Below are 144,179 nucleotides of genomic sequence, written 5' to 3'. Positions count from 1 at the left end.
AGTACGTGAATTGTTTGTGGGACTATGCATTGTATGATAAACGTCCTAAAAGGTCCCTAGTCGAAAGGGCTGTGTGGATGCGCAACCAACTAGACTAGCATATGACACAATCGATGGCTTGGTCTCATTAGCCATGGGGCATTGGATGCTAACCAGATAATATGGACTCGGAAGGATCTGGTCGGATGCGACGTAGTCAGATCTGAGTTAAGATAAGGTCCGAGTCGGACAGACCCAACTATGAGATGCAGCGATATGTCATCTATGAGTCTCAAGTACAACATATGTTCTATGTCCTAAGACCTGAGCTGACCAAACGCTACTCGGGATGGTGACAGACTTGCTTTGGGCCGACCAAACGCTACTCTGTAACTGGGTAGTTATAGAGGTAGGTTTCGGGTTTGTCCAGAACCATGCTGCGAGACGTGGTCGAGCAAGATGGGATTTGCCCCTCCGATCAGGAGAGATATACTCTGGGCCCCTCGTGTGATCCGACCAGGATAAGCATGGACATGCGACAAGGATTATGAGATAATCCGGTTTGTGGTCGGCATCACTGGAACGGGAAAGAGGTCGGGCTAGCACAAGGATGATAGACTCGCCTTGAGCCCGACAAACATATATCGTGTGGCAAAAGGAATGTAAGTGTAATGTATGATGTCTACTACACAACCTTCTTCTTGTAGACGTTGTTGGGCCTCCAAGTGCAGAGGTTTGTAGGACAGTAGAAAATTTCCCTCAAGTGGATGACCTAAGGTTTATCAATCCATAGGAGGTGTAGGATGAAGATGGTCTCTCTCAAGCAACCCTGCAACCAAGTAACAAAGAGTCTCTTGTGTCTCCAACACACCCAATACAATGGTAAATTGTATAGGTGCACTAGTTCGGCGAAGAGATGGTGATACAAGTGGTATATGGATGGTAGATAAAGGTATTTGTAATCTGAAATTATAAAAACAGCAAGGTAACTAATGATAAAAGTGAGCGTAAACGGTATTGCAATGCGTTGAAACAAGGCCTAGGGTTCATACTTTCGCTAGTGCAAGTCCTCTCAACAATAATAACATAATTGGATCACATAACTATCCCTCAACATGCAACAAAGAGTCACTCCAAAGTCACTAATAGCGGAGAACAAACGAAGAGATTATGGTAGGGTACGAAACCACCTCAAAGTTATTCTTTCCAATCAATCCGTTGGGCTATTCCTATAAGTGTCACAAACAGCCCTAGAGTTCGTACTAGAATAACACCTTAAGACACAAATCAACCAAAACCCTAATGTCACCTATATACTCCAATGTCACCTCAAGTATCCGTGGGTATGATTATACGATATGCATCACACAATCTCAGATTCATCTATTCAGCCAACACATAGAACCTCAAAGAGTGCCCCAAAGTTTCTACCGGAGAATCACGACGAAAACGTGTGCCAACCCCTATGCATAGGTTCATGGGCGGAACCCGCAAGTTGATCACCAAAACATACATCAAGTGAATCACGTGGTATCCCATTGTCACCACAGATACGCATGGCAAGACATACATCAAGTGTTCTCAAATCTTTAAAGACTCAATCCGATAAGATAACCTCAAAGGGGAAACTCAATCCATTACAAGAGAGTAGAGCAGGGAGGAGAAACATCATAGGATCCAAATATAATAGCAAAGCTCGCGATACATCAAGATCGTGCCAAATCAAGAACATGAGAGAGAGAGAGATCAAACACATAGCTACTGGTACATACCCTCAGCCCCGAGGGAGAACTACTCCCTCCTCGTCATGGAGAGCACCGGGATGATGAAGATGGCCACCGGAGAGGGATTGCCCCCTCCGGCAGGGTGCCGGAACGGGTCTAGATTGGCTTTTGGTGGCTACGGAGGCTTCTGGCGGTGGAACTCCTGATCTATTGTGCTCCCAGATGTTTTTAGGGTATATGGAGATATATAGGCGGAAGAAGTACGTCAGGGGGGCCACGAGGGGCCCATGAGGGTGGAGGGCGCACCCAGGGGGTGGGCGCTCCCCCTACCTCGTGGCTTCCTCGAAGCTCCCTTGACGTGGACTCCAAGTCTCTCAGGTTGCTTTCCTTCCAAAAATAAGTTCCATGAAGTTTCAGGTCAATTGGACTCCGTTTGATTTTCCTTTTCTTTGAAACCCTAAAATAGGCAAAAAAACAGAAACTGACACTCGGCTCTGGGTTAATAGGTTAGTCCCAAAAATAATATAAAAGTGTATAATAAAGCCCATAAACATCCAAAATAGAAGATAATATAGCATGGAGCAATCAAAAATTATAGATACGTTGGAGACGTATCAATGTTTAGGTTCGCCTAACCAGCTTCATCGTCTGCTTGGTGGTCGGCACGCCTTGCTAGAGGCCGCTACCAGCCATGTAGTCCGGAGGTGATCCAAACTGCGACCAAGCCGGCTTGAACCTAAGGGGTTGCGCGCTTAAGGGAAGGAACCTACGAGGTCGGATCCGAGAACACTGGTCGGATGTGACCCGAGCTGTATTCGGATTGTGGCCGAGTAGACTTATGGTCTTTAGGGTCCGTGCGAGGCCCAAGTGTTGAGCCCGGGACGGACGCCTATATAAAGTGAAGGTGCCGCACACTCACACGGTTGATCGCTTCAGCGCTGTCACTAGGGTTTGCATGTGTTGCGAATAGACACCTCCACTCGCCGCCGGTTGTGTGATCGGACCTAGCAGTCCGTAGCACGATGTTCCTCCTGCACGCGCGGATACCGTTACAGGCGATGCACTTGCGCCGCTCTGGCGAACCTGTACGTGGGAACCGACTACCGTCTGTACGAGGGAGATCGGACGAGGAGGAGACGATCCACGCGGATGCGCTGCCTCAACTCTTCTTCCGCTGCACGGCACTGCGCATCTAGTGGTAACGAACTATGATCCATCTCCCGTAGCATGTTCTTGGTTGTTCTGCGTGTAGGAAAATTTCAATTTGCAGTTGACGCACCCTACCGTAGAACCCAACATTCTCGTGAGCGCTAAAGTTTTTGTTTTTTACAGCAAGATCAAAAAGACTTTCCTCATGTCTTTCCAACGGTTCTACTTGGGACAAACACTAACTAAACACAAAAAACACAACCAAAACAGAGGCTAGATAAATTATTTATTACTAAACAGGAGCAAAGAGCAATGAATAAAAATAAAATTGGGTTGCCTCCCAACAAGCGCTATCGTTTAACGCCCCTAGCTAGGCATAAAAGCAAGGATAGATCTAGGTATTGCCATCATTGGTAGGCAATCCATAAGTGGCTCTCATAATAGATTCATCTGGTAATTTAATTTTCTTTCTAGGGAAGTGTTCCATGTCTTTCCTTAACAGAAATTGGAATCTAATATTCCCTTCCTTCATATCAATAATTGCACCAATCATTCTAAGGAAAGGTCTACCAAGAATAATAGGACATGAAGGATTGCAATCTATATCAAGAACAATGAAATCTACGGGCACATAATTCCTATTTGCAACAATAAGAACATCATTAAATTTTCCCATAGGTTTCTTAATGGTGGAATCCGCAAGGTGCAAGTTTAAAGAACAATCATCAAATTCACGGAAACCTAGCAAATTACACAAAGTTTTTGGGATCGTGGAAACACTAGCACCCAAATCACACAAAGCATAACATTCATGATATTTAATTTTTATTTTAATAGTAGATTCCCACTCACCATAAAGTTTTCTAGGGATAGAAACTTCCAACTCAAGTTTTTCTTCATAAGATTGCATCAAAGCATCAACGATATGTTTAGTAAAAGCTTTATTTTGACTATAAGCATGAGGAGAATTTAGCACAGATTGCAACAAGGAAATACAATCTATCAAAGAGCAATTATCATAATTAAATTTCTTGAAATCCAAGATAGTGGGTTCATCACTATCTGAAGTTTTGACCTCTCCAATCCCACTTTTATCAATTTTTGCATCAAGATCTAAAAACTCCGAATCATTGGGACGCCTTCAAACTAAAGTTGATTCATCTCCAGTCCCATCATTATCAAGATTCATATTGCAAAACAAAGATTTAATAGAGAACACATCAATAACTTTTAGATCTTCATCATTATTATCTAACTCTTCTGGTTTAGTGGCCATCTTATTAACTAAAGTGGCCTGCTTATCAGAGATTTGGGCAATTAATTTTTCAAGATGAGCAAACTGAGATTTCAAACCATAAAATTCCTTAGACATATCATCGAGCTCTTTATTCATGAAACCGATAAAACCTTTTTGTTCTTTAAGCTTGTTTCTAAAGAAATTATTATGCTCAAACTGCAAGGACATAAAACTTCTAACGTTGTTTTCGATTTCTTCCAACCTTCTAAGGTGAGGATCAACACACCTTTTGGTAAAGACATAAGGGCAACAAGCAACAAGAGGCAAGTGAAAAAGAGGCAAGCAGAAAAGAGGGTGAATAAGACAGCAACGGTGAAGTGGGAGAGAGGAAAACGAGAGGCAAATGGAAAATAATGTAATGCGAAGGATACAAGTTGTGATGGGTACTTGGTATGTCTTGACTTGGCGTAGATCTCCCCGGCAAGGGCGCCAGAAATCCTTCTTGATACCTCCTGAGCACTGTGTTGGTTTTCCCTTGAAGAGGAAAGGGTGATGCAGTAAAGCAGCGTAAGTATTTTCCTCAGTTTTTGAGAACCAAGGTATCAATCCAGTAGGAGACCACGCGCGAGTCACCTCGTACCTACACAAACAAATAAGAACCTCGCAACCAACGCGATAAAGGGGTTGTCAATCCCTTCACGGCCACTGATAAGCCACAAGTATAGGGGATCGCAACAGCTTTCGAGGGTAGATATTCAACCCAAATTTATTGCTTCGACACAAGGGGAGCCAAAGAATATTCTCAAGTATTAGCAGCTGAGTTGTCAATTCAACCACACCTGGAAACTTAGTATCTGCAGCAAAGTGTTTAGTAGTAAAGTAATATGATAGTGGTGGTAGCGGCAACAAAAGTAAAGACAACAAAAGTAATATTTTTGGTATTTTGTAGTGATTGTAACAGTAGCAACGGAAAAGTAAATAAGCGTAAACCAGTATGTGGAAAACTCTTAGGCACCGGATCAGTGATGTATAATTATGCCGGATGCGGTTCATCATGTAACAGTCATAACATAGGGTGACACAGAACTAGCTCCAATTCGTCAATGTAATGTAGGCATGTATTCCGTATATAGTCATACGTGCTTATGGAAAAGAACTTGCCTGACATCTTTTTTCCTACCCTACCGTGGCAGCGGGGTCCTATTGGAAAATAAGGGATATTAAGGCCTCCTTTTAATAGAGAACCGAAACAAAGCATTAGCACATAGTGAATACATGAACTCCTCAAACTACGATCATCACCGGTAAGTATCCCGATTATTGTCACTTCAGGGTTAACGGATCATAACACATAATAGGTGACTATAGACTTGCAAGATAGGATCTAGAACTCTCATATATTCATGAAAACATAATAGGTTCAGATCTGAAATCATGGCACTCGGGCCCTAGTGACAAGCATTAGCAAAGTCATAGCAACATCAATCTCAGAACATAGTGGATACTAGGGATCAAACCCTAACAAAACTAACTCGACTACATGATAAATCTCATCCAAACCATCACCGTCCAGCAAGCCTACGATGGAATTACTCATGCACGGCGGTGAGCATCATGAAATTGGTGATGGAGGATGGTTGATGATGACGACGGCAACGAATCTCCCTCTCCGGAGCCCCGAACGGACTCCAGATCAGCCCTCCCGAGAGGTTTTAGGGCTTGGCGGCAGCTCCATATCGTAAAACGCGATGATTTCTTCTCTTTGATTTTTTTCTCATCGAAACTCAATATATGGAGGTGGAGTTGGAGTCGGAGACGCAACAGGGGCCCATGAGGTAGGGGGCGCCCTAGGGGGGCACGCCCCCACCCTCGTGAGAAGGGTGTGGGCCCCCTGGTCTTCATATTTGGCGAGGATTTTTTATTATTTTTTCTAAGACCTCCCGTGGAGTTTCAGGTCATTCCGAGAATATTTGTTTTCTGCACATAAAACAACACCATGGTAATTCTGCTGAAAACAGCGTCACTCCGGGTTAGTTCCATTCAAATCATACAAGATAGAGTCCAAAACAAGGGCAAAAGTGTTTGGAAAAGTAGATACGACGGAGACGTATCAACTCCCCCAAGCTTAAACCCTTGCTTGTCCTCAAGCAATTCAGTTGACAAAATGAAAGAAAGAAAAACTTTTACAAACTCTGTTTGCTCTTGTTGTTGTAACTATGTCAAGCCAGCATTCAAGTTTTCAGCATAAATCATAACTAACCACATTTTCAATAATTCTCAGGTCTCATAATTACTCATATCAATAGCATAATCAACTAGCAAGTCATAATAACAAATCTCGGATGACAACACTTTCTCAAAACAATCATAATATAATATAACAAGATGGTATCTCGCTAGCCCTTTCTAAGACCGCAAAACATAAATGCAGAGCACCTTTAAAGATCAAGGACTGACTAGACATTGTAATTCATGGTAAAAGAGACCCAATCATAGTCACACCCAATATAAATTAACAGTGATGAATGCAAATGACGGTTGTGCTCTCCAGCTAGTGCTTTTTAATAAGAGGGTGATGACTCAACATAAAAGTAAATGGATAGGCCCTTCGCATAGGGAAGCAGGGATTTGTAGAGGTGCCAGAGCTCGGTTTTGAAATAGAGATAAATTGTATTTTGAGCGGTATACTTTCATTGTCAACGTAGCAACTAAGACATGGCGATATCTTCCATGCTAAACACATTATAGGCAGTTCCCAAACAGAATGGTAAAGTTTATACTCCCCCTCCACCAACAAGAATCAATCCATGGCTTGCTCGAAACAACGAGTGCCTCCAACATACATCAGCTCCCAGGGGGAGTTTTGTTTGCAATTAATTTTGATTTAGTTTGCATAAAGCATGGGACTGGGCATCCCGGTGACCAGCCATTTTCTCGTGAGTGAGGAGCGGGGTTCACTCCTCCTGAGAATAACCCGCCTAACACGGAAGATAAGGACAGCCTTTGTTGATACATGAGCTATTCGAGCATACAAAACATAATGTTTATTTGAAGGTTTAGAGTTTGGCACATACAAATTTACTTGGAACGGTAGGTAGATACCGCATATAGGAAGGTATAGTGGACTCATCTGGAATAACTTTGGGGTTTAAGGATTTTGTATGCACAAGCAGTATTCCCGCTTAGTACAAGTGAAGGCTAGCAAAAGACTAGGAAGCGACCAACTAGAGAGCGACAACTGTTGGGAAACGTAGCAGAATTTAAAATTTTCTACGCATCACCAAGATCAATCTATGGAGTTATCTAGCAACGAGGGAAAGGGGAGTGCATCTACATACCCTTGTAGATCGCGAGCGGAGGCGTTCAAGAGAACGGGGTTGATGGACTCGTACTCGTCATGATCCAAATCACCGATGACCGAGCGCCGAACGGACGGCACCTCCGCGTTCAACACACGTATGGTTGGTGAAGACCTTTCCTCCTTCTTGATCCAGCAAGGGGGAAGGAGAGGTTAATGGAGATCCAGTAGCACGACGGCGTGGTGGTGGAAGCAGCGGTGATCTCGGCAGGGCTTCGCCAAGCTCAGCGAGAGGGAGAGGTGTCACGGGAGGGAGAGGGAGGCGCCAGGGGCTAGGTTGTGCAGCCCTCCCTCCCCCTTTATATAGGGGACCAGGGGGCGCCGGCCCCTCTAGATCCCATCTAGATGGGGGGGCGGCGGCCAAGGGGGTGGCTTGCCCCCCAAGCCAAGGTGGGCGCCCCCCATCCCTAGGGTTTCCAACCCTAGGCGCAGGGGGAGGCCCAAGGGGGGTGCACCAGCCCACCAGGGGCTGGTTCCCCTCCTACTTCAGTCCATGGGGCCCTCCAGGATAGGTGGCCCCACCCGGTGGATCCCCGGGACCCTTCCGGTGGTCCCGGTACAATACCGGTGACCCCCGAAACTTTCCCGGTGGCCGAAACTGGACTTCCTATATACAATTCTTCACCTCTGGACCATTCCGGAACTCCTCATGACGTCCGGGATCTCATCCGGGACTCCGAAAAACTTTCGGGTTACCGCATACTAATATCTCAACAACCCTAGCATCACCGAACCTTAAGTGTGTAGACCCTACGGGTTCGGGAGACACGCAGACATGACCGAGACGACTCTCCGGTCAATAACCAACAACGGGATCTGGATACCCATTTTGGCTCCCACATGCTCCTCGATGATCTCATCGGATGAACCACGATGTCGAGGATTCAATCAATCCCGTATACAATCGTATACAATTCCCTTTGTCAATCGGTACGTTACTCGCCCAAGATTCGATCGTCGGTATCCCAATACCTCATTCAATCTCGTTACCGGCAAGTCACTTTACTCGTACCGTAATGCATGATCCCGTGATCAACCACTTGGTCACATTGAGCTCATTATGATGATGCATTACCGAGTGGGCCCAGAGATACCTCTCTGTCATACGGAGTGACAAATCCCAGTCTCGATTCGTGCCAACCCAACAGACACTTTCGGAGATACCCGTAGTGCACCTTTATAGTCACCCAGTTATGTTGTGACGTTTGGCATACCCAAAGCACTCCTACGGTATCCAGGAGTTGCACAATCTCATGGTCTAAGGAAATGATACTTGACATTCGGAAAAGCTCTAGCAAACGAACTACACGATCTTGTGCTATGCTTAGGATTGGGTCTTGTCCATCACATCATTCTCCTAATGATGTGATCATGTTATCAATGACATCTAATGTCCATAGTCAGTAAACCATGACTATCTTTTGATCAACGAGCTAGTCAACTAGAGGCTCACTAGGGACGTGTTGTGGTCTATGTATTCACACATGTATTACGATTTCCGGATAACACAATTATAGCATGAACAATAGACAATTATCATGAACAAGGAAATATAATAATAACCATTTTATTATTGCCTCTAGGGCATATTTCCAACAGTCTCCCACTTGCACTAGAGTCAATAATCTAGTTACATTATGATGAATCGAACACCCATAGTGTTCTGGTGTTGATCATGTTTTGCTCTAGGGAGAGGTTTAGTCAACGGATCTGCTACATTCAGGTCCGTATGTACTTTACAAATATCTATGTCTCCATTTTGAACACTTTCACGAATGGAGTTGAAGCGACGCTTGATATGCCTGGTCTTCCTGTGAAACCTGGGCTCCTTGGCAAGGGCAATAGCTCCAGTGTTGTCACAGAAGAGAGTCATCGGGCCCGACGCATTGGGAATGACTCCTAGGTCGGTAATGAACTCCTTCACCCAAATTGCTTCTTGTGCTGCCTCCGAGGCTGCCATGTACTCCACTTCACATGTAGATCCCACCACAACGCTTTGCTTGCAACTGCACCAGCTTACTGCCCCACCATTCAAAATATACACGTATCCGGTTTGTGACTTAGAGTCATCCAGATCTGTGTCGAAGCTAGCATCGATGTAACCCTTTACGACGAGCTCTTCGTCACCTCCATAAACGAGAAACATATCCTTAGTCCTCTTCAGGTACTTCAGGATATTCTTGACCGCTGTCCAGTGTTCCATGCCAGGATTACTTTGGTACCTTCCTACCAAACTTACGGCAAGGTTTACATCAGGTCTGGTACACAGCATGGCATACATAATAGACCCTATGGCCGAGGCATAGGGGACGACACTCATATTTTCTCTATCTTCTGCCATGGTCGGGCATTGAGCCGTGCTCAATTGCACACCTTGCAATACAGGCAAGAACCCCTTCTTGGACTGATCCATATTGAACTTCTTCAATATCTTGTCAAGGTACGTACTTTGTGAAAGACCAATGAGGCGTCTCAATCTATCTCTATAGATTTTGATGCCTAATATATAAGCAGCTTCTCCAAGGTCCTTCATTGAAAAACACTTGTTCAAGTAGGCCTTTATGCTTTCCAAGAATTCTATATCATTTCCCATCAACAGTATGTCATCCACATATAATATGAGAAATGATGCGGAGCTCCCACTCACTTTCTTGTAACACAGGCTTCTCCATTAGTCTGTGTAAACCCAAACGCTTTGATCATCTCATCAAATCGAATGTTCCAACTCCGAGATGCTTGCACCAGCCCATAGATTGAGCGTTGGAGCTTTCATACCTTGTTAGCATTCTTAGGATCGACAAAAACTTCTGGCTGCATCATATACAATTCTTCCTTAAGAAAGCCGTTAAGGAATGCCGTTTTGATGTCCATTTGCCATATCTCATAATCATAGAATGCGGCAATTGCTAACATGATTCAGACGGACTTCAGCTTCGCTACGGGTGAGAAAGTCTCATCGTAGTCAACCCCTTGAACTTGTCGATAACCCTTAGCGACGAGTCGAGCCTTGTAGATGGTCACATTACCATCCGCGTCTGTCTTATTCTTAAAGATCCATTTATTTTCTATGGCTCGCCGATCATCGGGCAAGTCAGTCAAGGTCCATACTTCGTTTTCATACATGGATCCTATCTCGGATTTCATGGCTTCTAGCCATTTGTCGGAATCTGGGCCCGCCATCGCTTCCTCATAGTTCGAAGGTTCACCGTTGTCTAACAACATGATTTTCAAGACAGGGTTGCCGTACCACTCTGGTGCGGAACGTGTCCTCGTGGACCTACGAAGTTCAGTAGCAACTTGATCTGAAGTTTCATGATCATCATCATTAACTTCCTCTCTAGTCGGTGCAGGCACCTCAGGAACATTTTCCTGAGTTGCGCCACTTTCCGATTCAAGAGGTAATACTTCATCAAGTTCTACTTTCCTCCCACTTACTTCTTTCGAGAGAAACTCTTTCTCTAGAAAGGATCCATTCTTGGCAACAAAGATCTTGCCTTTGGATCTGAGGTAGAAGGTATACCCAATAGTTTCTTTAGGGTATCCTATGAAGACGCATTTTTCCGACTTGGGTTCGAGCTTTTCAGGTTGAAGTTTCTTGACATAAGCATCGCATCCCCAAACTTTTAGAAACGACAGCTTAGGTTTCTTCCCAAACCATAATTCATACGGTGTCGTCTCAACGGATTTCGACGGAGCCCTATTTAAAATGAATGCGGTTATGTCTAAAGCATAGCCCCAAAATGACAGTGGTAGATCGGTAAGAGACATCATAGATCGCACCATATCCAATAGAGTGCGATTACGATGTTCGGACACACCATTACGCTGAGGTGTTCCAGGCGGAGTGAGTTGTGAAACTATTCCACATTTCCTTAAGTGCGTGCCAAATTCGTGACTCAAGTATTCTCCCCCACGATCTGATCGCAAGAACTTGATTTTCCTGTCACGTTGATTCTCAACCTCACTCTGAAATTCCTTGAACTTTTCAAAGGTCTCAGACTTGTGTTTCATTAAGTAGACATACCCATATCTACTCAAGTCATCAATGAGGGTGAGAACATAACGATAGCCACCGCGAGCCTCAACACTCATTGGACCGCACACATCAGTATGTATGATTTCCAATAAGTTGGTTGCTCGCTCCATTGTTCCTGAGAATGGAGTCTTGGTCATTTTACCCATGAGGCATGGTTCGCACGTGTCAAATGATTCGTAATCAAGAGACTCCAAAAGTCCATCTGCATGGAGCTTCTTCATGTGTTTGACACCTATGTGACCAAGGCGGCAGTGCCACAAGTATGTGGGACTATCATTATGAACCTTACATCTTTTGGTATTCACACTATGAATATGTGTAACATTACGCTCGAGATTCATTAAGAATAAACCATTCACCAGCGGGGCATGACCATAAAACATATCTCTCATATAAATAGAACAACCATTATTCTCGGATTTAAATGAGTAGCCATCTCGAATTAAATGAGATCCTGATACAATGTTCATGCTCAAAGCCGGCACTAAATAACAATTATTGAGGTTTAAAACTAATCCCGTAGGTAAATGTAGAGGTAGCGTGCCAACGGCGATCACATCGATCTTGGAACCTTTCCCGACGCGCATCGTCACCTCGTCCTTCGCCAGTCTCCGCTTATTCCGCAGCTCCTGCTTTGAGTTACAAATGTGAGCAACCGCACCGGTATCAAATACCCAGGATCTACTACGAGTACTGGTAAGGTACACATCAATTACATGTATATCACATATACCTTTAGTGTTGCCAGCCTTCTTGTCCGCTAAGTATTTGGGGCAGTTCCGCTTCCAGTGACCACTTCCCTTGCAATAAAAACACTCAGTCTCGGGCTTGGGTCCATTCTTTGGCTTCTTCCCGGCAGCTTGCTTACCGGGCGCGGCAACCCCCTTGTCGTCCTTCTTGAAGTTCTTCTTACCCTTGCCTTTCTTAAACTTAGTGGTTTTATTCACCATCAACACTTGATGTTCCTTTTTGATCTCCACCTCCGCTGATTTCAGCATTGAATATACCTTAGGAATGGTCTTTTCCATCCCCTGCATATTGAAGTTCATCACAAAGCTCTTGTAGCTCGGTGGAAGCGACTGAAGGATTCTGTCAATGACCGCGTCATCCGGGAGATTAACTCCCAGCTGAGTCAAGCGGTTGTGCAACCCAGACATTTTGAGTATGTGCTCACTAACAGAACTATTTTCCTCCATCTTACAACTGAAGAACTTGTCGGAGACTTCATATCTCTCGACCCGGGCATGAGCTTGGAAAACCATTTTCAGCTCTTCGAACATCTCATATGCTCCGTGTTGCTCAAAACGCTTTTGGAGCCCCGGTTCTAAGCTGTAAAGCATGCCGCACTGAACGAGGGAGTAATCATCAACACGCTGCTGCCTAGCGTTCATAACGTCTTGGTTCTCTGGGATGGTTGCGTCACCTAGCGGTGCTTCTAGGACATAATCTTTCTTGGCAGCTATGAGGATGATCCTCAGGTTCCGGACCCAGTCCGTATAGTTGCTACCATCATCTTTCAGCTTGGTTTTCTCTAGGAACGCGTTGAAGTTGAGGGCAACATTAGCATGGGCCATTTGATCTACAAGACATATTGTAAAGATTTTAGACTAAGTTCATGATAATTAAGTTCATCTAATCAAATTATTCAATGAACTCCCACTCAGATAGATATCCCTCTAGTCATCTAAGTGAAACATGATCCGAGTCAACTAGGTCGTGTCCGATCATCACGTGAGACGGACTAGTCAACATCGGTGAACATCTTCATGTTGATCGTATCTTCTATACGACTCATGCTCGACCTTTCGGTGTTCCGTGTTCCGAGGCCATGTCTGTACATGCTAGGCTCGTCAAGTCAACCTAAGTGTATTGCGTGTGTAAATCTAGCTTACACACGTTGTATTCGAACGTTAGAATCTATCACACCCGATCATCACGTGGTGCTTCGAAACAACAAACCTTCGCAACGGTGCACAGTTAGGGGGAACACTTTCTTGAAATTATTACGAGGGATCATCTTATTTAAGCTACCGTCGTTCTAAGAAAATAAGATGTAAAACATGATAAACATCACATGCAATCAAATAGTGACATGATGTGGCCAATATCATTTGCTCCTTTTGATCTCCATCTTCGGGGCGCCATGATCATCATCGTCACCGGCATGACACCATGATCTCCATCATCGTGTCTTCATGAAGTTGTCTCGTCATCTATTACTTCTACTACTATGGCTAACGGTTTAGCAATAAAGTAAAGTAACTACATGACGTTTATGTTGACACGCATGTCATAAATAAATTAAGACAACTCCTATGGCTCCTGCCGGTTGTCATACTCATCGACATGCAAGTCGTGATTCCTATTACAAGAACATGATCAATCTCATACATCACATATATCATTCAACACATCCTTTTGGCCATATCACATCACACGGCACATGCTGCAAAAACAAGTTAGACGTCCTCTAATTGTTGTTGCAAATTTTTACGTGGCTGCTATAGGTTTCTTAGCAAGAACGTTTCTTACCTACGCCAAAACCACAACGTGATATGCCAATTTCTATTTATCCTTCATAAGGACCCTTTTCATCGAATCCGATCCGACTAAAGTGGGAGAGACAGACACCCGCTAGCCACCTTATGCAACTAGTGCATGTCAGTCGGTGGAACCAGTCTCACGTAAATGTACGTGTAAGGTCGGTCCGGGCCGCTTCATCCCACGATGCCGCCGAATCAAGATAAGACTAGTAACGGTAAGTAAATTGACAAAATCAATGCCCACAACAACTTGTGTTCTACTCGTGCATAGAAACTACGCATAGACCTAGCTCATGATGCCACTGTTGGGAAACGTAGCAGAATTTAAAATTTTCTACGCATCACCAAGATCAATCTATGGAGTTATCTAGCAACGAGGGAAAGGGGAGTGCATCTGCATACCCTTGTAGATCGCGAGCGAAAGCGTTCAAGAGAACGGGGTTGATGGAGTCGTACTCGTCGTGATCCAAATCACCGACGACCGAGCGCCGAACGGACGGCACCTACGCATTCAACACACGTACGGTTGGGGAAGACGTCTCCTCCTTCTTGATCCAGCAAGGGGGAAGGAGAGGTTGATGGATATCCAGCAGCACGACGGCATGGTGGTGGAAGCAGCGGTGATATCGGCAGGGCTTCGCCAAGCTCAGCGAGAGGGAGAGGTGTCACAGGAGGGAGGGGGAGGCGCCAGGGGCTAGGTTGCGCAGCCCTCCCTCCCCACTTTATATAGGGGTCTAGGGGGCGCCGACCCCTCTAGATCCCATCTAGATGGGGGCGGCGGCCAAGGGGGTGGCTTGCCCCCCAAGCCAAGTGGGGCGCCCCCCACCCCTAGGGTTTCCAACCCTATGCGCAGGGGGAGGCCCAAGGGGGCGCACCAGCCCACCAAGGGCTGGTTCCCCTCCCACTTCAGCCCATAGGGCCCTCCGGGATAGGTGGCCCCACCCGGTGGACCCCCGGGACCCTTCCAATGGTCCCGGTACAATACCAGTGACCCCCGAAACTTTCCCGGTAGCCGAAACTGGACTTCCTATATACAATTCTTCACCTCCGGACCATTCCGGAACTCCTCGTGACGTCCGGGATCTCATCCAAGACTCCGAACAACTTTCGGGTTACCGCATACTAATACCTCAGCAACCCTAGCGTCACCGAACCTTAAGTGTGTAGACCCTACGGGTTTGGGAGACACGCAGACATGACCGAGACGACTCCCCGGTCAATAACCAACAGCGGGATCTAGATAACCATGTTGGCTCCCACATGCTCCTCGATGATCTCATCGGATGAACCAGGATGTCGAGGATTCAATCAATCCCGCATACAATTCCCTTTGTCAATCGGTACGTTACTCGCCCAAGATTCGATCGTCGGTATCCCAATACCTCGTTCAATCTCGTTACCGACAAGTCACTTTACTCGTACCGTAATGCATGATCCCGTGATCAACCACTTGGTCACATTGAGCTCATTATGATGATGCATTACCGAGTGGGCCCAGAGATACCTCTCTGTCATACGGAGTGACAAATCCTAGTCTCGATTCGTGCCAACCCAACAGACACTTTCGGAGATACCCGTAGTGCACCTTTATAGTCACCCAGTTACGTTGTGACGTTTGGCATACCCAAAGCACTCCTACGGTATCCGGGAGTTGCACAATCTCATGGTCTAAGGAAATGATACTTGACATTCGGAAAAGCTCTAGCAAACGAACTACACGATCTTGTGCTATGCTTAGGATTGGGTCTTGTCCATCACATCATTCTCCTAATGATGTGATCCTGTTATCAATGACATCTAATGTCCATAGTCAGGAAACCATGACCATATTTTGATCAACGAGCTAGTCAACTAGAGGCTCACTAGGGACGTGTTGTGGTCTATATATTCACACATGTATTACGATTTCCGGATAACACAATTATAGCATGAACAATAGACAATTATCATGAACAAGGAAATATAATAATAACAATTTTATTATTGCCTCTAGGGCATATTTCCAACAACAACGGCCATGTACATGCATTAAAATTAATAAACATTGGATGCAAGCATGAGTAGGATATAATCTACTATGAACATAAATATCGTGAAGGCTATGTTGATTGTTTCAACTACATGCGTGAACATGTGCCAAGTCAAGTCACTTAAATCATTCAAAGGAGGATACCACCCTATCATACCACATCATAATCATCTCAATAGCATGTTGGCATACAAGGTAAATCATTATAACTCATAGCTAATCAAGCATGGCACAAGCAACTACGATCTCTAATTGTCATTGCAAACATGTTTATTCATAATAAGCTGAATCAAGAACGCGGGACTCATCATATTTACAAAAACAAAAGAGGTCGAGTTCATACCAGCTCTTCTCCTCTCAGTTAGTCCATCATATATCATCATAATTGCCTTTCACTTGCACGACCGAACGGTGTGAATAATAATAAGAGTGCACGTGCATTGGACTAAGCTGGAATCTGCGAGCATTCAATAAACAGGAGAAGATAAGGCAATATGGGCTCTTTGGTTAATTCAACAATAATGCATATAAGAGCCACTTCAACAATTTAATTATGGTCTTCTCCTACTGACCCCCAAAGAAAGAAAAGAAATAAAACTATTTACACGGGAAAGCTCCCAACAAGCAAAAGAAGAACGGGAAATATTTTTGGGTTTTCTTTTTAATTATTACTACGACAGCAAAAAATAAACTACTACTAATTTTTTTGGTTTTTCTTAAGGTTTAACAAACACACAAGAAGAAAGCAGGAAAAAGAAAATAAACTAGCATGGATATTACAATGAAAAAGTATGAGCACCGACATCTAGTAATGAGTGTGTGTGAACATAAATATAATGTTGATGAGAAATACGTACTCCCCCAAGTTTAGCCTTTTGGCCTAAGTTGGTCTATGGCCACGGTTGGCCTGGAGGTTATCCATAATAATAGTTGTTGGGGTCGTACTGTGATGAAGAAGAATAGTTGGGATCATACTGATGTGCAGCGGTTATCGCCTGCTGAGCTGCAGCGTGGAGTCGAGCTGCCTCCGCTCTCCTCTCATACTCTTCTGCCTCCTCTCTCGTAATAACATATCTTCTTTTTGTCTGCGAATCAAAGAAGGCAGGAGCAGGGAGAGTAATACGGAAAACACGTCGTTTATCAAAAACTAAGCGATATAAGAGAGGTGATTCAGGCCTCTCGACAAACTGCTGCGAAGCCATGGAGTTATAATCTAAATATGCAGGAGGCAACTCCGTATCACCCTCACGAATGTCTATCTCAAGAATTTGGGCTGGGCCTCCGGTTAATTGGTTAGTCCCAAAAATAATATAAAAGTGTAAAATAAAGCCCATAACATTCAAAACAGATAATATAATAGCATGGAACAATAAAAAATTATAGATACGTTGGAGACGTATCACGCTCCCTCGCCTTGCTCTCTCAACTCGCCTTTCTTGGTCCTATATTTCTTTTCTCAATTGTGTTGTGTTGCTGGCTCAGGAAAAGGTTCGGCCACCGATTTTTGTTATTATGAATTCCTTCATGGTATAAAAAAACTTCATGGGTTTTGAAAAAAGTACATGAATTTAAAAAGTAGTTCATTTTTTTAACATTTTTGGAAAAAGTTAACCATTTTGAAAAAATCGTAAATTTGAAAAAGTTCATGAATTTGAGAAAAAGTTAACAATAATTCGAAAATTTCATGAATTTGAGAAAAGTTTATAAAACTTAAAACTTTATGAATTTCTAAAAGATGCGATTTTGAGAAAAATTTCATGAATTCTAAAAAAGTTCTCGAATTTTACAAAGTTGTTCAATATATGTTGATGAATTTAAAAAGTTCTAGAATTTGGAAAATAAAACTTAAAATTTGAAAAAGGTTCACAATTTATGAAAGTTCACAAATTGATTTTTTTATGAATTATAATAATATTTGCGAATTTGAGAAAAAGTTCACAAATTCTAAAGATATTCATGAATGTTATAAAAGTTCATGAATTCAAAAAACATTCATGGTTTTAAAAAAATAGTTTGAAAAGTCTTGGAAATTATAAAAGTTCACAAAACCATAAAAATTTGTCAAATTTGAGAACAAGTTTGTGAATTATAAAAAAAGTTCATGAATTTCCATAAGTTCACAAATCCAAAAAGTTCATGAATTTTATAATTTTTGGAAATTTGAGAGAAGTTCACAATTAAAAAAATCAAAATTTTAGAAAAGTTCACAAAACTTGAAAAAGTTTATCAGTTTTGAAAAAGATTCCAGAATTTGAGAAACAGCACAGATTCTAAAAAGTCATGAGTTTTTTACACAAATTCAAGAATGTTCATGAAATTGAAAAACTTTGCAAATTTGAAAAAGTAAGAAAGAAAGGGGAAAATAAAATCAAAATAAATAACAATACAGAAAACAATGAAACACAGTTTGGAAGCTTCTAGAAGCTTCATAAAAAGGTCAGGAACCTTCTAGAAGCTTCACAAAACAATAAGGTGCGCATTTTTTTAGACAAAACAGTACGGTGCACATGCTTCTGTAAACAAGAAAGCAAACTTACATGGCCCATCTGCTACGTAGGTGCTGCAATGGGTGTGCGCTAGTTAGGAAATAAGGCTATAAGTAGCACCTTAAGCACCAAATAGGACTTGGGTGCAACTCGAGTGCAGGTCAGGTCAAATACAAAACTCCATCCACAATGATTTAAGGAACTGTGCACAAATGATGCATTCACGACAGTTTCACAAATTAAGTCGCGTGGGATGATTGGAAGATGGTCAAGCCTGAAAGAAATCGTTGTGGATGACTGCCACATACGTGGCCTTTTTTGTGTGCAAAACCATCGTCTATGCGTACGCGGAGACTTTTAGGAAGTCTTTATCCATGACGATTCACTGAATGAAATCGTGCCCTTCGAGTTATCCCCCATTGCATACCCCCCCCCCCCCCCCTATCCATTCGAAACTCTAGCAGCCACACACTCCACCTCACCGGCCTCCTTCACTGCAAACTCGTCCAACTGTGGCCGCTCTGCTACACTTAATCCAGCCTGTCCATTGGACCTCCAGCCCCTCCACCGCCACAAAATGCAAAATTGGCATTACTTGGCGTGGTGTTTTTGTTGTTTATTAGGTTAGATGGAGAATTGGCACTGTTATCATTATATATGCTTTTGAGAGAGTTCTTTTTGATTGGCAACAAAAATCACATGAATGGAGGGGAAAATAAATAAATTATTTAAAATATAGATAAAATATATATACAGCACAAACATGTGATCGCATCGGTCGTGTTGCCTAGAATATTGTGTTATGTATATTGTTTGGTTATATTAGTGTCCATGCTACCTAGTTAGATTATTAGCATTAGTTGATCTAATAATTAGTTTTTCGACAAAGATCTAATAATTAATTGTATGTTTCATGTGTAATTATTTTTTACAATATATTAGTTATTTTGGTAAATGTGTTGTTCTATTTAAATTGTTGCAGCTGCCATTTGCAAGAGTGTGTGGGATAGGAGTGGGTTGATATACTCCATCACTATATTACAATGACACCGCAAACGATGGCCTCCAGAGTTCGGGCATACTTCGAGCACAAAAAATACATTTCACGACTCGTAAGATAAGATCTCCGTACAAGCAAGCAACGACATGGATACCCATGATTTTTCAATGCCCATATACTTATTTTGGTTTTTAATATTGGAAAAATGAATTCGACATGAATAATGCAGCTTTATAGAATGCTTCTCTATTGTCTCCGCGGTCCCATGAGACAGCGGGATCGGCCTGGATGAATCTAGGCTACAAAGAAGAAAAAAATCTACTTTTCTAAATGCTTCCTCTCGTGCTTCCCATGATCCATAATCGGTTCGATAATTGCCTTGACGTCCTCCTCAATTTCATCGACCTGCATAAACATTTTGCTTGCTGAGGAAGAGAATAGTAATAGTATTCTGATGCTTTATAAAGGTGGTAAGCACCCTCACAGCAAGAAACACAAAAACAGCGTTGGGATGTTGCTTCAAGTCACGGATCACTCTCACTTCACTTGCAATCGACCAAAAGTAGGTTGCTTAAGATTACAAGAGAACTCCAAAAGTAACCGGACTACCTTGTGGATGATGTCTCGTGCAAGATGAGCCTCCTCCGCGACCTCCTTGGAGGCGTGCTCGACTGCCACGGCGGCGCGTCTCAGCCGGCCGTCCTCCGGAAGATGCCCGGCCACCTCGGACGACACCCTCTCGGCCGCCGTGGCCACCTCCTCCACGACCTCCGCCGCGGTCTCGGCGGCGTCCTTCACCATCTCCACCTCATCTTAATGGAAGCAGTCCATGACAAATGTTAATATCCATTGATTCTATCTTCCTACTTGGTTACTTGGTTTGGTTGATGTACTTACTTCCGATCCGCAGAATCGACGCCGATTTGGAGTGCAGGAACGGCGCCGCGATAGCAACAGTGGAGCCAATTGCCAGTCTTGCCCTGACAAAAGAAGAACAGAGAGTTGCAAGGCAGTTCACGAATGTAAGCTGTACTATGACCATTACAAAAAGCGAACCAAGATCATGGAAAATTGATTGGATTACCAGGTGGAGAAACCTGCAGCAGGTCGTCCTGTGCCACCTGCGCCGCCGCCGCTGCTCCTGGTTCCTCCGATGCCACGACGCAGGCCAGAGGACGAAAACGATCTCCGCCGATCCAGCGCCAGAAAATGCGCCGCCGTGGCTGGCTGGTTGTCGCAGCCGAGGCGGGTGGTGCAGTGGATCAGCCTGCGCCGGCAGAGCGACGCGAACGAGCTGGCCGGAGACATGTCCACGGCCGACCGGATCGATGCTGCTGAACTGTTCTTCGTTTTTTCTGCCTCTTTTCAACTGATTGACGATGAAAACTGAACTGCTGGAGTGTTGCGGGCACCGATCAAGCGATAGTCATATATAGGCCTTGCAAAAATGTTGCTTGTTGGCTTGCAGGACGTATCTAATCGAGGTGGTGGATGATGAATCTGTGCGGAGTGTGCACGGCAGCGCGTATGCTCGCATACATACCTTGCAAGTATCAGCGTGGCTGATTAAGCTGGCCATGATTGCCCAAAGCGTCAAGTAACGGGGCACACGCATGATGCATCTAACACACAACACAATGTGATGTTTCTTTTTTCCTTTTCACTCTTTTGGCATTATATTTTTCTAGTCCTAAAATATAATTTATTCTGCCATTTTTACAAAAATGTCCATGTAAGACATTTTTTTTGCTTACGAGCCTATGTACAGAAAACTATACCATGTTTCTTGAATAAAAATAAAATAAAATTTAACGCAGTGGAGTAATTTATTATCTTTTGTCTGCACAGAATATTTTTAATGAGTCATGTGCACATATTCTATGGCAAATAAAGTATTTATCCATCAGAAGTTTTTATCTGTCGGACACTTTAAAGAGTTGAACATTTTTCTTAATTTACGTGAAGATTTTGTTTGACATACATGAAAAGTTTCTATATGTGAGGTGAAACATATAAAAATGATTTCTGTCCTTGCACAAAGTTTTTATGTTAAAATGATTTTCATGATGTGAGTGGACATTTATTTTTACACACAAGGACATTTTATTTAGCACCCATGAACACAATTTGACTAACATGGACATTTATATAGATGATAGAACATATTTCATTTATTAAAATAATCTTGGGAATACTGTTCCTAAATAAATGCAGTTTATAAATTATTTTATATTCATTGGAAGGGGTAAATTGAAAGTTGACAAGTTTAATGGACCAACGACTTAACATGAAAAACAAACATTTAAAATTATAAATATCGTTGAACTTTCCTTAGGTTTAATTTAATTTAGTAGAGAGATACAAAAATACATTAGAATGCCATGAAATATCAAGTCTAAATTCAATCCACAACTCTAGAATAGAAAAAGTGAAATCATGTAAGGACCACTAGTTATTCTGAAGCCATGAATTGATCTCATTAAAAATATAAGTTGAATTTGTTGTTTTTCTTTCTCGAGTTGTGCCTAAAATTTGAATCTAATTTTATATTAATTTGTAGATTAAAGTGTGTTTTTTCAGGTTTGATGCACTGGATACGTCCTCTCTATAGGAACTTCCGAAGACCCAATTGACCAAACCAGAAAGGTTTCTATTAGTTTGCCATTGAGCTATCGGCCCAAAATCAAATAAAAGTGTGCTTCGAAGGCTAAGAGTGTAAAGCTATATCTCTCTCACTGCGAGATATAGCGAGCGCTCGCTTATAGAGCCCTCAATCCGGGCCAGCCCAGTAGTATAGGGGAGAAGGCGGTGTTGAAATACCTATTTGCACAAGGTTCTATTCAGTCGTGTTGTTAATTTTAAACAGGTCTATTAGGGTTTATTCCTTCCTTGGATTTTTGAGCCATGTTGATTTCCCTATTTACCTAGTTTAATATTCATTTTTATCTTGGAAAAATAATACAATACACTTGGCCATGTTAACCAGAATGAGGGATCTCTCTCTCTCTCTCTCTCTCTCTCTCTCTCTCTCTCTCTCTCTCTCTCATTTCCTTTTTCTTTTATTTTTATTATCTCCTTTCTTCCTTTTTTATTTTTTTCTCGGCTCTTTTTTCATCATGTTTTAAAACAATGTACATTGTATATATTTAAAAAGTGTTTTTCTTGTATTTAAAAATGTTTATCATGTATCAAAAAAAATTGGCGTGTATTAATAAGTGATCATCGTGTACTTTCAGAAAGTTTTGGTGCAATGAAAAGTATTCATATCTATATTAACAAAATGATCATCGTGTAGTTTAATTTTTTTTGGTTTATTAAAAGATGTTCATTTTGTTTTCCAAATATCTTCATCGTGTAGGTTAATATATGTCAATATTTCATCATTGCATTTTTTTCATAAGATGTTCATCATCTTTTAAAAAAATTTATCATGTATTTAAAGTTTTTCATCATATATTTTTAAAATATTCACTCTGTACATATAAATTTTCCAGTGTGTACTTTGAAATATTCATCATACTTTTAAAGATGTTTATCGAGTATTTTAAAAAATATCATAGTATATTTTATAAATATGTCACTGTTTTTGTTCTTATGTTGCATGGCTTTTTTTCACTTTTTACCTTTTCAATATATGGGAGATAAGTTCTTTTACATACATGTTTATTTATCGGGCACACACAAACACACATGTGGTGTGACTTTTCGTAACCAACACCGTGTGGTATGCCATTAAAAAAAGTGTGGTGTGCTACTAACCTTTTTTAGTGGCAGTATTTTTCTTTTTTGAATTTTGGTGTGGTGTGCTAGTTATTCTAGGCGTGGAAGACGTAGGTGACTAATGGGGTCCTCCCTAAGAGCATAATTGATATGTATCGCTTGGGGGGCGCTGCTTTTTTTTGAGAGAGAGAGAGAATGAGGGGCGCTGCTATGTCTCGCGTTCAGCGAGTCGAGTCTTCTTACTCACTGAAGAGCACGAGGATATGGGCCAGCCCAGTTCGCGGTAGGTACACTGCGTAGTTATCTTTTCTGTTTTTTCCATGTTTTTATTTTATTTTTTGATTCCATTTTCAGTTTTCTTTACACTTTGAATTTTTTTGAATGTGTATAAAAAGATGCTTACAATGTATTAAAAAATGATAAAATTTCTTGATCATGTATATAAAAATGTTCAACAAGTATTTAAAAAATGATGAGCGAGTATTTGAGAAATGTTGAACAAGTATTAAATGTTTTTTAATAAGTATAAAAAATGTTGAGCAGGTGTTTAAAAAATGTTGAACAAATGTTCGGACAATGTTGAACGTGTATATAAAAATGTTGATCTCTTATTAAAAAAATTGAACAAGTATTTACATAATGTAGATCAAGCATTTGAACAATGTTAAATGTGTATAGAAAAAATGTTGATCATATATTAAAAAATCAAGAAATTTCTTGATCATGTATATAAAAAATGTTTATTGAGCAGTTGAAACAATGTTAAACAAGTATTTAAAAATGTTAATCAAGCATTTGGAAAATGTTAAATGTGTATAGAAAAATGTTGACCATGTGTTAAAAAATTGTTCATATTACATTTTTTGAAAAAATGGCAAACTAGATAATGGGATTTTTGCAATAGGTTCTTGGGAACTTCTCTTAGAGACTACCTTTGACCCTAGCGCAGAGAGAGGTTCATAAGAGTTGCTATGTTGATAACTTTTAGTTTCACTTTCCATCCTAGTTATAAATGTATGTCATAGTAAAATAGCATTCTAATATCCAAGTAAATGTACATATCATTGCATGTCGTATGGTCGACAGGATGGGATTGCCGGAAGCATCAACACTGAGTGGGACGGTAGTGGCGGCTAGGGTTATGCGCGAGGAGGCAGAGAGTGTGTATCGGCTAGCGTTGCCAACGCCTCCAGTATATAGGTCGTTGGGTAGGGAGACATGGGCCAGTGCGTAGGCCCATGACTAAGTCAGCAACAACTCCTGGTCCAACCTCTCGGATATCTTTAATTAATTAATTGTTCCTGGCCGGCAAAAATAAAGTGCACACATGACATAGGTCTAAGCTCGGCTCGGCTCATTCATGAAACACGAAGCGCGTATGATGATTGGCATGGCGAGATGGGCGACAGAGGAGAAGCGCGTGTATCATTCCTCTTTTCAAGCGGCAATAGCATGTGAAAGAGAATACCTTGTAAAGAGGTCTCAACTCTCTTCCACTGGAAGTAGGGTACTAAATTTCTCACCATGTCATGCACCCCACATGGACCTTATAGACCAACCATGAATTATTGTTTATATGGGACCAAAGCCCATCTATACTTCAACAATGCCCCATCAGATCTCGGGGGCACATTATGTTGTCCTTTGTTCTAAAAAATTGTTTTGATATACTAATATTTTTAGTGGACACTGGTTAAGGTTGAACGTCCACTGGTACGTCTCCAACGTATCTATAATTTTTGATTGCTCCATGCTATATTATCTACTGTTTTGGGCAATATTGGGCTTTATTATCCACTTTTATATTATTTTTGGGACTAACCTATTAACGAGAGGCCTAGCCCAGATTTGTTGTTTTATGCCTATTTCAGTGTTTTGAAAAAACGGAATATCAGACGGAGTCGAAACAGAACGAAATCAACTGGAGAAGTTATTTTTGAAAGGAAATGCACCTGATAGACTTGGACCCCACGTCAGAAGATACGGGAGCTGCCCACGAGGGTGGGGGGCGCGCCCCCTGCCTCGTGGGGCCCCCGTGGCTCCCCTGACGTACCTCCTGCACCCATATATACCTACGTGACCTAAAACTTCCAGAACGCAAGATAGATCAGGAGTTCCGCCGCCACAAGCCTCCGTAGCCACCAAAAGTCAACCGGGACCCTGTTCCGGCACCACCAAAAGTCAATCGGGACCCTGTTCCGGCACCACCAAAAGTCAATCGGGACCCTGTTCCGGCACCCTGCCGGAGGGGGGAACCCTCACCGGTGGCCATCTTCATCATCTCGGTGCTCTCCATGACGAGGAGGGAGTAGTTCTCCCTCGGGGCTGAGGGTATGTACCAGTAGCTATGTGTTTTATCTCTCTCTCTCTCTCTGTTCTTAATTTGGCACGATCTTGATGTATCGCGAGCTTTGCTATTATAGTTGGATCCTATGTTTCTCCTCCCCCTATTCTCTCTTGTAATGAATTGAGTTTCCCCTTTGAAGTAATCTTATCGGATTGAGTCTTTAAAGATTTGAGAATACTTGATGTATGTCTTGCCGTGGATATCTGTGGTGACAATGGGATACCACGTGCCACTTGATGTATATTTTGGTGACCAACTTGCGGGTTCCGCCCATGAACCTATGCATAGGGGTTGGCACACGTTTTCGTCGTGATTCTCCGGTAGAAACTTTGGGGCACTCTTTGAGGTCCTTTGTGTTGGTTGAATAGATGAATATGAGATTGTGTGACGCATATCGTATAATCATACCCACGGATACTTGAGGTGACATTGGAGTATCTAGGTGACATTAGGGTTTTGATTGATTTGTGTCTTAAGCTGTTATTCTAGTACGAACTCTAGGGCTGTTTGTGACACTTATAGGAATAGCTCAACGGATTGATTGGAAAGAATAACTTTGAGGTGGTTTCGTACCCTACCATAATATCTTCGTTCGTTCTCCGCTATTAGTGACTTTGGAGTGACTCTTTGTTGCATGTTGAGGGATAGTTATGTGATCCAATTATGTTAGTATTGTTGAGGGAACTTACACTAGCGAAAGTATGAACCCTAGGCCTTGTTTACCATCATTGCAATACCGTTTACGCTCACTTTTATCACTTTTTACCTTACTGTTTTTATAATTTCAGATTACAAAAACTATTATCTACTATCCATATTGCACTTGTATCACCATCTCTTCGCCGAACTAGTGCACCTATACAATTTACCATTGTATTGGGTGTGTTGGGGACACAAGTGACTCTTTGTTATTTGGTTGCAGGGTTGCTTGAGAGAGACCATCTTCATCCTACGCCTCCTACGGATTGATAAACCTTACGTCATCCACTTGAGGGAAATTTGCTACTGTCCTACAACCTGTGCACTTGCAGGCCCAACAACGTCTACAAGAAGAAGGTTGTGTAGTAGACATCAAGCTCTTTTCTGGCGCCGTTGCCGGGGAGGTGAGTGCTTGAAGGTATATCCGTAGATCTTGCAATCGAGTCTTTTAGTTTCTTGTTTTATCACTAGTTTAGTTTATAAAAGAAAACTATATAAAAATGGAATTGAGTTTGTCTCATACACTTCACCTTTTTAATATCTTTCGTGAGTATGATGGAAAGGATAATTGTGCTCAAGTGCTAGAAGAAGAAATCTATAAAATGTTTGGCACTAAATATTTGAATGATGAGCATGATTGCAATGTTGTTAGTATGAATTCTTTGAATATCCATAATATTAATGATGATTGCACTAGCTATGATGAAAGCATGCCTCCTATCTATGATGATTATTATGATGATACGTATGCTTTAAAGAATAATGATAACCATGAAACTTGTCATCTTGATCTTAATTTTCAATCACATGATAATTATTTTGTTGAGTTTGCTCCCACTAATATTCGTGAGAAGAATTTTGCTTATGTGGAGAGTAGTAAAATTTCTATGCTTGTAGATCATGAAAAGAATGCTTTAGGTGCTGGTTATATTGTTAAATTCATTCATGATGCTACTGAAAATTATTATGAGGGAGGAATATATGCTTGTAGGAGTTGCAATAATATCAAGTTTCCTCTCTATGTGCTTAAAGTTTTGAAGTTATGCGTGTTTTACCTTCCTATGCAAGTTGATTATTGCTCCCATAAGTTGTTTGCTAACAAAATCCATATGCATAGGAAGTATGTTAGACTTAAATGTGCTAGTCATATTCTTAATGATGCTCTCTTTATGTTTCAATTCTTATCTTTTATATGAGCATCATTGAAATCATCATGCCTAGCTAGGGGCGTTAAACGATAGCGCTTGTTGGGAGGCAACCCAATTTTATTTTTATTCCTTGCTTTTTGCTCCTGTTTAGTAATAAATAATTCATATAGACTCTTCTTAGATGTGGTTTTATGCTTTTAATTAGTGTTTGTGCCAAGTAGAACCTTTGGGAAGACTTGGGGAAAGTCTTGTTAATCATGCTGTCAAAAACAGAAACTTTAGCACTCACGAGAATTGCTGCCATTTTTATTTGGAGAGTGTTATTTAGTTAATTATTTTTGCATATGATTAATAGATAAATTTCTCAGGTCCAGCAATTTATTTGAGAATTTTATGAGTTCCAGAAGTATATGTTTGATCCAGATTACTACAGACTGTTCTGTTTTTGACAGATTCTATTTTTCATGTGTTGTTTACTTATTTTGATGAATCTATGGCTAGTAAAATAGTTTATAAACCATAGAGAAGTTGGAATACAGTAGGTTTAACACCAATATAAATAAAGAATGAGTTCATTACAGTACCTTGAAGTGGTGATTTATTTTCTTATACTAACGGAGCTTATGAGTTTTCTGTTTAGTTTTGTGTTGTGAAGTTTTCAAGTTTTGGGTAAGGATTCGATGGACTATGGAATAAGGAGTGGCAAGAGCCTAATCTTGGGGATGCCCAAGTCACCCAAAGGTAATATTCAAGGACAACCAAGAGCCTAAGCTTGGGGATGCCCCGGAAGGCATCCCCTCTTTCGTCTTCATTCATCGGTAACTTTACTTGGAGCTATATTTTTATTCGCCACATGATATGTGTTTTGCTTGGAGCGTCAATTTATTTTGTTAGGATTTTCTTTCTGTTATTTAGAACAATGTTTTGGATGTTTCAATAAAATTGGCATTAATAGTCTTTACTATGCCTATGTTACAAGTATACATGTTGCTGTTTGAAAACAGAAAGTTTACCGCTCTTGCAATAAATCCCTAGAAAAGTCAGAATGTGATAAAATATTGAAACATTTTGCATATTAAGCTCTGATAAAATTACTACAGTGGGAATTTTCTTTCATAATTTTTGGAGCTATGGAAGTATGGATGTTGCAGCATTCTTGACAGACTATCCTGTTTAGGCAGATTGCTGTTATGTTTGCATTGTTTGCATATGTTTGCTTCTTTAATGATTCTATTTGAGGATAGAACTATTAATATGCAGATGCATTTAGTATGCAATATTGAATAATAATTTTAGGGATTTGCTACAGTAGAGTATGATAAGGTTTTTGCAATGGTTTATACTAACCTATCTCACGAGTCCTTATTGAGTTTTGTGTGGATGAAGCTTTTGAGATTTAGGGAGACCGTGATATGAGAGGAATTAAGGAGACACAAAAGCTCAAGCTTGGGGATGCCCAAGGCACCCCAAGATAATATTTCAAGAAGTCTCAAGCATCTAAGCTTGGGGATGCCCCGGTTGGCATCCCACCTTTCTTCTTCAACAACTATCGGTTAGTATCGGTTGATCCTAAGTTTTTGCTTCTTCACATGATGTTTGCTATTCTTAGATGTCATTTTATTTTGCTTTGCTTGCTGTTTGAATAAAGTACCAAGATCTGAAATTATTAAATGTTAGAGAGTCTTCACATAGTTGCATAATTATTCGACTACTCATTAATCTTCACTTATATCCTTCGAAGTAGTTTGTTGTTTGCTCTAGTACTTCACTTATATCTTTTAGAGCATGGTGGTGGATTCGTTTTATAGAAACTATTGATCTCTCATGATTCACTCAGATTATTTTGAGAGTCTTAAATAGCATGGTAATTTGCTTAAAATCCTAATATGCTAGGTATTCAAGAATAATAAAAATTCTCTTATGAGTGTGTTGAATACTAAGAGAAGTTTGATGCTTGATGATTGTTTTGAGATATGGAGATGGTGATATTAGAGTCATGCTAGTTGAGTATATATTGTGCTTCAAAGTAGCACCATGATATAGCAAGTCTCATATATTATGCTTCAAAGTAGCACCATAATTTCAATGTAATTCTTCCTACTTGTGATATGAATATTCAGATCCATAAGATGCAAGACAAAAGTTCATATTGACATAAAAACAATAATACTTCAATCATACTAACAAAGCAATTATGTCTTCTCAAAATAACATGGCCGAAGAAAGTTATCCCTACAAAATCATATAGTCTGGCTATGCTCCATCTTCACCACACAAAATATTTAAATCATGCACAACCCCGATGACAAGCCAAGCAATTGTTTCATACTTTTGATGTTCTCACACTTTTTCAATCTTCACGCAATATATGAGCGTGAGCCATGGACATAGCACTATAGGTGGAATAGAATGGTGGTTGTGGAGAAGACAAAAAGGGAGAAGATAGTCTCACATCAACTAGGCGTATCAACGGGCTATGGAGATGCTCATCAATAGATATCAATGTGAGTGAGTAGGGATTGCCATGCAACAGATGCACTAGAGCTATAAGTGTATGAAAGCTCAACAAAAGAAACTAGTGGGTGTGCATCCAACTTGCTTGCTCACGAAGACCTAGGGCAATTTGAGGAAGCCCATCATTGGAATATACAAGCCAAGTTCTATAATGTAAAATTCTCACTAGTATATGAAAGTGACATGACGAGAGACTCTCTATATGAAGAACATGGTGCTACTTTGAAGGACAATATATGAGACTTTGAAGCACAATATATGAGACTTTGAAGCACAAGTGTGGAAAAAGGACAGTAGCATTGTTCCTAGGATATAGCACCATGATATATTGTGCTTCAAAGTAGCACCATATTCTTCATATAGAGAGTCTCTCGTCATGTCACTTTCATATACTAGTGGGAATTTTACATTATAGAACTTGGCTTGTATATTCCAATGATGGGCTTCCTCAAATTGCCCTCGGTCTTCGTGAGCAAGCAAGTTGGATGCACATCCACTAGTTTCTTTTGTTGAGCTTTCATACACTTATAGCTCTAGTGCATCTGTTGCATGGCAATCCCTACTCACTCACATTGATATCTATTGATGAGCATCTCCATAGCCCGTTGATACGCCTAGTTGATGTGAGACTATCTTCTCCCTTTTTGCCTTCTCCACAACCATCATTCTATTCCACCTATAGTGCTATGTCCATGGCTCACGCTCATATATTGCGTGAAGATTGAAAAAGTGTGAGAACATCAAAAGTATGAAACAATTGCTTGGCTTGTCATCGGGGTTGTGCATGATTTAAATATTTTGTGTGGTGAAGATGGAGCATAGCCAGACTATATGATTTTGTAGGGATAACTTTCTTCGGCCATGTTATTTTGAGAAGACATAATTGTTTTGTTAGTATGATTGAAGTATTATTGTTTTTATGTCAATATGAACTTTTGTCTTGCATCTTATGGATCTGAATATTCATATCACAAGTAGGAAGAATTACATTGAAATTATGCCAAGTAGCACTCCGCATCAAAAATTCTTTTTTATCATTTACCTACTCGAGGACGAGCAGGAATTAAGCTTGGGGATGCTTGATACGTCTCCAACGTATCTATAATTTTTGATTGCTCCATGCTATATTATCTACTGTTTTGGGCAATATTGGGCTTTATTATCCACTTTTATATTATTTTTGGGACTAACCTATTAACCAGAGGCCTAGCCCAGATTTGTTGTTTTATGCCTATTTCAGTGCTTTGAAGAAAAGAAATATCAGACGGAGTCAAAACGGAACGAAATCAACTGGAGAAGTTATTTTTGGAAGGAAATACACCTGATAGACTTGGACCCCACGTCAGAAGATACGGGAGCTGCCCACGAGGGTGAGGGGCGCGCCCCTGCCTCGTGGGGCCCCCGTGGCTCACCTGACGTACCTCCTGCACCCATATATACCTTAAGTGACCTAAAACTTCCAGAACGCAAGATAGATCGGGAGTTCCGCCGCCAGAAGCCTCCGTAGCCGCCAAAAGTCAATCGGGACCCTGTTCCGGCACCCTGCCGGAGGGGGGAACCCTCACCGGTGGCCATCTTCATCATCCCGGTGCTCTCCCTGGCGAGGAGGGAGTAGTTCTCCCTCAGGGCTGAGGGTATGTACCAGTAGCTATGTGTTTTATCTCTCTCTCTCTCTCGTGTTCTTAATTTGGCACGATCTTGATGTATCGCGAGCTTTGCTATTATAGTTGGATCCTATGTTTCTCCTCCCCCTATTCTCTCTTGTAATGAATTGAGTTTCCCCTTTGAAGTAATCTTATCGGATTGAGTTTTTAAAGATTTGAGAATACTTGATGTATGTCTTGCCGTGGATATCTGTGATGACAATGGGATACCACGTGCCACTTGATGTATGTTTTGGTGACCAACTTGCGGGTTCCGCCCATGAACCTATGCATAGGGGTTGGCACACGTTTTCGTCGTGATTCTCCGGTAGAAACTTTGGGGCACTCTTTGAGGTCCTTTGTGTTGGTTGAATAGATGAATATGAGACTGTGTGACGCATATCGTATAATCATACCCACGGATACTTGAGGTGACGTTGGAGTATTTAGATGCCATTAGGATTTTCGTTAAGATTAATTAACACAACGTTAATTAAGGGAATAATCCTCGCTCCCCGTCGTGGCAGTTTCTCCCTGAAACGTCGCTTCCAGGAACCGACATATCTTGTAGAGGCTCCCGAACAGTCGCGTCTTACGAACGCGTCCGTTCCCATTGTATATGAGGATTCTGTAACCATCGATAAAGTAGTTCGATCATTTGTTCTTTTCGATCTCAAACACATTATCAGCACGCTCCCGGCGGAGCGATTCGATCGGTGCGACGGTTCTCTGGCTACAGCATCGCTCGCCCGCGAGTTCGAGGGCGACAGCCCTTGGCTCAGCGTGGGGGCACCCGCTAACGCGGCGGAAGCGCTTCCAAGCCGCAGCCTCGCGCCGTCCGGGCACGGCCACAAATCTCTCAATCTCTAACTGCCTCTTCGATTCCTACGGGAATATAGGGGATGAACAAGAGAATGAAGCAGCATGGCCGTTGCGCTCACCGGCCTCCGCGCCGCGCAGCCTCTGGTCGTGCCCGCCCACGCTCCGTGGCCGCCCCGCGCCCTGCAGCACCGCGCCAGTGGCCGCCCGGCCTCCCAGTGCACGCTCGTCTCCCCGGACAGCGGCAGCTCACGCGGAGACGCCTCTCCCACGGCCTGCGCGTGGTAGCATCGCCATCGGCGCTGAACGCAGCGAGCATGCTGTCCGTGCATGTGTTGGCATGCAATGCATACTTCTGTACAAAGGAATTCCATCAACATGGATACTCCATGATCCGAACCCTTGCTTGACAGCGGGATCCCGCACACGGCACACCATGCGCGCGCGTGTTGACGGAGCCTTTGCTCCGCGCTTCGTTCGGCGGTCACGCTGCGCCCGGCCGCGCGCCCTCCTGCCCGCGTCAAGGCTGCCCGGCCGTGCGCTGCGCCGCACCCCAGGACACGGCCTTCGCGCCGTCCGGCTGCCCCGGCAGCGCCTCGCGCCGGCCGCACACCACGCCCGGCTTCCCGGCTGCCCGGCCTCCGCGCCGCGCCAGCCCGCCGTCCCCGCATGGCCGCGCCGGCCGTGCCCGTGGCAGCGCTCTGCCCAGCAGCCCGGCCGTACTACGGCCTCCGCGCCGTCGACGCGCCCCGCGTCCTTCCGCCCGGCTGTGCGCCGCGCTACGCCCGCGCCCGGCCGTCCGGCCTCCGCCAGGCTGTGCCCGTGGCCGACGAGCCCGAGGGGCGGTGGCTGTTGCAGTAACTGCACCGGAGGAGAGAGGGAAATCTTATCCCTTCGCCATTTTGCACTAAGATCCTCCCATATGCAGGAGATGGCAAAATAGGCTGAAACAGGGGTCAAATCGGTCCTAATAAGAGTACTATTTACTAGTAGTATTTACCAGTTTTAGACCCCCGTTGTTTCAAATATTTTTGTGTTTAGTATAATGCTCCAGAAATTTAAGATAAAAATAATTTCCAGACTTACAAAGGTTGAGATTATTTATATCTATTATTTACAAATTGAGATTTTTCTTTTATCTCTTGCAAAGATAAATTCAGTACCTCTACAGTACTGATTTGCGATTGAGAATTTTCTCCTCTCGCAAAACAATCTCATTGCGATTGAGATTAATTTTCTGTCGCAAAATATTAATTCACCCTGCCATGATGCAACTTGATACAAGATCATCTCATTTAATTTGAGGTCTATACAATTCAAGTTTTTCATTTGAACATCAAGTTTGCAACATCATTACTATTCATTATAATAGTGGTGTATTTCTGTTGAGTACGATGTATTCCAAAATGTATGTATCTCCATGTTCGCTACATGTTGAGATTAATACGTCTATTTGCAATTGAGATTTTCAATTTCTTGCAAATACATAAGCAAAATTCAAGGTGATTTATTCAAATTGATGCTTGGGATCACAAGGTAGTCATATGGATCTACTGCCTACGCAGATTATCGATGACTACTGATAAAGCCTATATTTTGTCGTTTCGACATTATGATTGCTTCACAAACTGCTCTCCCACACATTTTACTAAGTTATGACATAAGGCATCATGAATGAGTATCTACTGATTTTATCAGATTATACTCCCTATGCTGCAGATCTACTTCATTTTGGAGATTATCTTCAAGATGTCATACTTAGCAATTTGAGACTCACACTAATGGTTTCAAGATAACTTCTTGAAATACCCATTGATTTTGCTAAGTTCATTACAACATCAACCATGATGGTCTTTAATTTACTGGTTGTAAATTAATTATTTTTGGTTTACCCATAGAGGAACATATGGTTATAGAGTTTGAGGCATTCGTCCTCAATGGCCACCACTGCCCTAGCTGGGCCATGGACATTATGCTCGCTCCTGTGTATCGCGGAATAATGGTGCAATCCAAGACCGTAGGATTCACCTGGTCGGAATCACACCGCTAACAGAAAAATATGTTGCCTTATAAATCTTAAGGCATTATATCGATCCAGATCTCAGCATCTGGTTATTCTGTATCAGCAATTCCTGGGACATAAAGAATCTCAAGGGCAAAGGTTTGAATCTCACTTCATCCCTCCAACATGACTATCAGCAGTCATGGGACCCTATGAGCACGGAGAACATGAAGGTTGAATATGCATCAACTGACATGTTTGAAGACTTCGTCTAGTCTCTCAATCTCCTGAGTGGTCAACATAATTTATGTCCATTTACGATGTTCTAATAAGAACATAAGTATTGTTGTCATCATATATTGTATATCGCAATATATTGTATCAGCACTTTGGTACAAATACATTTATATGTATTCTATATATCTGAGTGATTTTCATATTGAGAATCTTCATGTCTATATATAGATTTTTACGGGGGTCAAACTGATGAAATATGATTTGTGCCTTGTGGACACATGCACCACAAACTCTATACTCAGGGAAGTAAAATGTTTCCACTCTCGTTGGAAGAAAAGGAGATATTTTAAAATCGCTCGATGCGATGAGGTATTTGTTGGCTCAACTCGAGTCATATTTACTATCCCTGTGGGTACTCGAGTAACTTAAGGATGGTTTATTGCTTTCCGGTTTAACTCGTATCCTACTAAACTATGGAGGTATCCGTCAAAATAGTTTCCATAGCGAAACTTATGATGACAACAAAGAAAAATAACTTCTCTTTACCATATGCAACGGATATGGCAAGCACATTCTCTGTGTATCATCTGGATTGTACTACACATACGACACAACCCGTAACACATTTTACGTACGAGATAGTTTTCCAAAGTGTCTTGTACATGACAAACTTGGCATACTCGCCTTGGTCATCGAGACATTGGGTTGAAACCGAAACTATCAGCAATTCCAATAGTTTATGATTATTATGATGCTAAATTCTAACAACATTTGGATTTTATGTGCACTACAAGTGACATAGGGAAGCTATTTTTAAGGCTCGCACACCTTAAAGACCACGCTAAACCACTCAGAATCCTTGAATGTATCAAGTTGAGGTAAGTGGCTCTTCCCATCCATTGACTAGACTATTCAGGTATTCCATGGTTCTAAAAAAACATGTCTAAATGATGGTCTTAAGTGTGTGCTTTATTCACACGAAACCATTGGCTCATTATTTGACATTGATTTCAAGCAAATCGAATGGATAACATTGCAAAATTCTCCTTGAGTGCCTTCTCTATGCCCATGGGATTGAAGTTTAGCAATTTGTCCTAATGTCTAGACTCAAAATGGTTTGGTAGTATCCTATCCAAAGAGTCAAGCTCATTGCATTATCTTTACTTTGGAATTGCAACTTACCAACTTTACGTTGGAGTCATGCAGTTTTACATGCTCATGACAGAACTGCATAATATTATTCCCCTCTATCTTTGATATGTGGATATCTACCAAGTATTTCCTATCTGCAGTAATTCGGTTGCATACTGTTATCACCACCCGGCATACATCATTTGCCCCTCAACATATAGTTGGGATCTATGTGAGGAATAACGGTATTTCCGTCAATACCTCAAGCCCCTCGCATGGGGAGTTATTCAAGGCCAGTATGCTGATTCATTGAGGAACATTTCCAGGCATTAGGGGGAGATTTCAAGTACCATAAAAAATGCCAGGAAATTAGTGAAATGTTCAACACATTTCTGCCTCAAATCCACGTACTCAAAGATCTGAACCATGCGTTCAGAAGATTTGCAACACATTGCAAATAACCTGCCACATTCATTTACTGACTATAAAGGTGTCACACAATCCTACAATCCTGCAAAAGTACGCCTGAAAGAGTGGAGGTACCAGCAAAATCCACTCCACTCCTCGTTAAAAGCAACAGGGGGAGATGTATGGCAGAGGTACATCGGGATTCAGCTTCTCGCAAGTAAGGATATCAAGGCCTGCGAATCAGTAAATGCAAGTCAACTTCACGTTGGCAGACACCTAATGGGTAGTATACACCCAGTGGACGGGAAACCCCCACCAACCTAGGTCATAGTGCACACAATGACCGGGACATCGGAATACCCGACTCAATCGCATTGGGAAATCGCGAGAAGTCACTATGGGCAACGATATTTTCATCAACTATATATTGATATCTAGATTCTGGAGAATCATATAACCGGAAGTCTACAATTGTCGACATACATTTCTCAACTAGATTGCAAAACCTTACAAATGATTCAGATCCAAAGACCATGGCCATGGAAAAGTGTGATCAACACTCGGACTGAACTCAAGCAAAGGATATAATCTAGGTAGAAATGATCTTGCTCAATAATGGGAAGGTATTCATAAGCAATACCTACACCAGTTTTCTTCTGGAAACAGAATTGAGAACAACGAGGTGGTGAAACAAAGAGCAAGTATTGTAGCACAAGGGTTCACGCAGATACCCAACTATTCTCCAGAGGTGGAATCTCATTCCGATAACTTATATCATTGGCAGTTCAAAATCATCTATCTCTACAGTTGATAGATGTAGTGATCACATATCCATGTGGATCACTAGATTCACACATATATGATTGATTTCCGATGGAATCTCAATTCTGAATCGAAATACAAAATGCAACATACATTGTGTAAAATCGGTAAGCCACCATATGGCTTATTGTTGTCGGTACATATGGTACAACCGACGTAGTGAGATCCTTATACACAAGGATTACTCCTAGAATGATGATTATCCATGTGTTGTGTGTCTACAATGACGACACATGTAATCATCTAAGTGACGGACTTTAAAATGAAGGATTTGGGTCAACCAAAATACCGCTTGTTACTACAACTTGAGCACCTTCATTCATACATTATGGTATACTATGTTGTCTATATCCAAAATATATTGGAGAAATTCATTGTGGACAAATCTTATCTATCCATAACTCTCATGGTAGTTCATTCTCTAGACGTAGAGAAAGATCAATTAGACCAAGAGATGATGGAAATGAGATATTGTGATTCAACGTTTCATAATGCCATTGGATCCACCAAACACATTTGGTTGGTATTCAAGAATATCTTTCGATATCTCCAAGGCATGAAACATCTTGTCTTGGTTTTTCAGTTTCAAAGAAATCTGAACACCAATATCATTGGATACATCGATCAGATCCCCACTATCAGATCGTAGACAAGTTTAGTGTTCCTACAAGGTGTGGTAGCCCTCTCATGAAGAGTCTTCAAATCAGACCTCATGGCTACATTCACCAACCATTATCTCAACGATAATGTTTCTTGTGTTGCCCGGATGCAAACAGGTTACATAATAAGCAATATCACTATATTGCATATCTTGCAAGTCAAATCATGCGATTGATTTGTTCAGCGGGTCTCTACCAACTTCTATGTTTTGGTATGTGACGGCTTCAAATTTTTGCAAGAATCAGGGGGAGTATCTTCCTGAATTGTTCCTGTTCAATGCATCATATTATACTCTTTTTCCCTTCATGAGTTTACTTTACAGGTTCTCATAAAGGTTTTTAATGAGGTAATATCAACATGAGATCATATGCCATAGTTTCTGTTTCCCCACCGGGTTTTTTAGGAAAGTATATATGACATATTTATTGTCCTCTAAACTCTATGGGTTTTCTCGTATTGAGTTAAAAGAGACAATAACCATTATGTGTTGCATCATTTTCTCCTTATTTTTCCCACTGGGTTTCAAGGAGTTTTAGCAACATATGGAACACCTATCTCCTCATATTTTTCCCACAGGGTTTTTGGAGGAGATTTAATCGAAGATGATGGATCCTTATGCGGTCAAGCGGTGATTAGGGGGAGTGTTAAGATTAATTAACACAACGTTAATTAAGGGAATAATCCCCGCTCCCCGTCGTGGCAGTTTCTCCCTGGAACGTCGCTTCCAGGAACTGACATATCTTGTAGAGGCTCCCGAACAGTCGTGTCTTACGAACGCGTCCATTCCCATTGTATATAAGGATTCTGTAACCATCGATAAAGTAGTTTGATCATTTGTTCTTTTCGATCTCAAACAGTTTTGATTGATTTGTGTCTTAAGGTGTTATTCTAGTACGAACTCTAGGGCTGTTTGTGACACTTATAGGAATAGCCCAACGGATTGATTGGAAAGAATAACTTTGAGGTGGTTTCGTACCCTACCATAATCTCTTCGTTCGTTCTCCGCTATTAGTGACTTTGGAGTGACTCTTTGTTTCATGTTGATGGATAGTTATGTGATCCAATTATGTTAGTATTGTTGAGGGAATTTACACTAGCGAAAGTATGAACCCTAGGCCTTGTTTACCATCATTGCAATACCGTTTACGCTCACTTCGATCACTTGTTACCTTGCTGTTTTTATAATTTTAGATTACAAAAACTATTATCTACTATCCATATTGCACTTGTATCACCATCTCTTCGCCGAACTAGTGCACCTATACAATTTACCATTGTATTGAGTGTGTTGGGGACACAAGAGACTCTTTGTTATTTGGTTGCAGGGTTGCTTGAGAGAGACCATCTTCATCCTACGCCTCCTATGGATTGATAAACCTTAGGTCAACCACTTGAGGGAAATTTTCTACTGTCCTACAAACCCGCGCACTTGCAGGCCCAACAACGTCTACAAGAAGAAGGTTGTGTAGTAGACATCATCCACCTAGAGCAAAGGGTTACACTTCGTCACAATTGAACAGTGGACTATACTTTGAATTATCAGTTTGGCATAAATAAGTTTTACCAGTTGTCTTACTGATAGTAGGTTGCTGAAGGCTAACCCCACGGGTGGAGCTTAATAGTCACACTCCCGACCTGTTCATGAGCTTCCTAGAGATTACCCTATATCACAGGCTGTGACCAGCAGTTGCGCTCATATAAGTGTGTTCTTCCAAAGATCGCTCTATAGGATAGAATCTTGCTGATAAATGCCTTAGAACACATTAAGACAAAAGTCAATGTGACATCCATATTGTGAAAGCAGTGCATCTCTAACGAAGTGAGTTAATAGGGTTACTCTCCTTAGTTAGCCAGTAGATTGTTTCCCAGGTCCTATTTCACAGATCTTCAATCACATAGGTAGGTAACCACCATGGAACTCATGTTGGTCTCATACCTATATCCCGCGTTGCATTTATTATCACGGTTCGTGATGGCCCTTTTGAGAAGGGATCTGCCAAATTCTTAGCCAATTGGATGCAGTCCAATCTATTACTCCAGAGTTTCTTGAATGTGTGACATATTTTAGTATCCTTCTTATTTTCTTTGTGGATTACATGTTTTCATTTGAACTATTTGCCCTGAAAATTACTGTCTGATTGTCACAGTTCATAATGATAGCTAGAATTGGCTTTTCAACCACTGGCAAGTTCATAACATTGATATAACCATTATCTCTTTAGTGCCATGGAGATTATATTTTGATAGATCAGTTTGTGGCAATGGTCAAGTTGTTGATGTTGTTTATACATCTCATTATTGTACTGTTACTGAAGCCTCATGTTGCTTAGAATGTTTTTGCACAAACAATCAACCCAAATATGCATTGTTATCTTAATTTGAGCTTTTGGGTGTTATAGGTGCTACAGAGATTGAGGCTTTCTATTATTCATTGATAGCAGTGAAACACAAATATCCAAGGATTATCAATGTTTTAACGAATCATTTATTATTTCTATACATGCCTAGATCTAATTTCCACCTTGAATTTCTTTACTATTTCTCATATATCCAAACACAAAAAATTGAGAAAAAATGAGTTGGTGCAACAAGCATCTGACTACTATGTGTTAGAAGTATAATTGAGTTCAAGTTAGAGATAAGGAGGTAGAGATAGAATATGTTTAAACCATTGTGTAACCTGTCTTGTATATCCTCACGAGAGTCAGATCAATACAACAATAACACAAATATTATAGACATTATACAACTTCCACATGGTATTAGAGCAGTTAGTTTTACGATGCCGATCCTAGGTTCCTCCGCCACTTCCGCAGCACGCCGCTTCCGGGGAGATTAATCTCCATGCCCCGAGGGCACGACACCCAGATTAGATTAGATCAATTCTTTGATTTTCAAAATACTTTAGGTCAAATTCTTTGGACTGAAATAAATCAGATCGATCTCACTGATCGGTGAAGAAACAGTCTTGTTAAGTCTTAGTTGACTGAGACTTTAAGTCTCAGTCGATGCTTTATTCATGAGATCTTAGATTGAGATCCATATATTTTTTTATATGTTTCTTTTTATCTTTTGCATATTATATCATTTGGCCGAGACTTGTTAGAGCATCTCCAGCCATTCGGCCCCCCAGGGCGCTAAAAAAGAGCGGTCTGGGGGAGAACCGGTGCTAGTTCGGCCCCTGGGGGCGACCTAGCTCACAGTCACGCCCCCAAACGCCGGCCCCAGGACGTGAAAAATTCGAACTTGGTCGTTCCCGCTCACAAAAGACGCCACAAGTCCGGCGATCACAAGTCACAGTTCGGCGTACAAAAAATAGAGCGGCACAAGTTTGCGTGCGCAACGCATCACTCGGCGGGGTCGGCCCCAGGCGTCGGCGGAGTCGGCGTGCGCGGGCTTGGCATTGTCGGAGCTGCTTCTGCGCTGGGCAGTGTCGTCACGGCTTCGATGCTGCTGGGCGTCGTGGAGGCGTCATCACGTGGGCTTGGCGGCGGCGGCGGCGTGGGCGTTGGCGTCGGAGGCGTCGTCGAGGGAAGCTGGTTCAGGATGAGGCCGCGCTCCACCAAGTACCACGCCTTGACCGCCTCGTCGGTGCTCTGGAGCATGTCCGCCCCGCCCAGCAGGAAAGCCAGGTCGGTGTTTCTCTTCTTCGCGGCGACGTTGGTCCGGAGTAGGTCGAGCTTGACGGCGCTGCTCGACATCAACGCCGACCACCGCGCCTCGGACTTCTCTCCACGAAGGACGGCCCGGGCCTGCGCGTCGGCGAGGCAGTGCTCGATAGACCCCTGCACTCGAGTGGTGGCCGCGTCGGCGTGTTTCCCCTTCTTGGCACATTTGTTGCCGTCCGACCGCCCTTCCGATGCGCCAGGAGTCGGCGCATCCGGCTTGTAGGTCTCCTTGGCCTTGTCGAGGGTGCGCCGGACTTCCGCCCACTTCTCGCACTTGTCAATGCGCTTGTAAACATGGAGGTACTTGAATTGGGCGTCGCTGTTGCTCTGCCGGTACAGGGCGAACATGCGCAGCAACTGCGCGGAGAAACAAACAGTTAGCGGGCGTACACGGCGAAGAGAGGCGGGAGACCAGCGTGGCATACCTGATCCTCAACGCTGGCGCCGCTCTATACGGGCGAGCCGCGACCTCCTCGACGACCCCATGCCATTTGTTGCACGCCCCTGGATACGCCCCCAATGGTTCGCCATCGCCTTTGAGCCGCACTGCATGTAGACGCCTTTGAAATAGGGATCGACGAGCTTGCGCTCGTCGAACTCGGCCTTGATGCGCTCCCACTACGTCTCAATGCTCTGGTTCGTGCCGGTGGTCGGGTCGAGGCAGACGACTTTCCAAGCTTCGGCGAGGCACTCCTCCTCCTTAGACGCCCAATTGATGCGTGGCTCGCCTGACCTGGCCGCCCGCTTCTTCTTCTTGCGCCTCTTCGCCGGAACAGTCGCCGGCTCCTCCTACTCCTCCTCCTCTTCCTCGTGGTCCTCCTCCTCCTGCTCCTGCTCATCCTACTCCTCCTCGCCGTAGACGTAGACGAGCTCGCCGTCCATGCCGCCGCTGAGATCCACCGTCTCGTCCGGGGTGTCGAACCCAGGAGACGCGGCGGCCACGGCCGAACCTACGGCGATGACGTCGTCCATGTCTCCCTCGGTCTTGTCGGTGTCACCGAGGTGCGAGAAGGGCAGCGCGCAGCTGCGGAGATGGGGCGTCGGGGAGGACACGTAGGCGGGAGGCGAGTAGTTGTATGGAGGGTACTGCATGCCGGCGAAGGCGGGCGAGGGCGTGCGCTGGGCCGGGTGTCCATGGGGAAGGTGATGTTTGGGTTGAACCCACCGTGCGCGTCCCCGTCGGCGTAGCTCTGCGAGGGCAATCCCCATGGCTGCGGCGACGGAGAGCCGACGCTTTGCTGGCCTCAGGGAGCATACTGGGCGTGGCTGCCGGGTGGATTCATCATCCCGCGCGAGCCGCCTCGGCCTCAGCTTGGTCGCCGAAGCGGCAGTCGCAACCGCGTGTGCCGCGTTGTCACGGGCCTTCTTGGCGATGGCCCTGTTTCGTCGGTCGGCGGTTACAGCCTCCCGTCGCTGAACTTCCGCCCTCTACTCGGCGTTTGGCATGCCCGGTGGCTTGGACGGCGGCGCCCTCGGCTTCCTCTGTTTCGGCTGGGCGACGGAGGAGGTCACGGTTGCCCCGCGCGGGGGACGGCGTACTTCTTCGGTGGCATGGCGGCCGGCTGGGAGGTGGGCGGGAGGGAGATTGGCGGGAGGAAAGGAGAAAATGGAAGGAAAGTGGGGGAAAAGCGAGAAGAAACGGCGGGAATAGGCGCTGGACTCGCCGACAGGGCAGACCCACGCACCCTTTTCGCTTGTGCCAGTGCCCCAGACGCCCCCGAAAGCGCCGGGTTCTGTCTGGGTCCGTCGGCATCAGTTTCGCCCCGAGCCGATGAAAAATGGGCTTCTGGGAGACGACTGGGCCATTTTTCGGCGCCGACGCGGCAAAAACGTCTGAGGAGGATCTGTTGGGGGACGCGGCTGAAGATGCTCTTAAAGCTCAATAACTGAGACCTAGTCACACCTGACGAGCAGCTGAGCGCCGCCAATCGCCCGCGATGGGCGACACACCGCTGTGCGTTGTGAACACGCAGCGACCGGTCCAGCGAGCACGATTGAACTACGTCGATATCACGTGCAACAGGACTCCGACGTCGACATGCATCTCTTCACCGAGCAACTCCTTCGACGGCAGCAAAACCCCACGTGCTCTTCGGGCGGCACGGCCTCGACCCCAAGCCGCGCACGGACGAGTTGCTTCCATTCAGCGACGATCACGGTGTCACGGTGGGCTTCGACCATGCGCCGCTGCATGCGGCCGGCTTCAAGATCGAAACTCCACCAGCACACACCATCTCTTCCAAGCGACCGGGATTTCCATAATCTGCATCTACACCAAGTTGGCGCACACTCGTGGAACGACGACGTCCCCGGCGGCCGCGCGACACACCAGCAACTCCGGCGCGTCTCCAGCTCCGTGGCCACGCGCCTGTAGCATCCATCCGGCAACAAACGGCAGCCACGAGCGATTCTGCATCCAGATCTCGAAGACCGATGCATCCACGGGGTCCTGGCCTGTAGGGGAGCCGATCACACAACACGTCCCGATCACTAGCTAGAGGGCGTACGTACACGGATCTCCCGACGGCCGACATCAACTCGTATCTCCGTCTACCCGCCTACGGCGGACTCAACGCGCGGCAAACGGCAGCTACTTAGCCGAGATGCAAGTTGGCAACGCGCGGCAAATGGCTGCACCGCCCGGCACCCCTCACGAACGCGCGGGAAAGTCAGGTGTGCCACACTTTAAAACGGCCGCAACGCGCGGCAAATGGATGCACCGCGCGGCCGCAGCTTTCTAGCGCACGCCTCTACTCCAAGCAACCGGGTCTTCATGCAGCAGATCGATCTATACTAACGAGCAAGCACGGGCCATGCGCACGGTATGTACTTACATGCAAGTCCTGGAGCCATCCTGTATGTGCAAATATTCTTTAAACATATATATAGTCACAATCAAAAATGCAGTGATGACGGCGAAGCGGAGAAAACAACGAAAGCACAAGACTTTAAATTCAGTCGCAATCGTCCGCTTCACTCCTTTTATGACCAAGGAGAAATGTTAGAAGTATAATTGAGTTTAAGTTAGAGATAGGGAGGTAGAGATAGAATATGTTTAAACCATGTGTAACTTGTCTTGTACTCCAAGCCTCTACTCCTCATGTAGTCTATATATATCCGCAGGAGGGTCAGATCAATATAACAGTAACACAAATATTCTTGAGATCATACAATTTCCACACTATGTTGATCATGGTGTATTCCATATTTCACAATAGTTGACGCTTAGACTCGCTGACTTAGATAAGGCCAGATCAAAGCCCGCCGCTTAGGCCACTAATGAATTTTTATGCGGGTAAAAACAAGAGGACCGAAGATCATAGCAATAAGGTGGACAAGATAACTCGGTGGCTGGACTTCACATAAACATTGGTATAATGGTCTTTATAACCGTATTTTCATGACATTATCTTGAAATGGTTGAATGAAACCCAAATGAGCAACGACCGATATATACTTATCACCTTAAGTCTCGTATCTAAATGGATCTCTGAGAAAAAGACTTCATTTTTTCAGAGAGAGAGAGAGAGACCGCCCGGCCGGGTTGAAAGGGGATGAAGTGATTGATCCATGCTCCTTTTCTCCCACACCTTGCACATAGGCAGGGTGGGGGGCATATGCCCCCTAGTGTATATACAAAAACAAATAGAACGATGGCCTTTTTTATGTTTGAAAAAGTACATGGGAATAAACATAGTTTTGTTGGGGCTGATGACTCACACTCGGTCCAGCTTGACAATTCACCCATGCCGGATCACTGCCGGTATCAATAAGTACTCTAAATGCTTTTGGTGGGTTACCAATGTTAACTTGGGTCAGATAGGGCCTGCAGAAACATCAAACATAATGAGCATGTAGCTACAAGTGTCTCTCGGTAACATGTTTAGCTCTAAGTAGCTTGCAGTTGACCTTATATATATTACAAGTTAGGTTGACTACTCACACAAGAAATAGAGGATAAAAAAATTGTTGCTTCAGAGTATTGAACATCTTTGCTTCTTATTTTCTATGATCTGTAGATTAATTTGAAGTAGTTGTAGATCTGTGTTGATGTGGGTCTAGTTTTGGCAAACTAAGTGGTTGTTCTGCCCAAACGAGCTTTGTCAAATGGGATGCACGGCAACAGTTTGCAAGTGTATATATGTTTTCCTTATAGTTTCATGTTTCAGTGTCCTCTTGCTATGCAAATGCAACAAAACATGTCAGATTTCTGGTATTGAATGATGTTGCAGCATGCTAACTCAATGATATAATGGACTGTGCTTTCTTGTATTTCTGTTTTCAAGAGCTAGCATGATTAACATGAGGGCATATGGCATGTTCTTGGTGCTTCTGACGGCGAGTTACTCAAGTTATAGTGTTATAAAAAAAGAGCCTCGCTTCACGAATTTGAAAAAAAGTTCACATCTTCTGAAAAAAATGACATATGTGAATTCAAAAAAAACTTGACGAATTTGAAGAGAATTTCTACATGAATTTCAAAAATTGTTCCCATTTTTCAAAGTTTATTCATATTTTCAAAAAATGTTCCTTCTCAAAATTTGTTCGAAAATTGAAGAATGTTCATGTGTGACTGCACACACAGTTGAGTAACGCAAGGGGCAACGCAATTACGCAAACATGCTTAGTTGGGATAGATATCCAATAGTGTAGGTGCGTTTATGTTGAGAATTAAACTTGTGTGTGTGTATTCTTTGACACGATGCATATTAAGCAAAAGACTCGAGCAGGTACCTAGCGTGTGGACGCAAGGAGCATTGCAAATATGCTTAGTTTGGTGTTAGATAGATAGCCATTTGATCATTGTTGTGCCCGCCGGCCGTCCAGTGTGTTTGTGTGTGCGTGAAAGGCTTTGGCACGATGCGCAATAGCGAAAGACCGTGAGACTTGATCGGGTAGACGTGTATCCATGTGTTCTTATACATCTCGTGCCTTCTATTATCACCAGGGACAGTGTAGGATTTTTACGTCGCACTTTGAAATAGGCCTCACGCCCGGTGGGCCGGCCCAGTCGCGTGTCATATAGGCCATACGCACGCCGTGACGTACTTCTAGAAAAGACCATCTTGGGTATGGAGTAATCTCAGCCATTGATATATTTAGGGAGGGTGTATCGAAGCAGAAGTGATAAAAAACATTTGTATATGCATGTTAGACAACGTGACAGCCCTCATCGTATGCGCCAAGGGATTAACAACCGAAGCTCCTAGCGTAGGATAGACTAGGAATCTATTATGGTTTATTTTCCTGTTAAACTAGATATCTATCTCTTAGTCTATCTCTTGTTCTCCAAGTTTGTAATCCCAACAACTTGTACGCTATCAGGGAGGTCGCGACCCTGCATATAAATACGAAGCCGTCGGCCCTGGCAAAGGCACGACGTTCCCAGCCTTTCTCACATGGTAATCAGAGCCTAACTCTTCCATTCATCTAGCCCTAGCCCTCCATCGCACCAGCTTCCGCCATGGCATCCTCCAGCTCATCCAACTCCACGCTCACCGGCTAAATTACCGAGAAACTCACCCGCACAAACTTCATCCTCTGGCGCACACAAATCACTCTGTAGCTCAGAGGCGCGGGCGTCTATGGCTATGTTGACGGCACCACGCCGGAACCAGCCAAGACCGTCGTCACCAAGGACAAGGACGGGAAGGAGATGACCACACCAAACCCCCTTCATCCGATCTGGTTCCGGGAAGATCAGCAGGTACTTGGTTATCTTCTGAACAATCTTTCCAAGGAGGTACTCATGCAGGTGACCTCGATCTGCCATGCACACGAGCTCTGGACAGTGCTGGCGAACATGTTTTCGTCTCAGTCGCTGTCCCGCATCAACAACATCTGCATCGCACTTGCGAACGCACAAAAGGGAAACCAGTCGGTAGCGGCCTTCTTCGCGCACATGCGCTCCCTTGCCGATGAGCTTGCTGCTGCAGGCAAACCGCTCGACGACGACGAGCTCATCTCCTACATCACGGCCGGCCTCGACATGGAGTATCAACCCCTCGTCTCCGCCCTCGACGCCCGCACTCAGCCCGTCACCCTTGATGAACTGTATGCTCAGATGAGCAACTTCGATCAAAGGGTGGCGTTGTTCCAGGGCACAAACTCAGGTGGTGGCGGCTTCAAGTCCTCCGCCAACGCCGCCATGCGCGGCCGAGGTGGCGGCTCACGCTACCGCGGGCCAACCCGCGGCAAGGGGAACAACAACAACACCCGTGGCAACCGCGGTGATCGCGGCGACCGCGGCGACTCTCGCGGCAATGGTGGCCGGCCCTCCTACACCAACAACAGGGGCGGCCGCCGTAACTCCTCCAACAAGTGTCCCGACGCCACACGTTGCCAGATCTGTGGTAAACCTGGCCACACAGCGAAAGACTGCTGGTACAGGTATGATGATGACGGTGACTCATCCTCAGATGAGAAGGTGGCCGGGGCTGCTGATGGCTCATATGGAGTGGACACAAACTGGTATGTGGATAGCGGCGCAACCAACCATATCACCGATGAACTCGAGAAGGTGACCATGCGTGAGAAGTACCGCGGCAAGGACCACATCCACACTGCCAGTGGAGAAGGTATGAAGATTCGTCACGTTGGTCACACAATCATTAATACCCCTCATAGGAAAATTCACCTTCGGAAAATTTTGCATGTCCCTAGTGCTAACAAAAATCTTCTCTCCGTTCATCGTATTGCTATCGATAATCATGTCTTCCTTGAGTTTCACCCCTTTTATTTTTTGATCAAGGATCAGGCAACGAACAAAGTGCTCTATCGAGGTCGATGCGTTCGTGGGCTCTACCCTTTGATTCCGGAGATTAGAAGATCCAATAAACAAGTTTTTAGTGCCACCAAGCTATCTTCAACACGGTGGCACGATCGATTAGGGCATGCAGCTTTTCCTTTAGTTGAACGTTTGCTTAGGAAGAATAAACTCTCATATGTTGGAGAGTGTGATGTCGAAACAATTTGTGATTCATGTCAGAAAGCTAAAAGTCATCAGTTACCGTATCCAATTTCTACTAGTATTTCTACCAAACCACTACAACTCATTTTTTCTGATGTTTGGGGACCTGCCCCTACTTCTGTTGGTAGACATACATATTATGTGAGTTTCATCGATGATTTTAGCAAATTCTCTTGGATCTATCTTCTCAAGAAAATATCCGACGTGTTTCAAGTTTTTCTTAACTTCCAAGCTCTCGTTGAACGAAAATTTGACACCAAAATCATCGCCCTCCAATCTGATTGGGGAGGCGAATATGAGAAGCTAAACTCATTTTTCCAAAACCTTGGCATATCTCATCATGTGTCGTGTCCACATGCCCATCAACAGAATGGGTCAGCCGAACGCAAACACAGGCACATCGTAGAAGTTGGCCTCGCTCTTTTAGCAAGAGCATCCATGCCGCTTACGTTTTGGGATGAAGCGTTCCTTACGGCAGTTCACCTCATAAACATGTTGCCTTGTCGTGTCATTAATAATGACACCCCCACTGAAAGACTCCTCCATGTCAAGCCAGACTACAATTCTCTTCGCGTGTTTGGCTGCGCTTGTTGGCCTAATCTTAGACCATACAACAATCGCAACCTCATGTATCGATCTAAACAATGTGTTTTCATCGGATACAGTGCACAACACAAAGGAGTCAAGTGCCTCGATGTCTCCACCGGACGTGTCTACATCTCACGCGATGTCGTGTTTGATGAAACCAAATTTCCTTTTGCTGATCTTCATCCCAATGCCGGTGCACTCCTTAGGAAAGAAATTCCCCTTCTTCCATCACATCTCTCCGGTATTGATCATGGGGGGGAATAATTGTGATGATCATACGTTGACTAATCCTCATAACCCTGTGCATGAGTCCTATGATGATGCAGATACAGCAGCAGACGAAGAAAACAGTGAAGAAATCGTCGAAAATGATGCAGAAATCAATCCAAACAGACGACATTTTATGTGTCAAACCCTGGAGGACATATCCTCCTCGGGATCGGCGCAATAGCAGTTTGGCAGCGGATCCACCCCGGGATCCGTGCGGCAGCAGGACGGCGGCAACCCAGGAAACGCGTCGCCCGCACGCGCACCTACCAGGGGCCGCAGCGACGACTCCGCAGCCGCCATGTGGTCGCCACCGACCGGCCCAGACGCTCCGCCAGGCCCGCGCCAACCTGGCTCCCCCACGTGGCAGGCCGGGGGCCGCTGGCCCGCGAGCGGGCCTCGCTGTTACGCTCGCCGCCAGCAAATCAGCACGTGACTCGGCGCTGATTCGGCCAGGGGCCCAGGCGCGCGATCCAAGGCTGATTCTGTCGCAGCCACAGGAGCTGGTGCGGGATCTTCTGTGCCTCCAGCGCCCGCTCCATCGTCTACAGCAGCCGCAGAAAATCCCACCGGAACCGATGCGGCTGCAACACCAGAAGAATCCGCCTCGGGATCGGTTGATGCAGATTCGCCTAGATCTTCTGTGCCCATTTCTTCTCCACGCCTTCCACGCACGCGTCTACAAAAGGGAGTGCTTCAACCTATAAATTATAAAACCAAGTTTGGTCTTGCATGCTACACAGGTGAACCACGCACCCTGGATGAGGCCCTAGGAGATGCACGGTGGAGGAAAGCTATGGAAGAAGAACATGTGGCGCTTCAGAGGAACAAAATGTGGCATTTGGTTCCCCCGCCACGAGGTAAAAATTTAATTGACTGCAAGTGGGTCTACAGAATTAAAAGGAAGTCTGATGGAACCATTGATTGGTATAAAGCCAGACCTGTGGCTAAGGGTTACAAACAGCGATATGGCATCGACTATGAAGATACCTTTAGCCCTGTTGTCAAGGCTGCTACTATTCGTCTTGTGCTATCTATTGCTGTTTTCAGGGGCTGGAGTCTCGCACAGCTAGATGTACAGAACGCGTTCCTTCATGGTGTTCTGGAAGAGGAAGTATACATGAAACAACCTCCCGGGTTCGTCGATAAAAACTCACCCTTTCATGTTTGTAAACTTGATAAAGCTCTTTATGGACTGAAGCAGGCACCCCGAGCATGGTATTCACGTCTCAGTCAAAAGTTACAAGCACTTGGATTTGTTCCATCAAAATCAGATACCTCACTATTTATTTATAGAAAGGCAAATACATCTATATTTGTGCTTATCTATGTTGATGATATTATTGTCACTAGTTCATCTGATGAGGCAGTGACAGGATTGTTGAAGGATCTGAGTGCTGAGTTTGCTCTCAAGGATTTGGGTGACTTGCACTTCTTCCTAGGAATTGAAGTAAGAAAACTTGAGGATGGTCTTCATCTCTCCCAAGAAAAATATGCCAATGATTTGGTAAGAAGGGTTGGTTTGCAAGGGTGTAAGCCTGTTCCAACTCCCTTGTTTAGCACAGAAAAATTGTCTCTTACAGAAGGAGATCCTTTGAATCAAGAGGACAGTACCAGGTACAGAAGTTTAGTAGGAGCACTTCAATATCTTACTCTGACAAGACCTGACATTTCCTTTGCTGTTAACAAAGTATGCCAGTTTCTTCATGCACCTACCACAGTTCATTGGACTGCTGCAAAGCGTATTGTGAGATATGTAAAGCACACTATGAATCTTGGTCTCACATTCAGTAAGTCCTCATCTACACTTGTCAGTGCTTTTTCTGACTCAGACTGGGCAGGCTGTCTAGATGACAGACGCTCTACTGGTGGGTTTGCAGTATTTTTTGGACCCAACCTTATATCATGGTGTGCAAGGAAACAGGCAACTGTATCAAGGTCGAGTACAGAGGCTGAATATAAGGCACTGGCAAATGCCACAGCAGAGATCATTTGGGTTCAGTCCATGTTAAGAGAACTTGGTATAAAACACATTCAGGCTCCTTGTTTATGGTGTGACAATATTGGTGCCACCTATTTGTCTGCTAATCCGGTCTTTCATGCAAGGACAAAACACATTGAGATAGATTTCCATTTTGTAAGAGAACGTGTTTCTCGGTCAAGTTTGCCGAGTCCCTTATGTTCTTGGATGTGAAGGTGCATGAGATTTCTTGGTTTGTTGTTAGTTGTTGCTGCTTGCCGTATGTTCTCTAATTTGGTTTTACATGCCTTGTCAGAGATTGTTGTCCAAGGGCCTGTGCCGAAGGATTGGCAAGGTTTCTCGGTCAAGTTTGCCGAGTCCCTTAAAGGTACTTATTAACAAGACCTCTGTTGTTTTGGTTATGTGATTATTCTCTTCCTTTTACCCTTGGTTTGTGGCTGATAATTTTGCCGTTAGCTTGCTATGCAGATAGGTCGTACTATGGCCCTCCAGATTTCTTGTGCCAATACTGTGGTGCCTCCTTTTGGTTTGCTGAGTGTTCAAAGTCCAGATCATCCTGGACACAACGTAAGATGGTTTATAATCACTGTTGTAAAGGCGCTAAGGTATATATTCCTCCCTTTAAGGATCCCCCGGCCTATCTTCGGGAGCTTCTTCGATTCGATGGTACTTCTCGTGCTAAAAAATTCATCCGGACTATACGTGAGTACAACTGTATGTTCGCTTTCACTTTGATGGGTGCTACTATTGAACGCTCGTTTGGTAGCAGCCGTGGACCTAAGATTTTTAAGATCAGTGGTCAAGTGTCTCATCGTATTGGTTCGTTGGTGCCTAGCGGTGATGATACCCCTAAGTTTGCTGAGTTGTATATACATGACCCATCTAATGAGATTAGACATAGGATCAATGCCTTAAATCCAGATGATAAGCCTACTGGGGGTGTGGATGAGAGTATTGTGGTTGGTCTTATAGACATGCTTAATGAGTTTAACCCATTGGTACAAACCTTTCGGGAGGCGAGTAAGATGATAGAGGATCGTGGTGATGAACCCATCGAGGATATCTCGATTCGTATTATTGGACCTTCTGAGGGCGATAGTCCACAATTTAGTTTGCCTACAACCATTGGGCTTGCTGCTTTACTTGTCGGTGGCGGCTTCACGTTAGAGGCATCTTCTCGTGATATTGTTCTTTGCAGTCGTTCCGACGGTTTGCAGCAGATATCTTCTCTAAACACTGCATTCATGCCTCTGCAATACCCGTTGCTTTTCCCTTATGGAGAGAGAGGGTTCCAGGTGGATGTTCCTCACTTGATTGTTCCTGAAGAAGATGATGACGATGGACCTATAGATCCTAATCCTGCACCTGGAAGTCCGGCCTTTGAGGTGTCCTCTTCATACCCTTCTGGGGGTGGTGATGCTTCCACAAATAGTCGAAATAGGGTGACCATGCAGGATTACTATCGTTTTATGTGCCATTACAAGGGTGATCAGCCCAATCCATATATATGTTATGGTCTCCTCTCTTCTCAGTCGGTTGTTGATGCACGCACGTGCATCGATGAAAGTAGATTGTGGTATATCATAAGAAATCAGGACATGCTTAGATCAGAGCACATGCAGGGTATTACTGATGCAGTAGGTGATGGGTGTGTTGATGGTGATGCTCTTGGGAAGAGGACCATTGTACCTTCCATAAGATCGTTGATGGTGATGCTTTGAGGCTGTAGATAGAACTTTGCGTGATGTCCTCTCTGTGGCTAATCCAGATCTTGCGAATATTCCGTTCGGTGGAGTAGTGATGGTCTTGGGTGGTGACCTTAGACAAATCTTACCGGTCGTTGAGGGAGGTACTAGGCCTCATATCATTGATGCGGCAATCACGAATTCTCCGTTGTGGCATTCTGTTCAAAAATTGTCGCTTTCTATTAACATGCGCTTGGGTGTGCATGGTACGGATACCCATGCACAGAAGGATGTTGCCTTGTTTAGCAGATGGGTGCTAGATCTTGGGAAAGGGAAGTTGCCTGTCACAAGGCGAGGCGATGAGATCGAGGCTTCTTGGATACAGATCCCGGACGACCTCTTGGTTTGTACGTCTGGTGATCTAGTTGCTATTATTGTTTCTTCTGTCTATGGTGATTTTTTGCATAACTACCTGAACTCTGGTTACTTGCAAGAGAGAGCCATTTTAGCCCCTACCAACGACCATGCTGAGGATATTAATGATCATATTCTTGCATTGGTTCCTACTGATAGCAGAGACTATTTGAGTGCTGATTCTATTGACGATTCTTCTGATTCTGTTAGGGACAAAGATGTTTACTATCCAGTCGAGTACCTGAACGCAACTAAAATTATAAATTTCCCAAATCATAGGCTGACTCTTAAGGTTGGTGTTCCGATTATGCTTCTTAGAAACCTGAGCCAGACAAATGGTTTGTGTAACGGTACACGACTAATTGTAAAAGAATTAGGTGATCGGCTGATCGAAGCTGTCATTATGACTGGCTCACATGTGGGTGATATTGTTTATATTCCCAGGATTGAATTATTGGCAAAGAAGGGAAATGCACCTTTTGTGCTTAGACGTCGCCAGTTTCCTGTTCGTGTGTGCTATGCCATGACAATTAATAAGAGCCAGGGACAGACCCTGTCTGCTGTTGGTATATATCTTAAGGGTCTGGTTTTTACGCACGGGCAGCTGTATGTGGCAGTGTCTCATGTTACATCGAAGGCTTCTCTGAAAATCCTTATATTAGATGCTGATGGCAAATGCGGCTCTGAGACCAAGAACATTGTTTTCCCTGAGGTCTTCCGGGCCGCCGGGATGACTTAGGTTTGTGTATGATGGTAGTCTTCATTTTGGTGGGTTTTGGCATGCTTCTGTGAGTTGGATGATATTTTGGGTGGCGACATATAGTGTTGGCTGAATAAATATGTCGTCCCATGCGATGGGGTGATATTTTGAATGTTCTCCTGTACTGGGATTGGCTTTATTCTGTGGTTTGCTTTATGTCATAGAGATTTACTGAGTTTAACGGTGGTGTTGTGTTTTGGTGCTGATACTTTTGTTGTAGATGGCGATGACTGATCTGCAGGCTCTTATTGTGGGGAACAAGAACCTGACCATCCATGTGTATGTTTCGCGTTTGTGGCAGCATTGTGGATCCACTGATAACAGTCCTATCAAAGACACTGACATGGTCCTTTTGGATGTGTAGGTACATGGCTTCTCTAGACCCCGCGCCCTATGTTGTTTGTAACTTTCTCCTGCCTTTTCTACTTGGTAATTGATGTTTGTTGTTTCTTGGCAGGGCAAACATCTATTCTGAGATTGGTGAGAAGCTTGTGCCTAAGTTCAATTGAGGCAACCACATCCATGTTGTTTCTTGGCATGAGCAACCACATCTATGCTGATATTGGTGAGAAGCACGTGCTAATACCCTTTTTTGTGGCTTGTATTGATATTTTCTTCTTTGACCCACCAAAAGATATCTCAATGCAGCTATTCTCTAATCTAAACATAGATGACTTTCAGCAGCCTCTTAGTTTTCATGCATTTAGCAAGAGAATGCTACTTTTTTACTTGGTTTGATAAAATAACTACAACAAAGATGTGTAGCTTTCATGTCTTGTTCAATGTGTTCTATAATGATGAAAGCCTCTTTTATTTGCCAGGCTCCTGGGCTCCTTTATAGGTCTCTTACTGTGAAGCTTGTGGTTGGCATGCCTTTCAAGGTCTGATATCCTATAACTGTATCTTCTAGCATCCAACCATTTTTGGAGGGACTCAAGTTTGAACTGACTGATTTCTTCTAGCATTCAATTCTTATGAGGGTGGAGTTGGAGAAGGTGGGGCGTCAGAGCAGAGCTAATTGCAGCGTCCACGACCTCCTTGGGCATGGCCAATCCCGCCAGATTGACCAGGTTGCGGGGTTTGGTCAGCAGTGTGTGTGGCCAGTGGTTGGAGCACACTGAAGTGGAGGAGCAGTGTTATTGTCGACCATGGATTCATGTAGTTTCTGATCTTCTCTCCTGTTGTGGTGGTCCGACAGGTTACTGTTTAAATGATGCATTAGTCGCAGTTGGTGTCGTGCTTGCGTGTCTGCTATAATGCCTCTGCTACAACATGACATGTGTTAATGTAGTGTTTATTAAGGTTTGGTCGGCATGCTGAATAAGTCCAATATCCATCTGTTTATGTTTCTATACCTTACGTGATTAAACATGGGTTTATCAGTGTGTAGCAGATCTTGAGAGTTCTTTCAGGATAGGGAGAGACACTGAGGCAAAAGGCAAATGTACATGCTCCTTATTACTTATCAGAAATATTTTCCTGTGAGTTCTTTTTCATTGTTTCTCATCTAAAATTGGATTCATAATGATGCCATTCTTACATCTCATTTTTTATCGGTTATCTTCTGATATTATGAGTCATGGGGATTATAAGTGCCATTAAACTGTTCACTCTGATGAGTGATCATGAGATGCATGTACTGTTTGCCATAAGGTTCTTGCAACTTTTCCTATAGCTAGATGGAGCTCCCAAAATAATTGAAGTGAACATGTTTTATATTAGAAAGACTTTGATTAAACCAAATGTATTTTGCCACCCTTGTAGTTGGACTAATATCAAAGCAATTTCCGTTTAAGATTTCCTGACCGCCAGACTATTATCCAAGCATTTTTTGGCACGAGGTTGAATCTTAAATGGTGGGTGGTTGATAATTTGTCCAGGTTGAGATCGGCCACTGATGACACGAGTCTGCTACCCTGCTCCTGTGAAGGTAACCGAAGGCCTGCGCCTCCCATCAGCTTGGATATCCTCTCTCAGCTTGCACCTCTTCATGTGAGCTCCTCCTCCCAGTTTATTCTTACCATTGTTTGGGTTGTTTGATTCAGGTTTCTTTTTCTGAAATTAAATCAAGTCTCAAGGAATGAGATGGAAGCATTGTTCAGGCTTTATGAGAAGGTGAACCGCTCTATCAATGACGATGAACTCATCCAATTGGTACCTCCAAACAACTTACTTCCTATGTGTTCTTGGGATCAAGTAATGTAATGTTGGTTTACTAAATTCTGGTTTGTGTTCCTGTCAGCTAATAAGACCATCCTTTCCATTTTTCAGCACTGTATTGGGAACAGTTTTACCATCCGAGGATACATCCAAAGTACAGGTTGTGCTATTGGTTATCTTCTCTTTTTATTCTGGATGCATGTTTTTGATATCCCTTTTTATTCCTATTCGTTGCATACTTTATTTATTAGAAGGTCTAATTGCAAGTATTTGCAAGGTCAAATTGTTATGCAAAATTTTCTTTGCAGTGTGCATAAATCGCCCCTCCTGTACAATTTTTTTTATGTCTATGGAATATTTTTAGGAGCCGCTAGACATGGCTTCTTTTTAGGAGCACATGCTTGCTGATACGCTATTTTCATCTAAATTCCGTAAAGAATGACATGGAATATTTTACTTGGGTTCATTCAAATAGCTGCTTCACATTAAAGCTATGCTGCATATTTCACTGGCATATTTCCCAACATGCTAGGTCAAAGGTCCTACCACAAGCTGCATCATTTAACTTACAATTTTTGTACCTGTATAATTTATAATTATTTGCCACCTCTTGGTCCACATTTACTATGATTTTTCTTTTTGCTGCATTTACAACGATTTTACCAAAAGGTTATTGTGATGCAAACTACTCCTACATGCTTATCCAACGTAGTATACTTCTTCAACAAAGGATACTTATTACAGTAGTCTAACAGGAATGTGTCTATGCAGGTGAATTAGACAATTCCCTGTGCGAGATCAAATGACTTGAGCTTTACATTGGTTCAACTGTCCCTGTCATCAAATATTATGTTTGCAAGATGAACAAGACCTTTGTCACTCTTGGACTGAGGATGGTATGGACCTTAAATACCCTACTACTTAAAGTAGAGTATTGTAGTACCTAGCTGTGACCGATCATGTTTCTTTTCGCAGTACTTCTGTCGCTTCACAAAAAATGCATCTAAAGCACCATCTCAATGACCGGTCGAGGACGTGATGGTTAGTCTCGGCACCGGAGATGTTATGAGACAGGTCTGGATGATGATGGGTACGGACAAGAGACAAACGATAACAACAATTGGTCAGACTTTGTCAAAGAGGCAGGGACTAGAGAGTATTAGATATGTGTCTTTGCCTTCAAAATTGAAAATGGGAAACCATTGCTCACCGTCCATAAGCTTTGAAAGGCTAAGGTACAAAATCGCATGTGCAATGTCTACACACAAATCGTTCTATGAAATGTATCTAACAGATTGCCTGCATCAGGTTAATGTGCCCTGTGAAGTTTTTTTTTTTGAGGGATAATGTGCCCTGTGAAGTTGATCGAGAAGGCAACCGTGTGGTCTCAAGAACCTTGTGGTCAAGTGGTTACCGTAAATACTCTCTCATGTTCACGTTTTTCCTACCAAACTTAATGTCAAGTGGTTACATAGTTGTTTCACCGATGCACTAAACGGAATGCTGCCTTATTTCTCATTACGGTGTTGAACTGGATGATGTTTTGCTCCTATTATGCGTGAATGTTTCTTCTTCCTTTAGTTTGTTATGTCATATCCTGTTTGAATATGTACGTTAAATCTGACTTTCTACTAAATTGAGCATTACCTGGTTGAACACATCGTTATGACCGGCACCCTCGCGCCAAGGCGCGTTTCCGATCTAGTGTTATATTAAGACGTGTGTTGCATGTGTATCATACTAGTGCGTGCGTGTGTGTTTGTGTGTATTCGTGTGCATCCAGTACGTACTTCCATTCGCATTGGAGAAAAGTAAAGCGGTAGGAAGATACACAGAAGTAGCCAACGTTAGGCCTGTACGTGATTCACTAAACAGATTAGACAATCAAGCGCGGGAAAGCTACGAGATGAGAACGAGCCTCAAATCGGCCTGGAAAAGGAAGAACCTGATAAAACCAGCCTAAATGTGGGGGCGGAAACAAATAAAACCGGCCCCAGTCTCCCCTGATACTAGGAATGGAGGCGAAAACCAGAAATTTGGAAGACGAAAAAAAAGCGACAAGTCGTCCCACTTTCTGCCTAAATCTGGCATAAATCTCGAGCGTGCCTCGCCTTTTGGCCCCACGTCATCCTATCTTCACCTTGGGCCACCCAGATTAGTTTCGGCCTCCTTTTCCTCTCAAAAGGGTGTTAAAATTAATTTTAAGAGCTGTGTGGGCATTTTATTTGACACACAAGTATATTTTATTTTACAAAACTGTGAATTATCTTGAAAATCATGTTTCACTGTTTTGTAAATGAAGAGAAATATTTCATTTATTTTCAAAAGGTTTTCTGGAAATTTTGTTAGCAAATTTGATTTTGTAAATCATTTTGTATTTACTAATAATAGCAAAAAAAAAAGAGCTGGAAAGTCTAGTCGATCACTGGCCCGTTTATTCTGGTAGACGGCGTGCTTGCTCCTGCTTAGGCCCGTGGCCCAAATTGACCCGTCCATTGTGTTGTGTACCGCCTGAAGAACATTATCACACTAGGATAGGAGGCTATGAGGATTGGCGTGACCAACGTGAATTCCTACTTCGATCTGGATCATGACTCGTGCCCCGCCTCTTCTCTCTCCGCCATAGAGACCACGACTTGTATATACACCCGCTAAAGCCACAAAGATTTCTTCACGCAGGGCGATACATCTTTGAATCGCGCCGATGTCGACGAGCCCGATGCCGCTGCCTCGCCTTCCACAGCGTGGATGATCGGTCCACGGTACTCTTCAGCTTGTCGGAGAAGAAGCCCATGGTCGCCGGCGGCAACATCGGTGCGCTGGAGAACATGATCATCTGCCCGACCGCCCGTGGCTACATGTTGGCCCGGGACCCGACCTCCCTGGGACGTGGATTTTTAGAACATCTGCACCCGGACCCTTCTATCCTAGCTGTCCAATATTGCTTTAAGATCTGTGCAACATAACTAACTTTTTATCTATAATTTTCTTTTTTTGTTTCTCTCGCATAAAATATGTTTTGAAGTTCAAACCTTTGCAACGTGGCAAAGCTTTCTATCTAGAATCTAGGATAAATCTTTCAGATTTTTTGGTCAAAAATAATTGTACAAAAACTGTTTTTTAGATTTAAAAATCATTTCCTCTCTGGATACGTGGATAAATCTAGAAATGTGTTTGTACGAATCGCGAAACGCAGAATGGATGGCTAGATAGGAAGGGCCTGGGTGTAGGTGTTCTATTATATATTTTCGGACCTCCCTGGCCACTTTCCTCTGGAGCTCCCAGAGCCGCCTCAAGATTGAGCTCCCGCCCCTGGGACTCGACGTCGACGACGACCTGCTAATAGAGTGCAACTGCTTGCTGTCCGACAAGCCCACCGCTCCCGGCTGCGTCGTGCTCCTGGCCCAGCCCGACGCCCCCCTCATATGGTTCTGTCATGTCGGGGATAGCCAGTGGGGGAAACACGAGTACGACATAGGAACCATGGCTCTTCCGGACTGGGATCCGCCGGAGGAGAAGGTGGTCATATGCCCGATCGCGGCGTGCCGCGGAAAGTTCTACTTCAACAGCACGTCGACCAGCCTCGATGTGATCGACTTCTGCGGCGGCCTTTCTGCTCCGGTCTTCACCTCGATCGCCGTCGAGGATACCATTGGTATGTGTCATGGGAGCGTTTTCTTGGTGGAATCTAGTGACCAGCTCTATATGATACGCCTGTTCGGCGTCCATGCCTCGGAGCCGTACCATGGCGCCACCGTTCACAGGATGGATTTCTCGAAGCGGCAATGGCGCGAAGTGGACGACCTCGGCGGCTGCACGTTCCTCCTGTCCATCTATGAATTTGGCGCCTCGTTCTCCGGCGACGGCAGCTGTGGTTTGCGACAGGACTGCGTCTATTTCCCGGACCGTCACCGGAAAACATTGCAGGTGTTTGACGTGAAGGATGGAAGCACAGAGTTGCAGAAACTTGATGAAGCTCCGGCGGTATCAGATAGAGCATTCTGGGTGCTTCCTAGCGATCTGTAGATAGAGCAGCAAAAGAAACCTCTGCCAATTTCGGTTTTGTTACTTGCGTCGGTTTTGTCACCAAATTGCATTATGTAATTCTTCTTAGAATAATAAAAAAATGCTGTCATGTTCTTTCTTAGAATAATAAAAAAGATTCACGACTTTGTCGGGTCATAAGACCTGACGAAGTCGTCAGTGACCAGCCTGACTTTTCTTTGGAAGTGGGCCGGCCGCAAGCAAAACAGACTTTCCTTTAAGTGGATCTCTTGCTAGTTCTTGTTGAATCGCAAGCATACACTGAACATAGCTCCACAAGAAACATGCCGAGACCTCAACTGGACAGAGGCCCGTAAGCTCAGTGGCGGAGACAGGCCTGGGGCAGCTAGGGCTATAGCCCCAGGCCTAGAAACAACTCCCTTTATAATTTCTTCATGCAAAGCATAGAAAATCATAAAAGTTTATCACTTAACATAGCACAGTCCCAGGCGTAGTCTGCATCTAGCTCCGTAAGCTCAAGATATCGAGAGAAAATTACTGTCATGTTATTAACGCAGACGCATCTTTAATTTTTTTTTTTTTTGAAACGAAGGCAAAAGCTTTTGCCTCATCTCATTAATAAAGGAGTATAGAACAAAGACTCAATAAGGGTCATTACTCCTCAACAAATGCGAAAACAAAACGGACTACTCTCACGGCATCAAGGATCCCAAGTGTATTTAGCCCCGGCCAGAACCTAATTCCTGGCCTCCACCTTGATGCCCTCTAGCACCGTGGTTGGCATTGAGGATTTCTTTTGGAACACCCTCGCGTTTCTCTCTTTCCAAATCTCCCAAGAGACTAGCATTACAAGCGAAGAGATCGTCTTCCTCCGGTGTCCGCGGCCAAGGATCGTTCTAGTCCACCACTCATGGACCGAAGAGATTCCAACCCAATCGGCGGTGTCGAGCTCCGGCGTGTCAAGCCAACATCTCACCGCATTCCAAATGCGCATGGAGAACCTACACTGGAACATAATGTGTGCCGCCGTCTCCGGCTCCCTTTTGCATAGTTGGCATAAATTGCAATTTGGCCACCCTCGCCGTTGTAGCCGGTCTGCCGTCCAAACCCTGTTCTTGTTGATGAGCCACGCGAAAAACTTGCACTTGGGGGGTGCCCAGTTTCCCCATATCACTTTCTTCATGTTGGTTGCCACCGCCCCTTTGAATTGCACCTTGTAGGCCGAGGCGGACGAATATGTGCCATTGGTCGTGAGGTTCCACTTTATGTCATCGGCCAGGTCATCTCGAAGTTCAACTTGGCTGAGCTTCTCCCAAAGCGTGCAGAACTGTGCAATATGGTCAACTGAAAGCCCATCCTCCATTTTAATCCAGTGCACCCAATTTTGATCCTGCATGGCCTCCTTTACAGATTTATTCTTGTTGGATGAGCTCGCGAACACGAGCGGGGCGATGTCCTTGGGTTTCTTTCCTTCCAGCCACGGTGAGTGCCAGAAATGCGCCATCCGACCATCCCCCACGGTGATAGTAGTCGCCGCATAGAAGAGCTCTCTGTCCATGGAGTCGCATGGGTTTCCCAAGCCGGCCCATGGTCTATCGGGTTCCTTCCATTCGTACCATAGCCATCTCAGGCGCAAAGCTCTCGCATATAAGTGAAGGTTGAGGACTCCCAAGCCGCCAAGGCTCTTTGGTCTGCACACGGCCTTCCAGTTGACCTTGCATTGCCCGCCAGAGACCTTCTCCGCTCCCGCCCAAAGGAAGGCCCTCTCGAGCTTATTGAGATTGCTCAGAGTACTCTCAGGAAGTTTAATCTCTGTGGCATGGAAAGTGGCCTGGGAGGTGGTCACCGATCTAACCAACTCGGTTCGCCCAGCCGCCGTGATGAACCGGCCCTGCCAAGGAACCAAGCTCCCTGCAGCTTTGTCTACCAAGTGTTGAAGTTCAATTTTCCTGAGCCGGTGAACGGACAGCGGGAGGCCGAGGTAGCGCATTGGGAAAGTAGCACGCTTGGCCGTAAAGCACTCAAGAACGGCATCCAGGTCAATGCCGCTGCAACTAATAGGAACCACCGAGCTCTTTTCGAGGTTCGTTGTGAGATCGGTGACTTCGCCAAACCCAGCCGGGATGGAGGTTAATTGATGGATGTCCTCCTTGAAAGGCGCCACAAATATGGCGGCATCATCAGCATATAGCGAGGAGTGCATGCAGGTGGCCCTGCCCCCTATCCGGTGTAGCTTGCCCTGTCTTGTGGCGGTGTCGAGAATGCTCTGGATAGGGTCAATGGCCAGGACAAATAGAAGGGGGGATAGCGGCTCTCCCTGCCGGAGGCCCACACCGTGCCACATAGGCTCACCCGGAATCCCATTGAGAAGGACTCTGGATGAGGACGACCGCAGCAGGGCGGTGAGCATATCTCTGAACCGTGTCGGGAAACCGCGCCGACTGAGAAGGCTGAGCAAGTAGTCCCATCTGACAGAATCAAAAGCCTTTTTTATGTCTAGCTTGAAGAGGAGGGTAGGCTTCTTTAACCGGTGCATCCGCCGAGAAAGGTTGCACACGTACATAAAATTATCGTGGATGCTTCTGGACTTGATGAAGGCGCTCTGGCTACGGGATATCAGAGTGTGCATGAATGGTGCTAACCGAGTTGCCATCATCTTGGCCACAATCTTAGCCACCGCATGGATGAGGCTGATTGGTCTGAAGTCAGAGATGCTCTCCGCCCCATCTTTCTTGGGAAGGAGAACTACGTTAGCCGTATTCACCTATTGGAAGTGCTCAGAACGTAGGTCGGCAAAACTATTGACCACAGCCATGATGTCCGCCTTAATGACCTCCCAAGAAGCCTTGAAAAAGGCCCCCGTAAAGCCATCCGGCCCCGGGGCTTTATCCTTGGGCATGTCTCCTATGGCGTCAAGGGCCTCATGCTCGTTGAACGGTTTATCCAGGCTGGACAGATCGCACTGATTGAAGTTTATGTTGTTCCAGTTAAGGTCGCTATGCGGTTGAGGCTTCTTTTGCAGCATAGCGGAGAAGTTGTCATGAACCACCTTCTCCTTCTCCTCGTGCGTGTTTTTGACTACTATTTATATGTTGTTTAATTGAGTCTCACGTATCCAAAAGGTGAGACACCATACTAGCAACAAATGGACTTCTTCTGGAAAGAGTATAAACTTTATGTGCACTTGCTGTTTTGCAGCACTAGCTACTACCAAATTACAGCGGAAAGCCATGAATTTTGTGATAAAAACTGTGCTAGCATTGCGTCGGAACATAATTAGAGATACATGACTAGAGAAACAACATAACTCCTAAAGCACTCAAATTTAACTTGCTACGAAAATAATGCACACGCGACTTGAGCATTGACATTAAGAGAAATCAAAACATAAAAAATGTACCACTTTGCTTTGCCTTACGTGGTTATCCACATTAAGCATCCTAGCAGAGAGGGCCGCCTCAAAATGAACTGATAACTTCAACTTTTTACGCCACTCTTTACGTGGTTATTCCATATGACATAGGAACACAAGCTCTTCCAGGTTAGGGTCCGCCGGAGGAGGAGGTGGTCATATTCCTAATTATGACGTCTCATGGCAAGTTCTACTTTTTACCAAAGACTTAAGAGAATTCCACGTCATTTCATTAAGACGGAAGAAAAAGTACACAAATCACAGGAAGACATACAACCTCAAACCAATATCCACCATACCACCTACAAGAAATACTCAATGGATTGGTGACAATGGCATGTGAAAATGATGTGTGGGAGAAGATTAATTACGGAGTTATAAACTTATAATTGAAGATTTCATTTCCAAAAATACTAGACAGATTGTGTTTTCCGGTAGAACAGGAGGTCAATTTATTGGTTTAAGTACTGACCTTTACTAATTTAGCATTAATATTTGATATACTTATAAATATTGTATGAAGTAGCACATTTTGAAGTTATGTTATTAAGAGAGAGTATGATTTATAGTCATATGAATTTTTTCAATTTTCAGAGCCCCACTTTACATTTTGCCCGAGGGCTCAAATTTGTGGAGACAGTTATGCACATTGGCTATTACAAAATGAATTCTAAAAGGATGGATTAGAGAAAATGAACGTATATCCTTAAGTATACATAGTATAGAGAGCTGCTTTACAAAAACGTGAACATTAGTCAAAGAATTGTGCGATAATGTATCCTACTAAAAAATTAAAAGTTAAATTGTTCTTTGTCTAGTCCCGTATATGCATCGATCCTTCAGCCAAAGCCCATCACCTTTGGCGCGAATCTCAAGAAGCGGGTGAGCGAGTTGGGCAGGAACTTCCTCGCGAATAGGAAGCAGACGGTGGTGGTCCTCCCATTGTACTCACATGTCGTCCCGCCCCTGAGCCACCGCAGGAAGTCCACCGTGACCTCCATCCTCGTGAACCTTGACGGGTGGGGCCCGCCATGGGACCAGTCAACCCACGTCACAGTTCGTCTGGCGGCCACCTCAGGGTGGCGGATGTGGAGGAATGTCGGAATGTAGTGCTCGTCGGTGTAGCAGTTGCGCTTGCAGAACTTTTTGAAGACCGGGAAGTAGACGTTGTCGGCAACGATGTCAATGGCAAGGGCACGGTCCATCTCGAACCACTGTGAGCCCTTCCGCCACTGCCAAGGGGTGATGGTGGGTGCCATGCCACGCTTGTATCGGCCCCGGCCCGTCCCTCCCGGCTCGTCATAGGACTCCATGTACACCTTGGTGGAGTTGGTGAGGTAGGAGTAGACGGTGGGGAAGTCAAAGAGTGGGACGTGTGACTCCGACAAGAGGATGAAGCGGGAGTTGGAGTGGTCCAACAGTGCGTGTGCCAGGAGACGCCGTTCGGCTTCCACCATGCTTATGTGGCCCCATTTTACCTCCTGTTTGTATAAGAATGGCAGCATGTTTAATGAAATTGTATGATTATAAATACTATAAGCTCTCTTTAACAATATATCATGATACGATGATCTGTAGTCAAAATAACTTCATACACTATATGATGTATGACTCTGTTTTTTTTAAGGTATGACTCTTGTAATTTGTAGCTAGTTTGGTGGTTCTATTTTTCTTGTTCTGTAGGCAAAGAGTTTTTTGTGTGGCCCTGTAGGCAAAAACAATGGTTTCAGTTTAGTCACACACAAAAAAGACAGTTGTTTCAGTTAAGTAAAATAGAAGGGGGAGTTCTTTTAAAAAAGAAATGCCATTTGTATCCTAACTACTAGATGATGTCCTAGAATACACGCAATCAAACCTTGTTGCTGTGCTTCAACATGTGAGATCAATACTAGTACAATATTTCAAGTAATATTGTAAAAACATCAGAATTTCACAAGATTTTATTAGCACATTCGCGTGAAAAATAAAGTATTTTTTCATAGTGTGGACGGTGTTTAAGTCCAGCATATAATAGTTCTATGATTTAACCCCTTTGAACATTTATCGTGCAAAATTAAGGTGATTAATTCTCTAGGCCCGTGTACACATGCATACGGTTTTTTTTTTTTGCATACATCCATACGTCAGCTACGGGAGATGAGAGTAATTAACTAAGAAGATTCTCAAGGGCCAAGACATGCATGCATACGCAAAGTGCACAAGATATTCTTTTCTTTCAGGAGGAAAGATTTACTAGAAAAGGGTACGTATGCATTGTCACTGTCCCCATACGCAAAGTGCCCAAAATAATTCTTCTCGGGATCTATACTATGCGCCTAGGTTTGCATGTTTACTGGTAGTACAGGCTAATTTGTATGTCAGGCATCTTTGGGTCAGTTCACCGTATAAGAGCATGTACAGCCGGATACACAAATCCGGCCCTCAAACGCCTGCAGAGCCATTCGCAGACAGTGACCAATTAAAACTTAAATTTGCATTTTTACAATCCTATACCTCAATACAAATCTCAAATCCATACAATGACATGTACGTGAAAACTATTCTAAACGAAGCTTGTCCGACCCCACTTGTCCATGTCCGATAGCCGGCTACGCCCTTCAAAGTATTGCTCCGATCGCCAGCGAGGTAGAATAGAACATGAGACACAAATCAGCTCACGGGACTTGAGCGCCGTCGCCTCCCATGCCCTACTCTTCCTCGCCGGAACCCGTCGCCTGCACGTTGCCGGTCGACATGAGATGGGTGATGGATCCATCATGGCCAAAGCCGGCCGCGTCCATCACGACGCGGTTACAACGTTGGAGAGTGCGACTCCGGCTTGGCAACATCCGTCGAGAGGGTTGTCGTGGCCTCCCGCACCCTCTGCCTCTCACGGCGGGCATGCCGCGCCATACACTCGGTAGACGGGCCATAGATGATGGACATCGAGTCAGAGCGCCAAACAAGCGGTTGCGCCTCTGCCCATGACATTCGGACGCCAGGCGGAACGCACCGCCTCTGGTGAGCCAGCGGCTACACACATCTCACCGGATCCAAGTCCCACTTGGGCGGACGTGATGGGTTCCCGCCGGAGCGAGTCTGACAATTGTCGGGCGCTCTCCTCGCAGGCGCGCGGAGCACACTGTGGACGGCCATCTCCTCCTCGGGGCCACATGGGACAAGTTCCCGATCAATAGATCGGGATGTGTAGGACTCGGATCCGCTGCCTGCCATGCCGGAGAAGTCCTGAACTCGCCGGACAGGAGCTGGCAATGAAGTGGAGTGAGTGGAGCGGCTAGGGTTTGGTCCAAGTAGCAGATGAGAACGAATACATGTGAGCCGAATCCGATATGACAGTCATGTTCAGTCGCGCCTGAGCCATCCCATATCCTTTCCCAGATTTAAGCTAGATATTAGGGATGCCTGTCAACCCACACGTTCGAGGCCGGTCTGAGGCGTTCATTTGGATCGCTTTTTTTTATGAGCCAGTGACCGGGTCATACGTCCGGGCGTTTGAGGGTGTTGGAGACGCCCGGTTGTAGTAGATGCTCTAACACATGGTATATTGTCGATCAATCGCCTTCCGGTTTCGCCTTTGACGAGCTCGAGTCTGGTGACAACTTGGAAGGCCGCGTGAATTGCCCTGAAGCAGCTGGCGCCCTGTGCGCTGATGGACGATAGGGAGGTCGATGATCACGAGGCATGCCATGCAAGAAAGGTATGGCTTCGATGTTGACCAGTGGGACAACGACCGCCCACTCTCCTACAATTTTGGCTTCGTTTGCATAAATGATGGAGCCGTAGTACATGGGCCACTATGGTTGTGGGCTTGTGGCGAGACCATTGCAACATGTCCACATTGAAAATGAGAGAACGTACCAAGCGAAAGAGGTTTGTCAAAATGTCCGTCCGTCCAAGTGATTCTGTCTGTGCAACTGTGGGGTTGTCGGAGAGGTTGATGGCGACGAAGTCAGGCCCACGTGAGTGCCGTGAGGCCGCTGCGTGCGCTAGCTGTGATAGTGCTTTAGGCTGGTTATAATGGGGAGGAATTTAGGAGTAACATCACACACTTCAGTATAACTTTATTTATGTGTCACATATTTAATGAAGAGAAAGGTGTTTGTGGTAACTAGCTAAGTTATCGGAACATCGCACATTCCAAAAAATAATGAGTCTATAATCTAATAAATACATTGTTGCATGACATTACATAGATGTTCCTACCCACTGTGAAGATAGTAACATAGTCTAGGGAAGTGTGTAAGTTACTAGACTATGTTTTTGTCCATTATGACCAGTCTTACGTGTTGTTGTTGTTGGCTGGGTGATAATCGAGGTCGGCCGACGAAGCGATCGAGGGACGTCGTGCACGTGATGTGACATAGTGGAGGGGTTCTGGGGATTAACGAGACAGTACTGATCTAATTAAGCAAAGCAGCAGATAATAATTTTAGATTGGCTAACAGTAGAAGACTAGAATAGTGTAATCAGACAAATATTAACCATTTTGAATTGTGTAATACGTAGTAGAGGATTTCAGTAAGCATTGTGCGAGTGTGAGTGTGGTGGTGTGAGTGAGCCGTGTGCATCTACATTCTAATTAATATTTCTACAAAATAATACAATGGTGTAATATAATTGTTAAAAAAATATGTTTTTCATCCTCAAGAAGTAGAAAAACGGTTAAGGCTAGTCATAGTGGGAGTAAGTTAGCTAGTAACATAACATATCCCAAGATAAATTTGCTTATGTGACAGCTAGTTAATGAAGAGAGGGGTGTTTAGAGTAACATATTATGTTACCATCACATAGCGCTTCTCAAGAAATGTTGAGTCTATAAGTTAATAAATGCAGCCATATATGTTACTACTTCTATGTTACTTTACACTATGAAGATAGTAATATAAACTAGTATCATACGCATGATACTAGTCTAAGTTACTCTCCACTATGACTAGCCTAAAAACGCCAGCAGTGTGTAATTTGAAATAACAATTTTGACAAGAAAAACAAAAGGGAAAGACAGAAACGAAAGCGTCGTTCTCCAGCATCTTGGAATGCATCGCGCGATCTCGCGCCCCGTGTGGAACTCCGCGCTTCCCATGTGACCGCGTCGATGGAGCCAATCAACCACTGGCACATCGCGTGCGCAGCCAAGACACAGGACGGAGCACACACAGTGATGATACCAAAGCCATCTCCTCCTGACACCTAGCTGGCTCAGATGGACTTTCCTATCCTTCTCCTTGGAGAACGACGACACACTCCTTCATCTCGTGTCAAACTAGACGTCTCACTTTTCGTGTGAAATCAGGACCGAATTAGCGGGTCAATACATGCATGCATGCATGGTGCAAGCATTTTGAAAGCATAGCATGTGGAGGGCGCGTCAATGCCGTGGAGTGAGAAATGCCGCCGTGCAAATTCATGCATCCAAGAAATCGACTACTGCTACGGGTTGTTGTTTTACCAAAAACCGAGCAGGAAGATAAGCTAGACATCGATTCCAGTGGGCGTACATGCGATCGTGATGCTGATGTGCACGTGTGTAGACGTAGTACGTACCTTGCTGGGGATGTGTCGGCGGTGGAAGGCGGAGCCGATGTCCGGGGCGGCGGCGGAGGCGTTGAAGGCCGGGTCGGTGTGGACGTAGACGGAGTAGAGCCCGCGGTGGCCCTCGAAGAAGCGCTCCCACAGCGGCGCCATCGGCAGGCCCCACTTGGCCAGGAACAGGAACGCCACCTTGGGCGCGGCCCCCGCCCCCACGCGCACCGCCCTCGGCGCCGCCGCCGCCAGCGCCAGCAGCCGCTCGTCGTCGTCGACCACCGTCCCTTCACCCTGCTCCTCATCAGCAGTGGTCGCATTCACAGGCAGAACCGGACGCTTGTCGTCGCTGCCGGCATCAGCCAGCGGCGGCGACGGCGGAGACGAGACGCCGGCTGCTGGTGCCGCCCGTCGTCGTTGTGCTGGCAGAGCCGCATGCTTATTAACGCCGGCGTCGGCCACGGGCGGCGGCGGCGGCGGGGACGAGGCTCTGACTGCCGGTGCCGCCTGAGGCTGCACCTGCACCGGCCGCGGTGGCCGACGCGACCGCACCTGGGTGGACACGTTGACGGGGGGCGACGGGAAGAAGAGCTCGAGGGCGGCGCCTGGTAGAGCCGAGGACGCCGACGAGCCCATGAGGGAGAGCGTGGCGACGATGCCGAGCGCGAAGCCGAGGGCGAGGGGGATGGCGACGAGCAGGGGCTTGATGGAGCACGGGGTCGACATGGCCGCCGCCACCATCCGCGCCTGCTGCTGCTGCTTATGGTTGCTCTTCGCGCTCATGGCCGCCCGCCCGCCCGCCTGCCCGCCTGCCTAGTGGCAAGCTCTGTGTCTCGCGGGAGACGAAGGGGTGGACGGATCGCTGCGGGTTCACGGCATGTAAAGGAGAGGAGGCGGGCCGGCGGGGGCGGCGTCTGGGGCCGGGCGGTCGCCATTCACGGGGGCTTATATTGTACTAGTAAATGAACAAATTTGTATTTTTGAATCGAATAAAAAAAATGTGAATAGTGTTGGTGGGAGGAATCTTCGGGGGCGGGCAGCCGGCTGCCGAATTGGACCGGGGGTGGGGGAAAGGAATGAGCTTCGCTGGGGCCACCGGGAGATGACTTGGTCGTCGTGTCTGCTTCTGGATTCCTCGTCGCTCGGTTCTTGCCTTGCATTTGAACCACAGAGCCCGACTCCTTTCCTCGCCCCCTCCCAATTGACGCACGCGCGCCAGCACCGAACGACCGTCTGAACAGTTGGACTGCATGCTTAGGGTGTGTTTAAACCCGTCACGGTGGGGTACTATCATAAATCGGTATCGAGAAAAGTCTAAAATAAATCCAAACTCGTTTTTTCGAGTAAAATAAATCCAAACTCATATGGCTCATTGGAATTGAACCTTGAACTCTTCAACGGGACGCTTCTACAAGCTAAGCCGCCGGCCCGCTCCATCTCCGATAGGCCATGGAGACGCGGAGGATCTCGGTCCCCCGCCGGTAAAAGGGACCTAATTCCCGTTCTCGTTAGATATAACGTCTCAGTTGGGGCTGTGTCGTGGCGGCGATGTCCCTTGATAGAAATAATGTCTCCCGCGTTCTACCGCCGTTCCGATGATGCGTCTAGTATTGTCGGAGGGCGTGTGGACGTGTGTCTTCGCCGGATCTTACAAGATTTCGTCGGTTGGTCTTCGGTGGATCTGTTTCATCTGGTTTTCGTTCGTCTTCATTTAAGTGTTTACAGGCTTGATCCTTCTGATCTACGACTTTCTTCATCAACGATGGTTACTGCTCTGATGCGCTGGTCCTGTGAGGACTTAGCACGGGGACTTCTCGGTTGTCTAGTACGACAAGGTTTGTTCGCTACAGTGATGGAAAGGCGATGACGACGGCGCGCCTTCTGATCGCTTCAGTACTTCTATTTATCTCACACTGCAAAAAAAAAAAACACTCAAGCGCTCGGTTCCCTACTTCGCGTCGATGTCGGGTCAGGCGCCAGGATTCGAACGTCTACTGCCGATCGTCCAGGAAATCGATCCTGGCGCCTTACCTTAGCATTTGCCTATCCTGGTCTTTTTTTCACGGGAGAAAAACTTCTAATCTGTTCATCATTTGTCAAGACAGTACGAATAACACTAAAAATAAAAGTTACATTCAGATCCATAGACCATTTAGGAAAAAGGTAATCCCTGTGGGTGTTTTGCTTATTGGCTTGCCAAGGGCGCATGGATGAGGTCACCAGGCCGGATCTAGTGGAGGCATTCGACAACTCAGACGAACGAGTTAAAAATATGAGCCGTGACATTTGACATACGATAAAACATGACTAAAGCTGCTAGAAGAGAAACCGTATGCCATGGCATGGATGTCAGCAATCATCACAAGAGTGGAGAACGATCAAGTGCAAGGCCGAAGAGTTAACTTCCTGAATAATTGACACGCAATTTAAGAGAAAGACGGCCTTTTGAAACGGATGAGAATGTGAGAGCGACCGGTGGCAGAGCGCAAGCATCTTTCCCCAGTTGAGTGTGTGTGTCTGGATAGTACCCCTACTCCGCGGTGTATCCGGGGGCAGAAGTTCACATCAGAATGCCCCAGTTGTGCTTGAATAGTTAGCACCCCTACTCCATACTAGCATAATACACGTGCGTTGCCACGGAACAAACAAAGAAACAAATAGAAATTGATCAATAATCAAAGGATATTAACACATGATCATTGATCTTTAGATCCTAGGCAAACATAAAGAAAATGGCCTCGTCTCCATCTGTTCCTTATACTCTTCTGCTTAATTCTAGGTTGTGCCTCTAACTCCATTTCCATCACATCATCGCTACTTTGTGAGCGGGGAGATCTACACGTACGATGCAAGTTAGGTAAAAGAAGCCACCTCGTACCCCCTCGTCGCTCGCCCCTCCAAGGCGATCGGGGGGGGGGGGGGGGGGGACCCCAGCCACCTCGTTCACATCCCTCCTTCCCCTCCGCCGCCGTCGAGGGACAGCGCCAGGCAGGCGGTATGGGACGTCTTTGTCTTCCGTTGTCTCCTCGAGAGGTATCCGTCTATCGAGGTGTCGGTAGACGGATAAGGGCGGATGGCATAGACAGTTTCAGCAACAAGTTTATGCACTCCGGTGGAACACAAGATCTTTGATCGGAATATGTCGTCGCGTGCTATGTCGTGTCCTTGCTGGGGGCGGTGGATTGAAGCTTGGATTTGGGGATGAGAATCCGTAGTTCAACCTTGTGGTGGACTCACCATCATCGGCGCACGTGCAGTGATTCCTTCTTGAAGGCGTAGCCTAGGAGTTGTGTATTTTTGTTTATATTGTGTCTTGTATCATAGGGATTAGTAGTTATCCGGGGGAGGTACTGTCGCGAGGTATACGGCCTCAGGGTTTGTTTTCCAATTTATTTCAAGGTCGACGGTATTTGGCTGCTGGATTATGCACTTTTAATAATATATGACTGCATGCATCGTCCTGATGTAGAGGTGTGGGGTTATCCTTATTTTTTAAAAAAAATCACACCATCGCTCAGCTATTAAAATATGAAACAAAAATAACTGAATCAAGGCCTAGTTGCTCCATACTAAAATCTGAAATAAAAACAACTGAATCAAGGCCTAGCACTATGTTGCATTGATAAGTGTGACATTGTTGTGGTGCAAATATGATTGGAAAGCAAGTGGAATGCCTGCAACAAATAGCATGGAATTTGGTGATAAAGAACACCCCATCCGCATTAAAACAAATAACTCTTACCATGAAACAAATCCATCCATTATTGGAACTCAGCTCTTTCAAGCAGCAAAATCAACAATCTCAACTTCTCATCTAGTAAGCTTGCAAGTGCAATGCACGACAACCTTAGGTAAAAAGAAATCCTCATTTCTTCTAGAATTTTTTAACCGTTCACTATAGTTACAAGGCACACAATCTCTTATAGTTATATTTGACTCGCTCACATGTCGATAGAGCACACAATGAAGGTATGTTTACATATTTCCTAAAATGCTACTATGAATATCTTTATAAAAAATCTTGTAAGTTATATATAATTCACTACCATCTGCATCTGCATCCTAGTGCTAGAAGCAATCAAAGCACTTTTGCACACCAACCTTCATGACGACCTTCCTTACTTTACCAGCTGCTCGCCGTTTGTGCCACCGCCATCGACCTCCACAAAAAAAATGTCACCTCCATTGGTGGTGGCTTAACCTTAGGCACACCACACCGGCTGTGAAAGACATGATTGTGACCATGGGTTTTGCGGCACTGATGTGCATCCTGCATCACCACAAACTGATGAAATAATCAGTACGTGCTACCAGATAGCTCAAAAACGTCGCTTAAGGACATCAGTAGATCAGTGATCGGTTGAAGCTTGAGTTGGACGTAAATAAAATTAAAACACATCAATATGAGAACCTCATTGTTTGGTAACAGATTATAAATGCAAATGCATTTGTTCAATTTTCTGTTGATTTTAAAGTGTGATGAACGTATCAAATTACCATTTTTACAGTCTCCTTATATACTTCTAATTTGGCTAATGACATGCTGGAAATTGCATTTTGAAAAACAAGCTGTTAACCAAGACAATAGGATGTGATATTTATGTCTTAGTCGTACATGTAAATAATGCTTACCAGTGTATATACATCTCGGGTCTGATGAGTGATGGGAAAAAAAATGAAGTAGTTGGGATATATGTGAGAAGTCAACACCCAATCAGCATAGGTAGAGACAGTAAGTAGATGACAAGCTGACTTCTTTTTCCGCAGAATCTCTGATATAACCTTAATGAGGCCAACCAGTTAATTTTAACTTGTCAAATGGATGCTAAGGGCAATGCGCACACAAAGAGAAATAATAAATTGTCAGTAAAGATTTGACGAAATAATTGTAAAAGGAAGGAAGACCCATGGAAGCAAAATCTCACTTGAGTTTTGTCCTTAAAAAATAGAGTCCACACCCCAGTCAGTATGCATAACATCTACTTTAGTTGTCTGACAGTAGTAACAGTACTACAAACTTGAAAACACAATTCACCTTTGTTATCACAGGCACAATGGGATTAACATTGGCAAAATCAATTATGTGTGCCGCAAAACTTCCAGAGAACTCAACTGTGTCAGCAAATTGCAGCTGTAGAAAAAAGCTTGGAATTGCTATAATTCGAGTGGTAGTTCAATTGACATAGACTCATCAGACCAAATTGATTGTGCATGTTTAACGCATCAAGAAAATAACACTTTATATGATTTTTCTGCACTTTTTCTTGTTGAAGTAAAATATATCTTGGTGGAGAAACTGAAGATTAGCCCATCCAGTTTACTTTAACTTGCAAGAAACTGTAGTTGCCCTTGTGCGATGCACATATATACCTAAACCGCTGCAGGAGCTCACCCTGTGCGGCGGCCTGTATGACACGAAGCATGTGTTCACGACGGAGCAGATGTACTGGTCCAGAAACGTAGGGGTGGCAGGGTAGTGCAGGCACGTCCTGCAGCATCCGCATCGAGATGGCCTCCTTGGTGGCAGCCACAACTCCGGCCTCAAAGCAACAGCTGGCGATGGCGTCGACGACCACCCGCAGGCGGAGCCGAGGGGTGAGGGCATGCTGAGTGCCATGACCTCGTGGATTGCGGCGAGAGAGGCCGACGTGACGGCACCGCCGGACTCTTCAGAGCTCACGACACGACATGGAGAACGCCCGCTGCGGCAGCGGTCGTGCGCGCGGAGGCGGCCATGGCGAAAGGTCAATGGGCCGGGCGCACCTAATAGATGAGCGTAGAGAGAGCCATGTTCACGGAAGAGGAGGTGTCGAGCGATCGCCGGAGAGTGCCGCGATCGATGGACATGGAGGAGCTGGGTGGTCGTGGGAGATGGGGTGTGGATGTGGATGGGTTGTGTTTGGGGGAGAGATATCTGGAGAGACAAACTGGAAGGTCAGGGAAGGAGTTGGAGATCGTGCGAGTTGTTTCGTTTTTTTCCTGTCCTCGAACGTGCGTTGTTCCCTTGGATCCCTTTTAGCGCGGGCAGGTTGAATGAGGTCGAACCATCACGATGTTCGATTGCCCTTTAATAGTAGAGATTAGTTTCGTCGTTCATGAGGCCAACCGACCTCAATGACACTGAAGTCAATTTCCTGTATCATGTTTTTTTTTTTGCACATGTCCTGTAACATGATCACCTTGCCAAAATTTGTTTTCTCTGGAGGGAACTACACTGAAGCAAAACACGCAATTAACAAGCTAATAACCAATACAGATCGTCTGAGTGCTTGCACCAGATATATAAATGAGCTCGACAATGTGTATTAACATGTCTGGGTGGTGTAGTTGGTTATCACGTTAGTCTCACACACTAAAGGTCCCCAGTTCGAACCTGGGCTTACACATACATCTCTTTTGCTTTTCTTTTGACTTTTAGATACGTTGCGCAAAAAGTTCGTTTTCAAGAGCTATCTCCTCATATACACTGTCAAATTTTCTTTCATATCCCGTCAAAAAAAAAAAAACTTTCATATGTCTTTATGTCAACACAAATATATCGAGTAACAACAACAACTTGCCCATGTGCATAATGTGGAAAGTGAACTTATGAGACTACTCACCCTTGGCCAGCAAGGTTATTGGTTTCGTCTAAATTTACGTTATCTCTGGAGGATAAACACATTATCTTTCACTAACCAAATTCACATGTAGTATGCTCACAACTTCTCGTGAATGCTTTTAAAACCAAGTCTCAGCCACCCAAAAGCCTAACCGAAACACAACATGCATCATGTAATTATTATTTTTGTTGCATGATTATTCATTTGATGAACACTGATTAGGCAATACTGTATGGAGACTAACTATTATTTTTGTTGCATGATTATCTCCATACAGTTAATTCAAGTATCACCTTCAATTCCTTAAAGTGCCAAGCTACCATTAACTACGGATTTGCCCATAGTCATCTCAAAATCTGTTCCACGGGCTAGAAATAAATGAAACCAACAATATATGACCAAGTGGCGCATGCCATAAGAATACGAGCACCTAAAGTGTTCATTATTCTATTTTACGCAGGTGTGTTGAATTGCTTTATGTAAACTTAAGTACTACCTCCGTCTCGGTGAATAAGTATAACGAAAGAGATTTGGTTTTTATGAGTTCATATTAGAGCATCTCCAATAACAGCCCTTAAATAGGGCATAGCAGTTTTTAGGGCACTTGGGGGGCAAAGACTGATCTAACAACTGCTCTATCATATTTTTTTTGTGAAAAAAATTGGGTAGCCCAGAAAAAGGACTCCAAGTGCTGCAATATAGAGTGTTTGTGCGGCCTCCGTAAAACCACCCCCTCCCCATCGCCGCCCGAATCACAGTTGTCACCTTCAAATCCGCCACCGTCGCACCCCCGCCCCTGTATTATCTACTCATCCCGCCTCGCCGCCGTCCACCAATCAACTAAACCGGCGCCGCCCCCGCATCCCTTCCCGCCGCTCTGCCGTTGCAGAAATCCAAAGATCAAAGTCGGCTTGCCGAAGGTGGCAGGGGACTTCGGGAAGGGGGCAGGGGTGCCCCTTCGTTGCATCTGGCGACTGCATTGTGTGGCTGCCAGAGTTCCCATGGCCCGGATCTGGCCGCCAAGGCCACCAACCCTGCCAAGGGGGTCTTCTGCCCCTTTCTGGTCGGATGTATCCGTAGACGAGGGTTGGGCTCAGATGCTTGGGCGGCGGCCCTGATGGTGGTAGCCGGGGTGCTCGTGGGCGGAGAGCGCGGCTCAGGCGCTATCCGGTCACCATGGTCGTGTGGGCGGCATGGTGGTCGGGGTGTGTCGTTCAATGGCGGTGGTGCGGTAGTCCGTACCCCAATTTGGTGACGTGAGTGTTGGCCTGGGTGAAAACCCGCTCTGACTTGTCAGGCCGCCGCCGGCGGCGTTCTAGCATCGTCCCATTCTTGAAGGCGTCGTCGCCGTATCTCACTTGTCGCCGTGCTGCTCCGGGGGAAAGCCTAATCCTTGGATTGGGTGGTGGCAGCGCCTCGGTGTCGTTCCCTTCCTGAAGGCATCGCCTTGGAGCCCATTGTTCGTCATCCACGGCTTCTCCTCACCGCGGTGGCTCATCCACGGTTGAGGGCCCTGACGACTTCATAGTAGTGCTTACTGTTTCATCCGGTGTTTGCTTGCAGTAGTTTCGGGTGGTGTTGTTGTTTTCAACGTCCTTGTATCTAGCCTTGGGTGTGTGTGTTGTGTTGGTGTGGGGTAGTCCTGGCCATGGGAAGCCCGGCTCGGCCCGAAAAATCCTGACCCGGCCCGGCCTGACGCTGCTCCCAGGCCGGGCTCGGGCCGGGCCAGGCCCGGCCCCGTAGTTTTTGCAATTTGCTAAAGAGGCCCGGCCCGAGGCCCGTCGGCTTTGGGCCGGGCTCGGGCCTAAAAACCAGGCCTGATGGCCGGGACGGGCCGGGCTCGGGCCTGTGTTTTTTGACTCGGGCTTGGCTAGGCCCGGCCTGAAGCCCGGCCCGGCCCGGCCCGAGTTTTGGCCAGGTATAGTGTGGGGTGTGTGTTTGTATTGGTTTGTTCGATGATGGTTGCTTTATATATAAAGCGGGGAAAAACCCTTTTTCGTCAATAATCATATGCTGCTATCAGTTCAGACATTGCACTTGGCAAATGTAATCTTTTATGGGATTAGATGTGATTTTTCTGTTCCGTTATACTGATTGTAACATTAATGGGATATTGCTTACAATGTTCTAATGCTAAGCTATTGTAAGTACTCATTGTGGTTTCAACATGATGCTTGGTATATGGAGTTCATAGCATTAATATGATGCATAAGCCTTTCCAAATTAATTCAACATATCTGAATTTTACTTTCCTCTCTTCTCTCATGCTTAAGTTTCTCGCTCGTGTTTAGTATGATGCGCAAGAGAGTTGTTGCCCGCCGAGTTCCAACTCTGAAGGATGTGCATCTCATTTTACCTAAACCACACTCCAAGTAGCAAATCCCGAATGGAATGATGTTTCTTTTCTTCTGGCACCGTCGATTACCAGCTTGTGTTCCAAAAAACACGATGACGGCGCAGTGCTGCTGCTGCCGGCCGTCACGACTGAGGCGGCCGGGTCGATGATGCTCTCCGGCTGGTTCTGTTCCGCGAAAGAGAAGCTGAGGCGGCTCCTGGCGGCATCGTCGGCACCGCCGGGCTGCTGCGTGACGGAGGGGACGCAGCATGTTTTGGAGGAAACTAACTATACACTGTGTTGTGTTTATACCTCTTCTCGTCGTTTCCACTGAAGGAAACACGCGACTGATAAACTACAATCAGATGAAATAGTACCTTGTAGGCTGGTGGCGCTTCGACGAAGAACAGATAACGGGGACTGATTCTGTCTTGGATAAATAAAAAATTTCCACTGCATAAACCACCATGTCTGGGTGGTGTAGTTGGTTATCACGTTAGTCTCACACACTAAAGGTCCCCAGTTCGAACCTGGGCTTAGACATGCAACTTTTTTTGTTTACTTTTACAGATACGTTGCACAAAAAGGTCATTCGCAACTCAACTTTTTTCCTTCACATGTTTTCATTTATTATCTTACCAAAATATACTGAGCGTAACACCTTCAGACCAACATGCCCATGAGAGCACAATGTGGAAGGGAAAACGCCATCGGCCACCGATCTCGCTCGCGATCATCGGTCTTGGATTGCTTGTCCGTTATTCAGAGAGTTAACTCCCCAACGGTTAATCGTTCTCCAGTCGGTACGGTGATTCCCAAGATCAAGGCCATGGTACTGGTGGACATATTGTTGTAGCTGAGCTCCGTGCTCTGATCGCTGAAGACAAGGAGTTCATTGTTGTTTGGTTTACTTGAGCGTGCAGATGTGTTGGCAACTTATGCAAGGGATAAAACAGTAGAGGTAGAAACCAATGGTCATTTGGGAAGTGAAAGCTGGCAAAGAAATGAATAAGGGGCAGGCACGTTGCTGACTTGGTTTTCATGGTAAAATATTTCTCCCACAAGCACAAATAGCTCCGAATAACTCATAACTCAAGTTACTGCAACCACTAAAGTATCTATCTGTCTTATCCGTCATGCTCACTGGGGCATGGACCTCCAGACCCCGGCCAACAGGCTACCATAGACAGAGTGGCAGATGCTCGAAACCGCGCATGGAACCGCCGTGAGAGGGCTGCCGAAGTGCTTGCCCGCGAGAACCACACCCAGCACCGAGTTCTGCATCCACAAGAAATTCAGTATGATACACACACCAAAACTTCTCTAGAGATAACTAATATTATACATAATGAAACTGCGGTGTGCAATGGGAGAAAGAGCGCAGCATCGGTTATGTGCTTCCTTGGTTGCATTGATGAAAATGTAATGGGAGATATCTGGGCAACACTTAAGTCCATTGTAAAAATCTGCTGAAAAAAGCGCACAATAGAAATTACCTGCATGCCAACCTCGATCGAGATTGTTCGTGATGAAGCGATATCGATGCCAAGCACCCTTGAAAGAACATAGCCAAAGAAGAAGCCGGATCCATGCAAGAAGATGACCGACAGTACCACTTGTAGGCCAGATGCCAGGATGGCCGAAGCATTCTGTGCGATCGCATTGCCACAAAGAACAGCTACTGTTGCTACAGCAATGAACGGCATCACGGGAGAAACCGACTCAACCAAACGGCCCATGTACTGATTAAGCAGAGCACCCAAAAGAACAGGCGCTAGGACAACCTGCATTCAGATATATCAACCTTAGCCAGAACTAGGGGGACTTAAAGTTATAATACAGAAACTGTCAGCACCTGAGACGTCGACACGAACAGTCCCATAGGGTCTACTGCGACGTATTGCCCGGCCAGTTTGGATGTCAAAAGAGGAGTCATGAACTGCATTATCAGGAAAATAAAGGTTATTCGACTCTGCCAGAATATAGTAATTGATGTAAGTGAGTCATTACCGCTGCAGCAAAAGTGCTTGCTGCTGTCATCAGCACCGAAAGAGCAACATTTGCCCTGGAACACAAGGATACAAATTAGTCTACACTATATTTTGGCGCTAATGAAAAATAGATGTTTAAAATTGTTTTCTCTTCCATTTTTGTACATATACGTAGCAATGTATAAAGTTTCAGATCCACTTTCATAACAGACAGTGATCTCCACTGAAGTATTGGAGATATTTAGTACTCCCTCCGTTTACAAATATATGACGTTTAACTTTTTTCTGAATCGGATGCATATAGACATGTTTTAGTGTGTTTGTTCACTCATTTCAGTCCGTATGTAGTCCATATTGAAATATTCAAAACATCTTATATTTGTGAAGGAAGGAAGTACTATAAAAATTATTAGTCAATGAGAAAACAATTTGTTCTTGTGATGCTTCTGCATCACTAAGTATTCAGTTCAACCATATTATTAGGATGCTAGGGATTAATCAACGATAACAATATTGTGATGCACCGAATGGGTCACTTGATCATTCATTACTGGCCAGTAATTGCTTTTTAAGCTCTAAAGATATCAAAGATAAAACCAAGTACAAGCATCTGGCCATATGGAACCTGACCCTGATTCCACCTTAATGTGTAGTCCTTATAAAAAACTACATTGTAATAAATCTATTTGTAAATTTAGTCAGAAATATAAGATCGCAGAGACAAAAGTGGTTGTGTTTCATTTCGGCAAACTGCTTAATGGTCCTAGTCGGTTGGCCCACTATAGGTGGGAAAGGCTTGTTAACTGGTGTGGACTCCTATTGGGGAAAGCACTATAAGAGCGCAGAGACGAAGGCATGCTGATTTGGCAGATGAACAGACATCTGGTAGCTGAGTCGGTTACTTGTCAAGTAGCAGGCTGGTAGCAGTCCGAGTTGGAGATGAAATATTGATGAAAAGCTTGAATTGAATTTTGTTTAGCACTCCAGAAGGAAGCCAGCTCAGCCAGCAGATCAAGGAGTAAGTAGGTTATATCACACAAGCTAGAGGAGTCCTAGTAAGGTTTATGTTGGCTGGTTCTCAAGTAGAAGTAGGTTGACTCAGGCTCTATAAAAGGAACAGCGTGTAACCTCATATGTTCCCTACCCGTGCTTCACTTCTACTCCCTCCGTCCAAAAAAGCTTGTCCCTCAAATGGATGTATCTAGAGGGACAAGCTTTTTCGGACGGAGGGAGTACCCTTCAGTGCTGTCTAATCCTCAACTCTTCACACGCTACATTTCTTAAGTAACAGTGCTGTAGTCGAAGCCGACTACAACATTACTAGTAGACTTCAGCGATTCCTTACCAAAAAGGGATTAATGATTTTAGTCACACGTAACCAACTTCTGCTAGCAGACAACACTAGACAGGCCAGCTTGAAAATTTGGTTATTCAACAATCTTGAGAAGAAATAACTCTCAGGAATCCCTATATATAAAACTATATTAACAGACTCGGAACAAATTAGTTTCAGTTAGAGGCCCAGAACTTTGTTCCAGTACGATCGTGACTATATGCAGGTTTTACATTCTCTCGTCCTTACCTTGCTAAGTAGGTAACAATGTTGCTTGCTGTGCCTGCAGAGAGTAGCTCCCTTTCAGTTTAACCAGCTGACAATATATAATTAATAAAGAAAGGGAAAATGCAAGCGTACCTCCAGGGCAACAGGAAACCAAAATCAGTCCAGCAGCATAATGGGATGGCAGGTTCAATAGCTTGCTGATGAGATATCCGGACAGTGGCATCACCTGTACATAAATCACCCACTTTGGATTTTTGGTGCAAATAGAATAGTCGTAAACCGCAAACACTAAAATAACAAAACCACAGGTATAATGGAGATGACTCATGGAGGCTTTCTTTTCTTTTTCCATTCTGAGGGATCATGAAGTTTACATGCGACGCGCCATCCAGTCCAACATTTCAGATAAGAAACTTTTATGGTTCATCTAAATGGACAACATTTGAGCTGGATAAAAAAAATTGGAAATGAAAACCTTGTTGAATATCTAGGGTACGTGTTCCTTGGCCCTTGCATAAAAAATATTCCTATGCGATTTGCAATAGAAAAGACATGGAAAAGTGAAAGTATGGCTACAGGGTTTATTGCGACATCAAAAGAAACACTGAAGAAGTTGCAGAACTAACAGTGTACTGAAGTAGAAACCCAGCAGCTAACTCCTTGGGCATCAACAGCGCGGTTCTCAGGTCATCAAGCGTCAACGTCATCCCCATTCCTGCACAAAGGGATTACAACCATGTTTCAATCATAAAAATTCAGCCATCGAGACATCTCTGAACGTCTGAATTACTGCATCTCAACTGAGATGTACAGGCAAAAGAGGAGGAAGGAATAGAGAAGCAGGGGAGGGAGCAATGGACGGAGGGCACGAACCGAGCATGGTGAAGGACAAGCCGACCATCTGGGCGGTGGGGGTGACCCAGAGGAAGCTCGCCGGCCGCCAGAGCGCGAGCGCGCAGGCCGACGCGACCCACAGCGGGAACCCGAGCGACAGCGCCTCCCCGACGCGCACCAGCGCGGCCCGCGCGCCGCCTCCGCCGGCGGAGGGCGCCTGAGAGAGCGCCGGCGCCGGATCTCCTGTCGCCGCATGGCACCGGCTCGATGGAATGCCGCGGAGGGGGCGGAGCGAGGGGGCCGCGCTGATGCGGAGGCGGGGAGAGGAGGGAGGGGGTCTGGTGAGGTGTATGTGTGGGGTGGCGAGGTGGAGGCGGTGGTGGGGGAGGGATGCGGCGGCGGTGGGACTGGGGGCGAGCGGTGGCCGCCGGAGGAGAGCCATGGTGGCGGTGTGGAGTGGAGTGGGGTGGTGGGGAGTAGTGTAGTCTGACCAGGAGGATGACCGAATCAGCACGGTGGGAGTTGGGAAGTGGAGCCGTTGAGTTATTTTTCTCCGGTTCCACGAGGGCAGGCTACTTGCTACTCCCTCCGTTTCTCAAATATTTGTCGAACTAAAACCACGACAAATATTTTGAAATAGAGCATATAGGACTATGAAAGTAAACGATACCCGTGTGTGCTGCAGTAATTAGTTGCGGTATATTGATGAGATTATACTCTATGAAATTTGAACATGCGAACTAGAACTAAAAATACATGTGAATATACATATGAAATCAAACATGATCAAGTAGGAGGAACAGTTCATTTCCAAACAGTAGGAACATGAACATGAGTAACAATGTGTTCATTTGCAAGAATATATATGTAGGGCCAACCCACTAGTCCTCCTAATTTAGCCGGGTAACCTAATTTAACTGCTTTAGTAGCTCATGATACTCCTTTCCAAAAAGGGCGAAACGCCAGCAGATAAACAAGTCTGGGTCATGGGGCTTATATTTAAAAATCAAAGATCTTTCTCCTAACCTTATCCCCACCAGCAAAGTATCTCTTGATCAAAGATTCAGACTAGCTAAATTAGTGATACACAAGCAATTGTCCAAACTGGGCAATTGCATCAGAAGCAACGATGACCTTCATAACAGTCCCAGAAGCAATGCGAATGTGACATCTGGGAGTTTATATAAGAGTAATGGCCCAGGGTATTTAATGACACGAAGACAATTTGTATACTTCAGCAGGATTGGACAAGCACTAACTTTCCCTCCAGGAACTTCATGACATTAAGAAAATATTATGGCAAAAGCAAATTGCAATGTGATTAAGCTACGTAATTAACATGAACAATAAAGCAAAGATACATGAGTGCAATCCCGACAGTCAAGTCAAGTAAATTTTCTGTTCAAAACATTTCCAGTCTATATGAACAACAGCTAAAGTATATGCAAATAGACGCACAGATGCACAGGCTGCCCTGCTAGTTCTTCTAATAACAGATGACAATAGCATCAAGATTCAAGAACCAACGACACACACAAAGAGTACCTTCAGACGATCAACTAAGCACGATAAACGAGATACACATTTTAGCGTAGCCGGATACTTTCAGAACCCAACAAGCCGATAAATAACATTGTATGTTGTCAATTTAGGCTACATAGCGTTGCACGAGTCTCGTCTGAACTACAAAATCCAAAGGCTCCTTGGTCAGATCGACCGCGATCAAGCTTCAGTCTGCTCCCTCAGGCGACGGATCGTGCTCCTGACAGTGACCGCACTGGCAGTGCTGGAAATGCAGAACAACAAGATGAGCACATATGGTAGAGCAGGACAATGAGCTATTTGGAAATATACAGTGTGTAATTGGCATCAGCACGTACTTCATGGTATAGGCACCACCGGCCTTAACCTTCCCGCAGTCCTTGCATCCCCAGATTCCGACTGCTTTCCTCTTCACGGCAAACTGTGAATCAAGAACGTGTTAAGATAAAAGAAACATTGAATCAAGCGAGGAGACTAACATGTTATCACTATTGACCTATCTATGAGTTATCGATGCTATCATCATTTCCATAGGGCTGGAAATGTGTAAAGTGACTAGAATAAAGAGCTGGTGGACGCTGTTCCATATCTAGAGGTCTACAAGTGTTAAAAGAAGCAATAAGCATTAAACTTAACAGGGTTACAAAATCCATATGCATGTCCAATGACAATAGAAAGGACTGCAACAGCCTGCAATAACAATTCTTCATATTCTGCCAATCAGCAAGTGGGTAATATTAAACTAAATCATTTGAGAGTTATAAACGTTCATCATACAAAACAATCAAAAGCCGTTGTTCATTGTTCCCTATCTAGAAGGCCAGTGGTTAAAAGACGCAGCAGGCATTAAACTCAAACAACTCATGACAATACAAAGGGTTACAACAGCCTACAATATAAATTCTTTATGTTTTGCCAACCAGCAATTCAGCATATTAGAACCAAGTAGTTATCCTCTAAACCATCATCATGCAAAACAAGAGCACATAACCTATACAATTATGCTGCATTTTTTACTCACAAAAAGATATGTGCTAATTTCAATCTAGCCAAATGCCAAAAACACTTGTCATACAACATAGATGCTCAGTTGAACCACCAGCAGACACTTAACCATTCTGAACACAACGCAAGTAATCAATAAAACCATCGAAAGATTTACCTTGCCACAGAACTCACAGAAGTACTTGGAGTGCTGGGAGACCTCCATCTTCTTGATCTGCTTACGAAGACTGGCACCGTACCTGGTACCTACACAACATTGAAATAACAAGGACACGTGAGTACAATAGTTACACATTCATGAGGTTGTTGAACAATGATCTGGGCAGCCGCAATGTTTTTACCATATTTGCCAACGATTCCAGCCTTCTTGGTGCGCTTCGTCTGCACATACATCAGAAACATTAAGAAATTAAAACATTTTTCCACAAGTATAGCAAAACAGCAAAATGATTTACTATCTACAGAAGCAGCATCAGAAAATAATTTATAAATTTCACATATGGAGTTGATACAGGCAACAGCAATGTATGACCAGTCATACATAAAACATCAGGATAATATTATCAGTTGTATGACAAGCACGATGTAGATCATAGCAAATTAGCAATGTATGTCATAGAATGAACACAACAGTGAGGAAATAACTAGTGCTGCCCAAGGCCTCATGCTAACCAATCGAGCTTTGGAAAAATGAAGGCTGAAGCTCAGATTTCTAGTGGTAAATCTTGGAGCAAACGGTAAGAGTTGCATCCATGCTAATAGATAACTATAACAAACCAAGGATAGCATCAAAGTTTCATACTTCCATTTTATGGCAATTAGTCCACCACTGAGCATATCATATTAGTAAAACCGGTCCCAGAAGTGGAAAATCTAACTATAGGAACACCTTAACATCCTCTTTGACCACTTCATAATACAGTATAATTGGGCAAGCCGCAAATCTTACCAAGCAACACCAGATGAAAAATAAAGCCGCCGGCAAGTTTACTCTAGATCTGACAGATGCTACGGCTTCAAGGATGATTTCTCAGCGAAGCAGACCAAAACCACGAGAAAGACTAGTAATTTCGAATCCTTATTCATAGATCCCCGTGTGCAAGCCACTCAGACAATCGCAAACCTAGATGCTTCCTACACCCCACAGGCAGGCACGAAGGCTGAAACACGACATACGGAGGAGCACGGATCAGAGCCGCCATAGGTAACAGTGAGGGGAGAGCGTACCATCTCGCCGGCGAGGAGGAGGCGTCCGCGGCAACGGGCGGCGGCGGCAAAGAGGGCAGGGAGGCGGCGGCGCGGGCGAGAGGTCTCGGAATGGAGGCGGCGTGCTAGGTCTTATACGTGTGGGAACACGGATGGGCCTCGTTGCTGCGCCGGTGGGCTGGGCTAAGGCTTATCAATCCTACTTAGCCCATAAAGCTAGGTGTAACCACTAAAAAAAAGTGAGGTGTAGCCCAACTAGACTATGGGCCACATGAGAGTTAAGAAACACCAAAATTCAATTATTATTGTTACTAGGACATATGCCCGTGCGTTGCAACGGGAGTAATAATTGACCTGCTCATCAAAACATCTATCATGCCGCAGGGAGGCAGACGCCTCGATGAATTAAGAACCATACTATAGATACAATACTTTTGGTATGATTTCTATACCATACTTTCGATAGCACAATGCATGAATAAATTAACATGAATGATAAGTACCTGATGTCAGGTATGAGCACATGGCACATCGAACATTTTCGATAGCAATTCATGACACAAGGATGGCAAGTTAGACACACACGGCAATTCTCTGTCAAAAATAAATTGAAACATGAAGTTAGCATGCTTGCTAACTAAAATTATCACCCTCAGGTCACTAAATTCGCCATAAAAATGTTTGATTTGTCATTTGTTCGTACCCGACGGACATTATCAGATTCCTAATTAAAGTGCGCCAGAATAATTAATAAACAAAGTTAATTAAAAAGGGCATGCACACAAAGTTAATAAAAAAGGTATGCATTGTGTCCCCAAATATCTTGCCCCACATTGCAAGGACTGGAAGAAGATCCGAAATTGCCCAAATAAATGCATGCGTGCCCCTCTCCAGCTAATTTTCATAAGCCAACACATAAATCTATTTAATTAGAGGCAATCAGCACACAGTTTCATTTTAGCCAATTCATGCGGTAAATGCGGCGTGCATGTCCTCTTTTATGCATGTGTGGCATTTGGCGACCAACACGTGTTCTGATCAGCCCCATCACTGAAACAGTGCTATTTTGTTTTACTTATTTCCCTTAACTTATCTCCTGGACTCTTCTAACTGCCTCAGTTCCAGCTCCATGAGGCGTTTCCCACAAGGCCACAAGGTGAGACCGTGAGATGCAGACCACTGTCCGGGGCCCTCGCCGACGCCGGCGGCAAGTAGGGACGCGTTGCGGTAGCAAGGCCCGCATCCGGCGCGTCCAATCCCGGGACTAAACTGTGGCAGCTGCTCCCTTGCCTATGTTCTCCTCAGTTCGAGCTCAGAGACAATTCACACAAGGTGAGATGCGGTCTGCCGTCCGAGGCCGCCGCCGTCGCCGGCGGCAGGGCGAGAGCTATGCTGTGTAGCACCGTTTGCGTCCGGCGTGCCTAAGTTGTGGCAGCTGCTCCATGCTGTTGTTCCCTGCCGAACAACATCGCGCGCGGGGCGGTTAGCGGGTACCTCGAGATACAACAGGGGCTCATGTAGACTCATTTCAAGTTTGGAACTCGATGCAAGCTCAGAGGCAAAGGTTAATGCTACCCCCATATGCTATTTCTAGTGCTACCCCCATACGCTATTTCATCTGCCTGTAATTTCCCTTTTCTGCAACTCAAAGTGATAGAAACAGAGGAGGGGCAAAGTGTATGCACATATGCACGTAGTGTAGTTTGACGTGCAGCTTCACTTTTCCATTCTTAGTTTTCAATCACACGAGCGCAAGACTACATTGAACTGGAAAACTAAATCATGGAGGAATAACCAGCAACTAATTTGTATTCATATATATCTTTATTTGAGTATAAAACTACCAGTTAACAGTTTGAATTCATAGAAATTTTGAAAATCATGCAAAACTATACTTTGAAACTGAATACACAATTATATTTTCTACAGGCTACCATTCTAAAACTGAGACATACCTTAGAACAATGAACAATGAGTATCAAACCAGCTGTACCTTTACAAGCACTCATTTATTAGACGACAAGCATGGATGGTAATACAACTGCATTTTACACAGAATACTATTATATCATTGTAATGCTTCTTATATAATACATACAAACTGTTAAAACAAATTCAGAGGCTTCACCTCGGTGTCAGCCGTTAGTATAAAATGCTGAGACGACAAAAAAAAAGGTAAAAAATGCTGAGATGACAAAACAAAACACGTAACTTGGAATATAGCTGAGAATATATAAATCTTAGATAATCAGTAAAATAAAAATGCAACTTTTTCTTGGAAAAATGTACCTTGTGGAAAATCACCTTAACTATAATTGATTATTGCCTCCCCTTGGAACTACTGTACAAAACCTGAAGAAATCGTGTACTATAATGAAGCACTAAAGCACATGCATATACATACGGCATGTTCGAAACATGAGGCCGCTCCTTGCTATATGTTTACATGAGGCATGTTTGAAACTGATTTTGCTGATGCGCATGGCCACTTGTGTGGCACGCCCGCGATCATCACTCCCAGAATTATAATGTAATTCTGAAGGATTAATTTGCACGCCCATGGTCATCATTCCCAGAGCTATTTCTATAATTTGCATGTCATAGATTAAACTCTTTGTTTGTTTTAATCTTATCTCCTCTGTATGATAAGAGGGTCTAAAATTTGTAGATTCAAGGCGCAAAAACGTACCTATGCATGATGAAGTGCCAGGAGCTGCTTCCATGCTCAAGAACACAGTGGATGCATGCTGATCCACAGAGAGAGCAATTTTCTATCAATCCTGATTTATTCTCATGTGATCTAGGGGGCAACATCGACAATGTAGTAGATGGGCAGGAGAAAGGATGTAGCCGGGAAGATATCTTGGTGGTAACCTGTTGTTACACAGGAAAAAAAAGTTTGTTTTGCTGATTATATGGAACAAATTAGAGAGGTACGCTGTGTTTTATTACTGAATCCAACTTCCATGATGTGTTTCTCCTTTGTGCATGCTCATGAATCCTGGTTCCTCTTTTTTTTGATTGTGCATTCTCAGTTGCTAATTTTTGCTATGTACATCCCAATGAGAGGCTTTCCTTCCTTTATTTTCTCTGCCAGATTTGAACGGTGTTTTCTCTCAATGAGAGGCTTTCCTTCCTTTTTTTGTTAGAGATTTCATTGTTCCTCCTTCCTTCCTTTGATTTAGAAGATGATGAAGATTTCCTTCAGTCCCTCAATTCCTTCCCTTCCTTGGTTAATTTCCGTCCTTATTTCTTTGCCATAGTCACTCAATTCATTCCCTTCCTTACTCCTTGCACGCTTTAGCTCTCACACCCTTGGCTACGACTCCTTGATACGGAGAAAACATAAAAGCATATTTAAATTGGGAGGATTTAATGGAAGAGGGCGAGGTGGGACTATTTTGCACAAGAGGAAGAGGGAAGATAGCTCTGCAGCGGTGCAATGGCTCCTTGCCGTGAACTCGACAGCATCCATGTGCAGGGGCAGGCGGAGGCCGGTGCCAGCAAGCAGGCAGTGGAGCGCGTTGACGGAGCCGTGGTGGAGGTCATGGGCGCCGATCTGCTCCACCCACCTCGAGCCGACGCGAGGAAGAGGGAAGATAGCTCATTAACTCTGCAGCGGCGCCATGGCTGCCGGATGGCGAGCGCCTCATCGCGGCTGCTGGCCACGAGTGCCTCACCGCGGCTTCTGGCCGACGAGCACAGGGGAGCTCGGCTGCTGGGAATGGAGCTCCGCAGCAGCGGCTCGGTGGAGGCAGGCAATGGATAAGTGGCGGAGGTGGCCGGTGGTTGCAGGGTTTTTTTTGCAAAAAAACGAAACGTTATGTTGTCAGGAACACACTTAAAATAAGACTGCGGGTTTATTTTTCTCAGAAAGGGAGGGTTTTTTCTACAAAACGCAATGGACGGACGACCAAAAACAATCGCTGGTTTATTATTATTAGGGAAAGATTTCCCTATTTTTTATTTTTATTTCCTTTTTCCCAGAAATAAAAATGCTTATCATGGTTTTTTTAAATGAGAGGTAAGGCTCCTCACTTCGAAATAAACCTTTTTTTTCCGCGGGAAGCCGGGAACACTTCAAAAGAGACGTAGAAAACAATGACGTCTAGCACTTGTCAACTCAAGGAGTCAGGGAAGTTCTTTTTTCTAGCAGTAGTTGCTCTGAGAATGCCGTGGGTCATGAGCTTGGAAAGTAAGTTCGAGTCAATGATTGGACAGCGTAATGGATCGACGCTTGTTCGGTTGACTTTGGCCATGTATAATGCAATGTGTTTAGCGAGGCACTTAGAAGTTAGGGAAAAAATATTTTCTTGTGCATGGGCCGGTGTTGTAGAGGGCATACGTTTAGTTATGCATCCCTCCTACAGAAATAAGCAATAATGCTTAAAAACGATTTTTTAATGAGCATTGAGTACTTTCCTAGCATGTTTTGAGCCTCTCGATATGTACTAGCAATTTCAGCAGGGTAGTGCTGCATGTGGCTAAGAACAGGTCGACAGTACACCAATGAGAGAGATCGATAGTGAGCATTGGCGGAGCTTCTATGCAAGTGTGCATGCTGCCCACCAGCGTTCGAGTTCCAGACTTTGCGTTGTGTGCTTAGGTGATTCTTCTATAAAAGTAAAATTGTCCAGCTAGAAGGAATCTTAATGCAGGTAGAGGGGATGACGGTTTTATTTTCTTCATGCATGCATAGTAAATTGATTCTTCTGGTGCTCGGAGTGGATTGATTGATTTTCTTGGATCCAAACAGGGCCATAGTTTGGTTGGGGGATCTTTTATTGGACTTATATACTTATTTCTTTATTAAGAAACACAGTAATGTCGCATTTCATTGAAAGAATATTCCGCTTCTATGAGACAAACATATGTCAAATATGAGGTATGATCTCTGATGGGTTGGGGTAGAACCATCCTCCTGACCATTCAACCATAGGTTTGTTCTTTTATTGGACTTATTCCAAGTAAAGACTCAATTCTTACGTTTTGTAGAATGATACTATGTTGTACATAAACCGAGGCACACCTATTTGAAAACTATGTTTTACATTTCATTTCAACAAGAAGTTTGTGTTTAGTCAACAAGTCTACCAAAATACCACGGTGAAGTGTGCCTAAATCTCATACAACAAGATTATATCTCATTTGTTGCTTGTCACTATCCGTGAACACTTATGCAATTTCACCTCGTAGCAAAATTGCCCCGCTAGAAGTTTTTTTCTTTTGCGGGTCAGCTAGAAGCTGCATGCATCGCTTCCTTACGTGGATGCAATATTTGGATTCAGAATGCACATCGCCCTTCTACTACTGGAGACATGTAGGAAACATCATCACAGGGCAAAACAGTTCAGTCTTAATTACAAGGCTAGCAAAGCTTCGAATACACCATTCAGAGCGACTTCATAATCAATCGCTAACACCAATGCTTCTGGACATTACTGTGACGGGACCTGGAAACCATAGTACACGCTCATTGAGCTAAGGCACGTAAGGCCGCCATAGAAGAGGCAATTGTTCATTCTTTTCATTCGTCGATACCATCGCCTGCAGACCACATGAGATGAATATATGAAAAATCGACGTAAAAAAGAAAAGGAGAAAAACATAAGTGAGCGTATGTTTTTTGAGATCATACCACTTGGGGTTATTGGGTTTGGGTTCGACCTGCACGGAAAGATCAATGGCGACGTGCCTGTTCACTCTGGTACAGTGAGCCGGGAGCTTACTGTCGAGATCAGAAATCAGACCGAACAATTCTTCTTTCTTGGTCTGTATTTGTGCGAGTTCTTTGGTGGGCCCTGTATCGCATTTTGCACCAGGAAACTGGCCATACAAGATGAGTTTGTTATCATACACATCAAAAGCAAGTACATAAAAGATCCATGGGTGCAGTCGTATAAATCAAGTGAAGGGTCTATGAACGCGGCCATACATTTACAAAAGAAAATCAAGTAGAAGGTCCATGGAAGTTAATTTACCCTAAATATGGACATGGCGAGAAAGCATATATCCGCGAGGAGAGGATCGTGAATCCCAGTCGGTCTCCGGCCGAATTTCATTTTTTTAGACAAAGGAAATTTCGTTCAGTACAAGTTTCCCTAGCAGGCTTAGAAAGTAGACCGGCCTGTTGCATTGGCCCATCTGTAGCTATTTTTTAAACTCATCGGCCTATACACAAATCCTTTGAACTGACCGGCACATCTATACGTTCATCGATTAAGGCTTCCCATTTTTTGGATAGGCAACTCAAAGCGCTTTTAAAAACCATTATTGATAATGTTCATGCGGGTGAAAGAATGACAATGTCGTTGCTTCAGTTCAATTACAACCTCTTTACCGAAGTCTTTGAGGTATTTCGTTGAGCAGAGATTGATACCATGAAGGAGTTTTCAAGAGATTTCATTGTAATTCTTAGTCATAAGAGCTACTTTGTATTTTCTTCGATCTTAGGTCCAAATTAGTGTATCTGTAATTGTTATAAGTATGAATAAAGTTATAGGTGTTTCTAAAAAAAAACTATCGTCAACTTTTAGCTCAAAAAAAATCTACCATCTACCTAAAAAAATCTACCATCATCTGGGAGCAACTAGGTAAGAGGTTTCCCTAAAAAAACTAAAAGGTACCCCACAAGGTCACCTTTGATGGGCTAAGAGCGTGCTGCGAGCTCTCAGCCGCCGCATGTCACTTGCTGGACGCTTTCTTGGGATTTTTGTTATTTTTCTGTACTTGATTTTTGAGGTTTAGATGTTTTTTTTTTACTTTTGGTTTTACCCCGGTTTTCCCTAGATTTTTAGGGAAAGATTGAATATATTGTTTGCGCGAAAAAACACTTTTTTTGTTTTCGAGAAGCAAATCGCGAGAGGCACAGTGCCTCTCAAAAAGAAAAGAAAAACATGTTTCTTTATTTCCACGAGAGCCACAGATTTGCTTCTTATGGAGGCACATGCTTGCTTCCGCGAGAGGCGCAAATGTGCCTCTTGGAATGGGAGGTTTTTTTTTTGTTCTACGAGAGGCATAACTATGCCTCTCGAAAAGAGAAAAAACAGGGTTTTTTTGCTTCCACAAGAGGCATAGGTTTGCTTCTCGTGAAGGCATAGTTTTGCTTCTAGTGCCTCTCAAAATGGGAAAACGTGAAAAATAAGGTGTCTCTGGCTGTGGTTTTTTTACCCTTTTTTCGGGTTTTATCGTGAAAAAGTTTATAAAACGTAATAACATGAGATATAGTCTTGAAGATCTCGACGCGAATTAAAACAGTTCAAGATTTGGATGCACGGTTCAAGAGATAAAACATTTTGAAAAAAATGAATTTATGAAAAAATAAAAAAACTTCTAGGTTGCTACATATCAACTCCCGGGGATGTGGGAGTGACATTTGCAAGGGGTGCCCCTTAAATAGCGATTTCTCTATTTGGCGCTTTAAGCTCCGTTTAAAGGCAAATTCAAACAACATACACCCCCTCCCCGCGATGGGCCGGCCCATATAAAGTACCAGCAAGAAGCTCCCATAAGCTTCCTAGCTCGGTTTTGGGAAGCTTTTGTCCGGTTATTATTTTTTCGTTTTTATCGTTTATTTGGACCGGATTTGTTTGGTTTTCTTTTTCTATTTTATTGTAAAATGTGCGCAAATTTTCAATCCAAAAACTTTTTTAGAATTCATTAAATTTTCAATTTTATAAAAAAATTCAAATTGATGAACTTTTTTTTATAGAACCCCGCGAACTTTTTTCAAGTCCATGAACACTTTTTTTTTCATATAAACATTTTTTAAAATTAGGTTGTTTTTTAATCTTAAAAATGAAAAGATTAAAAAAATCACAATTTGTTTCATAATTCATGACCTTTTTCACATTTTAAAACTCTTCTTCATATTCATGATTTTTTTTTGCAAATTTATGATGTTTTTTCCAATCCAATTTTTTTGCAAATTTTTCATTTTTTTGCAAACGTCAAATAGTCAATGGTTTATATTGAATTTATGTGTCTTTGTCTTTTATTCGTGTTGTTAGACCTCTGTTTGTAAACATTTAAGGGCTTCAGTTCTCTACAGCCGGGCAAACTCCTCTTATCTAAAAAGGAAGTATTTGATGACGTGACAAAAGCTGAGCCAGGGGACAATTCACATGCACCTCGTACATGCATGGCTTGCAGCTAGCTATTGCTTCAACATGACCTAGGTTTTGTTCGTTCATGCCCACCTACGCAAGGTATGGGGCCGAAACCCTGTGGATCCACGAGGATCGCCCTCGCTAGGGAGTAATCCTAGCCACCTGTTTTTTTGGCATTCTGTTAAGCCCCACGTGGGGCGTTTCCCCGGCCCATCACTGTCCAAAGCACTAGGGAAAAACTAGCAGCTGCACTCCCACGGAAGGAATCTCCTAGCGGAGCGCTTCATCTCTTCTCTTCCCCATGGCGCCTCTTGAAGCAGCGGCGAAGGGGCGTCAGGAGGATTGGAGCATGGATTAGAAGGGATTGTGGTTTGAGGGATTGATGGGGATCGGGTAAAGGGATGGGGATCATCCAATCCCTGGGTGGATCTAGGCTGTTGGAGGTTTAGTTCGCATGCAAGAACAAGGCCTTGACTGCGAGGGGGGGGGGGGTCTTCCACTAGAATGTATGCATGCATGTATTCACTATTTATCGATAATTAATTTAGTTGAATTGAATAGAGAATGTCACTACGCAAGTTTTCTCATATCTTCGAACAATCATGTAAGGTCACCTGATTTCAGTGATGCCAGCCACTGGCGAAGCTTCACGGTGAGGAATCTGGGCCATCACACCCCACCCCCCGAGTGAAAAATGAAAAAAATTAGTACTCTGCAACCCATAAATAATAAGGTCATTCATCTGATCCTTCTACTTGCGACTGAGAGGTGGGCACACATAGAGACCTCCTATTAGGCGCTCTTAGTGCCGGTTAGCACTAGTGACGCTCACAAGGACTTGTAGTGGGCCGGCCCAATAACAACAACAACAACAACAACAATAACAACAATAATAACAACAACAACAACAACAATAATAACAACAACAAAGCCTTTAGTTCCAAATAAGTTGGGGTAGGCTAGAGGTGAAACCCATAAGATCTCGCAACCAACTCATGGCTCTGGCACATGGATAGCAAGCTTCCACGCATCCTTGTCCATAGCTAGCTCTTTGGTGATACTCCAATCCTTCAGGTCTCTCTTAACGGACTCCTCCCATGTCAAATTCGGTCTACCCGCCCTCTCTTGACATTCTCCGCACGCTTTAGCCGCCGGCTATGCACTGGAGCTTCTGGAGGCCTGCGCTGAATATGCCCAAACCATCTCAGACGATGTTGGACAAGCTTCTCCTCAATTGGTGCTACCACAACTCTATCTCGTATATCATCATTCCGGACTCGATCCTTCCTCGTGTGGCCACACATCCATCTCAACATACGCATCTCCGCCACACCTAACTGTTGAACATGTCGCCTTTTAGTTGGCCAACACTCCGCGCCATACAACATTGCGGGTCGAACCGCGTCCTGTAGAATTTGCCTTTTAGCTTTTATGGCACTCTCTTGTCACAGAGAATGCCAGAAGCTTGGCGCCACTTCATCCATCTGACTTTGATTCGATGGTTCACATCTTCATCAATACCCCCATCCTCCTGCAACATTGACCCCAAATACCGAAAGGTGTCCTTCCGAGGTACCACCTGGCCATCAAGGCTAACCTCCTCCTCCTCACACCTAGTAGTACAGAAATCACACATCATGTACTCGGTTTTAGTTCTACTAAGTCTAAACCCTTTCGATTCCAAGGTTTGTCTCCATAACTCTAACTTCCTATTTACCCCCGTCCGACTATCGTCAACTAGCACCACATCATCCGCAAAGAGCATACACCATGGGATATCTTCTTGTATATCCCTTGTGACCTCATCCATCACCAATGCAAAAAGATAAGGGCTCAAAGCTGACCCCTGATGCAGTCCTATCTTAATCGGGAAGTCATCGGTGTCGACATCACTTGTTCGAACACTTGTCACAACATTATCGTACATGTCCTTGATGAGGGTAATGTACTTTGCTGGGACTTTGTGTTTCTCCAAGGCCCACCACATGACATTCCGCGGTATCTTATCATAGGCCTTCTCCAAGTCAATGAACACCATATGCAAGTCCTTCTTTTGCTCCCTATATCTCTCCATAAGTTGTCGTACCAAGAAAATGGCTTCCATGGTCGACCTCCCAGGCATGAAACCAAACTGATTTTTGGTCACGCATGTAAACGTGATTATTCAACAAGTTATTCCGCTTGTTAATCTCGAAGAAGCATGATTCGAACCCCGCACACGAATGACAGTGGTCATAGCTAGTAACTCCTAGGTCGCGCTCACTTAGTTGCCTACAATAAGGAAACAATGTTATTTGACCCTTCTTTTAGTACAACATTAACAGATATTATATACCCATTATAGATTATTTCAGAAAGAAAGCGTAAATTTGGAAAATAATTATTTGAAACATTGAAAACAACAATGAATTTGAGAAAATTTCATGAATTTGAAAAAGGTTCATCGAAATTGAAAAATGTTCGAGGAAATGAAAAAAGTTTGCAAATTTGATAAAAGTTTGTGAATTTAGAAATTTCATGAATTTGAATTTTTCTAATGAATTTGAAAAAAATCACAGAATTTGAAAAAAGTTCATGGATTTGAAAAAATGTTCGCACATATAAAACAAGTTGACGAATTTGGCAAAAAGTTCTGGTTTTTGAAAAAACTTCAGAGAATGGGAAAAAGTCTAGAAATTTATTTTTTTAAAGCAAATAAAAACGTGAAAACGGAGCAAAACCTGCATAGGAAAAAACATATAGAAAAATCACGAACAAAAAACCTTACATGGGCTGAATCGTTTGCTACCTACTAGTGTTTTTACATGGGCTAAACCGTTTATATTAACAAAATAAAATATAAATAAAGCTTAAGGCGCCAAACAGGAATTGAGATATCAGGCGTACCATTTCCTATTACATTTCGCCTGTGGCGTCCACACGTTTGGTCTTGCCGATAAATCAGGTTGTTGCTCTGAAGTTACTTGCACGGTCGCTGTCTGGGTCGTTCACTGGGTCGCTACTCGAGTCGTTGACAGGTCCAGTCTTCTTCATAAGATGTCTGGACATAGGTCCTATTTCGCGCGTAGGTCGCCATATAACGGCCCAGCGCATACTCCTCGTTACCTATGCTTGGTCCAGCCCACCTAGATCTGTCCGATTTCGGGAAGGTTCTGGAAACTTCCGAGGAATGGTTTATTTATTTTATGTTTTCTCTTGAGTTTTTTATGCATTTTTAATATTCGTTCATTTATTTCCTTTTTCCATTCTTCCATGATTTTTTTTCATGTCCGTATCTGTTTTATTTTTATTATTTATGTTCTTTTCTCTTTTAGTATTACAGACATCTTTCAAATTGTGAAAATTTCTTAATAGTTGTGAAAACTTTTTTTAATCAGTAACATATTTTGAATTCGCAGGAAAAGAATCATAAACATTTTTTTAATTGTAAACAGTTTTAAATCTCATAAACTTTTTTTTACCAATTCACAGATTTTGTAGATTCTGAACTTATTCGAATTCGTGTTCATGTTTTGATTTTTTCAAAATGTTTCTGGAACTCATGAACATTTTTTGAATTAATAATTTTTTTTCAATTTGGCAATAATTTCTGAAATGCATGAAAATTCTTGGAATTGATGATTAAAGTAATATTATTTAAATATCATGAACATTTTTTGAGTATGCGAACATTTGTTTTTTATAAATCCCGAACTTTTTTGCAATGCATGAGCATTTTAAGATTTTCTGTATTTTTTCAAAATCATGAACATTTTCTGAACACTTTTTGTGATTTCTTAATTTCTTTTAAAATGTCCCTAATCACGAATTATTGAAAGAGGGAAAATAAACTAAAAAGAGGACAGAAAAGTTACAAAAAAAAGAAAATGAAATAAATTGGGGGCTTGTCGCCCCAAACATGGGCTGGCCCAAAAGAGTACGCGGGGTGAGCGTTTGGGCGCGTTGGCTGGTTTCCCAGCGTGCACCACGCCCAATAGGACCCCTCTCTGGACTGTTTCGATTTTGCTGATTTGTTTTATACTTTCTTCCATTTTCTATGTTTATGGTTTGCTTTCAGTTTTATTGAGTTATGTTCTTTCTTTTCTCGTCTCTGTAGTATTTCCTTAACGGTTTTCACTGTTTTCTCTTATTTGTTTCCTTTTTGTGTTTTTATACCCATTTTCCCTTTTCTTTTTGGGTTTTCAACCGTTCTTATTACAGGGTTCTTGTTTTCTACGTTTTTCTTTAGTTCTCCTTCTCCTTTTTTTATTTTGTTTATTCGGGCTTCTCTCTTTCTTTCTTTCTCGGTTTTCACCAGTTTTCTTCAGTTTTCACTTTGTCCCATTGTTTTTTTGTTTACTTCCACTGTCATTTTTCTTTTCCTTTTTGTTCAACAAATAGCTAGTTTTTTCGCACACAATGCACATCAAGAACATATTTCTATATCTCTTTAACATTTGCAAAATACACTATTATAATACCTAAAAGAAAATGGATATCTACATTTTTCTTATACATCAAGGAACATTTTTTATAAGTATTTAACAATTTTTATGTACGTGATTAACATTTCTATTCAATACATGCTTCTATGTCTTTTTTTCATAAACGTTCTACATTTTTTATGCAAATAAAATAATTTTGATACATGGTTAATTATTTGGGAAATACATTATTGTATTCATGTATTATATGTCTTCGTATCTACCTTTTTAAATATACATTGTATATTTTTCTTATACATGGTGAACACTTTTTATACACGTTTTAAGTTTTTCCAAAGCAATGATTAACATTTTTGTAAATACATATTGTCGTACATATTGTACATTTAATTTTTATCAATTTACCATTTTAAAAATACTTATTAACTTTTTTATCAATCACATTGTTTTGATTTTTATTGAATTCGTGTTAAACATTTTACAAATACGCGTCGAAACATTTTATTCCAAATATTATCAACATTTTTTGAAAGTTCCGCAAACATTTTTAAAAAATTTGAGGTGTTTTTTCTGGAATATTTGTTTTTTAGATTGTTTTTTATAAAAATATGCAAAACAAAGAAAACAAAAGACAAAAGGGAGGAAAATGAAACAGAGTGAAGAAAAATACAAGCCTGCTACTGGGCTGGGTCACTAGGGGCGTTACTTCAGACGATGCTGTCTTCCGTCTCACTACAAGCCATACACATAGTCGTGCACAGACTTCTAGGCCTCCTTTGGTTCATAGGGTAGAAAAATTATAGGAATAGGAAAGTCACAGAAAATGAGATGACATGTATTTGAAATCCTATGAATAGGAATATTAAAGAAGATGCTTTGGTTCACATCATATAATTTTTTTATTGAGTCTAGGCTAATGTTTATTTTCCTATAAAATGTGGAGGATAGGAAGAATTCCTCCATATGAATAGGATTTTATTTCTATAAATCAAAGGACTCTAAAGGATTTTTTTCCTATACAAATCCTATACTATGAGATTCCCACAAAATTCTTACAAACCAAAGGAGGCCCTATTTGGCGCTTTAACTGCCATTTGAAGTCAAACCCTGCTCCCCGCATTGGGCCGGCAGGTATAAAGCGCCGGCTCCCGTTCCTGTTTTTGGGAAGCTACCATAAGCTTCCTGCCCTGTTTTGGTGAAACTTCTGTCCTGTTTTTTTTTTGGTTTATTTGGATTGGTTTTGTTCGGTTTGCTTTTTTTTTATGAAATGCGTGAAACTTTTTGAGTCAATATTTTTTCAAATTCATGATTTTTCAAAATTATGATTTTTCAAATTCACAAACATTTTTACAATACCCCAAGAACTTTTTTCAAATTTGTGAACTTTTTCAAAATCCTATTTTTTTTTCAAATCCACAGTTTTTCAATTTTTTTGAACTTTTCTGGAAATCCATGAACTATTTTTTACATTCTTGAATTTGTTTTAATTTTTTTTTACAAATTCATGATATTTTTTATAACTCATGAACTTTTTTCAAATTTGCATGAACTTTTTTCATATTTTAAAATTTCTGCCATATCCGTGATTTTTTTGTTGCAAATTCTGAACTAACTTTTTGAAAACGAACTTCTTTTTTTTACGAATTTTCACATTTATTTTTTTACAAAAGTCAAATGGTCAATGGTTGACCGGTCAAGCATTGACCAAACAAATGAAGAGGCAAGCGACCGTGCGACCTGAACTAAGAGATGTGCGATTGTGCAGCCCGTATATTGGGCCGGAGCAAGCGAGTGGGGCGCGTGAGCGCTTGGTAGCGAGTTGGTGTAAGGCCCTAGGGAGGAGCTCTCACATGTATCTAGTGTGTAATTCTAAAAAAACTATCTAGTCTTTTTTTTGCGGGGTAAAAGAAACTATCTAGTCTGTATATACCACTAAAAAAGTAGTTTGTCATAACTTTCATAAAAAATTGGTTTGCAATAAATCATGTTTAGAAAAATACGTGTTCGCTCAAGAAATGAAAACACAAATAAGATGATTTTAGTTTTTCAGAGTACACCCATGCCATCCCATATACTCCCAACATCCAATAGCAGGAGGCAAATGCCATCTTATTAGGCTTTAAATTATGATTCCAAGCTTTAAATTGAGATTTCAAGATTCATGAACCATGTTCCAATGCCTATCGAGAATATTCATATGATATATCATGTAATTGTTTTTGTGTAGTTCGTGAAGTACTCCAAAAGATCACAACGTATGTTCTATTTTATAACTTTGTTAATATAGATTTTGTTGCCTATGGAATATGTCCATCTACATACTATTCACTTAAGTTGTGAATTACTTCATAATATTTCCGGGACAAACATGACATGTTTTACTAGTGTGTCTTCTCTTTATATCTAAATATAATCGTTACAAGTAATAACCCCTTTTCTTATTGATGCAACAAAGATATATTGTAACATTTATACAAAAGTAATGTTGATAAAACTCATACAAAATTATAAAACAGAGAAAACCAAAAAATGTAATAAATATTAAAAAGAGACAAAATAAACACTTAAAAGCTAACAGAAAGCAATACGAAGATCAAATGGTTCTTCCCTAAGTCCTAAGAAAAGGAGGGCTTAAATTCCGCTTCGGCCTCCTTCTTTATCTCCGCATCGAGTTCGGTGAAGAGCGAGTTGGTCGCCGCCCACTCCTGCCGGAGGAACTGCCGGTTGGCCTCCACATAGGCCTCATCCTGGATGGACTCCAGGATGGCCTACTGCTCTACCATCTCCGCGGCTTGGGCAACGGCGAACTCCGCCTCCGCCTCCTCCATGTTGAACCCCACAGTAGGCTACTCTGCCTCGTCCTCCTCCGGATCTGCCACCTCCATCGGCGTCGGCAGCAGCTTTCCCTCCTCCGGCTCCGACGAGTCCGGAGGCAGCCCGACAGCGATGCGGGCGGCAGCCTAGCCTGGATCTCCTCCGCGATCTGCCTCCAGCACTCTGGCGTGAGCATAGCATACGTGGGGATCTTTCGCCGGACCATGACGATGTCAGAGAGCGTGGGAGAGCGGGGGAGAGGAGACAGACGGGCTCGGGTGGCGGCGCAGAGAGGGAGAAGGTGGATGGGCTAGGTTTGGGGGAAGCCAGCCGGTTTAAATAGCCGGATTTGACCTCGGGCGACGAGCCAGAGCGGCGCCACGCAGCGTTCACACTGCGGCGACGGAGGTAGCGTCCGTCGGACCGCCAGGTTTCCGCATGATTCCGTGTGGGACCTCATCGTCAGTTCTATGTGGCGGACGCGCCCGGGCGCACCCATATCTGCCCCATATTTGGGCTAGATATGAGGGATGTAGATCAGCCCTGGTGTTTGAGGCCCGTTTGAGGCACCCGCCTGGGTCACGTTTTTGTGACCGACCAGTGACCGTACGGGCTGCCCGGGCATTTGAGGCCGGTTTGAGGCACCCGACCGTAGATGCTCTTACTCTAATGGAGTGTTCACCATGAAAGAGTGCATGTCCTTGTTCTCCATGAGGAGCGGTCTTCAAGTATTGAAATCTCTCACTAGGGGAGATAGATAAGAGAGACAAATGGGGAAAGAAACATGGGCCTTTGATTCCCTTTCTCTCGTAGACAGGCGAGCCAGGAGGTCCAGTGTAAGAATAGATAAGTAGCCCGCCAGAAGGGCCCTGAAGCTCAGGGTACAGGGCCTCGGATCCGGAATGTCTAGAAGCTTTGCCACGATGTCTTCGCCTAGACGTCCGTCGATGCTTCCAGAACCCCTTCTTCGTCATTACAATTCCTTCTACTTGCATGTTTCCCTGTTATATGGCGCAAACGTTCTCTTGTGCTTTGACATTCTCCGTGCCATACACGTTTGGATCAACCCTTTGCAGTCATGGCACACATGTCAGTTGGCGATCACTCTGTCACAGTTCTATTTTTGTTACTCATCTACATTTAGCTTTAAAGATTTTCTACAGTTAGCCACACATGAACGACACACCCGACAACTACGAGCTTCGCGGCTTTGCCAAACAGCAGCGAAGGAGACAAAGAGGAGGCTACTAGATGAGAGATGATGATCCGACGCAAGGCTCCTCCTCGGTCGAGGCACTTACGGTTGTTGTTCGTGACATCGTGTCACCTAGCCACTCCATACCGAGCCTCGCGGCAATGGACATGAATCACATGACGAGGTAGCCAAAATCCCTCTCTAGCGTGGTTTTGCTCTCAGTGTTCTTAGTTCTTCCTGTGTAGTGTTTTCTGAGATTAGTCCAGATTTACCTTTTCGTTTCCTTTCCTTTGATGTGCGTTCATTTTTTGCAGCAAGTTGGCCGATTGGAGCAAGGCCTATCAGGTTCCTGACAGAGTAACTGGCTTCTTTGCTGAATTTTGCCAATTTGGTGCAGGCAACCAAACTGGCAAAGATTGGCAAAATCCAACAACAAGAACAGATCAGACGACGCTGTCAGGTACCAGATAGGCCCTGCTCCAATCGTTCGGCTCGTAACAAAATAAACACACACACCGGAAGAAAGAAAACAAAAATAATAATAATTTCTAACTTGATCACATATAACACGGCATGGGAAGAAGTAAGAAAGCCGAGAGCAAAATCGTGCGAGAGGGGGATTTTGGCCACCTCATCATGTGGTTCATGTCCATTGACGCCAGGCTCAATATGGAGTGGCTGGGAGACGTGACATCCCGAGCAGCAACCGTGAGTGCCTCGACCGAGATGAGCCTTTCATCAGACCAATGTTTCATGTAGCACCCTCCTCCTTGACTCCTTGGCTGCCATTTCACTCTGATCACGCACGCGAGTCAACACACACTCCCTCACACTCTCCGCCTATGCCTCACGCTGACGGCATCGCCCGCACCTCGCTCGAGAAGCTCAAGCCATTGGGTCGCACTCCTCCCCCGCTGGCCAGTTGTGCTCATCCTCTGCGCATGTGAGTCACTTGCTCTACAACGTTGCCGCGCACACTTTTCAGGGATCCAACGTCGGCAATTGCAGCACCAATGGTATCACGGGGCTGGACGCACCAGTGCTGCTTCAACGAGGTCATAGAAAGCACTCTTACAACCACCGCGAGCCGCCCGCGCACACTCCCTCTCCCATACCGAAGCTGGCCCTCACCAAGGTACATGAACCATAAGGTGGTGAGGGCAGAGGCGGCAAATCTGATGTCACCATCGGGCACCGGTGGTCCCAGCCTCAGGGTGGCCACGCTCTCGCTCCACTGGTACGCAAGCCCTCCTCCTCACTATACCATTCGTAATGATCATTGTTGTGTGTATTATTGTAGTTTTCTACTAGTTCTTGTCACATGTAGTTCTATGCCTCAGTTACACTTTTTTGGACTCATCCAACACATTAAGCATGCTTTTCTTTTTCATGCCCGACATCCATCCATCACATTAAGCGTCAATGCATCACACTAAACAATGCCATTAATAGTTTTCATTGTCCTTGTTTTTGTCTCCTTGGGATAGATAGATACATATACACATACATATATGATCTTCGTAACCATCTACTAGACATGCATGCTAGATACATAGAAATATATTGTTTAGTTGCTAGTAACCCACATAGACAATGACATCGTCAGTGTGAGGCTGCTCAGTGGATCTAGTTCTCGTCATGCCATTGTCGTTGTTGTGTAATACTATTGTTGCTAAGATGGTCTCCATGACAGTGACCAGATCCGTGGAGGAGACTCACACCAACATTGGTGAGAAGCAGCCGAAGAAGAAGATGCAACAACTCAGGCAATAGCCGCTGTATCTAGTGCAGGTCCGGAGGCGGAGAAGCTGACCCCCGCTGAGGTGTGTCGTCAGGTCTCCCTCAAGATTAAGAACAACACTGTGGCAAAGGCGTCGACACGGGCAGAGACAGAAACTGATGTTGCCACCGAGCACCCACGGTCCCAACCTCCGCATCACCTCGTCCATCCCTCCTCACGCCGCAGCGCTCTCAGTCTATAGGTGAGCACTCCTCGCGGACTCATAGTATTGTACACATCGGTGATCATTCGCGTTGGATACATGTTCAAAGTTAAAAGAAGTGTTCAAATGTCACCATGGGATGAGCCCTTCCTTCACGGTTGTCTCGGTCTGGCCAGTTCGGTTAGAGCCACGCCTGTGAGATCAAGTCACGTCTAGTCTAGTCAGGTCTAGTCAGCATCGCCTGAAGTTGTCATGCGTCCGCCCAATCTTTAGAAACGGAAGTGTGTTTCTGTACACTATGACATACTAGAGGTAAATGTATATACAGTGCTTGAACTTCCCGTGTATATTCAGTTTATTCCCTAGTTGTCCAATACCAAAAACTGATGCAAAAAATTGGCTGATGCATTTAATTTGGAGTACTCACTGTCTAAGACGTTATCTGCCGATGTGGCTGAAGGAAATATGCCCTAGAGGCAATAATAAAGTTATTATTTATTTCCTTATATCATGATAAATGTTTATTATTCATGCTAGAATTGTATTAACCGGAAACATAATACATGTGTGAATACATAGACAAACTTAGTGTCACTAGTATGCCTCTACTTGACTAGCTCGTTAATCAAAGATGGTTATGTTTCCTAAACCATGAACAAGGTGTTGTTATTTGATTAACGAGGTCACATCATTAGTTGAATGATCTGATTGACATGACCCATTTCATTAGCTTAGCACCCGATCGTTTAGTATGTTGCTATTGCTTTCTTCATGACTTATACATGTTCCTTTGACTATGAGATTATGCAACTCCCGTTTACCGGAGGAACACTTTGTGTGCTACCAAACGTCACAACGTTACTGGGTGATTATAAAGGAGCTCTACAGGTGTCTCCAAGGGTAGATGTTGGGTTGGCGTATTTCGAGATTAGGATTTGTCACTTCGATTGTCGGAGAGGTATCTCTGGGCCCTCTCGGTAATGCACATCACATAAGCCTTGCAAGCATTGCAACTAATGAGTTAGTTGCGAGATGATGTATTACGGAACGAGTAAAGAGACTTGCCGGTAACGAGATTGAACTAGGTATTGGATACCGACGATCGAATCTCGGGCAAGTAACATACCGATGACAAAGGGAACAACGTATGTTGTTATGCGGTCTGACCGATAAAGATCTTCGTTGAATATGTAGGAGCCAATATGGGCATCCAGGTCCCGCTATTGGTTATTGACCGGAGATGTGTCTCAGTCATGTCTGCATTATTCTCGAACCGTAGGGTCCGCACGCTTAACGTTACGATGACAGTTATTATGAGTTTATGCATTTTGATGTACCGAAGTTAGTTCGGAGTCCCGGATGTGATCACGGACATGACAAGGAGTCTCGAAATGGTCGAGACATAAAGATTGATATATTGGAAGCCTATATTTGGACATCGGAAGTGTTCCGGGTAAAATCGGGATTTTACCGGAGTACCGGAAGGTTACCGGAACCCCCCGGGAGCCATATGGGCCTTAATGGGCTTTGGTGGAAAGGAGAAAGGGGCAGCCCAAGGTGGCCGCGCGCCTGCCCCTCCCCTAGTCCTATTAGGACTAGGAGAGGTGGCCGACCCCCCTCTCTCTCTTTCCCCCTCGGGGAATCCTAGTACAACTAGGATTGGGGGGGGGGGAGTCCTACTCCCGGTAAGAGTAGGACTCCTCCTGCGCCCTCCTCCTGGCCGGCGGCCCCCTCCCCCTTGGCTCCTTTATATACGGAGGCAGGGGGCACCTCGAGACACACAAGTTGATCCTTGAGATCGTTCCTTAGCCGTGTGCGGTGCCCCCTGCCACCATATTCCACCTCGATCATATTGTAGCGGTGCTTAGGCGAAGCCCTGCGACAGTAGAACATCAAGATCATCACCACGCCGTCGTGCTGACGGAACTCCTCCCCGACGCTTTGCTGGATCGGAGCCCGGGGATCGTCATCGAGCTATACGTGTGCTAAGAACTCGGAGGTGCCGGAGTAACGGTGCTTGGATTGGTCGGATCGGGAAGACGTACGACTACTTCCTCTATGTTGCGTCAACGCTTCCGCAGTCGGTCTGCGTGGGTACGTAGACAACACTCTCCCCTCTCGTTGCTATGCATCACCATGATCTTGCGTGTGCGTAGGAAAATTTTGAAATTACTGCGTTCCCCAACAGTGGCATCCGAGCCTAGGTTTTATGGTTTGGTGTTATATGCACGAGTAGAACACAAGTGAGTTGTGGGCGATATAAGTCATACTGCCTACCAGCATGTCATACTTTGGTTCGGCGGTATTGTTGGACGAGACGACCCGGACCAACATTACGTGTACGCTTACACGAGACCGGTTCTCCCGACGTGCTTTGCACATAGGTGGCTTGCGGGCGACAGTCTCTCCAACTTTAGTTGAACCAAGTGTGGCTACGCCCGGTCCTTGCGAAGGTTAAAACGGAGTCTATTTGACAAACTATCATTGTGGTTTTGATGCGTAGGTGAGATTGGTTCTTGCTTAAGCCCGTAGCAGCCACGTAAAACTTGCAACAACAAAGTAGAGAACGTCTAACTTGTTTTTGCAGGGCATGTTGTGATGTGATATGGTCAAGGCATGATGCTGAATTTTATTGTATGAGATGATCATGTTTTGTAACCGAGTTATCGGCAACTGGCAGGAGCCATATGGTTGTCGCTTTATTGTATGCAATGCAATCGCGATGTAATGCTTTACTTTATCACTAAGCGGTAGCGATAGTCGTGGAAGCATAAGATTGGCGAGACGACAACGATGCTACGATGGAGATCAAGGTGTTGCGCCGGTGACAATGGTGATCATGACGGTGCTCCGGAGATGGAGATCACAAGCACAAGATGATGATGGCCATATCATATCACTTATATTGATTGCATGTGATGTTTATCTTTTTATGCATCTTATCTTGCTTTGATTGACGGTAGCATTATAAGATGATCCCTCACTAAATTATCAAGAAGTGTTCTCCCTGAGTATGCACCGTTGCCAAAGTTTGTCGTGCCCAGACACCACGTGATGATCGGGTGTGATAAGCTCTACGTCCATCTACAACGGGTGCAAGCCAGTTTTGCACACGCAGAATACTCAGGTTAAACTTGACGAGCCTAGCATATGCAGATATGGCCTCGGAACACAGAGACCGAAAGGTCGAGCGTGAATCATATAGTAGATATGATCAACATAACGATGTTCACCATTGAAAACTACTCCATCTCACGTGATGATCGGTTATGGTTTAGTTGATTTGGATCACGTGATCACTTAGAGGACTAGAGGGATGTCTATCTAAGTGGGAGTTCTTAAGTAATTTGATTAATTGAACTTAAACTTATCATGAACTTAGTACCTGATAGTATCTTGCTTGTTTATGTTGATTGTAGATAGATGGCTCGTCCTGTTGTTCCGTTGAATTTTAATGCGTTCCTTGAGAAAGCAAAGTTGAAAGATGATGGTAGCAATTACACGGACTGGGTCCGTAACTTGAGGATTATCCTCATTGCTGCTCAGAAGAATTACGTCCTGGAAGCACCGCTGGGTGCCAGGCCTGCTGCTGGAGCAACACCAGATGTTATGAACGTCTGGCAAAGCAAAGCTGATGACTACTCGATAGTTCAGTGTGCCATGCTTTACGGCTTAGAATCAGGACTTCAACGACGTTTTGAACGTCATGGAGCATATGAGATGTTTCAGGAGTTGAAGTTAATATTTCAAGCAAATGCCCGAATTGAGAGATATGAAGTCTCCAATAAGTTCTATAGCTGCAAGATGGAGGAGAACAGTTCTGTCAGTGAGCATATACTCAAAATGTCTGGGTATAATAATCACTTGATTCAGATGGGAGTTAATCTTCCAGATGATTGCGTCATTGACAGAATTCTCCAATCACTGCCACCAAGCTACAAGAGCTTCGTGATGAACTATAATATGCAAGGGATGAACAAGACTATTCCCGAGCTCTTCGCAATGCTGAAAGCTACGGAGGTAGAAATCAAGAAGGAGCATCAAGCGTTGATGGTTAACAAGACCACTAGTTTCAAGAAAAAGGGCAAAGGGAAGAAGAAGGGGAACTTCAAGAAGAACGGCAAGCTAGTTGCTGCTCAGGAGAAGAAACCCAAGTCTGGACCTAAGCCTGAAACTGAGTGCTTCTACTGCAAGCAGACTGGTCACTGGAAGCGGAACTGCCCCAAGTATTTGGCGGATAAGAAGGATGGCAAGGTGAACAAAGGTATATGTGATATACATGTTATTGATGTGTACCTTACTAGAGCTCGCAGTAGCACCTGGGTATTTGATACTGGTTCTGTTGCTAATATTTGCAACTCGAAACAGGGACTACGGATTAAGCGAACACTGGCGAAGGACGAGGTGACGATGCGCGTGGGAAACGGTTCCAAAGTCGATGTGATCGCAGTCGGCACGCTACCTCTACATCTACCTTCGGGATTAGTATTAGACCTAAATAATTGTTATTTGGTGCCAGCGTTGAGCATGAACATTATATCTGGATCTTGTTTAATGCGAGACGGTTATTCATTTAAATCAGAGAATAATGGTTGTTCTATTTATATGAGTAATATCTTTTATGGTCATGCACCCTTGAAGAGTGGTCTATTCTTATTGAATCTCGATAGTAGTAATACACATATTCATAATGTTGAAGCCAAAAGATGCAGAGTTGACAATGATAGTGCAACTTATTTGTGGCACTGCCGTTTAGGTCATATCGGTGTAAAGCGCATGAAGAAACTCCATACTGATGGACTTTTGGAACCACTTGATTATGAATCACTTGGTACTTGCGAACCGTGCCTCATGGGCAAGATGACTAAAACATCGTTCTCCGGTACTATGGAGAGAGCAACAGATTTGTTGGAAATCATACATACAGATGTATGTGGTCCGATGAATATTGAGGCTCGTGGCGGATATCGTTATTTTCTCACCTTCACAGATGACTTAAGCAGATATGGGTATATCTACTTAATGAAACATAAGTCTGAAACATTTGAAAAGTTCAAAGAATTTCAGAGTGAAGTTGAAAATCATCGTAACAAGAAAATAAAGTTTCTATGATCTGATCGTGGAGGAGAATATTTGAGTTACGAGTTTGGTGTACATTTGAAAAATTGTGGAATAGTTTCGCAACTCACGCCACCCGGAACACCACAGCGCAATGGTGTTTTTGAACGTTGTAATCGTACTTTACTAGATATGGTGCGATCTATGATGTCTCTTACTGATTTACCGCTATCGTTTTGGGGTTATGCTTTAGAGACGGCCGCATTCACGTTAAATAGGGCACCATCAAAATCCGTTGAGACGACGCCTTATGAACTGTGGTTTGGCAAGAAACCAAAGTTGTCGTTTCTTAAAGTTTGGGGCTGCGATGCTTATGTGAAAAAGCTTCAACCTGATAAGCTCGAACCCAAATCGGAGAAATGTGTCTTCATAGGATACCCAAAGGAGACTTTGGGTACACCTTCTATCACAGATCCGAAGGCAAGACATTCGTTGCTAAGAATGGATCCTTTCTAGAGAAGGATTTTCTCTCGAAAGAAGTGAGTGGGAGGAAAGTAGAACTTGACGAGGTAACTGTACCTGCTCCCTTATTGGAAAGTAGTACGTCACAGAAAACTGTTTCTGCGACACCTATACCAATTAGTGAGGAAGCTAATGATGATGATCATGAAACTTCAGGACAAGATACTACTGAACCTCGTAGATCAACCAGAGCGAGATCCGCACCAGAGTGGTACGGTAATCCTGTTCTGGAAATCATGCTACTAGATCATGATGAACCTACGAACTATGAAGAAGTGATGGTGAGCCCAGATTCCACAAAGTGGCTTGAAGCCATGAAATCTGAGATGGGATCCATGTATGAGAACAAAGTATGGACTTTGGTTGACTTGCCCGATGATCGGCAAGCAATTGAGAATAAATGGATCTTCAAGAAGAAGACTGACGCTGATGGTAATGTTACTGTCTACAAAGCTCGACTTGTCGCAAAAGGTTTTCGACAAGTTCAAGGGATTGACTACGATGAGACCTTCTCACCCGTAGCGATGCTTAAGTCTGTCCGAATCATGTTAGCAATTGCCGCATTTTATGATTATGAAATTTGGCAGATGGATGTCAAAACTGCATTCCTGAATGGATTTCTGGAAGAAGAGTTGTATATGATGCAACCAGAAGGTTTTGTCGATCCAAAGGGAGCTAAAAAAGTGTGCAAGCTCCAGCGATCCATTTATGGACTGGTGCAAGCCTCTCGGAGTTGGAATAAACGTTTTGATAGTGTGATCAAAGCATTTGGTTTTATACAAACTTTTGGAGAAGCCTGTATTTACAAGAAAGTGAGTGGGAGCTCTGTAGCATTTCTGATATTATATGTGGATGACATATTACTAATTGGAAATGATATAGAATTTTTGGATAGCATAAAGGGATACTTGAATAAAAGTTTTTCAATGAAAGACCTCGGTGAAGCTGCTTACATATTAGGCATTAAGATCTATAGAGATAGATCAAGACGCTTAATTGGACTTTCACAAAACACATACCTTGACAAAGTTTTGAAGAAGTTCAAAATGGATCAAGCAAAGAAAGGGTTCTTGCCTGTGTTACAAGGTGTGAAGTTGAGTAAGACTCAATGCCCGACCACTGCAGAAGATAGAGAGAAAATGAAAGATGTTCCCTATGCTTCAGCCATAGGCTCTATCATGTATGCAATGCTGTGTACCAGACCTGATGTGTGCCTTGCTATAAGTTTAGCAGGGAGGTACCAAAGTAATCCAGGAGTGGATCACTGGACAGCGGTCAAGAACATCCTGAAATACCTGAAAAGGACTAAGGATATGTTTCTCGTATATGGAGGTGACAAAGAGCTCACCGTAAAAGGTTACGTTGATGCAAGCTTTGACACTGATCCGGACGATTCTAAATCGCAAACCGGATACGTGTTTACATTAAACGGTGGAGCTGTCAGTTGGTGCAGTTCTAAACAAAGCGTCGTAGCGGGATCTACATGTGAAGTGGAGTACATAGCTGCTTCGGAAGCAGCGAATGAAGGAGTCTGGATGAAGGAGTTCATATCCGATCTAGGTGTCATACCTAGTGCATCGGGTCCAATGAAAATCTTTTGTGACAATACTGGTGCAATTGCCTTGGCAAAGGAATCCAGATTTCACAAGAGAACCAAGCACATCAAGAGACGCTTCAATTCCATCCGGGATCTAGTCCAGGTGGGAGACATAGAGATTTGTAGGATACATACGGATCTGAATGTTGCAGACCCGTTGACTAAGCCTCTTCCACGAGCAAAACATGATCAGCACCAAGGCTCCATGGGTGTTAGAATCATTACTGTGTAATCTAGATTATTGACTCTAGTGCAAGTGGGAGACTGAAGGAAATATGCCCTAGAGGCAATAATAAAGTTATTATTTATTTCCTTATATCATGATAAATGTTTATTATTCATGCTAGAATTGTATTAACCGGAAACATAATACATGTGTGAATACATAGACAAACTTAGTGTCACTAGTATGCCTCTACTTGACTAGCTCGTTAATCAAAGATGGTTATGTTTCCTAAACCATGAACAAGGTGTTGTTATTTGATTAACGAGGTCACATCATTAGTTGAATGATCTGATTGACATGACCCATTTCATTAGCTTAGCACCCGATCGTTTAGTATGTTGCTATTGCTTTCTTCATGACTTATACATGTTCCTATGACTATGAGATTATGCAACTCCCGTTTACCGGAGGAACACTTTGTGTGCTACCAAACGTCACAACATTACTGGGTGATTATAAAGGAGCTCTACAGGTGTCTCCAAGGGTAGATGTTGGGTTGGCGTATTTCGAGATTAGGATTTGTCACTCCGATTGTCGGAGAGGTATCTCTGGGCCCTCTCGGTAATGCGCATCACATAAGCCTTGCAAGCATTGCAACTAATGAGTTAGTTGCGAGATGATGTATTACGGAACGAGTAAAGAGACTTGCCGGTAACGAGATTGAACTAGGTATTGGATACCGACGATCGAATCTCGGGCAAGTAACATACCGATGACAAAGGGAACAACGTATGTTGTTATGCGGTCTGACCGATAAAGATCTTCGTTGAATATGTAGGAGCCAATATGGGCATCCAGGTCCTGCTATTGGTTATTGACCGGAGATGTGTCTTAGTCATGTCTGCATTATTCTCGAACCGTAGGGTCCGCACGCTTAACGTTACGATGACAGTTATTATGAGTTTATGCATTTTGATGTACCGAAGTTAGTTCGGAGTCCCGGATGTGATCACGGACATGACGAGGAGTCTCGAAATGGTCGAGACATAAAGATTGATATATTGGAAGCCTATATTTGGACATCGGAAGTGTTCCGGGTAAAATCGGGATTTTACCGGAGTACCGGAAGGTTACCGGAACCCCCCGGGAGCCATATGGGCCTTAATGGGCTTTGATGGAAAGGAGAAAGGGGCAGGCCAAGGTGGCCGCGCGCCTCCCCCCTCCCCTAGTCCTATTAGGACTAGGAGAGGTGGCCGGCCCCCCCTCTCTCTTTCCCCCTCGGGGAATCCTAGTCCAACTAGGATTGGGGGGGGGGGGAGTCCTACTCCCGGTAGGAGTAGGACTCCTCCTGCGCCCTCCTCCTGGCCGGCGGCCCCCTCCCCCTTGGCTCCTTTATATACGGAGGCAGGGGGCACCTCGAGACACACAAGTTGATCCTTGAGATTGTTCCTTAGCCGTGTGCGGTGCCCCCTGCCACCATATTCCACCTCGATCATATTGTAGCGGTGCTTAGGCGAAGCCCTACGATAGTAGAACATCAAGATCGTCACCACGCCGTCGTGCTGACGGAACTCCTCCCCGACGCTTTGCTGGATCGGAGCCCGGGGATCGTCATCGAGCTGTACGTGTGCTAAGAACTCGGAGGTGCCGGAGTAACGGTGCTTGGATCGGTCGGATCGGGAAGACGTACGACTACTTCCTCTACGTTGCGTCAACGCTTCCGCAGTCGGTCTGCGTGGGTACGTAGACAACACTCTCCCCTCTCGTTGCTATGCATCACCATGATCTTGCGTGTGCGTAGGAAAATTTTGAAATTACTTCGTTCCCCAACAGTGGCATGGTATTCCTTTGTAGGCTAACAAGTGGAGGCCGAATGTAAGAGGGGGAGAGAGAGCGTCACTCAATTACATTGTTCTCAATTACACTTTTTGGACCCGTCCAACACTTTGATCATTTGTCCTCAATTACCTGAACCTACACCTGCACCTGCACTTGGGGTTGTTGATGTATCTGTGAGTCGTTTGGACTCAGCAAGTACATTACCAAGGGTACAAAAACTAAAAATGCTTATGGGTTGGATGTGGATAAGGTGGTGAGGTTGCACCAAGCAATATAAACCAACTATTAATATATCTAGCGCATTGAGGAAGGCATCGATTGATAACAAACTGTGTTGCGGTGGCCATCCTCCCCCTTTCTACTGTTCTTCTCCACCAACAAGTCTCAAACTCTAGTGGCTTCTATGAAATCAATGTGTGTTGAGGTCAACTGAGAGGAATATAAGCTCAAATTGTTAACAAGTAGTATCAGAGCCTACTTCCCACGCTCGATCTACCAGACTACCTCTTCAAGCCCAAGTTCGGAGGCAGCCCGACAGCGATGCGGGCGGCACGCCTAGCCTGGATCTCCTCCGCGATCTGCCTCCAGCACTCTGGCGTGAGCATAGCATACGTGGGGATCTTCCGCCGGACCATGACGATGTCAGAGAGCGGGGGAGAGGAGACAGACGGGCTCGGGTGGCGGCGCAGAGAGGGAGAAGGTGGATGGGCTAGGTTTGGGGGAAGCTAGCCGGCTTAAATAGCCGGATTTGTCCTCGGGCGCCGAGCCAGAGCGGCGCCACGCGGCGTTCACACTGCGGCGACGGAGGTAGCGTCCGTCGGACCGCCAGGTTTCCGCATGATTCCGTGTGGGACCTCATCGTCAGTTCTATGTGGCGGACGCGCCCGGGCGCACCCATATCTGCCTCATATTTGGGCTAGATATGAGGGATGTCAATCAGCCCTGGTGTTTGAGGCCCGTTTGAGGCACCCGCCTGGGTCACGTTTTTGTGACCGACCAGTGACCGTACGGGCTGCCCGGGCATTTGAGGCCGGTTTGAGGCACCCGACCGTAGATGCTCTTACTCTAATGGAGTGTTCACCATGAAAGAGTGCACGTCCTTGTTCTCCATGAGGAGCCGTCTTCAAGTATTGAAATCTCTCACTAGGGGAGATAGATAAGAGAGACAAATGGGGAAAGAAACATGGGCCTTTGATCCCCTTTCTCTCGTAGACAGGCGAGCCAGGAGGTCCAGTGTAAGAATAGATAAGTAGCCCGCCAGAAGGGCCCTGAAGCTCAGGGTACAGGGCCCCGGATCCGGAATGTCTAGAAGCTTTGCCACGATGTCTTCGCCTAGACGTCCGTCGACGCTTCCAGAACCCCTTCTTCGTCATTACAATTCCTTCTACTTGCATGTTTCCCTGTTAGATGGCGCAAACGTCTCTTGTGCTTTGACATTCTCCGTGCCATACACGTTCGGATCAACTCTTTGCAGTCATGGCACACATGTCAGTTGGCGATCACTCTGTCACAGTTCTATTTTTGTTACTCATCTACATTTAGCTTTAAAGATTTTCTACAGTTAGCCACACAGGAACGACACACCCCACAACTACGAGCTTCGCGGCTTCGCCCAGCAACACACACACCCCGCCGACGCGTTGTCTTGCCAGTTTTTGCTCTTGCACAACCCAGGTCGTACCAAGCCTCCCGATGATGGCCTCCAAGTTGACGGTGACCCGATTCATGGGAGCGAGATCTCGCCAAACTCGGCTCGAAGAGAACAAAGCAATGATTGCATTCATTGTGACGCAACATGCATGGCTACATGCATCATTTTGATGCAGAGGTCAGGGATGATCCTCTTAAAAAAACTGACGCAACACGCAAGGGAGGACTCTTCTGTTCTGTCAGGGCCGAGGCAAGCGTCAGCTCTCAGGTCAGGTGTAATGTCTCCGTTGATCTGGCCGAGATGGTGACATTACACGAAAGTAACAAGCTCGCAAAGCATGCGTGTGGTGAGGCACAAGGCATGACATCGGTCGATCTGTTTGTACATATTCTGAGTCATGAACTGGACCCAAATAACTTCTCGCGACCCAAATAAATGGTAGACGGACGCACACCGGCCTACGGAGGGAAAGAGAGCCGAACTATCCTGGATTGCACTTGTCAAGTCGTGTCGCGATGCAACCAAGTGAAGTGGTCATGTCCAAAAACACCAGGTCTTGACAAACACTGTTAGTGTTGCATGCGAAGCCACACATGCATGGACAGTAGGACACACACTGTCAAGCACACCGCGTCATGCATGCTACCTGTACACATATGCAGAAGTGGCCAAACGCATCTTGTCGCTCTCTAGTTGAGGGTGGGTGGCAGTGAGATAATCATCGATGGACTCTAAGCTAACAATGTCACAAAATGATTTGAAATTGGTACCTTGAGGAAATTGTTTGATGAGTGGGTTAAGTAAAACTACAAGGGAAAACATTATGCCATGAGAATAAAGGGTACAGAAAATACACTAGTAATATATATTCCACTGTATCAGTGAAGCCTGTAATCAATGTAAAATCAGAATATAGATGGCATATGTATTATGGAGGGGAGCGGCGAGTCCTTAAAAAGGCAATGTTCACAAAAGTGTACCCCTTCTCTAGCTGATCACAATCATGCATTGTATGCTTCTTTTAGCCTTGATGCCAGCTATTTTCTATATATGTTAACATGTCTTATATAAATCCCTCTTTGTTATTTACAACCATACTTTACCGATCTCTAGTACTACACATATATAAGGACCCACATGTAGAGTGAATGTTAGAAATATCTCTCACAAACTACTCTTGTTTTCCCGAGTCAAACAAAGTGCGGTAGGTGAGTGCTTTAAGTACTAGTTCTTGAATCCCCCTCCCGACCCTCGCGTCGCCTCCCGGGCGACTCGGGGGCGACTAGGGTTCCGCCGCCGCCGCCGCCCCTCCAACCCTCTCCTCCCTCCTCGCTGCCACCAGAGACGGCCGCCAGGACAGCCAGTGCGGGCGTCGGTGAAGGTGGCAGCGGGGACTGCGGCGCTTTGTCCCTCTCGGAGGCCATTGGTACCTAGGCTGGCGGCGGCGCCGTGCGACCGTCGGCGTTCGCAGGCGGTCTGCTGGCCAGCATGCTCGGCCGTGAGGGTGGCGTGCCGCTGGTAGAGTTTCTGTCGCGGCGCATATCTCATATGCGTCAGATCTGAAGGTACGAGATCCCGCCTCCCTATTGCCTTTCTCGCTCTATATGCCGTGGACTGCGATTCGCTCGTTGGCTTAGGTGTTGGTGAGCATGGTGGAGTAGCTTGGGGCCCAGGGGAAACCCTGGCCGACTTGGCTGGCCCGGCGGGGGCGACGCCCAAGGGCGCCGCTTTCTTCCATGGGGGCGCTGCTGAGGTCCCAACTCTCGACCCCGACCTCCTGCCAGGGTGAAAACCCACAATCCCCTATGGATTTGGCGGCGGCGGCGCCTCGCGCGTCGTGACCTTCTTAAAGTCATCGTCGTGGGTGTAGGGGCTCGGATGGGAGGATGTGCAGGCGCGGGATTCAGGTTGCTTGTGTCTCGAGCTTGTGTGGATGCGGTGTGGAATGTAGGCACCGTCGACTCTTCTGGTTGGTGCTCTCTGGTGGTGGTGGATGCCTCTCGGTCCCGGCGATGTGGCATCTCGATCCTGACGGTAGGGGATAGGGTTCCCCTTCCCGACGGCTGTGGCTTCATGTAAATTGAAGAGACCTGGGTCTTCTTAACAGTGGTGCTTTGCTGCCTTGCCTCTCGCATTTTTGCTCGGTTCCCTGCTGCCTCCTCTTTGGCGTCCGACTCCATTAAGCATTCCTTCTCCAACTAGTTGGGCGCGGTTAGTGGCGATGCTGCCGGCATGGCTTATCCCAAATCGAGGTGGTCTCCCAAGGTCCACCATTCGATGTGAGGGTGACATCCTTCTAGTTCTCGGGTGAGTTTCTCTGAATCTCGACGGTACGACAACTATGAGCCATGGCGAGGGGGTTGGGTCCCTCTTCGGTGATAGAGAAGGAAGGTGTTGTTTTCCCTCCTTCCCTAGGTGCTCCTGGAGCAATGTCCATTTTCGACAGCCAGCTTTGTCATGCCCTGCTGCTCCGTCCTTCATTTGTAGGATACTAGTGTGGAGTACTCTGCCTCTAGCAAGTTGTAATCTTCATTTTCCTTTCTTAAGTTAGCTTGTGTAGGCCATAGTTTTGGTTTCTTCCCAGCGTCCCCCTTTGTATCAGTTTGGTCATCATTCTCTGGGTCGTATGATGTAACTCATGGCCGGTTGATGGCTTTGTATTAATTCAAAGTCGGGCTCTTCACGAGCCTTCATTCCAAAAAATACCGGTTCTTTGGGTCTATCTTCAAGCATTCTCCAGCTTCTTCTTCGACCATGATGGCACACGTCAGAGCATCTCTCACATTGAGATCTATACTTCCACACCTACCTATTCATTCAATTTGTAGTATCGATGCTAGTTTCCCCACAAGATCAATTTCTTGTTCTACTCCATGTTCCATCTCAAACTATCGCTTGTAGTGAGATATAAAATTTGAGTTCTACCTCTCGATCTATTTGGAAGACCGCTACTGGTGTTCACATAAGATCTACACTTCATCCTACTTCATGATCCATGTCAAAGCATCGCCCACGAGAGATTTACTCTTGACTCCGGAAGTCTTATAGCTTTGTTTTTGGTGATATCCGTACTTTACTCTCCGCCATGATCTTCTGAAAGCATCACTACCGTGATATCTATACTTTGAGCGATACCTTCCCCTCTTACTTGGGGATCTATGGATCATTATTTATGGTAATTGTGCATTATTTTTCATCTTGAGATCCACTTCTATGTTTTATGTGCTCGAAATATTGATAGGTCATACTGTAGTTCCTTAATTCCTTATATCGAGATCTATTATGATATATTTCTTAAAATGCTTATCTCTAATTTATCTCTATTGCAGATAAAATTTATCCAGAGTTTTCGAGGTTTGTTCCAACTTGCTTTACTATTTTTTTCAAAATCATTCTTCTTTTAGTATCTCGGGATCTATCCACGTTGATACCCATTTTCTCCTATGAGCGCGGCAATCTAGCTGGAAGCATCGCTCATAGAGAGATCTTTACTTCGAGGCCTATCTCCTTATCTGTCTAGAGAATTGATATTGGTACTTTGGTGAGATCTATTTTTATGTTCTACTTCATGATCCTTCACCAACTGCCTATTATAGCGAGATGTAAAATAGGAGATTATACAATTAACCCATTTGAAAGATCGCTACTAGTGTTGATGTAAGATATATACTTAATTCTACTTCCCGATCCATGTCAAAGCATCATTAGTGACATCTTTAATTTGAAACTGTGAAGTCTTAGAACATTGTTTCTAGTGACATATGCACTTTTCCTTTGCATGATCTATCTCAAAGCTTTGCCTCTAGTGAGATTTGTACTTTCAACGGTACCTTCACTCTGCTTCAAGATCTATGTGTGGTCTTGAAGATCCATCATGCATTATTTTACATCTCAAGGTCCATTCTTATGTTCGATGTCCTCATAGAAAATTTCTAACCTATACTATGTATTTCATTACTTCCTTATATCTGAATTTGTTATCATATTTTCAGAAAATTCTTGTCTAGTTTTTGTTGCTACTCTGGATAAAAGTTTTGAAGTATCTTGAAGTTTTCAACTCGCATTACTTTTTGGGGTCAAAATCATTACTCTTACAATGACGATTTCGATGACATACTTCTTTCAATACCTCTAGATATATCCCATGTCCATTCTTGTTATCGCTATAAAAAAAATCATCTTCCTGATCCACCACGATTCAATAGCTCACTTCTTTTATGATCTACCATATAAAAACCCCTACATGTTCCATTCAATTTGTCAAGGTCTCTTAGAATGATCCATTGCAACTTTATTTAAATCCCACTTTAAAATCCACCTAGATTTAGTCAAGCTCTTATACAAGATTTACATACAACCCATGTTTATCTTGTCTTATTTTATCAAACTGTTTGTTCACGATCTATCAAGAGTAGTTGTCACAATTTCTCTATTTGGTCTACCATATTTGACTCAAACTTCTTCCACTATCTACAAATATTGTTGACAAATGATTTTCTCTCATCTTTGTAGAAGATTTTTTCACGATCCAACCAAAATAGTTATTGTCGTACGATTCATATATTTTATAACAGTCTTATTCATCCTTATAAATCATTGCATATTGTCTTCGTGTACGATTGAGGCTAAAGTTTGTATGTTCTCTTGTTCTTTTTTAGATCCTAATTTTTATCTAAAAATATTTTTGTTATTTGTCTAGACACATTGAAAGAAACTGAAACATCTTTGCCCTCAGAGAGAGAGGCATTGGAGAAAAGCAATGACATGTTTTTTTTTGTTTTAGGTGATCACACCTGTTGAAGAACAAGATATAGTGTGGCTAACATCAAAAGAAATGGAACCTCAGATATGTTCGCTTTATCTTATTTATCACCATTTTCCTTTCTTTCTTTATTCAATTACTTTTTAGTTGAGTTACACTTTTATAATCTCTAACAAAAATAAATGCGTAAAGTGAAGTTTATCATGTTTAGTTATCTCACATAATCTTACATGTTAGTTTTTTGATCTGATACAACGAAACCTTGGCTATCCAAGTGAGACTTTAACTAGAAAAAAGAAACACCATTTTACTAGGCTAGCTTGGACACTTTGGAAAAGATAAAATTGTTCTACCAGACTGTATTAGTAATGAATGTTTCACCCTAGCAGTGCAATAAACCATTAAATTCTCATGGAAAAAAGCTCTAATGCATTACGCACATGCACACGCACACACACAAACACACTTATCTATTCGGTGCATTATGAAGCCATCAAATTCTCTTAGCAAAATGACAAACTATTTTGTTTGGCAAAATGAGAGGTGTGATTGTTGGTATCTCCTAAAGCCGGCTAACTTTTCCTGTACTATTGTGCCTTTGCTTACAAATATTTTTTGGTAGATATTTATATGGATCTAATCAATTGAGAGGTTGTTGTGCTTGTGTCTTATTCTCCACTAAGTCACGAAATTAACCCTTACATGTAGTATCATACCATACTTGTTTGACATATTCATAATGAAAAGTATGGTTCTTCTCTAGCTTATAAAGCCAAGCTTGCATTCACATCACTACCTTTCGCCGGAGCACATGAGATACCCCAAATGCACACCATTATTTTTATGGAAGTGAAATGTGTTTTCCCTTTATATGTAAACAGTGTTAGTGTCACATAATATCATGCGTTTAGAACCACGGACATACTCTAAAAGAAGGTTTCAATCATAAACATTACTTTCTTGCAGTGACTCAGGCTTTAATCAAGAATAATGGTTCACGTTTGCTCTTAGGCACTTCCATATTCGAGCACCTTATCGCTAGAGATGTCAATGTAGTACTTATTTTTTCCCTAAAACATGCATACTTGTTTTTGTCCTTTTCTTTTTTTGTGCGCACGCCCACATATTTCTAGTGGGTCGTGTCTATAGTAGTAATGATGAGTATGGATGGTATAGTGAGGAGGAAGGGCCTACATTACTTGTGGAGGAGAGCATGACCGCGCTGAGGCTGGGAGCACCGGCGCCGCATGGTGGCATCAGCTTCACTGCCTCCGCCCTCCCCACCTTGTGGTTCTAGTACTTGAGGGATGACCGGTGGCACACCTCGGCGAGGGGTTAGCTCTGCTTCGGGTGCGGGAGTGTGCGCGGACGGCTCGCGGTGGCCGCGCCAACACTTCCTATGGACCCATTGGAGTAGTACGCGTGCGTCTAGCCTGCGATGTTGTTGCCGCCGCAACTGCCGACATTGGTGCCTGGAAGGTGTGCATGGCAACGTTGTAGAGATGGTGGCTCACGAGGGAGAGGGTGAGCACACCACCACTGGCAGGTGTGGGGCGTGACCCAACAACTTGTGCTGCTCAAGCGAGGTGCGGGTGATGCCGGTAGCGCGAGGCCTAGAGGGAGAGTGGGAGGGGAGCGTGTGTTGGCTTACCTGCGCGATTAGAGTGAAACAGCAGCGAAGGAGACAAAGAGGAGGCTACTAGATGAGAGATGATGATCCGACGCAAGGCTCCTCCTCGGTCGAGGCACTTACGGTTGTTGTTCGTGATATCGTGTCACCTAGCCACTCCATACCGAGCCTCGCGGCAATGGACATGAATCACATGACGAGGTAGCCAAAATCCCTCTCTAGCGTGGTTTTGCTCTCAGTGTTCTTAGTTCTTCCTGTGTAGTGTTTTCTGAGATTAGTCCAGATTTACCTTTTCATTTCCTTTCCTTTGATGTGCGTTCATTTTTTGCAGCAAGTTGGCCGATTGGAGCAGGGCCTATCAGGTTCCTGACAGAGTAACTGGCCTCTTTGCTGAATTTTGCCAATTTGGTGCGGGCAACCAAACTGGCAAAGATTGGCAAAATCCAACAACAAGAATAGATCAGATGACGCTGTCAGGTACCAGATAGGCCCTGCTCCAATCATTCGGCTCGTACCAAAATAAACATGCACACCGAAAGAAAGAAAACAAAAAAATAATTTCTGACTTGATCACATATAACACGGCATGGGAAGAAGTAAGAAAGCCGAGAGCAAAATCGTGCGAGAGGGGGATTTTGGCCACCTCATCATGTGGTTCATGTCCATTGACGCCACACTCAATATGGAGTGGCTGGGAGACGTGACATCCCGAGCAGCAACCGTGAGTGCCTCGACCGAGATGAGCCTTTCATCAGACCAATGTTTCATGTAGCACCCTCCTCCTTGACTCCTTGGCTGCCATTTCACTCTGATCACGCACGCGAGTCAACACACACTCCCTCACACTCTCCGCCTATGCCTCATGCTGACGGCATCGCCCGCACCTCGCTCGAGAAGCTCAAACCATTGGGTCGCACTCCTCCCCCGCTGGCCAGTTGTGCTCACCCTCTGCGCACGTGAGTCACTTGCTCTACAACGTTGCCACACACACTTTTCAGGGATCCAACGTTGGCAATTGCAGCACCAATGGTATCACGGGGCTGGACGCACCAGTGCTGCTCCAACGAGGTCATAGAAAGCACTCTTATAACCACCGCGAGCCGCCCGCGCACACTCCCTCTCCCATACCGAAGCTGGCCCTCACCAAGGTACATGAACCATAAGGTGGTGAGGGCAGAGGCGGCAAATCTGATGTCACCATCGGGCACCGGTGGTCCCAGCCTCAGGGTGGCCACACTCTCGCTCCACTGGTACGCAAGCCCTCCTCCTCACTATACCATTCGTAATGATCATTGTTGTGTGTATTGTTGTAGTTTTCTACTAGTTCTTGTCACATGTAGTTCTATGCCTCAGTTACACTTTTTTGGACTCATCCAACACATTAAGCATGCTTTTCTTTTTCATGCCTGACATCCATCCATCACATTAAGCGTCAATGCATCACACTAAACAATGCCATTAATAGTTTTCATTGTCCTTGTTTTTGTCCGCTCGGGATAAATAGATACATATACACATACATATATGATCTTCGTAACCATCTACTGGACATGCATGCTAGATACATAGAAATATATTGTTTAGTTGCTAGTAACCCACATAGACAATGACATCGTCGGTGTGAGGCTGCTCAGTGGATCTAGTTCTCGTCATGCCATTGTTGTTGTTGTGTAATACTATTGTTGCTAAGATGGTTTCCATGACAGTGACCAGATCCGTGGAGGAGACTCACACCAACGTTGGTGAGAAGCAGCCGAAGAAGAAGAAGCAACAACTCAGGCAATAGCCGCTGTATCTAGTGCAGGTCCGGAGGCGGAGAAGCTGACCCCCGCCGAGGTGTGTCGTCAGGTCTCCCTCAAGATTAAGAACAACACGGTGGCAAAGGCGTCGACACGGGCAGAGACAGAAACTGATGTTGTCACCGAGCACCCACGGTCCCAACCTCCGCATCACCTCGTCCATCCCTCCTCACGCCGCAGCGCTCTCAGTCTATAGGTGAGCACTCCTCGCGGACTCATAGTATTGTACACATCGGTGATCATTCGCGTTGGATACATGTTCAAAGTTAAAAGAAGTGTTCAAATGTCACCATGGGATGAGCCCTTCCTTCGCGGTTGTCTCGGTCTGGCCAGTTCGGTTAGAGCCATGCCTGTGAGATCAAGTCACGTCTAGTCTAGTCAGGTCTAGTCAGCATCGCCTGAAGTTGTCATGCGTCCGCCCAATCTTTAGAAACGGAAGTGTGTTTCTGTACATTATGAGATACTAGAGGTAAATTTATATACAATGCTTGAACTTGCCGTGTATATTCACTTTAGTCCCTAGTTGTCCAATACCAAAAACTGATGCAAAAAATTGGCTAATGCATTCAATTTGGAGTACTCACTGTCTAAGACGTTATCTGCCGATGTGGCATGGTATTCCTTTGTAGGCTAACAAGTGGAGGCCGAATGTAAGAGGGGGAGAGAGAGTGTCACTCAATTACATTGTTCTCAATTACACTTTTTGGACCCGTCCAACACTTTGATCATTTGTCCTCAATTACCTGAACCTACACTTGCACCTGCACTTGGGGTTGTTGATGTATCTGTGAGTCGTTTGGACTCAGCAAGTACATTACCAAGGGTACAAAAACTAACAATGCTTATGGGTTGGATGTGGATAAGGTGGTGAGGTTGCACCAAGCAATATAATCCAACTATTAATATATCTAGCGCATTGAGGAAGGCATCGATTGATAACAAACTGTGTTGCGATGGCCATCCTCCCCCTTTCTACTGTTCTTCTCCACCAACAAGTCTCAAACCCTAGTGGCTTCTATGAAATCAATGTGTGTTGAGGTCAACTGAGAGGAACAAAGCTCAAATTGTTAACAAGTAGTATCAGAGCCTACTTCCCACGCTGGATCTACCAGACTACCTCTTCAAGCCCAAATTCGCGATGCGGTAACAGAAGAAGTGATGTCCGTGGAAGCGCTAGTTCTTGAGATCCCCGAGAGAACGAGGAGCCTCGACAAGATCAAGGACGTGCATAAACAATACGACGGCGATCTGCAACCATTCGAAGCGTTGACAACGTCGGCAACAAAGGCACCTTGGCTTATGTCAGTAAGTTTCTGTCTAATAAATATGTGCATGGCTTAAGCCTTCAATCTTTATCACCAGGTGGCCGCAACCTTTTTATTGCGGTTTTTATTTATATTTTTCCTCCACCAATTTTCTTCTAGATTCCGAGGCAAGCAACCCAAGCTTGAGAAAACTAACAAGGTCTTCTTTTGGATTTTTTTCTTCTCTATTTTTTCGGTTTGCCTTATTTCTTTCTAGTTTTTTCCTTCACCTTTTCTAATACATGAACTTGTTTAATTCATGAATATTTTCTAAAACATGAATGTTTTATAAAATATTGAATATTTGTTAAAATTCATGAATATAATTTAGTAGTCATGCTTTTTCAATATAGAGATCTCTACCACAACAAAAAAATTAATAATATATTAAAATCTTTCTAGCCGCATTTCCTAACGAAGTCAATAATTTTTTTTCTTGTTGTTTTGCTGAAGTGCAGAGGAGCAGTGGTGCAGTACTGGGCCCCGCACATGTGAGCGTCTTAGCGGCTTCTCTGCGGACCCAACATGATGCACACAAGAGCGGGCGTAGCTATGTCTCGCTTTACGTGAGATAGTAGCTCGCATTGCCTACATGGATTCGGTAGTGCTCCAGCCAGGAAGCCCCCATATCCTAGATCCCGAGTGTGCTGAACTGATGGCTTGCAGGCGTGCAGTGGAGATTACAATGGAAATGCTGAAACCGAGGATCCTACTTAGATAGGTCGTTGCACTCAAATGTAAGGGATAGGTCGTTGCATGGACACTTGATTGAGGAGATCAAGGGTAAGCTAAGAACTTTTGAGGCATTCAAAGTTAGTGAACTAGACGTACTGCTAATGAAGTTGCTCACAAGTTAGCTAGAGATGGCTGTGGCTTACGATTATGCAAAACTTGGCTTAATGTACCACCTGTTTGTATTGTGAGTGCTCTGGATTGTGCCATAAAAGTTTAATAAATAGCCACAACATCTTCCCATAAAAAAAGGGGATTTAGTAGTGGGCCAACTGAGTAGCCATGTGGGTTTGTCACGCGGATGTCACACACCTATTTTTTTCACTTCTGTTTACATTTTTAACATTGCCTAAAAAAGTTTACATTTTTAACATACTAAATAACTATATTACGAAAAATATTAATCTAGTTCATTTTTCTACATATAAAAATGAATATGCAGTGTAAAAGAATGTCCACTCTACTTTTAGAAATTTTTTGTACTAATCAAATGTATCTATGTGACATTTAAAATATGTTCACGCATTTAACAAATACACATGATATTTTAAAAAAATTATACAATGTGAAAATATATTCATGTAGTTATAAAAAAGATTCCATAAGATTCAAAGAACTATACATTACATTTAAAAAATGTTCATTCATTTAAAAAAGTATTTGTGACATTTAAAAATATATTAAGACAATATATAAGAAATTTCCCGTAGTTTAAAAAACAATGTTTTGTATCATTGGAAAAAATCTTTGAATTTTTATTTGAAAATGTTTGAACGTATTCGAAAAATGTTCAAAAAAATGTATTAAAAATGTCAATCATCTATTTGAGAAATGTTAAAAATGTATAAAAATGTTTTACATGTATAAAAAATGTACAATGTGTATATAAAAAAGTAAACAACAAAAACAATTCTTTAGAATAAATGTTAATACTACATTTGGAAAATGTTAAACGCGAATAAAGTGTCCCTGATGTATGTACAATGTGTGAAAAAATAGATATCTATAAAAAAAATAAAAAAACCAAAAAAACATACTAGTGAAAAGCAAAGAAAGAAACACAGAAAAAAAAATGAACATCAAACAAACAGAAAGGAAAAACCAAAGAAAAATGAAAAAATAGTGAAAACCTAATTAAGAAAACCACAGGCGCGGCACCGGACCGAAACAGCCATGGCGCGCGTCACTACGGCCGCACGAATTTTATTTTGGCACGACCTATCCGCTTAGATACGATGAGTCGGTCGAGTATTCTTAATTCCTGGTGCTACGTACATCTAGCATGGGGATAGAAATGCCGCCGTCAGCACGAGGTGAGTTTCATCGCAAAGAAGAAAACATTAGCGTCGACATTGATTAAGCTGATCTCAACAATTTCGTCCAGTCATACCCAGGCTAGCTTTCCTCGGTAAAATTAGCGTCGACATTGATTAAGCTTCGTCTAGGTTTCTACTTTAGCACAACTCGTCGATCTGGAACAATGGTATAGAAGATTGATTTTCAGCGACTCCTATCAAAAGCGACCTTCCTTAACCAGCGTAGCTCCAATTGTTTCATTTTGCCCTATATAAAACTGGATTTCCTTGCTGTATAAACTTGGGTTTATTTGTGTAGATAACATTTTTATCCCCTCATGGCGAAATCACAGTTCAACATTGTCCTGGAGTCGTAGTTCATCAATGTTGAACTGTAAAGAAAACAAGAAGCATGCCCCAAAATAATAATCTTCAAGAAGCTAGACCACAACTCCGAAATGACCCCCTTCTAAGTGAACTGAGTCACAAAATGGTTTGAAATCGATACCCTTGAGCCAAAGGGTTGTTGAGTAAGTTAAATAAAGAGTAAATTCTGGTTTTACCCCTCCATTTTGACATTTTTGACACTAATTACCCATTTAATGAGATTTCATCTGTTTTACCCCATTTAGCAAAAGTTCTGCCATAATTTACACTATTTAAAATTCCGTGAGCATTCTAACCGGCAGGTCCCATTTGTCAGGTCCAGCTGGCATGCCACATCGACGGTTTTTTCCTGCCAATTTTTCTCCCTGCTGAACCAGCCCTCGCAGCTTCTCCCAGCCGGGCCAGCCCAATGGAGTTCGCTCGCGCCGCGTCCAACGCACAACGCCTGAGTTCGGCCGCGTGCTACGCTCACCTCCAGTCGATTCTCGCTTGCGTTGCTCGCCCCCAATTGGTGACGTAGCCCGTCCAGGCTTCTGACTGCATGCACCTGTTAGGCTCGCTCGAACCTAGGATTAGAGATTGTCAGGCAGCGGAGACGATGGCGGCGGGTGCCGAGGGGCCGGTAGTGCGATGCATACCTCCTTGAGCAGGGTTGTATGACCATGACATCAAGGCAAGAAACGACCCCACGGAATCCAACGGCTCCGTCAAGCTCACCGACATCGGCCTAGGCGCGTCCATATACGTGACCCCGCCAGGCTATGCTTAATTCTTCTTCCTACTTCGGTGACATAGCATCATCAATTTTTTTGCAAGTCTCAGGTACAATGCAAGCATTATCCTTGACACTTGGGGGCTAATGTACATTTGTTCAAATCGGAGCATTATCCTTGACACTTGGGGGCTAATGTACATTTGTTCAAATCGGAGCATTGGTTAAAATCCCGGTTCACCTTGGAAAGATAAACCGACCCTTGGGGACTACACAGAGGAAAACTACAGGAATACAACGATAAAGTACCGGTTTATTTTAAAGGATCACCTAGCATATGGAGGATAAGTATGCAAGGGTTGAGATATTACAAAGTCCCGATTTATGATTACCATCATAAACTAGCCCTTGAGGGCTACTTGAGTTAGTAATTACAAATTGGATTTATGAAAGGAAAAGTGATGAAAATACCTCATAGTGCTTCTTCATCAGATTCACCAAACCGGCTTCATAGTCACGGTTTGAGTGCAGACGGTTTAGAAAACCAGAGTGGAGTTCTTGAGCACTGAGATGGGCATAGCTTGATAAATCGGTGCTCCATTTGCCTTTCTCCATGGCAGCACGCTCTTCCTTGGCACTATGTTTCGCCAATATAACAGGATGGCCAAGAGAGGTGTGGCTAATACCGGTAATGATAACCTCGCCTTCTTTGTCTCCAGCAGCCTTTTCTGGAGTTGATGGAATGTCAGTAGTCCTCACTAGACTAGAAGGTCTGTCATCAGCCCGGATTGGACTTGCCGGTTCATCATCGGGCATAGCAGTATCAACTTCTGCCTGTTCATCAACTTTATGATCTTGAGGGGGCGGTTCATGAAATGTGGCCTCAGTATTTGGACCTTCCGGTTCTGCAGTTTGCTCCGGTTCAATAACCACATGGTCTTCAGGCGGGTTATTCAGCCGAGCCTTCTTACTAGGTCTGGCTTTGGCTCTAAACAGAACAAGATGCAAAGGTTAGCATAGCATATAAAGTGTGAAACATCAAAAGATTGGGTTGAAATACTTACCCAGCCACGGTTTTGAGAGGAGGGAGCTGTGTCGTTGTTGACTCACCAGAGGATGAAGGAGGTTTCACCTGATAATTCGAATCGGACGGATTAAGAGGTTGTCGGAAATAGCCTGCCTTGGAATAAGAAGTGTCAGAAGTGGGTGAGACCTCAGATCGGCGTTTTCGAACCGGGGTGTCCGGTAAACCGGTCGAAGTGACCTTTTGGCCGCTGTGCCGGGTTGTGCGGCGAGCCTCGTGCTGCTGCTTCTTAAAAATAAATGTTGGATCCAAGTGAGCAAGAGCGTGAGAAAATCTTACTTTCCGGACTGCTTGACGGATTTTTTGTGTTGGCAAAGGATCTGAACCAGAGGAAAGGATAATTACCTCTGCATCATCAGCTTGGCTACCTTCAACGTCCTCCTGATAAATATCATTGTCAATAAGATGCATGAAAAGTGAACCAAGTGAGTCAAGTTCTACCTCTGCTTCTGGTTCATCCGGGTCGTCATCAAGCTCTAAACCGATGGGTGCAGGTGCCTTCCTCTTGGTGGTTTTCTTGACGGCTTTTGTTTTAGGACGAGAAGGTTTCACTGCTTTCTCTTGAGGTTTCTTTTTCTAGAACAGATCATCACCCTGTTTAAGAATGGGCAGAGGGTATTCAAAGATTGCACAGTACAAAAATACCAGGTGTAAAGCGGAAACACAGACAATACTTACAACGGGCGGTTTGTTTTGCGTGTAGAAGGGACTTAACCCGGTCTTGCTGCAGACAGCTTCCGGTTCGTTCAATATTTTCTTCACAGATTCAGTGACTTCTTCATCTGTTAGCTGAATATTGATATGACGTTGAGAGTCTTGTATGTCACCAGTATACTCACACATTAAGCCGGAGCGGCGACTTAACAGCAAAATGCTCTAGGATATCCAGCAACGGACGAAGTCCACACCTGTTAAACCGTTGGCCAGGAAGGCTCTAAGCTTGGCGAGTTGAGGTGCGTACGAGGCCCGTTCCTGGGCATTTAGTCGTTGCGGAAGTGGATGATTATTAGCAAGCCGGTGTGCACGATAACCCAGCAGAGGGTTCTCATCTCCGGGAGAGGTGTCTCTGCAATAGAACCAAGTTTGGTTCCATTCCTTTGGGTGACTGTGAAGTTTGGCATGAGGAAACTCAACTTCTTTCCTTTTCTAAATGGAGACGCCGCCAAGTTCAGTATTGGGTCCGTCTACGAATTCAGTGCACCGGTTTAAATGGAAGAAATCCCGGAACAGCTCGACAGTTGGTTCTTCTTGTAGGTTCACTTCATAAAAAACTTGAAAGTTGCATATATTGGATGCCGAGTTGGGTCCAATATCTTGAGAGTGGAGCTGAAAGCCGGCAAGTACATCTCGAAAAAACTTTGATCCGGGCGGTTTAAAGCCACGGCCTAGATGATCAACAAACACCACTACTTCACCCTGCTTGGGGGTAGGAGGATTTTCTGGCCCAGGAACTCGCCACCGGATTTCATTTTTCTTTGGTAAGGTACCAATCTTGACCATTCCGTTCAGTTGCTCCTATGTAACCCGGGAGGGGACCCAGTTGCAGGAATAAAACTGCTTGGCCATTGCAAGTGAAAAGCTGGGAAGAAAATAATGCCGGTTTACGATTCATTAATGGTGATGCATAAGGTACAACAGGGAAAAGGAATCCAAGTATGTGAAATCGGTAAACCGGAGGCTGATGCAATTATGAATGATAAAGCGATAAGCAGAAACCGAGGTATACACATATTATTAAACCGGAGTATGACAATGGAGATAAAGCGATTGACGGTTTACAAGGGGACTAATGGCATATGATAGATTGTTTTCTACAAGGATAAACCGCCTATGCGGATAAGGAAGATACAGATCTAAGGCAAGAATGACTAAGTAAGGAAAAACAGGTTTCACAAGATTGCATTGAAATTTTGGATCTACTGTAAGTCAGGAAAAGGAAAAATATTGAGACTTAAAAAGGTTTGGTCCCGAAGAAGTTCACAAAAGGTCCAGATCAAGTTGTTAGGTATTTAAGGTTTGGTTTAAATGGCCGAGGTAAGGAGTACCATAGCTACTGTGCGGAACATGTCAAGATCGAGCTCTGCTATCTATGGGCTAGCGAAGAACATGAAAAGAGAGGCATGAACCTGTATGAACCCTAATGGATCTACAGAAGAAAGAAGGAAAGGCTTACAGCAGCTGTTGAGGTAGCGGAGGTGCGCCGCGTCTCTCTGATGCGACCAGGTTGATGCAGCAGCCGACGGTGATGCAGGGGTGAAGTTTAACGACGACGGCGGCGTTCGGGCGCAGGGACATCGCGAGGAGGAAGAAGAGATGAAGAGGTAGCGGAGGAAACAGAAAAAGGGGTCTCAGCCCTATTTATAAGGCGAAGAGATAAGCGACAGGCGTGAGAATCGAGGAGCTCAAAAATGGATCTTTAATAAAGTTGTCGCCTCGATGGTTGGATGCTCATTAATAAAGGGCATCTTCGGCTTCAACGAATAGGTGACATCATGGCGGTTTACTGCGGATCTGAAGGATGATGTCACGGCGGTTTACAAGGTCCATGTGAAGGTGCCAGGGCAATAATTTTTCTAAGTGTTGAAGATTGACATAAACCGGCCAGGAGTAGCCGGGTTAACTCTATGAAGATTAGAAGCCCATGAAGAAATGAGGATGGTGGCGCTTTACGAAGGCCCAAGGCCCAAAGGCGGGTTAAGGCCTGTAGATGTAAACCGACTTTTGTATGTAACTTGCATTGTAAGATAGGAAGGATAGAGACCGAGTTGGACACGTTAACGATCCGGCCTCGGGACTCTGTAAACCGACGAGCGTCAACCTGTGTATATAAAGGGATGACCCGGCGGCGGTTTAGGGACAACACAACACACAACAACTCGAGAGCCAGGCAAAGCGGATTCGCTCCCTGGTCATCGAAACCCCTGCAATTCCATCACAACTAGACGTAGGCTTTTACCTTCATCGAAGGGGCCGAACTAGTATAAAACTCTCGTGTCCCTTGTCTGGTTTAACCCCTTTAAGCTAAACCGTAGCGATGGCTCCACGACTAAGTCCTTTCACGAGGACATCTGCCGTGACAAAACCACGACAAAGTATCTCCCACTAAAACTCAAAGGACCGGCTCGGCATTGGCTAAATAGCCTAGCGGCAAACTCCATTGGCAGTTGGGAGAACTTGGAAGACGCATTCGTTGACAACTTCCAGGGCACTTATGTGCGACCATCGGATGCTGATGAATTGAGTCACATAACCCAACAGCCCGGGGACTCAGCCAGGAAATTCTGGACTCGGTTCCTAACTAAAAAGAACCAAATTGTCAACTGTCCGGATGCCGAGGCCTTAGCGTCATTTAAGCATAACATCCGCGACGAGTGGCTCGCCCGACACCTTGGCTAGGAGAAGCCGAAGTCCATGGCAGCCCTCACGACACTCATGACCCGCTTTTGTACGGGCGAGGACAACTCGCTGGCTCGCAACAACAACACATCAAGAAATCCTGGCAATTCAGATGCCAGAGATAGCAACAGCAAGCCACTTCGCAACAGACACAAGCGTCGCAACAACGGCGACAACGCCGAAGACACGACAGTCAATGCGGGATTCAGTGGCTCTAAATCCGGTCAGCGGAAAAATCCGTTCAAAAGAAGCAATCTGGGCCCGTCCAGTTTGGACTGCATACCCGATCGCTCGTGTCAAATTCACGGCACCCCCGATAAACCAGCCAACCACACCAACAGAGAATGCTGGGTGTTCAAACAGGCCGACAAGTTGAATGTTGAAAACAAGGAAAAGGGGCTGCATAGCGACGACGAGGAGGAGCCCTGGCCGCCGAACAAAGGAGGACAGAAGAAATTTCCTCCCCAAGTGAAAACGGTGAACATGATATATGCAACCCATATTCCCAAGCGGGAACGGAAGCGTGCACTAAGGGACGTCTATGCGATGGAGCCAGTCGCCCCAAAGTTCAACCCATGGTCTTCTTGTCCGATCACTTTCGATCGCAGGGACCACCCTACCAGTATCCATCATGGCGGTTCTGCCGCATTGGTCCTTGACCCCATCATTGACGGATTTCACCTCACTCGAGTCCTTATGGACGGTGGCAGCAATCTGAACCTGCTCTATCATGATACAGTGCATAAAATGGGTATCGACCCCTCGAGGATCAAACCCACAAAGACCACCTTTAAAGGTGTCATACCAGGTGTAGAGGCCTGTTGCACGGGCTCAATCACACTGGAAGTGGTTTTCGGCTCTCCGGACAACTTCCGAAGCAAGGAGTTGATCTTCGATATCGTCCCCTTCCGCAGTGGCTATCATGCACTGCTCGGATGAACCGCATTCGCCAGATTCAATGTGGTACCGCATTATGCATACCTCAAGCTCAAAATGCCAGGACCTCATGGGGTTATAAAAGTTAATGGAAACACAGAACGCTCGCTCCGTACGGAGGAGCACACTGCGGCCCTCGCAACAGAAGTACAAAGCAGCCTTCTGAGGCAAACTGCCAATTCCGCGATAAAGCCCCCGGACACCTTCAAGCGAGTCCGGAGTACCCTGCAACAGGATCACCCGACACGTTCAGAGCTCGCCTAGCAATTCGGCCTCCATCCTAGTCCCAGTCAAGCGGCGAAATTTGCGCCGCGCGTACATAATTACGCACTCAAGATACCATGGGCATAGGCGGAGGCACGGCTATGGCACGGCCCACAATGCAGCTCAACCTCCTCAGGACCCGTATATCTTTACCATTTTCTTCCTTTCAGGACCCTATTCTCTGAAGGCCCTCTCCGATAGCCTGATTATCGGAACCATCACGGGAAGGAAACACCAAGGAAGCAAAAAGCTTTGACGTACAAGGGAATCCCCAGGTGGTCTCTGATAACGATCGCTATACCTGTTTTACATACCCACGCGTAGCCTGCCCTTGGATAGGACATGTCAAATTGTCCTATTTTTGCTTATTGCACTCCTTGTATACATACACTTTGACGTATCATTTAAATAACAATGTAAAATGTTAGCTTATTATTGCATTTCTTCATCTTTTTTCTTGTCTGCTTATTTACGACAAATTGCACCCGTACATTCTGGTACGTCCAGTGCACCAGGGGCTTTAGTGTACCCCATAACACGGCAAGAAAAGTCCGAACACTTTCGACAGTGCAGCACCCCGAACTTATAGCATTATATACATCAGCTCTGAATCATGTCTTGGGTCAATAGTTGGGTTTGCCCGGCTCCCATGTTTTGGTACCTTACGTTCCACTATATCGGCTAAGGTAGCACTGGGAGACCAACTGCGATTGTGTCCCGGTTCTTCCGGACGAGCACCTCAGTAGATAAAGCCGAAAACTGACTGTCATGATGCGGCGAGAGTTGGTCCCTGTTCGAGAGGTCTCAAATCCTTAAAGATTTCTTCTGCTTCGGGCGAGGAATTGGCCTTGTCCGATTTAGGCATATATAGCGCCCCAAGTTCGGCCTTCTGAATACTAGGGGCTTCGCCAAAATTTAAAATTGTAGACTTCTATGGATAAGTGAGAGTGATAAAGCTGTATAGTCCGATTGCCTTGTTCGTTGCGCTAAACACCTCCTTAAAGGACCAAATTTTTTTTGGATAAAGAGTGTTTAAGATTTATCCCGAACACCTCAGTACTAGTTACATGGGGGTAGAAGCCGACGACTGGCCAACTCTCAGATTTTATAAACGGTCGCACAGAAGGTAATATTTTAAATCGACAAGCGTTATATAGCGCACATGAACTCGTTTTCATATTACATGATCACATGAGTACATTCATTCAAATATTACATCCTTAGCACATTCCTCCGCCACAAGGCGGGCACCCTTCATGACACTGTCATAATAATTTTCGGGGTGGCGATGCTCCTTGCCCTCCGGTGGCCCCTCCTTCACCAGCTTCTCGGCGTCCATTTTCGCCCAGTGCACTTTCACACGGGGAAAGGCCCTGTGCGCACCTTCAATGCAGACGGACCGCTTTATGACTTCAAACCGTGGGCAGGCATTCACAAGCCGCTTTACCGGGCCCAAGTAGCTGCCAGGCAGGGGCTCGCCAGGCCACATCCGGACTATGAGACCCTTCATGGCCAGTTCGGCCGCCTTGTGAAGCTCGGCCAATTGCTTCTGAAGGAAATATGCCCTAGAGGCAATAATAAAGTTATTATTTATTTCCTTATATCATGGTAAATGTTTATTATTCATGCTAGAATTGTATTAACCGGAAACATAATACATGTGTGAATACATAGACAAACAATATGTCACTAGTATGCCTCTACTTGACTAGCTCGTTGAATCAAAGATGGTTAAGTTTCCTAGCCATAGACATGAGTTGTCATTTGATTAACGGGGTCACATCATTGGAGAATGATGTGATTGACTTGACCCATTGCGTTAGCATAGCACTTGATCATTTAGTTTGTTGCTATTGCTTTCTTCATGACTTATACATGTTCCTATGACTATGAGATTATGCAACTCCCGTTTACCAGAGGAACACTTTGTGTGCTACCAAACGTCACAACGTAACTGGGTGATTATAAAGGTGCTCTACAGGTGTCTCCAAAGGTACTTGTTGGGTTGGCGTATTTCGAGATTAGGATTTGTCACTCCGATTGTCGGAGAGGTATCTCTGGGCCCACTCGGTAATGCACATCACTATAAGCCTTGCAAGCATTTTAACTAATGAGTTAGTTGCGGGATGATGTGTTACGGAACGAGTAAAGAGACTTGCCGGTAACGATATTGAACTAGGTATTGAGATACCAACGATCGAATTCGGGCAAGTAACATACCGATGACAAAGGGAACAACGTGTGTTGTTATGCGGTTTGACCGATAAAGATCTTCGTAGAATATGTAGGAGCCAATATGAGCATCCAGGTTCCGCTATTGGTTATTGACCGGAGACATGTCTCGGTCATGTCTACATAGTTCTCGAACCCGTAGGGTCCGCACGCTTAAAGTTCGATGAAGGTTATATTATGAGTTTATGTGTTTTGATGTACCGAAGGAGTTCGGAGTCCCGGATGAGATCGGGGACATGACGAGGAGTCCCGAAATGGTCGAGACGTAAAGATCGATATATTGGACGACTATATTCGGACATCGGAAAGGTTCCGAGTGATTCGGGTATTTTCGGGAGTACTGGGGAGTTACGGGAATTCGTATTGGGCCCTAATGGGCCATACGGGAAAGGAGAGAAAGGCCTCAAAGGGTGGCCGCACCCCTCCCCATGGGCTGGTCCGAATTGGACTAGGGAGGGGGGGGGGCGCCCCCTTCCTTCCTTCTCCTTTTCCATTCCCTTTCCTTCCCTCCTACTCCTACTACTTGGAAGGGCTCCTAGTTCTACTAGGAAAGGGGGAATCCTACCCCCGGTGGGAGTAGGACTCCCCTAGGGCGCGCCATAGAGAGGGCCGGCCCTCCTCCTCATCCACTCCTTTATATACGGGGGCAGGGGGCACCCCAAAGACACAACAATTGATCTCTTGATCTCTTAGCCATGTGCGGTGCCCCCTTCCACCATAATCCACCTCGATTATATCGTAGCGGTGCTTAGGCGAAGCCCTGTGACGGTAGAACATCATCATCGTCACCACGCCGTCGTGCTGACGGAACTCTCCTGTGAAGCTCTACTGGATTGGAGTTCGCGGACGTCATCGAGCTAAACGTGTGCTGAACTCGGAGGTGCCGTGCGTTCGGTACTTGGATCGGTCGGATCGTGAAGATGTACGACTACATCAACCGCGTTGTGCTAACACTTCCGCTTTCGGTCTACGAGGGTACGTAGACAACACTCTCCCCTCTTGTTGATATGCATCACCATGATCTTGCGTCTGCGTAGGAAATTTTTGAAATTACTACGTTCCCCAACAGTGGCATCCGAGCCAGGTTTTATGCGTTGATGTAATATGCACGAGTAGAACACAAGTGAGTTGTGGGCGATATAAGTCATACTGCTTACCATCATGTCACACTTTGGTTCGGCGGTATTGTTGGATGAAGCGGCCCGGACCGACATTATGCGTACGCTTACGCGAGACTGGTTTTACCGCCGTGCTATGCACACATATGACTAGCGGGTGTCAGTTTCTCCAACTTTAGTTGAACCGAGTGTGGCTACGCCCGGTCCTTGAGAAGGTTAAAACAGCACCAACTTGACAAACTATCGTTGTGGTTTTGATGCGTAGGTAAGAACGGTTCTTGCTAAGCCCGTAGCAGCCACGTAAAACTTGCAACAACAAAGTAGAGGACGCCTAACTTGTTTTTGCAGGGCATGTTGTGATGTGATATGGTCAAGACGTGATGAGATATAAGTTGTTGTATATCATGTTTTGTTGAAGTTATCGGCAACTGGCAGAATCCTTATGGTTGTCTCTTTATTGCATAAGATGCAAGCGCCAAATAATTGCTTTACAATTATCGCTATGCGATAGCAATAGTTGCAAGAGCAATAGTTGGCGAGACGACCATGTGACGACACATTGATATAGATCAAGATGATGGAGATCATGGTGTCATGCCGGTGACGATGAAAATCATGACGATGTTTTGGAGATGGAGATCAAAGCCACAAGATGATGATGGCCATATCATGTCGCATATTTTGATTGCATGTGATGTTTATCTTTTATGCATCTTATCTTGCTTTAATTGACGGTAGCATTGTAAGATGATCTCTCACTAAATTTCAAGATAAAAGTGTTCTCCCTGAGTATGCACCGTTGCCAAAGTTCGTCATGCCCAGACACCACGTGATGATCGGGTGTGATAAGCTCTACGTCCATCTACAACGGGTGCAAGCCAGTTTTGCACACGCAGAATACTCAGGTTAAACTTGACGAGCCTAGCATATGCAGATATGGCCTCGGAACACTAAGACCGAAAGGTCGAGCGTGAATCATATAGTAGATATGATCAACATAGTGATGTTCACCATTGAAAACTACTTCATTTCACGCGATGATCGGTTATGGTTTAGTTGATTTGGATCACGTGATCACTTAGAAGATTAGAGGGATGTCTTTCTAAGTGGGAGTTCTTAAGTAATATGATTAATTGAACTTAAATTTATCATGAACTTAGTCTTGGTAGTATTAGCATATCTATGTTGTAGATCAATAGCTCGCGTTTAGCTCCTCTGTTTTAATTTTGATATGTTCCTAGAGAAAACTAAGTTTAAAAATGTTAAGTCGCAATGATGCGGATTGGATCCGTGATCTGAGGTTTATCCTCATTGCTGCACAGAAGAATTATGTCCTTGATGCACCGCTAGGTGACAAACCTATTGCAGGAGCAGATGCAGACGTTATGAATGTTTGGCTAGCTCAATATGATGACTACTTGATAGTTTAGTGCACCATGCTTAACAGCTTAGAATCGGGACTTCAAAGAAGGTTTGAACGTCATGGACCATATGAGATGTTCTAGGAGTTGAAGTTAATATTTCAAGCAAATACCCGAGTTGAGAGATATGAAGTCTCCAACAAGTTCTATAGCTAAAAGATGGAGGAGAATAGCTCAAGCAGTGAGCATGTGCTCAGATTATCTGGGTACTACAATCGCTTGAATCAAGTGGGAGTTAATCTTCCAGATAAAATAGTGATTGACAAAATTCTCTAGTCATCATCACCAAGTTAGTAGAACTTCGTGATGAACTATAATATGCAAGGGATAACAGAAGCGATTCCCAAGCTCTTCGTGATGCTGAAATCGACGAAGGTAGAAATCAAGAAAAGCATCAAGTGTTGATGGTAAACAAAACCACTAGTTTCAAGTAAAGGGACAAAGGGAAGAAAGGGCAACTTCAAGAAGAACGGCAAGCAAGTTGCTGCTCAAGTGAAGAAGCTCAAGTCTAAACCTAATCCTGAGACTAAGTGCTTCTACTGCAAAGGGACTGGTCACTAGAAGCAGAACTGCCCCAAGTATTTGGCGGAATAGAAGAATGGCAAAGTGAACAAAGGTATATTTGATATACATGTTATTTATGTGTACTTTACTAGTGTTTATAGCAACCCCCCAGTATTTGATACTAGTTCAGTTGCTAAGAGTAGTAACTCGAAACGGGAGTTGCAGAATGAACAGAGGCTAGTTAAGGGTGAAGTGACGATGTGTATTGGAAGTGGTTCCAAGATTGATATGATCATCATCGCACACTCCCTATACTTTCGGGATTAGTGTTGAACCTAAAATAAATGTTATTTAGTGTTTGCATTGAGCATGAATATGATTGGATCATGTTTATTGCAATACGGTTATTCATGTAAACTAGAGAATAATTGTTGTTCTATTTACATGAATAAAACCTTCTATGGTCATACACCCAATGAAAATGGTTTGTTGGATCTCGATCGTAGTGATACACAATTCATAATATTGAAGTCAAAAGATGCAAAGTTAATAATGATAGTGCAACTTATTTGTGGCACTGCCGTTTAGGTCATATTGGTGTAAAGCGCATGAAGAAACTCCATGCTGATGGGATTTTGGAATCACTTGATTATGAATCACTTGATACTTGCGAACCATGCCTCATGGGCAAGATGACTAAAACTCCGTTCTCCGGAACAATGGAGCGAGCAATTGACTTATTGGAAATAATACATACTGATGTATGCGGTCCGATGAGTGTTGAGGCTCGCGGCGGATATCATTATTTTCTGACCTTCACAGATGATTTGAGCAGATATGGCTATATCTACTTGATGAAACACAAGTCTGAAACATTTGAAAAGTTCAAAGTATTTCAGAGTAAAGTGGAGAATCATTGTAACAAGAAAATAAAAGTTTCTACGATATGATCGCAGAAGTAAAATATTTGAGTTAACGAGTTTGGCCTTCAGTTAAAACAATGTGAAATAGTTTCACTACTCACGCCACCTGGAACACCACAGTGTAATGGTGTGTCCGAACATCATAACCGTACTTTATTAGATATAGTGCGATCTATGATGTCTCTAACCGATCTACCACTATCGTTTTGGGGTTATACATTAGAGACAGCTACATTCACGTTAAATAGGGCACCATCTAAATCCGTGGAGATGACACCGTATGAACTGTGGTTTGGCGAGAAACCTAAGCTATCGTTTCTTAAAGTTTGGGACTGCGATGCTTATGTGAAAACGTTTCAACTTGATAAGCTCGAACCCAAATCGGAGAAGTAAATCTTCATAGGATACCCAAAAGAAACTGTTGGGTATACCTTCTATCACAGATCCGAAGGCAAGATATTCATTGCTGAGAATGGATCCTTTCTAGAGAAGGAGTTTCTCTCGAAAGAAGTGAGTGGGAGGAAAGTAGAACTTGATGAGGTAACTGTACCTGCTCCCTTATTAGAAAGTAGTTCATCACAGAAATCTGTTCCTGTGACTACTACACCAATTAGTGAGGAAGCTAATGATGATGATCATGTAACTTCAGATCAAGTTACTACCGAACCTCGTAGGTAAACTAGAGTGAGATCCGCACCAGAGTGGTACGGTAATCCTGTTCTGGAGGTCATGTTACTTGACCATGACGAGCCTAGGAACTATGAGGAAGCGATGATGAGCCCAGATTCCGCGAAATGGCTTGAGGCCATGAAATCTGAGATGAGATCCATGTATGAGAACAAAGTATGGACTTTGATTGACTTGCCCAATGATCGGCGAGCCATTGAGATTAAATGGATCTTCAAGAGGAAGACGGACGCTGATAGTAGTGTTACCATCTACAAAGCTAGAATTGTCGGAAAAAGGTTTTCGACAAGTTCAAGGTGTTGACTACGATGAGAGTTTCTCACTCGTATCTATGCTTAAGTCTGTCCGAATCATGTTAGCAATTGCCGCACTTTATGAAATCTGGCAAATGGATAAACAGAATTGCATTCTTTAATGGATTTATTAAAGAAGAGTTGTATATGATGCAACCAGAAGGTTTTGCCAATCCTAAAGGTACTAACAAAATATGCAAGCTCTAGCGATCCATCTATGGACTGGTGCAAGCATCTCGGAGTTGGAATATACGCCTTGATAAGTTGATCAAAGCATATAGTTTTATACAGACTTGCGGTGAAGCCTGTATTTACAAGAAAGTGAGTGGGAGCACTACAACATTTCTGATAAGTATATGTCAATGACATATTGTTGATCGGAGATAATGTAGAATTATTCTGCAAAGCATAAAGAATGTTTGAAAGGAGTTTTTCAAAGAAAGACCTTGGTGAAGCTACTTACATATTGAGCATCAAGATCTATAGAGATAGATCAAGATGCTTGATAAGTTTTTCAATGAGTACATACCTTGACAAGATTTTGAAGTAGTTCGAAATGGAACAGTCAAAGAAAGAGTTCTTGCCTGTGCTACAAGTTGTGAAACTGAGTAAGACTCAAAACCCGACCACGGCAGAAGATAGAGAGAGAATGAAAGTCATTCCCTATGCCTCAGCCATAGGTTCTATAAAGTATGCCATGCTGTGTACCAGACCTATTGCATACCCTGCCTGTGTTTGGCAAGGGAGTACAATAGTGATCTAGGAGTAGATCACTGGACATTGGTCAAAATTATCCTTAGTGGAATAAGGATATGTTTCTCGATTATGGAGGTGACAAAAGGTTCGTCGTAAAGGGTTATGTCGATGCAAGTTTTGACACTGATCCAGATGACTCAAAGTCTCAATCTGGATACATATTGAAAGTGGGAGCAATTAGCTAGAGTAGCTCCATGCAGAGCATTGTTGACATAGAAATTTGCAAAATACATACGGATCTCAATGTGGCAGACCCGTTGACTAAACTTCCCTCACAAGCAAAACATGATCACACCTTAGTACTCTTTGGGTATTAATCACATAGCGATGTGAACTAGATTATTGACTCTAGTAACCCCTTTGGGTGTTGGTCACATGACGATGTGAACTATGGGTGTTAATCACATGGTGATGTGAACTATTGATGTTAAATCACATGGCGATGTGAACTAGATTATTGACTCTAGTGCAAATGGGAGACTGAAGGAAATATGCCCTAGAGGCAATAATAAAGTTATTATTTATTTCCTTATATCATGGTAAATGTTTATTATTCATGCTAGAATTGTATTAACCGGAAACATAATACATGTGTGAATACATAGACAAACAGTATGTCACTAGTATGCCTCTACTTGACTAGCTCGTTGAATCAAAGATGGTTAAGTTTCCTAACCATAGACATGAGTTGTCATTTGATTAACGGGGTCACATCATTAGAGAATGATGTGATTGACTTGACCCATTCCGTTAGCATAGCACTTGATCATTTAGTTTGTTGCTATTGCTTTCTTCATGACTTATACATGTTCCTATGACTATGAGATTATGCAACTCCCATTTACCGGAGGAACACTTTGTGTGCTACCAAACGTCACAACGTAACTGGGTGATTATAAAGGTGCTCTACAGGTGTCTCTGAAGGTACTTGTTGGGTTGGCGTATTTCGAGATTATGATTTGTCACTCCAATTGTCGGAGAGGTATCTCTGGGCCCACTCGGTAATGCACATCACTATAAGCCTTGCAAGCATTGCAACTAATGAGTTAGTTGCGGGATGATGTGTTACGGAACGAGTAAAGAGACTTGCCGGTAACGATATTGAACTAGGTATTGAGATACCGACGATCGAATCTCGGGCAAGTAACATACCGATGACAAAGGGAACAACGTGTGTTGTTATGCGGTTTGATCGATAAAGATCTTCGTAGAATATGTCGGAGCCAATATGAGCATCCAGGTTCCGCTATTGGTTATTGACCGGAGACATGTCTCGGTCATGTCTACATAGTTCTCGAACCCGTAGGGTCCGCACGCTTAAAGTTCGATGACGGTTATATTATGAGTTTATGTGTTTTGATGTACCGAAGGAGTTCGGAGTACCGGATGAGATCGGGGACATGACGAGGAGTCTCGAAATGGTCGAGACGTAAAGATCGATATATTGGACGACTATATTCGGACATCGGAAAGGTTCCGAGTGATTCAGGTATTTTCGGGAGTACCGGGGAGTTACGAGAATTTGTATTGGGCCTTAATGGGCCATACGGGAAAGGAGAGAAAGGCCTCAAAGGGTGGCCGCACCCCTCCCCATGGGCTGGTCCGAATTGGACTAGGGAGGGGGGGCGCCCCCTTCCTTCCTTCTCCTTTTCCCTTCCCTTTCCTTCCCTCTTACTCCTACTACTTGGAAGGGCTCCTAGTTCTACTAGGAAAGGGGGAATCCTACCCCCGGTGGGAGTAGGACTCCCCTAGGGCGCGCCATAGAGAGGGCCGGCCCTCCCCCTCCTCCACTCCTTTACATACGGGGGCAGGGCGCACTCCAAAGACACAACAATTGATCTCTTGATCTCTTAGCCGTGTGCGGTGCCCCCTTCCACCATAATCCACCTCGATCATATCGTAGCGGTGCTTAGGCGAAGCCCTGCGACGGTAGAACATCATCATCATCACCACGCCGTCGTGCTGACGGAACTCTCCCGTGAAGCTCTAATGGATTGGAGTTCGTGGGACGTCATCGAGCTGAACGTGTGCTGAACTCGGAGGTGCCGTGCGTTTGGTACTTGGATAGGTCGGATCGTGAAGACGTATGACTACATCAACCGCGTTGTGCTAACACTTCCGCTTTCGGTCTATGAGGGTACGTAGACAACACTCTCCCCTCTTGTTGATATGCATCACCATGATCTTGCGTGTGCGTAGGAAATTTTTGAAATTACTACGTTCCCCAACAGCTTCAACTGGTCGCTCAAGGGAATCGGATGTTCGGTCCCAATATATTGAGACCAGAATAACTTTTCCGTCGAGCTCCCTTCCTTGGCCCCGTAGAACTCCGCGGCATCCGATACACTACTGGGTAGATCTGCGAACGCTCCTGGAGAGCTCCGAATTCGATTAAGTAAAAGGAAAGTCTCCTTCACATGCTTTCTT

The 144,179-nt window shown here is 44.3% G+C and overlaps 7 protein-coding genes, 2 long non-coding RNA genes, 2 other non-coding genes and 1 pseudogene across 13 annotated transcripts; 8 read left to right on the top strand and 4 right to left on the bottom strand.

The window, feature by feature from the left end:
* Positions 1-19,751: 19,751 nt before the first annotated feature.
* On the bottom strand, positions 19,752-21,048 carry LOC125530432 (uncharacterized). Its single transcript, XM_048694833.2, has 4 exons — positions 20,626-21,048; positions 20,439-20,521; positions 20,151-20,353; positions 19,752-19,946 (listed from the first exon to the last, which is right to left on the bottom strand). Exons 1-4 carry the CDS (start codon positions 20,847-20,849, stop codon positions 19,860-19,862), a joined length of 597 nt encoding a protein of 198 aa, XP_048550790.1. The 5' UTR covers positions 20,850-21,048; the 3' UTR covers positions 19,752-19,859.
* A 26,252-nt stretch (positions 21,049-47,300) lies between these two features.
* Positions 47,301-47,439, top strand: LOC147992566 (small nucleolar RNA Z247; annotated as a pseudogene).
* Positions 47,440-51,384: 3,945 nt separating this feature from the next.
* On the top strand, positions 51,385-52,886 carry LOC125530436 (uncharacterized). Its single transcript, XM_087539068.1, has 2 exons — positions 51,385-51,532; positions 51,622-52,886. The coding sequence occupies exons 1-2, from the start codon at positions 51,385-51,387 to the stop codon at positions 52,884-52,886; spliced, it is 1,413 nt and encodes a 470-aa protein (XP_087395194.1).
* Positions 52,887-53,097: 211 nt separating this feature from the next.
* LOC147992565 (uncharacterized) lies at positions 53,098-54,003 on the top strand. The gene has a single exon (XM_087539067.1). It carries the CDS (start codon positions 53,098-53,100, stop codon positions 54,001-54,003), a length of 906 nt encoding a protein of 301 aa, XP_087395193.1.
* Positions 54,004-54,298: 295 nt separating this feature from the next.
* On the top strand, positions 54,299-55,073 carry LOC125530435 (uncharacterized). The gene is made up of 4 exons (XR_007292925.2): positions 54,299-54,388; positions 54,482-54,589; positions 54,846-54,905; positions 54,987-55,073. It is a non-coding gene; the product is annotated as an uncharacterized LOC125530435 (long non-coding RNA).
* Positions 55,074-55,278: 205 nt separating this feature from the next.
* LOC125530434 (uncharacterized) lies at positions 55,279-57,446 on the top strand. The gene is made up of 6 exons (XM_087540820.1): positions 55,279-55,505; positions 55,905-56,016; positions 56,127-56,178; positions 56,296-56,344; positions 56,956-57,080; positions 57,160-57,446. Exons 2-5 carry the CDS (start codon positions 55,922-55,924, stop codon positions 56,988-56,990), a joined length of 231 nt encoding a protein of 76 aa, XP_087396946.1. The 5' UTR covers positions 55,279-55,505; positions 55,905-55,921; the 3' UTR covers positions 56,991-57,080; positions 57,160-57,446.
* A 6,816-nt stretch (positions 57,447-64,262) lies between these two features.
* LOC125530433 (glycosyltransferase BC10) lies at positions 64,263-70,058 on the bottom strand. Its single transcript, XM_087530960.1, has 2 exons — positions 69,146-70,058; positions 64,263-65,082 (listed from the first exon to the last, which is right to left on the bottom strand). The coding sequence occupies exons 1-2, from the start codon at positions 69,905-69,907 to the stop codon at positions 64,441-64,443; spliced, it is 1,404 nt and encodes a 467-aa protein (XP_087387086.1). The 5' UTR covers positions 69,908-70,058; the 3' UTR covers positions 64,263-64,440.
* Positions 70,059-75,436: 5,378 nt separating this feature from the next.
* On the top strand, positions 75,437-75,510 carry TRNAV-CAC (transfer RNA valine (anticodon CAC)). The gene has a single exon. It is a non-coding gene; the product is annotated as a tRNA-Val (tRNA).
* Positions 75,511-78,530: 3,020 nt separating this feature from the next.
* Positions 78,531-78,604, top strand: TRNAV-CAC (transfer RNA valine (anticodon CAC)). The gene has a single exon. It is a non-coding gene; the product is annotated as a tRNA-Val (tRNA).
* Positions 78,605-79,062: 458 nt separating this feature from the next.
* Positions 79,063-82,970, bottom strand: LOC125528530 (Sodium Bile acid symporter family). Its single transcript, XM_048692987.2, has 8 exons — positions 82,487-82,970; positions 82,240-82,328; positions 81,746-81,839; positions 81,635-81,668; positions 80,072-80,126; positions 79,917-80,000; positions 79,558-79,845; positions 79,063-79,339 (listed from the first exon to the last, which is right to left on the bottom strand). The coding sequence occupies exons 1-8, from the start codon at positions 82,887-82,889 to the stop codon at positions 79,202-79,204; spliced, it is 1,185 nt and encodes a 394-aa protein (XP_048548944.2). The 5' UTR covers positions 82,890-82,970; the 3' UTR covers positions 79,063-79,201.
* An 839-nt stretch (positions 82,971-83,809) lies between these two features.
* Positions 83,810-86,372, bottom strand: LOC125528540 (large ribosomal subunit protein eL43z). 2 transcript variants are annotated; one of them, XM_048693002.2, is made up of 5 exons: positions 86,222-86,372; positions 85,336-85,375; positions 85,152-85,240; positions 84,328-84,410; positions 83,810-84,233 (listed from the first exon to the last, which is right to left on the bottom strand). In XM_048693002.2, exons 1-5 carry the CDS (start codon positions 86,222-86,224, stop codon positions 84,170-84,172), a joined length of 279 nt encoding a protein of 92 aa, XP_048548959.1. In that variant the 5' UTR covers positions 86,225-86,372; the 3' UTR covers positions 83,810-84,169. The 2 variants fall into 2 exon arrangements, with proteins under 2 accessions (XP_048548959.1, XP_048548954.1); XM_048692997.2 differs by lacking the exon at positions 86,222-86,372 and having other exon boundaries at positions 85,336-85,411.
* A 30,089-nt stretch (positions 86,373-116,461) lies between these two features.
* Positions 116,462-125,992, top strand: LOC147992563 (uncharacterized). Of its 2 annotated transcripts, XR_015609316.1 has the most exons (4): positions 116,500-117,082; positions 118,847-118,871; positions 120,301-123,904; positions 125,471-125,992. It is a non-coding gene; the product is annotated as an uncharacterized LOC147992563 (long non-coding RNA). The 2 variants fall into 2 exon arrangements; XR_015609315.1 differs by lacking the exon at positions 125,471-125,992 and having other exon boundaries at positions 116,462-117,082; positions 120,301-125,425.
* Positions 125,993-144,179: the final 18,187 nt, after the last annotated feature.

The sequence above is a fragment of the Triticum urartu genome, chromosome 1A, assembly GCF_056163025.1.
Source record: "Triticum urartu cultivar PI428250 chromosome 1A, HENAU_Tu73, whole genome shotgun sequence".
Classification (NCBI taxonomy): domain Eukaryota; kingdom Viridiplantae; phylum Streptophyta; class Magnoliopsida; order Poales; family Poaceae; genus Triticum; species Triticum urartu.
The sequence above is the reverse complement of the archived record's forward strand: the minus strand, read 5'-3'. Positions and strand labels throughout refer to the sequence as shown.

Coding starts and splice junctions, on each gene's coding strand:
- LOC125528540 (XM_048692997.2), bottom strand. CDS start 85,396: ATGTTTCTGATGTATGTGCAGACGAAGCGCACCAAGAAGGCTGGAATC. Junction 85,241..85,335: donor TGGAATCGTTGGCAAATATG/GTAAAAACATTG, acceptor AATGTTGTGTAG/GTACCAGGTACGGTGCCAGT. Junction 84,411..85,151: donor TCTGTGAGTTCTGTGGCAAG/GTAAATCTTTCG, acceptor CTTGATTCACAG/TTTGCCGTGAAGAGGAAAGC.
- LOC125530436 (XM_087539068.1), top strand. CDS start 51,385: ATGAGATTTCTTGGTTTGTTGTTAGTTGTTGCTGCTTGCCGTATGTTC. Junction 51,533..51,621: donor GTTTGCCGAGTCCCTTAAAG/GTACTTATTAAC, acceptor TTTTGCCGTTAG/CTTGCTATGCAGATAGGTCG.
- LOC125530432 (XM_048694833.2), bottom strand. CDS start 20,849: ATGTCTCCGGCCAGCTCGTTCGCGTCGCTCTGCCGGCGCAGGCTGATC. Junction 20,522..20,625: donor GCTGCAGGTTTCTCCACCTG/GTAATCCAATCA, acceptor TTCTTTTGTCAG/GGCAAGACTGGCAATTGGCT. Junction 20,354..20,438: donor GTCGATTCTGCGGATCGGAA/GTAAGTACATCA, acceptor GCTTCCATTAAG/ATGAGGTGGAGATGGTGAAG.
- LOC147992565 (XM_087539067.1), top strand. CDS start 53,098: ATGCGCTTGGGTGTGCATGGTACGGATACCCATGCACAGAAGGATGTT.
- LOC125528530 (XM_048692987.2), bottom strand. CDS start 82,889: ATGGCTCTCCTCCGGCGGCCACCGCTCGCCCCCAGTCCCACCGCCGCC. Junction 82,329..82,486: donor CTTGTCCTTCACCATGCTCG/GTTCGTGCCCTC, acceptor CCCTTTGTGCAG/GAATGGGGATGACGTTGACG. Junction 80,001..80,071: donor CAAGCACTTTTGCTGCAGCG/GTAATGACTCAC, acceptor CTGATAATGCAG/TTCATGACTCCTCTTTTGAC.
- LOC125530433 (XM_087530960.1), bottom strand. CDS start 69,907: ATGAGCGCGAAGAGCAACCATAAGCAGCAGCAGCAGGCGCGGATGGTG. Junction 65,083..69,145: donor GCCGACACATCCCCAGCAAG/GTACGTACTACG, acceptor TTATACAAACAG/GAGGTAAAATGGGGCCACAT.
- LOC125530434 (XM_087540820.1), top strand. CDS start 55,922: ATGACACGAGTCTGCTACCCTGCTCCTGTGAAGGTAACCGAAGGCCTG. Junction 56,179..56,295: donor ACGATGAACTCATCCAATTG/GTACCTCCAAAC, acceptor TCCATTTTTCAG/CACTGTATTGGGAACAGTTT. Junction 56,345..56,955: donor AGGATACATCCAAAGTACAG/GTTGTGCTATTG, acceptor GTGTCTATGCAG/GTGAATTAGACAATTCCCTG.